Source organism: Pleurodeles waltl, chromosome 3_1, assembly GCF_031143425.1.
Source record: "Pleurodeles waltl isolate 20211129_DDA chromosome 3_1, aPleWal1.hap1.20221129, whole genome shotgun sequence".
Classification (NCBI taxonomy): domain Eukaryota; kingdom Metazoa; phylum Chordata; class Amphibia; order Caudata; family Salamandridae; genus Pleurodeles; species Pleurodeles waltl.
The window spans coordinates 1278583540-1278727718 of record NC_090440.1 but is presented as its reverse complement, the minus strand read 5'-3'; positions in this window follow the sequence as shown (position 1 = coordinate 1278727718).

Sequence of the window (144179 nt, the reverse complement as noted above, 5' to 3'; positions counted from 1 at the left end):
GGTCCAACCTCTATGTCCTTAGGAGGACGCTTGTCACTGTGAGAGGAGTCCAAAGGTACCAGTTGTCGTCTTGGAAGGTGCCTGCTTGAGCAGGGGAGTGACTCCGTCACTCCACAGGAGATTTCTTCGGTCTTTCTGGTGCAGGGTGAAGACATGGAGTCCACAGAGCGTGCATACCGTGGAAACTGTTGCAGTTGCTGGCTGGCGCTGAAGTTGCAGAGGAAAAGTATCCCTTGTGGTTACTTTGTTGCTGTTACAGCGGTTCCTGGAGCAGGCTGCGGTTGATCCGAGGTCAGAGGATAAAGTAGTAGTTGCAGAGGATTCCTGAAGGAAACTTGCAAGCAGAATCTGAAGAGAACCCACACGAGAGACCCTAAATAGCCCTCAGAGGGGGTTTGGCTACCTTATCAGGTATGGACCTATCAGGAGGGGCCTCTGACGTCACCTGCTGGCACTGGCCACTCAGAGCCCTCCAGAGTGCCCCCACACCTTGCAAAGCAAGATGGCTGAATTCTAGGACACACTGAAGGAGCTCTGGGCACCACCCCTAGGGTGGCGATGGACAGGGGAGTGGCCACTCCCCAGTCCTTTGTCCAGTTTCGTGCCAGAGCAGGGGACAAGGGGTCCCTGAACCAGTGTAGACTGGCATATGCAAGGAGGGCACCATCTGTGCCCTTCAAAGCATTTCCAGAGGCTGGTGGAGGCTACCCCTCCCCAGTCTGTAACACCTATTTCCAAAAGGAGAGGGTGACACCCTGCTCTCAGAGGAAATGCTTTGTTCTGCCTTCCTAGGACTGAGCTGCTCAGACCCCAAAAGGACAGAACCCTGTCTGTGAGGTGGCAGCAGCTGTAGCAGCAGTGCAAGCCTCAGAGAGGTGCTTTGGCAGTACTGGGGGTCCATGGTGGAACCTCCAGGATGCATGGACTTAGCTCCCCAATGGCAGATTTGGAATAGGGGGACAATTCCATGATCTTAGACATGTTGCATGGCCATATTCGGAGCTACCATTGTGAAGCTACATATAAGTATTGACCTGTATGTAGTGCGCGCGTGTAATGGCGTCCCCGCACTCACCAAATCCCAGGAAATGGCCCTGAACTATGTGGGGGCACCTTTGCTAGTGCAAGAGTGCCCTCACACTTAGTAACTTTACACCTAACCTTCAGCAAGTGAAGGTTAGACATATAGGTGACTTATAAGTTATTTGAGTGCAGTGAAATGGCTGTGAAATAACGTGTGCGTTATTTCATGGAGGCTGCAATGGCAGGCCTGTGCAAGGGTTTGTCTGAGCTCCCTATGGGTGACAAAAGAAATGCTGCAGCCCATATGGATCTCCTGGAACCCTAATGCCCTGGGTACCTAGGTACCATATACTTGGGACTTATAAGTGGGGTCCAGTGTGCCAATTGAAATTGGTAAATTAAGTCACTAGCCTACAGTGACAAATTTAAAAGCAGAGAGAGCATAAGCACTAAGCACTACTGACAACACACACATTGGGCCACAAACTATGAGCACTGGGGTCCTGGCTAGCAGGATCCCAGTGACACAGTAAAAACACACTGACACACACTCACAAACAGGCCAAAAGTGGAGGTAACCATGCTAGAAAGAGGCTACTTTCTCACACCTAGGGATAGGAAAACCATCAGTTTTTTTAAACCACATTGAGGCCTCTGTGATCCACACAGAACCTCACCTCAGAATTTCTACCTTTTGAGTAAGGTTTGGGGACCAGCACTACTGGGTTAGCCCAGGGACTGTCAGAAGGCTCAATATAACATCTTGCTGACCTCAGTTTTAATGAAATCCTTAACTTGGTCTGTCAATCTGTAAATCTTGTTCTTTACAGGGAGACTGTCCCTAGTGTCTGCATCATGGGTACACCATGTTGTCAGACCATGGGTTCAGTCAATCAACCAGAGTTCTTATAAAGCACAACTACTCACCTGTGAGGGTCTCAAGGTGCTGAGTGGGGAGTAGGGGATCTGTGGATGAGTTGAAGAGCCAGGTCTTGAGGCCCTTCCTGAATTGTGGCAGCAATAGTGATTGCCTGAGGTGCAGAGGCAGGGGGTTCCTAGTCCTCACAGTGAGGTAGGAGAAGGATCCTCCTCCAACCCTGGTCTTGTGGGTCTGTGGGATGGTGGTCAGGGCCAGTTGGGCAGAGTGGAGAGGTTTGGTGAGAGTGTAGAAGGAGAGGTGGTGAGGTTTGCAGGTCCGGCATTGTGGAGGGCTTTGTAGGTATGTGTGAGGAGCTTGAAGGTAATTCTTATGTTGATAGGTAGCCAGTGAAGGTCTCTGGTGGCCAGTGATGTAGCTGTGGCTGTGGCATGGGATGTTCAGGATGAGTCTGGAAGAGGTGTTCTAGATGTTCTGTAGTTTCTTTAGGAGTTTCTGGGTGGTGCTGTTGTAGAGTGTGTTGCCATAGTCGAGTCTGCTGCTGATAAGCGCATAGGTGACCGTTTTCCTGGATTCAGTGGGGATCCACTTGAAGATCTTTCAAAGCAGGCAGAGCGTTTGGAAGCTGGAGGACGAAACAGCATTGATTTGGTGGTTCATTAAGAGCGAGGAGTCCAGGATGATGCTGAGGTTTCGTGCGAGGGCTGTTGGTGTAGTGGGGTTCTGAGCACTGCAGGCCACCAGGAGTCATCCCAGGCACAGGGGGTGAAGCCCAGGGTGAGAATTTTGGTCTTGTCTGAGTTAAGCTTGAGACAGCTGTCCTGCATCCAGGTGGCGACTGCCTTCATCCCATCGTGGAAGTTGCTCTTGGCGGCTCTGGGTTCATCTGTGAGGGAGAGAATCAGCTGGGTGCCGTCAGTGTAGGAGATGATGTTGAGTCTGTGGCTTTTGACAATGGGTGCAAGCGGGGCCATGTAGATGTTGAAGAGGGTGGAGCTCAGGGAGGATCCCTGAGGCACTCCACAGTTGATATCTGTGGGTTCTGAGTTGAACGGTGGAAGTCTAACTCTGTGATCAGCTGCTGAGGAAGGAGCGGATCCATTCTAGGGCTTTGTCGCAAATGTTGGCGTCGTGGAGTACAGGGTGTGGTGGGAGACGGTGCTGAAGGCGGCTGAGAGGTCCAAGAAGATGAGGGCAGCAGTTTTGCCTCAGTCGAGAAGGGTGCGGATGTCATCTGTAGCAGTGAGGAGAGCATTCTCTGTGAGGGTCGCTTCTGAAGCCTGATTGGGAGAGATCCAGGATTTGGTTTGTTTCGATGAATTCAGAGAGTTGGGTGTTGATAGCTTTCTCTATGATTCTGGCTGAGAAGGAGATGGGTCTGTAGTTCTTGAAGTCTATTGGGTCGGCAGAGGGTTTCTTCATCAGGGGGTTGAACTCTGCGTGCTTTCAGTCTTTCAGAAACGTGGCGGACTCAATGCAGCAGTTGATGGTGCAGCAGAGATAGGGTGCGATAGCAGTGCTGGCTCTGTTAAAGATGTGATGAGGGCAGGGATCCGAGGGGACTCCGGCGTGAATGCTCTTCATGATCCTGAAGGTGTCGTCAGAGGTGAGGGTGGTCTAGTTGAATAAGATCTGCTGGGGTCTGGAGTCAATGGGTGTGGTGGTTAGGGGTGGGTGGGTGATTAATTCTTGGGTTGCGAAGCTGTCGTAGATCTCCTTGATCTTGCAGTGGAAGAAGGTGTCAAGGTTGTCGCAGAGGTTTTGAGAGGGGGAATGTCTGCTGTCTCTGTGTTGGGTTTGATCAGTTCTTCAGCTACAGCAAAGAGTTCTTTACTGCTGTGTGCTTTAGCGTTGATGTCTTTGTTGTTCTGAATTCGGTGGTGGTGTGCAGTGATGGCGGTTTTGAAGGTTGTGTGGTGAAGGAAAAGAGCTCTGCAAACTGTCTTAGAACTTGCCTGCAGTCAGGTTGCTGTTTTACAGTGACGATGTCAGATAAGGCTTCTCCTGAGCCATCCAGGGGTTGATGGATAGAAGGTCAGAGAGGGGTTTATTTTCCTCTCCCTGGCCTTCATCAGTGACCATGAGCATGGTCATGTCAGCTCTGTCCTTGTGGGGCTTTAGGCTATTTACATGAAGAACCCTGTAAGGATTCTTTAAGGTGCCTAAGTCAGCCGAGTAGATGACATCCCACTCCTTCTCCAAAATCGGATAGGGCCCAGTCCACTTCTACTGGAGAGCCCTGGCAGCCACAGGCTCCAACACCCACACCAGCTGTCCTGGATGGCACTATACAAGTGCTAACTTCTGATCATTCCAGTGCTTAATAAGCTCCTGTCTTGCCTCCAGGTTTTTGTTTGTTTTTTCACATACTGTGCCATACGTGAATGCAGGCCAAGGTCCACTATGTCCTGCTTGGGCCCTTTGAGAGCCCTCTTCTATCCTTTCCTCACAGGACTCAATGGACCCCTTACAGGATGACCAAACAAAAGCTCAAAGGGGCTAAACCCAAACCCTCTTATGGTACCTCTCTGTATGCAAATAGTAAGCAAGACAACAGGACATCCCACCTCCTTCTGAGTTTGTTAAGGAAGCTCGTTTTCATGCCTTTCATGTTTTTCTTTAATCTCTCAGCTAAACCATTTGTCTGGGGGTAATGGGGTATTGAACTTGTAGCTAGCTCCACATTAATCTCTCATAGCCTTTAGGTATGTGGACACAAAATTAGCTCCTCTATCTGATACCACCTCTTTAGGAAACCCAACTTTGGTGAATCTGCCAAGGAGGGCCTTTGCCACTGCAAGAACAGTTGCAGTCCTAGGGGTATCTAGTGGCTTGGTCCACTACCACTAGAATAACTAGAATAACCCTATTCCCAAAAACAGTTCATGGGTCTAGAGGACCAACAATGTCAAACTCTACCCTCTCAAAGTGATCCCAACTACAGGTAGTGGGGATGAGGGAGCTGTGGGCAGTTCAAACAGTAGTGAAAAAAATCCTTCACTTTTTTCAAACATCTGGAGCCAATAAAAATGGGCAACCAACCAGTCCCAGGTTTTTGTTTGTCCTAAATGTCCAGCTAGAGGGATGTCATGGGCTAAAGTGAGGATAAAATATCTGTACCTTTGGGGGAACACCACTCTCCTGGTTGCCCCAGGTTAAGGGTCCCTGGCCTCAATGTACATAAGCCCATTCTCCCAGTAAACCCTGTGTGTACCACTGACATCTTCCTCTTTTTGCCTTGCAGCCTGTTGCCTAAAGCCTTCAAGAGCAGGGCACTCCTTTTGCCCTCAGCATAGGTCCTCTCTGGGGGCTCCCCCTGCACTTAGAAGCTCTGGCAGGTCAGGCCAGCCTCCTTCAGTTACACTTTTCTCCTCAAGCACCAGGGCATCTTCCTGAGAAGAACCTTTCCCCTGACACTGTGACCTCTTAGAAGATGCCTTAGCAGATATCTTGCCCTTTCTCTTGTCGGGGGTCCTTTGGTCCATTGTTTGAGGATCCAAGTTCCTTTTACTTACATGATGTCCTGTATGTGCTCTACTGGTAATACACACCCACTCAGTGAGACCCAGCATTTCTGCATGTGCCTTCCTCTCCACTTCTGCCCATGTAAAAGTCTCAAAGTAATTTCCCAACTGACATTCCACAAGGATTACAGGGGACAGAACCACCTTGTTTGGGCGAGTACCCCCTCCCCATTCTAAGCTTACCAAAGCCATTGGGTGGAGCGTCATCTCATTGTCAGCATTGGTAACCTGATGACTAACACCACACAACATTTGGTCTGGTGAAACCAGTCTAGCAGCCACCATAATGACACTGGCACCCGTGTCCCTCAGAGCCGCTACCACCCCCCCCATTGATTTTTGACAATTTTCTATACTTCTTCAAGCTTCGAGGTAAGACAGCCAGGGCTTCAATATCCACACCACCCATGGACACTAAGGTAGCCTCTGTCCTCTCCAGATTATACTTCCGCCCATCCTATGCTAGCCAATCCTGAGGACTGTCCACCACTAGAGGACATGTTGGAGCATGCTGCATCTCCTTTCTTATGACCTGCCTGATGACAGTCATAACACAACCCAGAAGCCTTCTGTGGGTCCAAGTGCTTATCCTGAAACCCCATTCCTTTGATTTATGAGAAGTTTCGGGCCCACCCAACTGAGAAGTGTTTTGGGGGCATTTAGACAACTACTTACTTTCATCCCGCTTGCTGGTAACCTCTTTCCCCTGCTGGTAAGCCCGTGAACCCCTTTTCTGGTCACTCTCATTATGGGTCTTCTTGTACACCCTGGGTTTGACCCATTTGTCTGCTATCTTCCCCTGCTCCGTGGGAGCAGATAACTCAGAATCAAACAGATGATGATGTTATTTCTCTGTGGTACAATAAGTTAGAATTTGCTCTTTCATAATTAAACTATAGGGCCCATCATAAGTGTCCACCTTATTGTCTTTGATCCAGCCTTCTAGTGCTTTGACAGAACAGTCCACAAAGTCCATCTAGGTCTGGTTCTGAACTTTCTGGGTTTCTCTGAACTTTACCTTGTACTCTTTGGTAGTGAGTCCAAATCCTTCTATCAAGGTCTCCTTCATATGTTGATAGGACTCCGCTATCTCCTTATTAAGGGTCAGAAGTCTATCTCTCCCCTTTAATGAGAATAACTCCCAAAGTAGATAACCCCAGTGTTTGGATGGTACTTTCCTCATCTTGCAAGCCCTCTCAAAGGCTGAAAACCATTTATCAATATCATCTCCATCACTATACTTAGGGGCAATCCCTTTGGGGATTTTAGAGACAAAGGATTTCTCATTCTCCCTGTTGTTTTGATTGCTGCCACAATTTGTGGGTCTAAAGCCCAACTTGGCCCTCCTTTCCTTGAGGGGTAGTCTTTTCTCATCAAGTTCAAGTTTTCTCCCCTCCAGAGAGATTAAATCTAACTCTTCTTCTAGCAGTCCTACAACCCTACCACTGGGGGGTCTGCGTGTGTGAATTCTGTCACTTTCCACTGGTGAGGGGGTTCTGGGGAAGGGTGGAGAGTCTTGGTCTTCACCTCTTTCCCCTTCATGCTCTGGGGATCGGGCAGCTACCTCAACCTCTACAGGGTCATTCTCTGAGGAAGTGCCCTCCTTCTCTTTCATGCTCATAGAGGCTTAGGGCCTTCTCAAGGTCCTCCTTTTTGGCTGTAGCTCTATAGCTAATGCCTCTTGCTTTACACAAAGCTATTAGGTAACTGATCCTAAGGGCTGGAAGGATAGACAAGTCGAGACTCTCGTCAGCATTCATTGCGCCTTTTAATCTAGTAGTTGGGACCTTATTAAAAATATATAAAAATTAAACAAAACACTTCAAAAAATGTTATTTAACTCACTGAGCCCTGTTTAATGTCTAGTGGAATGGAGGTGAACACAGAGCTCTTGCAAACCAATTAGAAAATTTGAAAAATAATTGCAAAAATAATTGTTGATGCTAAAGTCAATTAAGTGGATTTCTCGTGCAAAATTCACTTATGACCATGCGGTACTGTGAAACATAAGTTAAGGACTCCATCGCTGTAACACCAATGTAGAAAAGTGGAGTATTATGTGGTGTGGGGGGTTAGTCCTCACCATGTAATACTCTCACAGTACCCCAAAGAAGGTCCATGGATTCACAATAATAAATACTTAGCTCAGTCCTGGTTTTGTGGCAGAGCAGTCAGGCTTTACTAGAGGAACATCTGTTAAGCATTTCAGAGCTCCAACAGTGACGATAAGTAATTCACACAACTCAAAAGAACTCCAATATATAAAAATAGAACTATTTTTATCTCAAATAAGACACCAAAATGAAAGGAATTGCATCAGTACAACTGGAGTTATAGGTTTTAGAAACAAAATGAAATCATAGGAAAATGGCTTTTAAACGTTGCATTGTTGCCAATGGAGAAAAACCACTAGTCACAAAAGACCCCTTAGAGGTCGAGTTGTGTGGAAACCTTGCAGGGTTAAGGTTACCTGGCCTGTGGGGTCTGGGTGCAGAGTTGTCCTGGTTGTCTGTGGTGCTGGTGATAATTTTACTGCTTATGTGCTGTGGCAGAAAAGGAGATGTAGAAACCTAGCAGGGGGCTGGATTGTCGCTGTCAGATGCATGTTGCACAGTGTGCTCTGCATGTGCAGTGTCGATTATGTGGGTCAGTTACTGGGCTGGCAACCAACAAGCATTTGTAGTGGTAAGGGTGACGAAAAGCTTTTGAAACTTCACTGGGTCCGGGGGAATGATTTAGCAGCCTGAAACTTCAGGCAGGCAATACTGCAACTCCTATGAAGATGCTGGACTATCTGGAGTTGGGAGATAACATGGAGGGCCTGATGGCCGGTGAATCTTCGGATCCTGCAAGTGTTTTTACCTGCAGTTTTCCTGGGACTAGGACCACTAGTCTAAGGGAGACTGAGGATACTTCTGGCACCCACAGGGGTCCATCTAGTCAGGAGTGCTGAGTTTGGACCAAGGACAAGGGTCGTTCATGGAGTTTCCAGTCTGTTACCACAGGGACAGTGTATCCCTCTTTTGCTGTTTTGCAGTGGGAAAAGTCCAGTTGGTGACACAGGGATCCTCTTGGTCCTTCTTCGAAGTCAGTTCTTCAGATCTGAGGCTCTGGTATCAGGGGTGTTTCTTAAATCCTGGGTTTAGGGGAGTTAGGGGTGAGGAGGCTAGTGGACAATGGGCAGCTAGCTCCTGCAGCTAATCCACCCTTGAGGTGACCATATTTTGTGGGGTGCGTCACCTTTTGATACCCAGAACCATCTATTGTGCCACTCCTAGGATGGCAGAAATTAACATTTAGTGCACAGACTGGGCTGCTCACCCTAGAGGTGTGGTCAGCCTGCTGGGGGTGTGCACTGTCCTGCATATCTAATTTCTCACCTGACCACGAGCAAATGTGCTTGGGCGCAGGATGACAGCTGTTTCCTCCTCTGGAGGATAGCCAAAATGGCTATCAGGGGCGGTAAAGCCTATGAAGCTTACAGCCCTGATGTGCCCATTCACTAGCCTGGCTGGGGGATGGGAGGTGTGACCTCCTTCCTGCCTCAATTTTTTTTCTAACTCCTGGCAGTGGCCACATTACCTTGCAGAAGGTCAGAACCTTGCCTTGGTGGCAGCAGGCACGCTCTGGCAGGCAGGCCGGAGCACAAAAAAGTTAGGGCAAAAAAGTAGGCAACCTCTGAGCTGCCACATGGGTACATGCCAGCCATCCCTTGAGAACAGATTTGTGTCAGGAGAGAGAATGCATGTTGTTTGACACCAAACGCGACATATCTAGGAGGTACCATAATGGAGCTAGCAATCCGGGTCTGCTAGGATGGAGGCCCCATGTTATCCTATGGCCCGGCTAACCCTTATAGTGTACTTTAATGGTAAAGACACTATAGAGACATATAAGCTCATGCTTATATGCCTGCACCTTAAATATAATGCACCCTTCCTCCTGGGCTGCAGAGGCCTTCCTTAGGAGTGTTTGACTTATAGGTAAGAACATTGTTCATATGAAACTCATTTTTGTAATATAAAATACTGTAGAAAGTGCTGCATCAAATTTATAACATACACAATGATTATATAAGGATAGTATTATTTCTATCAAACATGAATCCATATTTAACAGAAGCAACCAGTAATTAAAGTAACCCATTGGGTACATGTGTTCATGAAAACATAAGAAACAAAAATGCTTTGCAGTAGAGAGAAAGGAAAGTAGTGGATAGTGCACCCCAAGTAGAACTGACCAACACCAAAAACCCAAAGCAACATCCAAATTGTGACTAATTGGTGTATGGTACACTGTTTCTAGACAGTTATGATACTTTGAGAAACAGTATCAACACAGGAAAGTTCTTATGTGAGATGAATACATTGTAGTCCGCAAAAAATGCATCTCACCTGTCAAAAGTGGGGAAGGGAAGAAAGAGAACGGGGTAAAGGAGGGCATGATGAGCCACTCAGCAAGTCACAGGGGTAATATGAGTATGGACGAGGTATGTAAATGTACTTATGGGTGAGCAGCCAGGTTATCACCTAAGATCTCCATATGCATAGGGGTTCATCAAACCAAATCATTCGGCACAGGGCTCGCAGCTACAGCTGGCTCCACATCACTGGCCCCGGCCTGTGCATGAAAATATGCTTCCAGAGGGGCCTAGATGTCTTTTGGTCAGATGTGCTTCTGCATCAGATCCCAATATGCGGAGAGCTGTTCCTGGCAGTAAGTGGCATCATGCAGCCAACCTTCCTTTAGGAGGGTGGGGTGCTAGACCCACTGCATGGCAATTTGGCGCTTGACTAATAGTAGTAGCATCAACGTTAATCTATGCATTCCTGGTGGGGCATCCTTGACCTAATAGTGCAATGGGCAGCGAGCACTCCACCACACATTCTCCAGTGATATCAATAGTATTGAAGATCTGCAAGCAGAAGTGCTGTATGGTGGGACAACTCCAAGCAAGGTGTAGGAAATCTGCCTTAGGCATCGAACATCGCAGGCAGTGTTGGTCCTCAATAAGACCCATTCAATGGAGGTGCGCTGAAGTGTTAGATATGCATTGTATACATTTAAAATGTACAAGACATAGGGGGTGATTCTAAGCTTGGCGGGCGGCGGGAGCCGTCCGCCAAGCGGGAACCGCCAGAAGACCGTACCGCGGTCAAAAGACCGCGGCAGTCATTCTGGGTTTCCCGCTGGGCTGGCGGGCGACCGCCAAAAGGCCGCCCACCAGCCCAGCGGGAAACACCCTTCCACGAGGAAGCCGTCTCCGAATGGAGCCGGCGGAGTGGAAGGGGTGCGACGGGTGCAGTAGCACCCGTCGCGAATTTCAGTGTCTGCTAAGCAGACACTGAAATTTGAAGTGGGGCCCTCTTACGGGGGCCCCTGCAGTGCCCATGCCATTGGCATGGGCACTGCAGGGGCCCCCAGGGGCCCCACGACACCCCATACCGCCATCCTGTTCCTGGCGGCCGAAACCGCCAGGAACAGGATGGCGGTATAGGGGTCGGAATCCCCATGGCGGCGCAGCAAGCTGCGCCGCCATGGAGGATTCCCCTGGGCGGCGGAAAGCCGGCGGTACACCGCCGACTTTCCGTTTCTGGCCGTGGCTGTACCGCCGCGGTCAGAATGCCCAAAGGCTCCCGCGGACCACGGCCCTGGCGGTTTTTACCGCCAGGGTCGTAATCAGGCCCATAATCTATAATTAGGCAAAACAGCCCTAGACTCAGTGCAGCATTATCCTCACTGGTCATCAGTAAAGGGAGTGTTAAGGTCTGTTTCCCCACTCTAGTCTAGCACGAGGGACGCGCAGTGGTGAGGTCTTCTACATTCAGCATAGAGTTTAGTTACTAATCTGCATGGATTTAGGGAGGTGAGATCAGTCTCCAGGACTTGGAATGTGGGGGAGCCACAGGGAAAGAAACATGCAATGTCGTAAGTGCAGTGCGCAACTGATAATATCTGAATGTGTCCAGTAGGGTAACATTAGGCCCCTGAAGGGCCTGCTGCGGAGTAATAAAAATGTCTTCCGGATAAAGCGCTCCCATGGTCATCAGTTGCAGGTTCTGCAGCCTAGATCGGGTACCTGCATCTTGTGTGAAGGGTAAGGAAGGATGTCCAATAAGGGGCATCAATGGAGCAAAAAGGACATTGAGGAGGCCCTGCTGTTGGAGATCATTCCATGCCCATCCAGTGCAAGCAACAGTACCAATAGAGGCACACGGATGCCTAGGCTCTAAGTAAATTTCTGTTGAAAGAGTGCAGAGAGCAGCATGGTCCTGCTCTGGAGCAGGGTGTGCCTTAAATTTCATGGAGTACAGCAAATGATGAGCAAACTGTGCACGCCCACAATAATAGTACAGGTCCATGTCGGGCGCCCCAATCCACCTTGCTGGAAGGGAAGTGTTAACACCTCCCAAGCGATGCAGGGTTGTTGTCCGACCCATGCGAGCGTCAAGAGATTTGAACGCAGTCATTTGTGCAAATCCGCTGTCAGCGGGAGTAGTAAGTTTATAAACAAGTAGAGGAGTTTGGGCAGTATCACCATCTTAGCGAGGATGAACCTACCTGTCAAGTACTGTGGCAGTCTGCACCAACTCTCAATCTTTTCCTCCAACCATGTCATGAGTCAGCCATAATTGTCCCTCCAGAGGTCTTGAAGATTCCTACTGAGCCACATTCCCAGATATCTGACGGACTCGCCGGCCCATCTGAGAGGGTACTCAGAGGAGAATTCCTCTGTAACAGCAATTAGAGGAAACAATATAGACTTTGACCAATTTATATGAATGCCCGACAGACCTTCAAAGCTATTGAATTCATGGATTAATGGAGCCAAATTCTCACATGGATTTCTGACATAAAGCATCACATCGTCCATGTACATAGACATATTGATTCCCTGCTGTGAGTATCCAAACCCTCTGTGTGAGTGGTGCTATTGCAGTCTTGCTGCAGCAGCTCCATAGTGATGGCAAATAAGAGTGGTGACAGCAGGCAGCCCTGGTGGGTGCCTCTAGTACCAGAGAAAGGAGATGTGACATTTCCATTGACGTGCAGCCCGGCAACGGGATGAGCATATAAGAGACCTATTAGGCGTATGAATTTGGGACTTAAACCCACATGAGACAGCAATGTGAACAAATAGGCCACTCCAGAGAATCAGATGAATTGATGATGTCCAGAAAAAACGGCGCAGCATGGAGGTCAGGATTGATGGTGTGTAGCAGCACAAAAAGAGTGCGTAAATTATGAGCTGTCAAGCACAGGAATCCTGTATGATCAGGTCTGACTATAGGCAGAAGAAGAGGGAGCAGTCTAGAGGTGATCAGCTTAGCTAGGATCTTGTTATCTAGGTTGATCACTAACAGGAGCCGATAGGACTCCCACTTGTGGGGGTTCTTATCTGGCTTAAGTTCTGTGACTAACAAGTCTTCAAGGAGAAAGGGAAGCAATATGCAGACCCAGAGAGGCTCTTCATACATTGCGAGGAGGTGAGGCACAAAGATCTGAGCATATACTTTGTAGAAGGCCACATTGAGGCTGTCAAGGCCTTGGGCCTTGTCACCTTGCAACTCATTAATGACTTGAATGATCGGTTCGTCCAGATATTGCCTGTGTCCATTTTCTAGCCAGAGGAGTTGCACCAAGTTGAAATAGTCAGTAAGGTCAGATAAGGGCTGTGTGGTGGTATAAAGAGGGGACTACAATGCAGTCATCTCCCTCTGCACAGCCACAGTGACGACATGGCCCTGATTCTTGTCATCCTGTAATTCAGTCATACAGTCACTGACCCAGGTTTGCGCAGTAGGTTGGCGAGAGTCCTACCCGCCCTGTCTCCCTCCCTGAATCTCCCGGCCCGTGCCTCCATACCCCGATGGTGAGCAACCCTCTGTTCTGGCTCCTCGTAGTCTGCCAGTTTGTCCCTAAATGCATTACATTACATTAGCTGAGCAGTGCTCAAAGTATTGAATCGCGAGTGAACAGATCTCTACTTCAAGGTGGCTCAGTTCAGCCTGCAGCAATAGAAACTCCACAAATCACTACTTTAAAAGCTTCCCAAAGTGTAGAGGGAGAGGAAACAGAATGCTGGTGTGGCATTTTAAGATTAGAATGTATTTTATGGAATCCAGGGAGTCACCTAGGTGACGGGGACAGTTGGTTTATTTGTTGATAAGGGGAAGATGTGGGGCATTCTAATATTAGAATGTATTTTATGGAATCCAGGGAGTCACCTAGGTGACGGGGACAGTTAGACAGTTGAGAAAGCAGGAGATGAGACCGGGGAAGCATCCGCAGGCTGGGGTGTTCATTTGTACCAGAAACTTGAATAAAACTGAAGATCTACCTAAGAAGCAAGACCCCTTCATTATTTCAGCTGGTTTTGCTCGAAATAGTCCAGAATGGCTTCCACTCTAAAAACCTGGTCCCCACAGGGAGCCACCACCTGAAGGCACGCCCAGCACAGTCCAGCAGAGGCAGCACCAGCAAAACTGGTGCATGGTCAGAAAGCATTTGAGCCAAATGCTCCACATAGTGGTCCAGGCCTCAACATCACGCGTCACCAGCCAGTAGTCTATGCACGACCAAGCAAAATAGGTTGGGGCAATACAAGTGCCTTCAATGTCTCTCGTGTGTCTGGCATGCCAGAGATCTGAAAGTCAGTTGTCCTCTATGATATGATGCAACTGCACAGATGCGTGTGGGTGCAGCCGCCGGGTGTCACTAGTTAGCCACAGGATCTAGGATCACATTAAAGTTTCCACCTCCTCAAAACCACCCCTGGGGCTAGGGTGCTCACAAGCCTCCAGACCTCAGTGAAAAGCCGAGGTCATCAACATTAGGGCCATACACTGAAAGCAGCTTCAGTGGGTCTGCCCTGCAGTGTACCAGCAAGCAGTGCGCCAGGTGACTCCCTTTTGGGGCAGTATCGCCACACCTCTCACGTAGCCCAAGTAGGAAGATACATGCCATTCCCTAACTCAACCCACTCCCATGTGTGGCAAAGTATTATCGGAAGGTTGTAGCTCCTGCAAGAAGCCTATCTCTATCTGATGGTGCTGCAACTATGCCAACACGTTGTGCTTTATGTCTATCATTTAGCCCATGTACGTTCCACATTAAACACTTAAGCAAGCACACTGAAACAAGAGAAAAGAAATAAAGAACACTCAATGATCAAGAGGTGAGCTATCAGTGTGAGGAGTCATTGAATGGCCAGGAAGGAAAAAGGGAGGAAAATATTGCATGGTCGAACACCTGTATACAACAGCAAAACCCCAACAGGCCACCCCCTCCCACTTTCACTCCCCAAATAGGACAAATCTGACCAACTCCCCAACCTAGCATTCCCAATTGAGAGAACATAACAGAGAAAGAGGAACTCATTCTGCAGGGGCGCATCAGAGGTCCAAGAACATCCCATCCATGACGTAACCAGATGGACGGAGAGGAGCCAGGTATGTGGCCGGGACCCACCAGAGCAGACTGCCCACTGAGTCTACAAATAGTGATGCAAATATAGCATTCCTGTGAAGGTAGCAGTGCCCAGCAAAGACTCCTGCAGGTAAAGACAAGGCTGCATGACAAAGTTTTCACGGAAATGTCCAAACTCAGAGTTTACTCTGGGGATGGTCGTAGTTCCACCTTTGGAATGATTTCAAATGTTTTTGCGGCTTCCATCAGGTCAGTGAAGTAATGAGTGATGCCTGAAAGGAATTTTCTGACTTTGGCAGGCTATATGAGCGAGTACTTAGCATCTGTCTGCATTAGGGAGCGTTTAGTTGTTAAGAAATCCCTCTGGGCAGCCTGTACAACAAAGTTCAGGAAAATCAAGATGTATTATTCTGGTAATGTAAGGACTGTTGCTACCTTGCCTAGCACAGGATGGTGTCGCAGTTTTGGTAATTGAGGAGGCGGGCAGTGATGGGTCTTGCGAGTGCTCCAGGGGCAGGCCTCTGTCTGAGCGATCCATGGGCCCGCTCAACAATGAGCGTATTGGAAAGGATATCCCCGAATAGCTCTTTCAGCATTGATTCAACAAAGTCCTCCATTCTGTCCATCGCTGTTGACTCCGGAATCCCTATGATCCGTACATTTTTCCTTCTAGACCACACTTCATTTTTATTACGGATCACTTTCAGAAATGTTTCCATTTGCAAGAGTCTCTCGCTAGTTGATTGGTGGTTATTTTCCACTTCTGAGGTGCGACGTTCCAACTGGTTGATGAGTTCATCATTTTTATTTACTTTGTCCTTTAACTAGTCAAATCTATGCGTCAATAGATTGACTTTGGTGTCAATGGCGGTCAGGCTATGGTTCAAGTCTAAGAACATAGAGCTGATGTCTGGATCTTGTGTGAGGCCATCTGTTTGCAATTGTCCTGGCTGAGCACTATCAGGATCCAGGTCAGCTGTACACCTGTGATGGCGCTGGTCAAAGGACAGTTTAGGTTGTTAGGTGGCAGTCTTTCCCGTTTCAGCTGGATGTCACTGTGGGGGGGTCAGAAAAAGTTTTATGGTTGCATCCGTCTCCAAGGGTCCCGCCTCACCCCCAGAGTATGAAAGGTGGGGGGACCTGAGCAGACCTCAAGGAGCAGGGGCCAGTCAGCAGGCTGCAAGGCATGGATGACAGGCAGGCTGTCCTCAAGGCCTCAAGACGGGGCTCCCAGAGAGGATGACAAACCAAGATCTAGTGCCAGAAGTCTTTCCCGATCGGGGAGAACCACTTATCGCACCCGACTTAGACTGCCATACAAAAAGCATTCCATTGTCCAGGGGGGGAAGCCTGCAGGTGAGGCCAGAAGTTGCATATACAGGGGCCCCACCACACCCCAGGGGCACGAGCCAAACATCAACACCGGGTTCCCAATAGCAGACTGTGCACCCCTGCTGGGTGTACAGGCTCCCCAATGCTAAACTGGCGATTCCACAAGGCCACAGGGACCAGGAGCCCACCACGCACCAAGCTAACTAAGCCAGAAGGGAGACAGGGCTGATTTGGCCAGCCCCAGACCAGCAGTCCGAGGAGCAGTCCAGGCCCACAAAGGGAGAAGTCTGGTCGACAATGTGCGTTGCACTGACTAATGGGGAAGGGATGAGCTGTGTGTGCACCAGGCAGCAGAAGCAATGACAGGCCCCCCAGGACCACAATGCAATCCTCTAGGGTGGGCGTTCCATATTGGCGGGCCGCTTCTCGATTTCACTCTCCCATCCACCAAGGATCAGGCTCTATTTGTCATCCTCCATGGTTAACATGGGCCTGTGTAAATATAAGATGCGGCATGTGCCCCCGTCTTCTCACCTGATCTAACAATCGTATGGGGTATCCCATCCTCGAAGCCCTTCCTGGTGTCCATGTGAGCCGCTGAGGCCACAAGATTGCAGTCGGGAGAGGTGGTCCACCTGGCGGGCAGCAGCGCTCTCAGCTGTGCCCCAGGGGTCCACTGAGCAATAACGGCCCCCGCAACAGGGATAACCGCAGCACCTCACATCACAAGTCACCTCAGGCCATGTGATTCAGCGGCTTCCATAATCGAGGCATCAGGCCAACACCTCAAGGCTGCAGTGATCCAAACCCCCATGCATTCACGAGCAGCAGTCTATTTTGCTGTGTAACAGGGACAGTTGTGTTCTCTATGGCATCAGGATTGGAAATGGGGGCTGCCTGTCAGCGGGCCCTGATGTCAAGTTTTGTAGCAGACCAATGACGGATAAGCAGCTCTAGCCAGGAGAGCTCATGCAATGGCAGCCATCTTGCGGTTGAGCTCTCTATTGCCTCGTCTTGCTCATCCTTTAAATTTAAAAATCTGCAGCACCTGTGTAATGCTGAATCATCATGTGGGTTTGGGCTAAGAGAACCAGGGGCTCCGGTAACGGAAGACGATTACAATTACCTGTGGGCTAGGAGCGTATACTGATAAAGAATTTTATAAAAATATTTCAACACATATATGTCTCTCAAAATATCTCTATGCCATAGTAACGATAGTACTTAGTGTAGTCAACCGATTTAAAAATAAATCAAAGCCAAATTAGAATGTGGTATAGAACTGCAGAACCAAGGTATAACAGTGTTCATACACCTGAATGGAGCCATCGCCCAGATGATGACAGCCTTGAAAAGGCCAACTGTAAAGGCTGGCGGTTTCATCAATTATTGTAGCAGAATGGAGAAGAATTGGGTAAAAACAAAAAGTTAAACATATGTTCCTGGTATCACTCGACCAACTTGTTCAAGCACTTAGAGAGGAGCTATCTCAAGGATGACGGCGTGCTAGGAAAAACAAGAAGTAACCAATTGAGAGAATAGAGGCATTGCATACGGGTCTAGTATGCTTAAAGAAACAATTGTATGCTAAAAGAAACAATTGTATGCTAAAAGAAACAATTGTGTATGTGTGTCCAATCAACAGAGTGTGCAAGTAGACTGTGGGGCATCGTTGGAAAAAGAATTGGATATGGAGGCAAAACTAGTGAGCCAAGAGCATGTGGACCAATCAGTAATTTATATGGACACAGAGTTCGGTTAAACATCAGTGGTTGCAGGGGTAATTGTACCATTGAAGATTTATATGCACATTGCTGACCTTAAATTCTCTTCAACAATGGAATTAATTAGAAATTTATGTAGCACTAATACACTGAACAGAACTGAAATTATGCTGATATGAGCAAATCATAATAAGTGAACCAAGGACAGTAGTGGAGTGGTGACCATACAGAAAATGGCACTTTCCGACATGGATCCTGCTGATTGTTTAAGTCTGTGCACTGGGGTTCTGCTGTTCAGTGTATGTGCTCTGACCCTAAAACATAATAACATTGCCTAATCCTCAACTGTCAAATTTAAATTTTCAGTAGGGTCACAGTATATGGTGCTTTGCAGACAGTGATCATTGCGAGGATGCTGGTGTACCCTGCTGCCGACAGCATTGCCACCGGCTAGATTACGAGCCGGAGACAATTCTGTAGCCTGTTTCCTCATAGGTCAAACTAGGAAATTTAGGATTCTGGCATCTGACCTAAAGGAAACCCATAATAGCTCCTGCGGGGAGTCGCCACGTAGGCGGCCCCACCATGTCAGGAGTCTGGCGGACCGACTTGTCAATATGCTAGACTCACAATGGGGCCCATAGTGTAGCTGAAAGGCACCTAGGAAATATATTATAAAAAGTTGAATGCTACCTGGTCCATGGTCATCACAAGCTGTCTTAGGTCTGCACAGTGGTTATATGCGAATGTAGATTACTTACAATGGCATCAGGTGACTCGCCTTTATGGGGATTGAAACTTAACAATAGATGATAGCTGACCTCCTTATGGAAGTTGTCAATGAGGGTATTTCCCAACTGCTGGTGGGTGGCTAGGAATTCCATAGTTGTTCTTTGACACTGTAGATTGCTATCATAGTGTTGCCTGTTTCCCAGTTCACCTAGAAATCATCTTTATATTGTTAAAATTATTTGGATAGTCTTTGCATTGTTTCTGTCTCGTCGCTTTTGTGAAGCAGTTAAGAAGTCCTCAATACTGAATGATCTGCAGTTTAATGCTCCTTGAATATGTATTGTTCACTTTTGTGATATTATGAAAGGACCTGTGCAGGTGTATCAGTATGTTTTGTATCTGCCAGAATGTTTGAATATGTCTAATTTCTTCTTTGTTTCGGCACTAAACAATATTGCCTGTGGAGAAACTCTATTCCAAATATTTGGGTTGCCCCTATGCTTAGTTTTGTGGAAATGTTTTTGAGTTCCTAATCAATAATAAATATTGGTTATCGTTGAATTGGTACCATGCCTATTTTTACATGTGCTGGGTGATATATAATATTTAAGGGCCCTTGTTTTGTAGTTTTCACTCTTTCTCGTATCATGTTCTCTCCATTTATTGTCAATGCACAATTAAAATATTGTTTAATTTATCTCACTGATTGTCCTTTCTGCAAAATGGATGAACAAATGGTGACATTTTGCTTGCCCATTTCCCTCTCATCTGACCTTATTTGGCATTAACTAGTTGGCTTATTGAGTATCACAAAGTGTTTTGTTTGATTTGAGGGAAGGTGGTTCTTGGAAAAATATTTAGTGTTGTCAGCTGATTTCCTGTACACATCTATTTCCAAGCAGCCATGTTGTAATACTAATATAATAGTATCTAGGTTTTTTTTGCTGAAGAACCCCATTGTGCCGTTTTACATTTATGATTTATTAGACTACGACACACAAACGAATGAACCACATTACAGCTACTATAGTAACCACTAAAATACAATTGCAAACATTAACCACATTCTCTACATATTGCCTGCTCATCTCAGCCACTAATACTCTCTGTATAAAATATGTTATTACTTACAGGATCCAAACCAACCTAAAAAGAAATTCCTACAAACCAGAGAGGTTAAGTGTCCCATTACTTTGTAGATGGTGGGAATATACATCCATAGATTGCATCCTGGATGAAAATTGAAGAAACATGGGGAAAGAAAACAGACACTGAATTATATCACAAACTACAGAGGTCACTTTCCAACAACATCATAAGTGTGCATTTCTACTACCTTGTATTGTTATTGTATGATGAAATATCGCCTAACAAATATCTGACAAAAATATTGCCAAGAAAAATTGAGGATGCAAATATAAAGTTTACGTATTTTATATGTAAAGCCACAAATATTGACAACAAAAACAGAGAAGACCACAATATTATCATAAAATAGGTAAGTTTATTGAATGTTAACCATTAAATACTATATTAATTTTAAAACATATTTTGACTGCAAAAACAACATTACACAAATATATATTTATATCAAAATCTATTAATATATAAAATACAAACAAAAAAAACAAATATATTATTTAAAATAATTCCTAACAATAAACATATTACTTTAAAAAATAACATTATCAGTTAAGCATAATTAAAAACTAATAACTGTAATTATAATTACAAACACAATATACTATTTTTTTAAATATACACAATACCAACATTCAAATAATAAAACATAGCACCATGAAAATAATAAAAATAGTTGACATTCAGCTAACTTTTAAAATTTAAGCAAAAATACATATTAAAGATTTTTTTAAAAAAATCACATTTGGGATGGGCCAGAGTGACTACTCTCATTCCGACATGAGCAAAAACAGGAAATGTATAGGACTTTGAAGAGGTCAGATTCATTATCTCCATTCCAACATAAGTAACACTGGGGAAAGTGTTGGGCTTTGGAGGGGTTAGATTTACTATTCTCACTCCAAATGTAAGCAGCAGAAGGGAAAATGCTAAACTTTAGAAAGCTCAGATTTAATTTTTCCTATCCCTAATTAATATTAATTAAATAACATATACATAAAACAAATGAATATAAAATATATTTTCAAAACAAATATAAAACTATTTTTCAACAGTATATCATCTTTAGAAAGTATTGAAATCCAAGCACATGGTATTAACATATAAATGTATGCATACAATAATATCATTTAAAACAATGTCAAGAATTAGCATACTTAATATACTAAAATGCCACAAACAAAACACAAATCAGATCAATAACAGAAAAATACAACAATAGACGTTATTTAAAAAAAATAACACTATACAAGCAAATATTATGCAAAAAAACTGCAAGTTTTATATAAAGTTATTACCATATTTTAAAAGGTACCTATTAAGCAATTAAAATGATAATTTCCACCATTAATTATCTAATTAACAAAGTTAAAATTTATAAAAATATAATCCATTAAAAATAAATATTTGAACAAACCTCCCACGCAAGTCCCCTACAAACCCAACCTGCGAAAACAAATTGACATAAGTAAAAAAAAAAAAATCATAATATGTATTACCAAATTGGAAATAAAACACACTAAAAATTATTAAGCATACTTAACCTCAAAACAATTACAATTTATAACAAAAAACTGATAAAACTCAAACGATTTAAAAAGCATATTAAGTACAACTATATTTAAAAAAAAAACAATATAAAAGACATAAAAAATGATATTCTTACATTTAGTTATCTGTCCCACAACATTGCTGGCATCGCTATATTTTTCTCACAGTATGTGTGCCTCATGACATTTTTGAACTAATGTTTTGGTAGAATACTTCCATTGTACATCGTCTTTTTGTAGGTCAGAAACTTTGGTAAGGGCATGCAAAGACTCCTGTATGTTCAGTTTTTTGACACTATTTCTGCAATGTTTTACTTTGCACAATAAATAGCATCTTTTCTTTTTTCTAACTATTTTTATTTTTATCTTATGTTGAAATAAAATAATGTGCGGAACTATTACATTTGCGCATTCATCACAGTGTGTATATTTATATATTTATATATATATATATATATATATATATATATATATATATATATATATATATATATATATATCTGGTAACTTGCGAACAGAGCTCAACAAGTCAGATCAACATTTTACATTATATTTATGACAGCCAGCTATAATGAGCTTTGTCATTTGGACATACGATTTAAAACCCCTTGTCTTCGGTTCCCCGTCCCGACTCTGGCTCAAGGGAATATCCTGGGCAGCAGTCAGTACTTCTAGGCCATAGTGCATCCTCCACCAGCCCCATATTTTGTCAAACTGATGGGGGCAGTTACTGTTGTGGTAGACCACTTTTACCACTGACATATACATATCTATTCCGGCTCGCCACTCGTGTATGTTCGCCCTGTCCCTCGCTCCCCAGTGCCTGGCCAGATATTTCTTTGCTACTACAAGTCCCAGTGCACAAAACTGAAGCTTGGACTGTGGGATGTCTGCCTCGTAAGGGATTCCTAATAGGACAAATTTGTGTTCAAGTGGGTACTGTGCTTCTAGTATTACACTGAGTTCCTATGTTATCGTCCTCCAATATGTCTGAACCTCTGTCTGAATTTCTGGGCATTCCCACAGTGTGTGCGTATGAAGGAGCACATGTCAGTCCCACATCTCAAGCATGCAGAGTAGTTTTTGTCTATCATAATAGGCTCTGTGAAGGCTCTTGAATTGAACCAAGCATGGGCAAGATTTGATAGCTACCTATCAGGGATGCAGAAGCGCCACCTCCCAATCTAGGTCCTCTAATTCTCCCAAGTCCTGTTCCCACTTAGCTCGCAGAACAATCAGGGTATCTGGCATGTTGTTATTTATTGTTTTGAATGTTCAGGTGATCATGCCCCTGCCCAATTCCCCTGTCAGAAGTCGTCCCTCAAGGGGGGAATATTCGGGGATGTCCGCGTCTACCAAACCCTGGGTGTTCAATGCATGACGCAGTTGTGCATATTTCAGAAATTGGGACTTGTGCATATTATATTCTTAGCGTAGGACATGATGTTTCCCTTTTGGAGGCTATCCCCTATTGTGGAAATTCCTATCAAGTCCCAGATCACAAAGCTCCTTAGATATGTCATTTCTTTCAGCTAGGCCCCTTTCCACAGGAGTGTCAGTCTGGTAACCTTTTGTGTTCAGCTAATTATTTTGGTGGCCTTGCACCATACTAGAATAGCTACTTATTTTGCTGGATGGAGTGTGGATAACCCAGATTCTCCATATAGATAGTGCAGGTGTGTTTTGGTGCCCAGAAAGTCTCGCTCCAAGCAACAGATCTGGTGGTCTTGGGGAGCATGTATCCAATCATTTGTAACTATCAGGGGAGCTGCCCAGTAGTGGCTCGCCACGTCCTAGAGGGCAATTACCCCATTACACAGATTGCATTGGAAAACTTTAAGGGCTTTCTGCGGGTGCCCATCAGCCCATACTAGGGTTTGAAGAGTTGTGTTTATTGTAAGAAACGTGTTTTGTGGGATTGGGTAGTAAATGTTTTGTAGCACGTATAGTAATTTGGGAAGGGTAATCATCTTATCTATGGCCACTTGGCCCATCAGGGTCAGTGGTAGCCTTTTCCAACTTTCCACACCCGCCTGAAAATTTGTGATGACTCTACCTACATTTTGGGTAGCGCATAGTCTATTTTGGTTGGATTAAAAAAATTCCTAAATATTTAAAGTCCTCTGCGGTATGTCGGAGACCCTGTGGTGCTAGCAGGGAAGACTATAGTGTAGTGGGGGTGTATAGCACCGATTTGTCCCAGTTAAGTTTGTAGCCTGAATGGGCCCCGTACTCGTGTATAAAGTGGAAAAGCAGTGTTCATGGGATTTGTGCTATAAAGGAGTAGATCATCCACATAAAGTGATATTTTTTATTCATGTATATCTCCATGTAGGGTCTGGAATCTGCGTACATTTGGGTGATGTTGTAGCTTGTTTGCTAGGGACTCAATAGTAAGGGGAAATAAGAGAGGGGGAAGGGGTCACCCCATTCTGGTGCCTCTCACTATTAGGAATTCCCTAGAGGTCAACTGGTTTATTTTAATTCAGGCCGTTGGATTGCGATGCAGGAGCGCCATCCAGGGTCTGATTTTGGGACCAAACCCTAATCTGCACAGAGTCTTTTCTAGGAAGGGGCAGTGAACCGCATCAAAGGCCTTTTCCACGTCAAGTGATAAAAAGACGTGTGGTGTGTCCCGGGAATGTACTGTACTGAGCCAGTTATGTGCCCTCCAGTTGTGTCGAACTTCCCGGCATGAGGCCGGATTGGCCCCAATGTATCCACCTGTTTATGACCTGCAGAAGGCACGTGGCCAGGATCGTGGTGAGTATCTTGGACTCTGTATTTAGTAAGGAGATAGGGTGGTATGATGTACTTTTGGCCCTGGGCTTCCCTTCCTTTAGCTTGTAATAATTAGGGCTTTTCGGAGGTCAAGGGGGGGGGGGTTCCTTTCTCTCCTGCTTCCTGAAACACGTGCAACAAATGAGGCCCCGGAATGCTGGAGTATCACTTATAGAACTCTGCCAGTATACCAGTAGCCCAGGAGTTTTCCCATAGTGGAGATTGGCTATAGCTGCCTGTACTTCAGTGAGCATCAAATCTTGTTCAAGACCCTCCCTGTCTGTGTTGTCTAGTGTCATACCTGGTACCGCTGCCAGGTAACGCATTATAGTCTCGGGTCTAAGAGGGGCTCGGAGATATGGAAATTTGCGCAGTATTGTGTAAATTCCCACAGTATTTGTATATCTGTGTCGTATGTGTCCTTATCGTCTGACCTAATCACTTATATCCATCTGGCCTCTTTTTCTTTTTAGCTAAGCCATGCCAATACAGTTCTGTCACCATTCGTAATGTCTGTGCCACCTCCCTATATTCAAAATCTCATGCATTCAATTTTCAGCCAGCTGCCATTTTACCTATAAAGGATCCGATTGTGGCTAGCAGGGGTGAGTGGTCTGATAGACCTCTTGCTTGGTAACTCACCTTTTGAACGTTTCCTGCCCTCTGTGCTGACATTTATATGTAATCAAAGCATGAATATACTGTGTGGCCCCATGAAAAGTATGAATATTGTTGGTGCGTCGATCGCCACAAATCTACCAGCTCCAGCCCATCCACAAAGTCTGCTAGTGCTGTTGATTGTATGGCAGTAGCACGTAGGTGCGATCTGTCCAGGCTGATGTTCATAACATCATTAAAGTCCCCACCCAGGACATGCATGGGGGAAGGTAGAGTGGGGGGTATGTTTGTAATTTCAGCCAGGGTGGAGGCTTGGAGCCTAGACGGAGTGTATATACTCCACACCGTTACCTCCCTTCAACCATAGTGGTTGTGAACCCTCACAAATCGAACCTCAGGGTCTGTCCATGTCCTAACCACCTGGAATGGAAGACTTCTTTTCATCAGTATGGCCACTCCGCGAGTCCCCTTAGTGAAACCTGTATGGGCCAGAGTGTAGTATGCTCCCCGTCTCAGGAAGCAGCAATTCATCCCTTGTAGGTGTGTCTCCTGGAGGAGGACCAGGTCAGGTATATGTCTACTAATGTACTGCGTCACTAGCCCTCTCTTAATCTTGTTCCCCAGTCCATTAACATTCCACATAAGGACCGCAATGGGACACGTGTCGTCGCCGTGGGTCACTGTATGAGCTGGCGATGGGATTTTTATGCACTGTCGTTAGGTTGTGGCTTGGCCCATGTGATATCAGTGTGTATGCCCGCAGATCCCGTAAAAGTCAATAACAACCAGTAACCAGTGGAGCGTGACCAGCCTTAGTATGCTCCTGTGGCGGCCTAGTTTATCTACTGGTAGTTCATTCTGCCCATGGCCAACAACATGTCTTCTTTGTGGAAGGAGGTGTTTTGCTTGTCTCGTTCGATATTGTCTGTCCTGGTCAGTAGGGGTGAGTGTGTTCAGACTCTGAGTATGAGGCGTTGGTGGGATCCTCAGAAGCAGGATTTCCTTTCCTCAAACTTTGTTTGGTTTTCTTCCTCCAGAGAAAGGAGCCCTCTTCTCCCAAGTCTGATGACACATCAGGATGGTATGTTCATTGTGTGTTAGTCTGTGAGGCTTAATTTCTCTGGCCTTTTCTTGACTCTTGCTGTGCTCTTTTACAGTCTTTGTACCTCTGAACCCCTTTGCCTTTGGCTTTCTGATTGTTGCTGCTAGGGGAGATTTGATGTGTGTGTTTAGGCCTTGTCGATGGTCTCTCCTCTAGCCATGTCCAAGCCTCCTCTGGCATGTGGAAGAAGTGGGCCCTACCCTCAAAGATGACTTTTAGTTTTGCGGCGTACAGCAGCATGTATTGTATATGAAGAGTCCTGAGCTTGACCTTTATGGAATCAAAGCACTGTTTCTGGACCTCTCGGAATTAGTCAGGGAAAATCATGATTTTGGATGGCTGGTGATGAATTTCCCCTAAGTGCCTTGTTTCTCGTAGGATCATGTACCAGTCCAGGAAATTAAGAAAGCAGGCTATTACTGGTCTCAGCAGCCCCCCCCCCCCAGTGGTGGCCTGGTGCTCAAGGCACAGTGCGCTCTTTCCAGGAAGAAGCATGATGAAAATTGGCCATTTGAAAGCCCTTCATGCAGACACTTAGTGAGGAACGTTTTCATATTGGACCCCTTAACTCCCTCTGGGAAACCTACAAAGAGCAAATTATTTATGTGTGCCAGGTTTTCAGCATCATCCACTTTCCATTGAAGGTCTTCTGCTGTAGCTTGGAGTTCTGCTACTTCTTTGAGCAGACCAACTGTTGCGTCTTCTAGCTCTGAGGTTCTGGTCTCCACTGTTGCGACCCAGGATGTTACATTTCTGAGATCTTGACTGAGTAAGGATACTTTGATTCCCACCTTGCTTATCTTCTTTTCTAAAGCCTACTTAGAGGACTGAATAGCTGACAGCAGAGTGGAGTTGTCCAGTGGTGGTGGTAGTGTTGCCTGTGATTGCTTCTGAAAGGGGTAGTACTTCATCATAGCAGTCCATCTTCCCCTGTCTTGGGTGAATCAGATCTTCATCTTTAGCCATTGTGGAAGCTGTTTGTCAACAACACTGTGCCGGGGTCTCAAGGTCTTGGTCACACACTGCTGGCAGACAGTCTTACGGTTGGTGGCGGCCGTGTCCCCCCTTCCGTAATTCGCAATCCAGGTGCAGAGTTATGTGCCCTTCGGGATTGGTGTGTAGGGCTCCCCCGCGTATGTCTTCACAGTCCCTAAGGGTTTTCACCACCAACACCCCGCTCCATCTGGTAGTTAAAGGAAGCCCTCAGGCCCGGGGCTTCCTTCTTAGGTCAGGGCCCAGGAGTGCGCCCACCCCAGCAAATATGCTCAGGTAGAACTCTGGCGCTTCCAGTCTCCGTAGCATCGCCGATCAGGCACATTGGCCTCATCTATCCCACTGCGCCCAGGCCTCGCCAGGGGGTGGCTCCTTCCCTCGGTGGAGTGCGGCAGTTCTCCTCGCTCTCTCCCGCCCTGGCTGGGGCCCATTATCCAGAAGACACGGGGAGGCTCCGCTACCTCCGGCCTTCTCTCCCGTCTCTGGCCCGGGACTCGGTGGGCCTGCCCTATGTCAGATCTAGCAAGATGGGGACCCCAGTAGAGTACTCGTCTCGGAAGGGACTCCATGGCCCCAATTTCTGATACCGTCCCCGCTCTGCCCGCCCTGACTCAAACGGGTCTTGGCACAAAGGTAGGGCTTTCTTCCTTGGGGCGGCGCCCCAGGACAGCTCGGAGCCCAACCTCATCCCATGGGAGGGCACCCTGCCGTTACGTTAGATCGTGGCACGCTGCTTCCAGTATGAGTCCCCCCTGTGTCTGGCTCAGGAGGGACTGTGGTTACCCTTCTTTCTCCACAGTCGCCACCATCTTGTCGCTGCCTCTCATGCCGGCCTTCATCTTTCACCATCTCATTCTTCATGTGCCGGGCCCCAGGATACGTTTTCTGGCGATTTCTAGGTCCTCAGTGTTTTCTGACATGCTGCGGTCAGTTGAACAAGTTTACATTTTCTAGGTGGATGGCCGGATTATAGTCAGATTATGACTGGGCCCCAGAGCTCCCCGCGAACACGTCTATACTGTTATCTTGCTGGCCACGTCCCCAATCTCCATAAATATCTTTGTTAGACCTGACAGCTTTAGGGTGGTCATCACCCAACTTTTTACCTGCCTACCTCCATTTTTCTGACCCTGTTTTGCTGGTTTCAGGGCTCTGGGCACTTTACCACTGCTGACCACTGCTAAAGTACATATGCTTTCTCCCCTAACAGGGTAACATTGGTTCCTACCCAACTGGCATATTTAATTTATCTGTAAGTCCCTAGTAAAGGGCACTTTATGTACCCAGGGCCAGTAAATTAAATACTACTAGTGGGCCTGCAGCACTGATTGTGCCACCAACAGAAGCATCCCCTTAACCATGTCTCAGGCCTGCCATTGCAAAACCTGGATGTGCAGTTTTACTGCCACTTTGACTTGGCATATAAAACTACTTTCCAAGCCTCAAACCCCCCTTTTTCTACTTATAAGCCACCCCTAAGGGAGGCCCTAGGTAACCCATCAGGCAGGTTGCTATGTAGGTAAAAGGCAGGAAATGTACTTATGTGTTTTGCATGTCCTGGTAGTGAAAAACTCATCTATTCGTTTTCCACTAATGTGAGGCCTGCTCCTTTCATAGACTAGCATTCAAACTGCCTTCATATACTTTTAAGTGGTAGATTCTGATCTGGAAGGAGTAGCTCCATCATATTTAGTATTGCCAGAATGGTAATAAAAAGTCCTGTGCACAGTTGAAGTTAGATTTAATGTTACCATTTTAGGAATGCCACTTTTAGAAAGTGGGTATTTCTCTGCACTTACTGCCATCTGTGCCTTACAGCCTGTCTCCAAACCATGTCTGGCCTGTGCTGTTGACAGCTCCCCTTGTGCATTCTACCCAGGCAACCACAAACACAGGACACTCAGTCACATCTGCATTCATGCATACTTAATTGGTCTTCCTGGGCAGGAAGGGTGGAGAGGCTTACACTTACATGTCAAAGGCCAGTGACCTGCCCTCACACAAAGGACTGATAACCCCCCACAAGGACCCTGACAGACAGGACTGGGCTGAAAGGGGAACGTGTGCACTTCAAAACCACTCTTTGAAGTCCCCCCCCACTTCAAAGGCATTTTTGGGTATATAAACTCGGTCTCTGACCCCCACCAAATCAGACACTTATGGACCTACCCCTGCACTCTGTTGAGGAATTGCCTGGCTGCCCAAATAACTCATCTGGACTGCTTTTCTGAGAAGGACTGCTGTCCTGCTTGTTGCCCTGCTGCCCTGCTGGCCTTTGACTCTACTGGAAGGAATCTGCCTTCCTCCTGAAGTGCTCTCCAAGGGCTTGGATTGAGCTTGCCTCCTGTTTCTGAAGTCTCAGGGCCAACAAAGACTTCACCTGTACAAGAAAATATTTGTACTTTGAAAATCGATGCATCGCTTGCAGAAATCGATGCAAAGCCTGCATTGTGGCTGGGAAATCACCGCACTGCTGGCTGGTACGACGCAGCAACGACTTCCAGTCGAAAAATTCAACACAGCGCCTGCCTTGGGTTGGAAAATTCAACGCATTGCCTACCCAATCGACGCAGTGCTAGCTCCTTCTACTAGTACGTCAAGGATTTTAAACGCATCGTCCCTGGGCATCAAAGTATCGAATTGCAGTGAGGAACCAAGACTGCGCCCCTGAAAAGTGACGCTACCCCTTGCAGCATGGAAAGAAATGATGCATCACCTGTGCCACGCCAGAAAATCAGATGCAACACCTAATTTTTCTATACATCTTCTCCTCTGAGGTCCCTGTGCATTGTTATTTTTGGCACATCCCAGGTACTGTGTGTTACAAAGAAACAACTATTGATTTCTAAGGATTGAGACTCTTTTAAACCTTTTAAAAGTGATATTCACACTTGTGCTAATTGGAATGTTGTCATTTTGACCTTATTTTATTTAGATAAATATTATCTATTTTTCTAAACCTTTGTGATGTTTTCACTGTGTTACTGTATGATTTATTGTAAAAATACGTTACACATTGCCTTCTATGTTAAGCCTGCCTGCTCAGTGCCATGCTACCAGAGAGTGGGCACGCACAGGTTAATTTGGATTGTGTCATGACTTACCCTGACTAGGATTGTGTCCCTATTTGGGCAAGGGTGTATACCTCTGCCAACTAGAGACCCCATTTCTAACAATCTTCTTAACAAAAATCTTCCCATGTTGAGGAATGTGAAGCTTGATTCTCTTATAGTTAACATTGCACACAAGTCTAGTGTGTGCTGAGAATCCAGTGTAAGACTACAAAAACATTTCTTCAAAAGAGACTCATCTGTTCACATTCGTAGATCACTGACTGTGTTTGTTGCCTTTTCTTGCAGGTCTAATATTCTTCATAAGATGTCACCAAGTTTTTAGTTTGCAGTAAGGTATCATCTTCAACAGAGCCAAAACACATTGACGCGCTTACTGACTGTCGTTTATGGATCTGTACACAAAATATTCAGTTCTATACTGGCAGAGGACTAATTGTTTACTTCTTATTCTAAATACTGAACATTTGTTTGGTGTGTGCATTTAATAGTTATTCAATATTGATATATCTAGGACCTATGAATTTTAACTATTACATCACTTTTTTCCTCTAATGTTAAATGTACAAATGGAGGAAAATTAAAATTGGCAACAGCAATCATCACATGAGATAATTTTCGCAAATTATAAAAACCAACTCTGAGAGGTGTTCATTATTTATTTGGTGCGATAATTATTACTTACCACAAGTGTTTGGGGAATAACATGCAGATTTTGGGTATTACTTCACCAAAATCCACATGTTCCAATAATTACAGGACATTTTTTATAAATTATAAATTTAGGTAAAGTGATTCAGGGAATACGTCATTTAATGCAAAACTTATGTGCACTAACAGGAGATGGTCACATATCAGACTCACTCATAATGAGGTCCTGTGTCCAATACTGATTTTTAGTGAATGACGTTCTGGTGATTTATTACAAAAAAGGTTCTGTAGACTATTTTAAATTGTCTTTAACATCACTTGAGCACAGAAAACTTTTTGGAGGGGCCAGGTGGAGGAACATGTGCACACCCTGGTCATCCATTCTCATCCCAATGGTACAGCTATCTTGAAAATATGATGACTTGTTTCACGGAGTGGCAGGGGTTCCCTAGTCATTTGTACATATGTAACTGCCATTTAAATTGTGCTACTGACTCTTAAAATCTATATGAAAAATGCTATAAAAAGGCATAGTTATGACACAACCCAAATTCGGGATGACTAAACCTCCGACAGACAGACACCTTAGCCTTTAGAATGCCTCATAAATACATTGGATGTTAACTCACAATTTCCGAATTGTTTCTAGAAGGGTAAAGTCGTTATTCAAAACCTTCAAAGGCACATTCAGAAACAAATACAGCAGTCTAGTTCATATATTCTTGCATATTTCATGACATTCCGCCAAAGTAAACTTGATGAGATTTCACTATCCTCTTTTGCATGACAGTCATACAATTTCTACGTATTTAATCTATTCCGTGGATTATTTAAAATTCCATATTTCGAACAGTCTGGAATCAATAAATTAGATTCCACACGCCACTGATTTTATCAGAATTCTTTTTATAGCCCGAAAACAATTACATGTATTCGTCAGGATAATTTTTTTTTAAAGATGTATGTGTGTTATGATCCACAACATATCATATGCGTGTGAGAACTTTACAACTTCACCCGTTCGTTAATTTTTCCTTTAATTTTAGGATGTGAATGAATGGCTAAAACGAATGGCACCAGTAGCAGTGGCGGCTGGCAGCTTTAGGAGGGAGGGGGGCGGGCGGGACGCACACACACATACACACACACACTCATTCTTTCACACACAGACACGCACGCACATCCATTAACAACACTCATTCTATTCAAACATGCACGCATGCACCAAACATTCATTTTAAAAGATCGCACACACTCATTCTTTCACACACGCACGCACATCCATTAACAACACTCATAGCACTCGAACATGCACGCGCACACCAAACATTCAATTTAAAACATCACACACATACACACACACACACTTACCTTCAGCCTCCAGGTCCCAGGAGGGTTGGGACTGCTGCCTTCCCTCATTGGCTGACCTAAGGGAAGGCAGCAGTCCCAGCCTTGTCACAGAGTGGGATGGGGTCAGTGAGACTGCTGACCCCACCCCACTCTGTGACGAAGTGTCACTGATTGACACTCGCCCTGGGCACTTCAGGGCTTAAACTGAAGCGCCCAGGGAGAGTGCCAATTGGTGATGCTTTCATCGTCACCCAGGCGAGGGCCTCGAGGCACCTTTGCTGAGCCGAGGAGGTCACGCCCATAGGAGCTGTGACTCCTCAGCTCAGCAAAGTTCAGCTCAGGCAGCCAGGAGTGTGCGCAAATCGCGCATGTCTGCTCCTGGCTGCCTGAGCTGAACATGGAGAGTGTCTGCAGGCTGACCTTTGTTCAGCCTGACAGACACTCTTCATGAGGGGCAAAAGGTGGGGGGGGCGTGGCCCCTCCGCCCTAAAGGACGGGCCGCCACTGACCAGGAGTCAATCAAACGTGGAACAAAGGATAGCCCTGACGTGCTCCTCTACTTAATAAATAAGTATTTGCAAACGAATAGGTCTCTCGTACCCAAGGTATTGGCTTTGGCAGTGGTATTAGTCATGTTGTACACCTACATAGACCCAAAGGGGCAGATTTAAGAGCCTCTATCACCACCTTGCACCACATTAGCATCATTTTTTTTACACTTACGTGGCCTAATTTGGCCAAAATAGCTGTGCCAAATTTTCAAAGTGGCACAATACATGTGTTGTGCGACTTTGTAACACTTTGTGCTACATTATGCCTGCATGGGGCATAATGTATGCAAAGGGGACATTTCCCTGCTAGGGGGGCTGAAACAAATGGCGCAAAGAAATCTAAGAGATTTCTTTGTGTCATTTTTTTGGCACTTTCAACTTCTGCTCAGAGCAGGCTTTAAAAGGAGGCTCATCATTGTTTACAGTGGGCCTCAATAGGCTATGCAGGATCAGCATCAACATTTTTTACGCTAATCCTGCAAAGCTCCGAACTAGCATCAAAAATGTTGACGCAAGTTCCCTAACTATCACCATGGTGCGATGTATCTTAGATACAACGCACACATGGTGGTGTTAAGGGGGCGCTACATGGTGCAAGGAAAGCCCCCTGCACTGCACTCCTTAAATCGGTCCCAAAGTTTGAAAAAAACACTATGACGCAGGCTTTTTTGAATTGCTGATGATAGAGAAGGCGAGGAGGAGGCAACAAGGAGGGCAGGAGGGTATATGGGGGGTGTAAGGAAAAACATGCTAAGACATGGCCTGCAGTGGCGTAACACATGTGCTTTATTTTGTTACATCAGGTGGGAAGAGCAACACAGACTACAGAGAGAGGGTGAGTGGCAGGGGCAACAAGGACAATGGAGGTAGGGTGGGTGGCAGGAGAGTGGGTGGGACAGGCAACACAGACAACGAGGAGGGGTAAAGCAGGTGAAAGGAGAAAAACGGAAAGCGGAGAACGGGTGGATAGTAAGGACAAAAAGCACAATGGAGGGAGGGCATATGGGAGATTAACGCGGATAACGTGCTTCCCAGGTACTGTGTGTTACATAGAAACAACTATTGATTTCCAAGGACTGAGTTACCCTGTCTGAATTAGTTCCAAATCTGACCACGCTTGCCGAATAGGGACAATGTCGGTTACAGGGTGGGCTAGTGGGAAGTGTCTGATGTACTTTGTCAGGGTCCTAGGAATGCTCAGAATATGTACAGTGATGCAGCACATAAGCAGGCTTACATCAAGAAGGATGTAGTAAAGATATAGAGCACACATACATACTGGGAGAAGGCAAATGGAGCACCAAATACATACCCAGAGACTGTGTATCTTTTTCTCATAGTAAAAATATGCTCTAGGAGTCCTTGAGAACATGAGATAAAGTATATATATACTGTTGAGGTACGTATGTTATGATATTTTGGTAGTTGATATTCTGGCTATGTTATTTTGGTGGCATAATATTGAAAACTCAATATTCTGTAGTTAATTCTGATCAGATGGTGGCGACTATGGAATTCATGGATAGCTTGAGCCAGTCTCAGCCTTTGTGGGTTCATGTTGTAGTGACTATCGTCAGTTTAAGATAATTGAGGGGGATGAGGTCTTATGTCTTCTATATACATTGTAGCACCTTCAGTAAGTTTTCACGCAACACAGGACAGCAAGCAAGGTTGCTGCACTGCATTGCATGAAATGGAGAGAGCAGAAATGCTCCATATTTACAAAGATATGGAGCATTTCTGCTTTTTCCTTGCGCTGATGCCCTGTAACATTAATACAGTAAAACACAACACAAGAAAAATCCCACATCAAATTATAAACATAGAGTAATTTTTAATAAATATTTTAAGACCAAAACAGCAAAATCCAACCAGTAGAACAGGAGATATGCAATTTTAAAGATTTAGGTGAAAATCGAACCAAAAACACAATGCACTAACGGTAGCTATCTGGTCGTATTAGACCGGAACAAAGTCACAAGTTCCGGCGACCACTATGGAGCAGCACCAGTTTAAAACTGCACACAGCTAACAAAAGCAGGCCTGAGACATGTTTCACAGGGCTATTTAAAAGGGTTGCGCAATCAGTGCTGGAAGCCCACTAGTAGCATTTAATTTACAGGACCTGCGTTTAAGGGGTTCCACTTTACAAGGGATTTAGAAGGAATTTAAATGTGACAATTGGGTATGAGCCAATTCTACCATGTTTAGATGGGAGAGTACAAACAAATTAGCACTGGTTAGCAGTGTTAAAATGCACAGAAGACTAAAGGGCTGATTTATGTCTTGGCGGAGGGAAATACTTGGTCACAAACTTGATGGATATCCTGTCTGCAGTATTATGATCCTATTATCTGCTATGGGGATTGTAATGCAGCAGACGGGCTATCTGTCACATGTGAGACGGAGTATTTCCCTGTACCAAGACCTAAATCAGGCCCTAAGTCCAACTAAAATGAGATCAGCAAAAACAGGAGGGGTGAAAGCAAAACGTTTGGGAGAAGACCACCCTTTGGTTGACATGTCTAACATTGTCCATTCCGGGCACTAGAGCAGTGGCCCCACCAGCACAGCCCCACCTTACCAGCTTCCTCAACACATTTACAGCAGGGTTGAAGCATGTAAACAAACAATGTAATTTGTTTACACGGAGAGTGTGTGTATGTAGCTTGCTGTTTATTGAGCAGGTGTGATTATAGGAGCACTCCCTTCTCATGAGCAAAATACATAAATGAAATGATGAACATAAGTAAGGCAGAAGGACATCTCATCAAAATCAGAGACAAAGTGACTGATGCATCTTGCACCATTGCCTTTTTCTAAAACAAGTTTGAGAGTTTGGGGTTATGGAGATATAGTGCATTTGCCACTAACCGTACCCTTACTTATGAGATTACGGCACAGGAGATGCAGGCAGAAACTGCCAATCATGGGTGGTTCCTCCTGTCCCAAATTCCATGTGGTTCACACTGCTTCCTAAAAACTCAGTGATACTGACTCAGAACTGCCTTCAGTCCTGCCTTTTCCAGAGCCTCTGGGCCAAATTTACAAAGAACCTCCCCAGTGGTGGAGGCTCCGCAGTCGTGGAGGGGTTATTGCAGAGATCTCGTCACGAATACAGAGATCCTGCCACGACTGCGGAGCCTCCGCTACGACTGCAGAGGCTCTTTGTGAATCGGGCCAACTATGTGTAGTTGTGCATGAGTGTGCAGGTGTAACTGTTTGATTGTGAGAGTGTATGTGAGAACAAGTATATGTGTGGGTTGAAAGGAAGTATGGCCGAAGGATGACAGCTCAGCATTCCCCAATGATGCGCAAAACCAGCATATTGGACAATGGACGACATTCTGGCAATCCCAGGCATTATAGTGTTTCTACTTATCATTTTATGAGCATTCTTTGCAGCTTCCTGGCAACCCTCTTATGATAGTGCGCCTTCATTGACATACTGAGGGCAAGCATTCATGGAATCATTCTTACAACCCCTGGAATAATACTGGTCCATCCTAGATATATCGTCAAACGAAAACCTACTGTTCAGAAACAGAGGTTTCTGTGATCATGTAGGGCATCTGATTGTATTTCCCAAATGTTTGCATCAGTACAATTCGAACAGTGTAAACAATGTATAAATTGAATCTGAAATTCTTAAAATACTCTCCCACTATTCCCCACTTTAAAGATGATGCTCTAGTTCTGCATATATACCAATTTGATTGACAAGTACAATCTACTTATTGCGAATGTGGGCCTGCTGCCTTTGAAATTTCCTACACCATAATTGTAACCTTTAAAGCGACAAAAATAAAATTAATTCTAACGCCCTACATGTCCTGTCCCAGAGCAGTCAACATTTCCAATTACAGTTCTGTTTCTGGCCCTGTGTTGCAGAGACCATGAAAACAGTTTTCACTGGCCAATTTTCCTCCAGCTTGGAATCAAATTGCTTGCTCACTGAATTCCAGTCATGCTGCATAATGCAATAAAGGTAAAGAGCCAGTGCCACTATTTGTCTGGGATGAATGATTCAGTGCCTATGATCAAGAGAAACCATTTGCAGTGACTTTATTAAATTTCACAGCTACATTTGCCACTATTGACCACCAGGTGCTCCTCAATGGTATATTATCACTGGCAAACATCAGCGGAACAGTGATTTCCCTTCCTACAAAATCAGACTCACCAGATCCAAGTGGGTTTCCTGTTAAGATCTCCCAAAATCACTTATGAGGTACTTCAGGGATTGACAATGCCACCAACACTGTTCAATGTTTACATGGCACTGATCACCAACATCCAGAAGTCAATTATGTTGTTTATCATATGTATGCAAACAGCACCCATTCCAACTTAAACTTGAAAACAACTCTGGTAACCTGCATAACATCTCACTCTCCCTTTAACAGGTCCACCCCTGGATAAAGAAAAATTAGTTATGGTTGACTGGTGAAAAACATAGAAATCCTGCTCCTAAGACATGTCAACCCAGCACCAACCTTTGTCCGGGTCAGAGCTCCTTGGAAACCCATCATGCTGTGAAAAAGGCAACAATGTTGGTTTGTTGAAATGAAATATATACAAGTATTAGTGGTATGTTTACCCCACCTCCACTCGGATGCGTAATAATAGTAGTGGGCATAGAATGTTGCAGTACATACAGTTTATGTGGTGCTGGTTAGGTATAAAAGCTTTTGTAGAATGTTGGTTTGTTGTTCAACAGTAATTTCTACATCCTATCTCCAAATATTTAACATCCAACACTTACATCTGCTTTGGCGTGTTTTATCAGTCCATCAAAAAATGGCCCCAATTGTGGCTGCCCTGCGGTTATCTTCCATCAAATCAAATAAAAATAATGACTATTGTGGCCATCCTGGTGCTCATCCTTGATGTAATGTGGGCATACTTTGCAGCATTCATTCTCTCGTCGGTATGATAGGAGCTCACTCTTGACACAGTGTGGTCATTATTGAAGCCATTCTGGCTTTCCTTGGCGTAATATTTGCCCATCATTTACAAATTATTGGTATTCTTGGTGACATTCTGGTTATCCCAGTTATAATAGTGAACCATCATTCACTTATTATGACATTCTTTTGACAGTCTGGCTATTGTGGCATAACAGTGTCCTCTTAACATAATATTAGCATTGGCACACACTTAACATGGTTATTGTGACACAATTACATGTAAAGGAACAATCACACCAAACTGTTTGCTTATGTTTACAGTGCGTATACTGCTAGCCACAGGAGGGTTCTCATTGCTCACTCTGTGTTACACGTTTGACCAGCATTTGCAGTGACAATCCCCTTACATGGGAATAATACATTAATAGCTTGCTGTACAGGCTTGGGGTAGTGCAGTGTGTCTTCTATATCAGCTCAGTGATGCTTGTCCATCTTGTGGCTATGCCCTACAAAAGGTAATGAAGAGATGAGGAGTGAATGAGGATCGACCTCCAATTTTATCTAGTGGTGGACAGAACTCACTGACTTGTACTCCTTATAATTCCATGGAGTTAAATAAAAACTTTGTGTGATTTTGCGGTGTTCCGCCCACCCATACTCAGCAGAGAATGACTAATCCCTTAAGCTTTGTAAATACGTTTGGCAGGTGCTAATGCAGATATTTAGCACAAAACACAATCGTATGTGTATAAACATAGTCATACAAAGGTCGTTGTACAGAATTCTGCATTTGTGAAAAAAATGGAATATCAGATTGTTAAAGTTTGTTGTGCAAGTATGCCATGCACTGCCTGCCACCTCTATGCTGGGTATTTTCTAATATTCCAGTATTACACACGCCTAGGTAAAGATACCAGCAGTCAGCTACTCGCTTTGCATAGTACCCAGAAGGTCATGCTGGAGGGTGCTGCAAAGGAACCATGCGTCAGGTCACTTGACTGGGAGGAGAACTGCACACTACAAACAAACGGAAGTCTATGTTGTTCACGCCAAGCTGAGGCTGGAGTACAGGACAGCCACACCAAAACGCCATGGTGGGGCACAGAGCGTCACTCAGAGCACCTCTTGCATGCACGGCTATAGCGAGGCTGAAAGTGCAATTAAGAATAAGTGCACCATTGCCAAGTAACTTCTACATTTCATACTGGTGATCTGCAGGCGACCAACACATACATATTTTGGAAAGTTACACTATGACCTCTAACCAACTCTCACCAGGCACCTTCAGCTTGGTGCACGGTCTACACCTGGTACATTGATATACCTACTAACATGCACCAGGCCCACCTTTCTCGCCACTGTACCGTCCAATTCATTGAGTCAGGTTTTACACGTTTCATTACATTACACTTCTTATATCCACCTTCTCAACCCTCACACTCCTTTCCACCACTGCAAACTAGGCCAAACTCAACACCTAGTGCCCCCACTACCGATATGTCATTGACCCAGCATGTGTCTCACTTCACTAAGGGCTTTTTGCAGGGATGTGTGAAAATGTTGTGGGAAAAAGGTAAAATGTAATTAGTAACCAAAACATTTGCAATAAGTGGGAGCAGAACATGAAAAAATGCAAAGGGGCAAAATTACGGATTTCATGTAATAGATCAAGACTGGCCCTTGGTAATCACGGGGGTACGATCCACTTTTCTAACATACTTGACCCACTACTCACCACATACAGCTGCTCGCAGGGACCCCCGCACCTGCTCCTTGCTGCGGGACACCCAGGCCTCCATGAGGGGAGCCGGGAGCGGTGGAACTGGCTGTTGGTCTCAACTGCGATAAACACGTCCTGCGGTTCGATCTCCTCCAGGATGGGCCAGGGCCTCTCTGGGGCCACTGAGCTGGCTCCAAAACCCACCTAATGCCCCACAGGGTGCTGATGTGCGCAGAGAAGGTCTGTTGGGCTGCCTGTGGGGCCGCGGGCTCCACCACCCGTGCTTAGTGAGGCCAGGAGGGTGAGCAGTGTAGTGTTGACACCGGAACCCGCCAACACCACCAGGAGAAACCCGGAAGTGGGGAAGAGGGAAATACCCCCTCGCAGGAGGTGCGAGATGGATCGCACTGTGATGACAGGAGGGAGGGTATAAAAGACGGGAGGCGGCGGGAAATCAGGAGTGAGGAGTAGAGTTTAAATAAAGTCGCTGTGCAACCCAACCTGACTCCACGTTGTTATTTAAGGCCGCGCGTGCCCACCGCGCGACTTTACAAGCAGCATTCCGTGGCCACAGGAGCCTAAGTAACTGTGGCTTCGGCTATCACCTTGCCATTACGCTCGTCTAACAAAGTCACAAACCTACTCTGAGCTAATATGTCACTGTCGTTCCTAACATGCTTTCCCGCACCTAATTAGCCTAAGGAGAAGTTCACTCTCCGACCCTGCCACCTCCAGGCCCACAGCGCAGTTAGTCCACGCTTGGCTGATCATTTCATTTTCTTTTTTTTTTCTCAAAGATGGAGCTTCCTCTCTCGTGCCACACTCCAGGACTTCTAGGTCAAGCTGTACGCAGGTGCCATTTATCAGTTTAGGTGTGGGTGCTGGTAAACTCTGCCATGCCCACGTAGGCAGAGTTTTTGCGAACTCCGCAAACTCCACCTGCGGAGCGGAGTTTACTGCCCAACCCTAATTTTATCCTGACTTCTGTTTGGGCAGGCTTACAGCTTGAGTCAAGCACAAGATTGTAATAGTGACCTTTCGATTTTTTAAAAATATCTTTATTCGTATTTTCAGTACTTATACACTATCTGACAAAATATCTTCCAGAAATTATGAATTATTGAAGCATGTATTTCATCAAGAAGAAGAATACAACAACAATAACTTGCAGCATTCAGACTTTCTGATCCCTAAGAGAATGATAGCTCCAGGATGAAGGGGAAGATGGTGGTGGACATATTACAGTCCGTCTTTCCTCTAAATTACTCATGTGGGACTCAAGCATCCTGACTTGTTTCTCCCGTTCCATCAGTCTCCTACACGCTAGCTGGTGAATCTAGCCCCGCCCCAACATCCTCCTCACTCACTCCCAGCTTCCTCCTCCCCACTTCATCCACGAGGCCACTCCAAATCTCCATGTCTCTTCCAGCATCTTTGTCCACCCTGACCTTTTTGAGTCTACATTTATGCGCCACCGCCCACTCCAGCAAGTCCCCCCGCCACTTCCCCAGGATTGGGGGCATCTGACTTGCCCAGCAAATTACTATTCTACGTCTGGCCGGGGTCAGTCCCAGTTGAGCAAAGCGATATGCCATTTTACCTCCTGGTTTATGAGTTGGCAGCAGCCCTCATAGGCAATGTCGTATTGTGTCACCTCTATTTTCGTCCCCTTTCGCACCTCTATCAATACAGCCTCCCAGAAGGGACATATCACCTGCATTGCCATGCGATGTGTATAAATTTGGAAGATGCCATACAGCACCTGCTGCAAATTGCATCTCGTGGGGTATAGCCTGCCTGCAGCCTTTGCGGGGTCAAGTACGCACAATGCAAGTAGTAGAACTGTGTTTGTTTGAATCTGGCGACACTCACAACCTTTTTTTACTGACGCTCTGGTATGTCTCCATTTTCCCCCAGTGAGTGAGGAGTCGAGCTCCCCATCTCAAGTTGCTCAAACATTCCATACCAGTATTCTCTTTAAGAGCTGCCTGCAGCCTGGAAATAGTGCCTTTGTCAGAGCCAGGGTCTAGATACACATATAGTACCCTTGATCAGCAGGGTTCATAGGGAATGTTGGTCAAATTTCACAAATTGTTTGAACAATAGTTGCATATTGTAAAAACTGTCCCTGGGCCTATTCTGAACTGGGCTCTGGCCTCTTCAGCCGTTAGGAAGGTGCTTTTCAAATACCGGTCTCCAGCCATCCAGCAACCTCCTTCTTCCCAATGTGCCAGAACCATGGATTCTCGTATTATCACAAATGGACGCTGCCACCTAATAGGTAAGAGTTTGGCATAAGGGGCGCGTTTCAGAACCAACTTGACCATTGATTTCCATGCTCCACAACCTGTGTAACTATGCAGGGGGTAGCGCCAGGGAGCCTGTGTCCCCTCATGAGCAAACTGGGCAGAGACTCGGCCTCTATCATGCCAGACATCAAAACCTTTTCCCAATTGGGTCCAGTTTCACACCTGAGTGCTACGTATTGTAGTAGTCCCCCCAGTTAGTATAATTGCAGATCCGGTAGCCCATGCCCCACTCAACTCAGCCCAATCCTACTGCGCTTCCCTGACCATACCAAGGATATTAATAATCTGTCGAAAGAACAAAAGGGGGAGTGCAGTAGCAGACAAAGCGAGTTCTGCATGATGTACAGGCATCTATGTAAGATATACCTACAACAAGAAGATAAATGCACTCTGCAGTGACTTGAAAAAAAAAATAGATGATATTGAACCAGTTTTGTGGATGCAAAAGGGTATCGTTCTCAGATCCTGGGCATGAGTAAAACATAAACAAAAAGCGTTCCTCCTTACTGTGGAACGTCCCCCTGACGCACTCTCAAAAATGGGCTGTATGAAGCATTCTTATAAGTTTGAACCACATAGGCAATGCACTGGGATATGAATAAGCAGTAGCGACGTTTCGAAAACGTTTGGGTTGGTTAAGCCATGATGGTATATGGCTTCTTGAAGAACACATTTTGAACGAATTACGAAGACATCAAATACAACAATAAAGAGAACCTTGATGAACATTTGGTTTTGAATGAAGAAATTATTTGAAAACTTATAAAAATGCTTAATTGAGCACATTTTCGAGAGAGCATGAGGGAGACGCATCCCAGTAAGGAGGAACGCTTCTCATCTAGGTAATAAGACCATTTTGCTCAGTGCGACTCTACCAATCACCGTGAGAGGCAATGTTTTCCAGAACCACACGAGACCTCAAATCCAAGCAGGACTCTTCACATATTCAAGCCATATTGTTGTCTTGTATCATGCGTGATCTTCATTCCCAGATAACAGAAATGTTGCAATTGCCACGGCAGTCCCAGTGCTGGGGGTTCTTTATCTTCCTTACCAGCTAGGGAAGCCCGGGGGAAGAGCACCATCTTGCGCGGGTTGACTTTCAGCCCCGACAGTTCTCCAAAATCGGCCATGAGTTGCATGAGAAACGAAACCGAGCGATCCGGTTCCGTTAAGTATAGGAATGTGTTGTCAGCATACATGGATACCACGTGTTGTGGTCCCCACTTTTATATCGAATGTGCTCAGTTCTGATAAAAAATGAATTGCCAATGGCTTCATAGTGAGCACAAAAAGAAGAGGTGACAGCGTGCACCCCTGTCTTGTTCCCCTCTCAATAGGGAAACACCACCTGCCCCATTCACTCTCTGGCGCTGGGTTCTGTATAATATTGTCGTGTCCAGGATAGAAATTCCTGCCCAAAACCCATTTGCCTTAGTGCTTCCCTAAAGTAATCCCATGAGATGGCTTTGAATGCCTTTTCAATATGTAAGGCCACCTGCGTTGCTCGCATCTCCCTGTCTGAGGTCTTTTGGAGTGTATTTGTCAATCTTGACAAGTTCATCTGTGTGCCTATAGTGACCTATCCTTGACATATTGTGGACATTCTTTGCAACATTTTGGCTATCCATCAAATAGCAATGGCCATTCTTGACATATTATGGGCATTCATTGCAACATTCTAGCTATCCCAGGGGTGATAGTGGCTCATTCCGGACTTATTGTATTCATTTATGGCACCATTTTCCTATTCATTTCATAATAATGACTTGATTTCTTGTGGCTATTCTTGACATAATTTTGAATATCTCTGGGATAATGTTGATCACTATTCATGTGAGGTGATAAACATCCCTCACAGTTGATAATGAAACTAAATGGATATGAAAGGTAAAATCTGTCCAGGTGTGACAGTAGTACATGCTAGGTCTTGGTGGAAGTGAATTGCTGATTTTTTAGGGAGCAAACATGCCCATGCTAAGAATACAAATCTGGTATTTTGGGACACTGGTTAAGAGCGTGAAACTACTCACACAACAACCACAACTCTTGTCTGGGTGAAACACAAGCAAACCCCAAATTAACCTGTGCTTAACCCTCTGGTTGCTTGGCACAAAAGTAGTAGGGTTAACATAGATGCAATGTGTAAAGTATTTATGCAGCACTCAACCAGTAATAAAGTGAAAACACACCAAAATAAAATCCCACACCCATTTAGAATAATAGGGTAAACTGTAATAAATACATAAACACCACAATTACGAAAATCCAATCAGTAGAACTGGAGATATGCAATTTTGAAGATTTAATTGAAAATAGTTCCATAAAACGCCCAGAGAGTCACTCACAGCTATTTGGCTGTGCAAGACCAGGAGAAAGTTACAAGTTCTGGTCGACCAAGATGGCGCAAGAGTTGGATACAAGGACCAAGTTAGTCTCGCTGACAGATTTACCTTCAACAGTTCAGCACGAAGAGTTATGTTCGCTGTAGCTAATTCTGATTGTGAAGAGCTCAAAACATCAGGATTTCTCCTTTCTTTGAAGGGGGAGCTTAACTGATGCCACACCAAGGGTCCAGGACCTGAGGGGCACCTCCTGGGAATCTGGAGCTCACTCCAGCAGAGGCCAGCAGGGCCCAGGCAGCAGGTCAGCTGTGCTGATGCAGGGGGGGCTCTGGAACTTGTTATTCCCCTGTAGCTCAAAACAGGTCAGTCAGCTACCTCTGGAAGTCACTTTAGCTAGGGATGAAGGGTGAAGGTCCAGTCTTCCTTCTCAGCAAGTAGGCATCAATGTAGCAGGGCAGAAGAACAGCATAGCAGTCCTTCTTCTCTAGTATCCACAGCTCCACAGGTGTACTGAAGAGTAGGAGAATGTTTTGGAGGTTTTCCTTTCTCCCTGCCCTGGCCCCAGCTTGTATTGTCGCATAGGTTCTCATTATCCTAATGAGACTACTGGATTCGGGTGGCAGGATCACCTGTATTGCAGGGGACTGAGTCTGATCCCGCTCCACGTGACACCTGTCGGTCTAATCCGGGTTTTGTTCCAGCTAACTAGCAGTGCCTCATCTCCACCCAAGAGCAGAGATGATTGGGCAACCGGGGGCATGACAAAAATGACTCCTCAGGGGAATCGTGGTCACTCAGATCTCATCAATTTCTCTCAGTTACATTAGTCTCATGTCTGCACAGACAATCAGAGGCAGAGTAGAGTTCAATAAGGTTTTATTGAAGTAACTGCATCTTAGATAATAAAGCATGAATTGCAATAACTAGGACGATGAAGCACAATAGGATTAAAATTGTGGCAAGGAGAGTGAAACATAAACATAATGCTACCATATTGTCACTGAGATTGTTAAGGATAGTTTCTCCCTAGGCTATGTTAGAGCACAGTACGTTCAGCTCTAATTCTGCTCTTCAGGTTCCCCCTGGTAAAACATCATCCCTCATACCTGAGCAAGAGGCCTGTAGTCTACATAAGCAGCTGCAGCGAAGCACTCAGCAATCAGCATACAGTTGTGGTCATCTGGCTGGAATCTCCCTCTAACGTAAATGGGTCAAAGTAGTGTTTTTTTAAATAAAACAGCTTATGTTCTAAGAAAGGATCCCCACGCAAGAGTGTGTATGTTTCTGTGAACATTGGAGACAAAGTGTACCACTTTTGCCGGCAACCTAGCTTACTGCAGCCTTGAGAAAAGCACAAAGTGAAAGAAATGTCTTGTTTAAGAACGCAGTGCAGACCTAGGCGGAGAACCACCTAGATAGAGAAAATAAAACAAGACCACAAATGTAGCTATTGTTAAAATAATAAAATGAAGCTAAAATAAAACAATTCTAGGTTATAGTGCATAGTGGCAGGCCTAATTTGCTAAAATAAAGTGTCTAAAACTATAGCTCAAATGGCTACACAACAGTATGTGGGCACAAAAGACTAGTGTCAAACCATTTGTGAGTGTGTTCAGGGAGAGGCTATGTGAAGTGCTTGTGTGGTAGGAGAGAGCTGTGCTCCTTTATCGGGTCGGGTCGGAGGCCTTTTATTCCCCGTTTGTCCCACTGCCTGGGAGCAATACACAAAGACCAACTGCCAGCTCCTGCTAGTCATGTGACCCAGGATCCAAGCTGCAGCCACCAAACGGATGGGAGAAGAAAAGGCCAACTTTCTAAAAGTGGCATTTTCAGAATTGTGACTTAAAATTCGACTTTAACTTCAAAGGGGGTTCTAAACTTCAATTCTTTCAAAATTAAACTTAGCGTTCTTACTTGCTCTCAATTGAAAATCAGCACTTATCACATGTAATCAGGTAACTCAATGTTATCCTATGGGAGAGGTAGGCATGAATTAGTGAAAAACAAATTTAGCAGTTTTTCACTACCAGGACATGTAAAACTTAAAAGGACATGTTCAACATTTTTAATTATACTGAACCCTACCCTATGGGCTGTTTAGGGCCTCCCCAAGGAATTACTTATCTGTATTAAAAAGAAAGGTTTCAGTGAGGCAAAAGGTTTATTTTGCCAGGTCAAAATGGCAGCTTAAAACTGCACACACAGGCTACAGTTTCAGGCTTGAGACATATTCAAGTGGATAAATAAATGGGTAGCACAATCAGTGCTGCAGCCTAAATAGTAGCATTTAATTTACAGGCACAGGGTACATGTAATCAAACTTTACTAAGGTTATACAAGTAAATTAAATGTGCTGATTGGGTATAAGCAAAATCTGCCATGTTTAAAGGAGAGAACACAAGCACTTTAGCACTGGCAGGATGGAGTATTGAAGTGAAGAAAGATGTCACGTACAGTTTGAAAAATGGTAGGTCATGCGATATTGCATAACCAGTTTTATAACTGTCTGAAATACATATACCTCTTCAACAAGTGCTTCATTTGTCAAATAAATAAAATAATGCAGTTGCCCATTTTTATTTTTAAAAAGACGCTGCTGCCCACTCCCCCATTGGCACTTCCTATTTGCCCTACAGGGTCTGCCCTCAACTGGCTCCAACTGCTGGCTTCATGTACAATGCCCAAAATTGAAGTCCAGGGAGAAAGCAAAGTACATAAGCAGACCTTTTTTAAATATTGTTCGGGGGTTGGGTAAAACAGGGCATTTTAATACCCAGTGTACACATACATTTGTTAAAAGCCATAATCACTCTGAAAGGTCACTCATGAAATATTCCAGTAATTTCAAGTTACAGTTTTGGAGGAGGGAAAGTGTTGAGGTATGTGTAAAGTTGCTGCTGTGTCCTTATCTCCACAGGTTCTATTTAGAAACTAAGGGCCTGATTAGGAGTTCGGTGGACTAGATGACCCGTCCACTGAGTTTCTAACACGGAGGTTACTACCATACTGGCCACCTCCCCGCTGAACCCATTACGACTTTCCCCACTGGGCTGACGGGCTGAAAGCAAGGTTTCCGCCGTCAGCCCAGCGGGAAAGTGGGGACAGCACTGTCGCCAGCTTGTAATAGAGCCGGTGGCTTTGCTGCCACCGCAGGGAGCACAAGCACCCTCGCAATGCTTACAGTCGGCACAACAGACAGTGAGCATTGCAATGGTGCTGAGCAGGGGGGCCCCTGCACTGCCCATGCCATTTGAATGGGCAGTGCAGGGGTCCCCCGGTGGCCACATGCACCTATTCTCCATCAGCCTTTTCATGGTGGTGATACCGCCATGAAAAGGCTGGCGGAGAACCAGGTTGTAATCACCAGGGCGGGGCTGCATGCAGCACCGCCCTGGCTGATTCTGACCTCCACCACCGTCAGCCCGTCAGGATCATCGATTTCGGTGGAGACGGTGGTACCCTGGCAGTCTGACTGCCAGGGTCGTAATGTGGTAGTCAGACTGCCACAGCAGCGGCAGTCCTGACAGCCACTGCGAGGCTCCTAATGAGGCCCTAAATTCTCGTGTACACTATGGCCCTCAATACAACCCTGGCGGTCGGTGATAAAGTGGCGGTAATACCGTCAACAGGCTGGCGGACAAAGAAATGGGTTCACGACCACGGCAGTAACCGCCAACAGACAGGCGGAAGACAATGTACCGCCCACAGTATTACAAGGCACCCATCCGCCAGCTTTTCTGGGGCGGTACCAACTACATCAAAAGCACGGCGAAAACAGTACAATGAAGGGGAACCACTCACTTTTCGACACTCAACGAAGAACCAGGACGCCATTGAGCCTGAACTGCAGGTCCTCCCCATACTGGTGTATCTGCTAATACACCAGGAATTTGAAAGAAGGCGGCGGCGACAACGACTATGAGTACTGCACCTAGCACACAGGGCAGGGGGAGGAAAAAGAGAGTGACACACACACACTAAACACGCAACACCCCCACCCCCCACCCTCACCCACAACACCATACACACTAACAGATCCAACATCACAGATACACCCCGTAACCCTCTGGAAGAACGCAAGGACAAAAGGAATTGAGTCAAATCTGTGATATTTTGAAAATGCATATAAAGTTAACAATTGCAAACAACTGTATATACATATATGTACATTATGTACAGAGGGCAGTACACTGTCCATTGCAAATATCCGTTGACCAGTGGGCCAAAAAAATCACATTTGACTCCTGCCTCAAAATGGAGAGAACACTGCAGGGGCATCAGGTCGAAAAAGCACAGGCACCTCAGGGGGAAGGGGAGGGGGTCACCTCAGCCGGAATATGGTACTACGCCACTACTCCTCGAGGTGGCAACATGCCCACAGTGATGTCCTGGGGAGTGTAAAGTCACAGTCTCTCAAGTGGGTGGTTTGCCCACTGCTTGGTCCTGGGGAGTGCAAAGCCACAGTCTCTCAAGTCTCTCAGGTGGGTGGTTTGCCCACTACTTGGTCCTGGAGAGTGCAAAGCACAGTCTCTCAAGTCTCTCAGGTGGGTGGTTTGCCCACTACATGGTCCTGGGGAGTGCAAAGCCACAGTCTCTCAAGTCTCTCAAGTGGGTGGTTTGCCCACTGCTTGGTCCTGGGGAGTACAAAGCCACAGTCTCTCAAGTCTCTCAAGTGGGTGGAATGCCCACTGCTTGGTCCTTGTGAGTGCAAGGCAACAGTCTTTCAAGTGGGTGACATGTTCCACTGGTTCTGGAGGGGGCCTTGTGCCCAGTCTGCTTCATCCTGCCAAGGAGGGGGTGAGTGGATGCATTTCTCCACTGGTTCTGGAGGGGTACTTGTGCCCAGTCTGCTTCATCCTGCCAAGGAGGGGGTGAGTGGATGCATTTCTCCACTGGTTCTGGAGGGGGCCTTGTGTCCAGTGATGCTGCACCTGGGGTGTGGCAGTTCACATACCTTCACCTGGGTGTCTGAGGTACGAGATGTGCAGGGAACAGGTAGCATGATATGCCATGGAGGCAGAGACAGACTCCATCCTGTGGCGACTTAGGCTGCAAACTGCTGGTAGTGCCAGTGCTGGTGGTGGTGCCTCAAGTGGTGGGTGCAGGGACTAGGACGTCTCCTGCAGCCTCGGACGGCTGCCCACTGGGGATGCTGCTGATGTCCGATGTTGTGGCAACGGCTGGGCATGTGGCGGGGCATATGGCGGTGCAGGTGGCAGTGCAGGTGGCAGCGCCTGTGGCGGTGTCTGCGGCGGAGATGCTGCCGGTGCTGCCTGTGGTGCAGGTGCTGGTAGTATGACACCAGTCCATCTCCAGCAGCCTCGGACGGCTGCCCACTGGGGATGATGCTGGTGACTGTCGTTGTGGCAGCAGCAGTGCAGGGGGCGGTGCAGAGGGCGGTGCAGGTGGTGGTTGTTGCTGCGGTGCTTACCGTGGTACAGACTGCTGGCCTGTCAGGACAAATGGTGGTCACCAGTCCCTCACCTGGAGGCTCCGAGCCCTGAAGTGCCTTGCCTTTGCTTTTTTGTCCCTTCCCCACCTTGGTAGTCACTGCTGGGCCCTTGGCACTGTCCTCTTTTGTTTTGGATGAGGCCTTGCTGGGTGGGTGGTGTGTCTTGTCCGTGCTGCATGCCGGCCCCTTCTTAACCTTGGCAGGTGGCGGAATCGATCCTCTCGGACTTGGAGGGACCACAGCGGACATTGATTTGGTGGCTGGTGTGCTGGCCTGGGAAATAGACATCCTGGCCCTAGGGGACGGAAGGAGGGGGAGGCGTAGGGAAGAGGTCAACGTTAGCCTGGAAAAGTTTCTTTGACACACTGGGACTGGGAGATGAAGGGGGTGTGGGAGTGGGGGAAGAGGTAGTGGTTGTAGGAGGTGTACGTCTGCTGAGTTTGGGTGAAGGTGCATGGGCTGGAGGCTGTTGTGAGGTGGATGGCTGTTGAGTGGGTGTGTGCCTGTGTTTGTGTACTTTGGGAGAAGGGCTCGCAGACACACTGGGAGAGGACACAGGGGATGTGTGCATGGTTGTGGGGGTGGGGATTGCTCGTGAGGGGTGTGTTGTGATGGGCATGCTGGTGATGGAGGCAGTGGCGTGCAGGTGTGAGTGGAGACGCTACTGGGAGGGAGGTGGATGAAAGGGGAGGAGGGGGACACCACAGTGGGGGAAGTGGATGTTGGTATGTGTGCATGGGTATGGTGCTTGTGTGAGTGTCTGTGTGATGATGTGTGGTGCTTATGTTTTCCTGAGCCACTTTTGTGTGTTGATGTATGTGCATGCTGGTCTGAAGGTGTTCTTGGGATAGGTTGGGGTTGAGGGGATTGGGTCGGGTAGTGGAAGTTGGAGAGGGGAGGCTGGACACAGGGACAATGGCTGCCATCAGTGCTGAGGCCAGAGCCTGAAATGCTCTCTGTTGGGTCGCCATGCCAGAATGAATGCCCTCCAGGTATGCATTTGTTTGTTGCAGCTGCCTCTCGACACCATGGATGACATTCAGAATGGTTGACTGCCCAACAGTGAGGGATCTCAGGAGGTCAATAGCCTCCTCACTGAGGGCAGCAGGGCTGACTGGGGCAGAGCCTGAGGTGCCTGGGGCGAAGGAGATGCCCACCCTCCTGGGTGAGCGGGCACGGGAATCACGCTGAGGGGCTGCTGGGAGGGCAGTGCTGGTAGGGGGGGTGGTGGCTGTACTTGTTGTTGGGGTAGGTACAGAGGTTCTGCCACCACCAGGGAGCTTCCATCGGAGGAGGAGTCGCTGTCACTGGTATACCCTCATGTCCCTGTCGTGGAGCTTCCCTCACCCTCCCTCCCACTGGGGCCTTCACCCTCAGTGGATTCACTCTCATGGGCCATGTGGGATGCAGCTCCCTCCGTCGCCGGTGCCTCTGCTCCTCCGCCAGATTATGCTAATGCACACAAGGACAGGGTGACAAAACAAAAAGGGGGCGGAGAGACAGAGGATACACTTGGTCAATGCCAGCAGCACCACTACCGTTGGCGTACACAACACACACTGAGCTACCCTATGCACTAGGCCATGCCCAACCAGTCACTAAGGTAGTCACCAGCCCATGGGGTACAATGCCTAACGCCAGCATCTGGACACCTGACACCCACAGGACCCTGCCCAGTAGTAGTTGGCCACTTGTACCATTGGGGTAGGAGTGCTTCAGAGCCTGCAAACCAAGGACCTTCCCTGCCATGATCGCCCTGGCCTAGGGGCACCCACAGCCCACATCCCACACCCAGCTAGTTCCTAAAGCGCGCAAAGTCAGCTCTCTGAATCTGTACTCACCCCCTTGTGGCTGCTGTGATGCCCTCAAGCGCCCATCCAACTCCGGATTGGCCACTGCCAGGATGCGGAACATCAGGGGGGTCATGGTGCGATGGGCACCCCTTCCACGTTGGGAGGCCAGCCCCAGCTGGGCCTCCGTCGTCTTCTTGGTCCAGCGGCACAGGTACTCCCATCTCTTGTGGCAGTGGGTGCTCCGCCTGTGATAGCCCCCAGGGTCCGCACCCCCTTGGCGATGGCACACCAAATACCCTTTTTCTGGTGGGCACTGACCTAGAGGGGAAAGACAGCGGAAAATGTAAGTACTCACCCGTCCGGACCGTCATACTCATTGCCCACCAGTTCCCACCCATGCCCTGACACACATACACTGACCACCTCTCATGCAGCATTCAGGCCAGGACGCCTTAGCACCCCCAACATGTGCCTTACATCCACACCACTCAAAACAGGCATTGCCCACACATCATGCTCACAGTGCACTCACCTGTTTGTCTGGAGGACCGTAGAGTAACGTGTACTGGGGGAGGACCCCATCCACCAGTTTCTCCAACTCCTCCACAGTGAAGGCAGGGGCCCTTTCCCCAGACACTCTAGCCATTGTCGCTTCCAGACTCAGGTCACAGCAGCACTTGCAGTGTAGGTCCTCTCCTGTTGATGGTCAGGTAACAAGTGAGTGAATAGCTAGAAAATGGCGGTGACGTCCGCGGCGGTGTGTATTGTCACCGACGGCGTACATCGCCATTGGCTCCTGGGACCCATAGGGCCCAATGATAACCAATGTGGATTTGCACGGCGGTCATCGACTGCCTACCGCAACGCAGCACAACGGCAGAGCAGTTACCTCATTTCCCCTTGTCCCTCCTCACAGATCAAGCAGCTGCCATTTCAGGGGGGCACATGGCATGGCACCCAACTGCGTCACAGCACATATTGGCACATATACTGACTCTCAAATTCACACACTGCTTCTGTGACATAAATTCTGAAACAGCTGTGCTATCTATGTGGCAAATGACCTTCTGCTCACCGTTCTCCTCCATAGGTTACAACCACTGAGGCAGATGATGAGATGGCGGCATCCTCCGGTGTACAGACCCCTGCTGGACCTGTCGACATTGGAGGACTGACACATTATCATCACATACAGACTTGATTGTGCCACAATCCAAGAACTGTGTGCCCAATTGGAGCCAGACCTGATGTCAGCTATCTGCCAGTCCACAGGAATCCCCCCTCTAGTGCAGGTCCTGTCAATGCTCCATTTCCTGGCAAGTGGTTGCTTTCAAACGACAGTGGCAATGGCATCAGGGACGTCTCAGCCAATGTTCTCCAACGTGTTGACCAGAGTGTCGTCTGCCCTGCTGAAACACATGCGCAGCTACATCGTCTTCCCCCAGGTGGTGGATTTGGCCACAATGAAAGCTGACTTCTATGCCTTGGGACATACCCCCAACATCATTGGTGCCATTGATGGTACACATGTGGCATTTGTCCCCCCGTAGAAATGAACAGGTCTACAGGAATAGAAAAAGCTCTCATTCGATGAATGTGCAAATGGTGTGTTTGGCAGACCAGTACATCTCCCATGTGAATGCCAAATATCCTGGCTCTGTGCATGACGCCTATGTCTTGAGGAATAGAAGCATCCTTTATGTGATGGGGCAACTCCAGAGGCACCGGGTGTGGCTATTAGGTGAGGCCAAGGTCCCCACACACTATAAGTTGGGGTCTGAGTACGGGGTTGTCCATAAGGGTTAGTGTGTGTTTAACAGTTGTCCCTCAATTTTTACAGGTGACTCTGGTTGCCCCAACCTCTCATGGCTACTGACCCCAGTGAGGAATCCCATGACAAGGGCTGAGAAATAATACAGTGAGGCACATGGGCGAACAAGGAGGATTATTGAGGGGACCTTCGGCCTCCTGAAGGCCAGGTTCCAGTGCCTCCATCTGACAGGTGGATCCCTGTACTACTCACCCAAGAAGGTTTGCCAGATCATTGTGGCATGCTGTATGTTGCACAACCTGGCCATGAGACGCCAGGTGCCTTTTTTGCTGGAGGATGAGCCTGGTGATGGTCTTGTGGTAGCGTGGAGCCTGTGGACAGTGAGGAAGAGAAGGCAGATGAAGAAGACGTGGACAACAGAACAAACATTGTACAGCAGTACTTCCAGTGACACACAGGTAAGAGACTGTAACAAAACTTTACTTTTCTGGAATCTTTTGGACATTGTACATGGCAGCCTCTTACCCTCTGTCAATGGCCACTGACTGTTCCCTTTGGATTCCCTTTTTTCAGATCTGTGTGCCCCATTCTGGCTCCTGCTATATGTACTGTTGCCCACCAAATGTCATACATTGGTATAATTCAATGAACATAGACGTTGCAATGCTTTGAGAATGTTGTAAGGATACATCTTTCCAATCATTACACTGACTCCAGTATGGTTTATATTTCAATTATGTTTATTTTTTGTGCTAAATAGTATGGGGGTAAGTGCAAGGGGCTGGGGTGATGGTGAAGGAAGGTCCACGGTAGAGTCCAGTCTCTTGGTATCACAGGTGTATTGTCCAATGGGGCATAGGAAGGGGAGTAATGGCAGTTCAAGGTGGACAGGGTGACAGAGTGGGACAGAAGGGTGACAATCAGGAGAGTCCTATTTCCTGGTGTGGGTCTTGGCAATGTTCTCTGTCTTCTGCCTGGATCGCAGGGACCGTTTGCGTGGTGGTTCTCCTTCTGCAGGGGGTGGGGTGCTGGTGGCCTGTTAGTCCTGTGGCGGGGCCTTCTGTCCACTAGCGCCGGCGTAGGTGGAAGGCTGTTCCTCGGTTTGGCTAGTGTCAGGGGCCCTTTGTTGTGCCACTGCCTCTCTCATGGTCTTGCCCATGTCCTGTGCCTCTGTCCCCTGAACCGTGTGCCCACTGCCACTGACCCCAGGTCCCTGATCGTCCTGTGTTTGTGGGGTTGCCTGGGGTCCCTGTAGTGGTGGACACACTGCTGATTGACTTGTCCTGGGGATAGTGGCTTGTGCCCGCTTGGTGGGTGCTGTGGTGGTGTTTTCTGAGAGGGGAGGCTGTGTGGTGGGTTGGGACTGTGGCAGGGGAGCCGACTGTCCAGAGGTCCCTGATGGTTCAGGTTGGTCATTGTGATCCAGGCATGCAGAGCTGCTGTCATCACTGTGGGCCTCTTCTGGGGGGGGGCTGGTTGTTGGTGGCACCTCCTCTCCGGTGACGTTGAGTAGGGGTCCTGTTGGGACGCAAAAGCATTGTTATTGTACCTGTGTGTGCCATCTTGTGCAATGGGTGTGTTTCCCTGTATAATTGTGCTTTCCCTATCGCCTTGGCCTTGTGTGAGTGCTGATTGTGTGCGCTAGGTGAGTCTCTCTACTGGGCATGCTGTCCATGCAGGGCTGTGATTAGTGTCCATACATTGTTGTTGCACGCAGGGCTTGGTATTGGGATGGGTAGGTTGTGATGGTGGGGTGTATGTTAGGTTATGGAGTGGTGGGAGTGAGGGTACGGGTGGGGTATGTGATGGCATGCAGGTAGAGTGGGGGATATAATGGTAAAGATTCGACTTACCAGAATCGAGTCCTCCTGCTATTCCTGTGAGGCCCTCAGGATGCATGATCGCTAAGACTTGCTCCTCCCATGTTGTTAGTTGTGGGGGAGGAGGTGGGGTTCCACCGCCAGTCCTCTGTACAAGAATCTGGGGCCATATTTATACTTTTTGACGCACAACTGCGCCAACGCAGTTGTGCGTCAAAATTTTTAACACGGGCTAACGCCATTCCAAAGCGCCATGCGGGCGCCGTATTTATTGAATGACGTTAGCCGCGCGTAAAAACAAATGACTCATACCAGGCAGCACCGGCGTAGGGGAAAATGAAGCTTGGGTGTCAAAAAATGGGGCAAGTCGGTCTGAGGCAAAAAATCTGCCTCAACCCGATTTGCGCCATTTTTTTTTACTCCCAACCCCCATTGAAATGACTCCTGTCTTAGCACAGACAAGAGACATGCCCCCTTGCCCAATGGCCATGCCCAGGGGACTTATGTCCCCTGGGCATGGTCATTGGGCATAGTGGCATGTAGGGGGGCACAAATCAGGCCCCCCTATGCCACAAAAAAATTACGGAAAAATATACTTACCTGCACTTACCTTAATGTCCCTGGGGTGGGTCCCTCCATCCTTGGGCGTCCTCCTGGGGTGGGCAAGGATGACAGGGGGTGTCCCTGGGGGCATGGGAGGGCACCTCTGGGCTCCTTCCAAGCCCACAGGTCCCTTATTGCCTGCCCTGAGCAGGCGTTAAAAAATGACGCAAACGCGGCTGGACGTCATTTTTTTTGCCCCGCCCACTCCTGTGTGTCATTTTTGCACGGGAGTTTAAATATGGCACACAGGCCTGGGAGTCATTTTTTAGAAGGGAACGCCTACCTTGCATATCATTAACGCAAGGCTGGTTCCCCCTTCTAAAAAATGGCGCACATGGTGGAACTTTGACGCCCACTGCGTCGGACGTCAAAGTATAAATATGGGGCAGTGTTTGCGCCGAATGTGAGTAAAAAAAAATGACGCAAATCCGTTCAGAGTATAAATATGCCCCCTGGTGTCTTGAAACCACAGAATGCACCTTCCCCTGTAGGTCATTCCACCTCTTCCTGATGTCATCCCTGGTTCTTGGATGCTGGTCCACGGCGTTGACCCTGTCCACGATTCTCCGCCATAGCTCCATCTTCCTAGCAATGGATGTCTGCAGCACCTATGATCCGAATAGCTGTGGCTCTACCCGGATGATTTCTTCCACCATTGCCCTTAGCTCCTCCTCAGAAAACCTGGGGTGTCTTTGGGGTGCCATGGATGTAATGTGAGTGATATGTGTGAGGTGATGAGTGGGGTCATGTCTTAGGGTGTATACTGTGATGTGCGTGGATGGTGTATGGATGATGGTGTTCTGTGCCTCTGATTGGGTGTGTGCTCTTTGCTTGTCTCTCTGTACTTGGTCTCTTTTTTTTCATTGTAAGGGGTTGTGGGTAGTGTGGGTGTGTGTTTTATAGTGTTGTGAGTGTTTCGGTGTGGTGTGTGTATGTGTGTCAGGTGTGTGTATTTTGAATTCTCCAATGTTGTGTGGTTTTGTAAGTGTGTGTGTATTCTGAGCGCGGTTGGCGTGACAGTGTGGGTTTTGCTATTGCCAATTTATCACTGACCTTTGGTGTGGCGGACTCGTGTGGGCGTCTGTATTGTGGCGGTATTCTCTGAGTGGGTCGTAATACCCGTGGCGGAATACCGCCGCGGTCACGATATGTTGGCGGCCGTCGGCACGGCGGTAAACGGGATTTAGCGTTGGGGTTGTAAAGAGGGCCTATGTGACATAATACATCAAAACTGAATAAAAACAAACTTTGACCAATTAAATTGAACAGCCTTAGTAACACACATATCTGTGGTGGGGTTCGGTGAGATGATCCCTTCAGAGGCATATACTTTAGAAAAAAATATGGTTTTACATAGCAGGGCTTGGTCTGATTATTTACTCCCCAAGGAGCAGCATGCATGCTTTATTTAGAAATTCAATAACAGAAATAATCATTGCACTTAACTCCCCTTTCAAAATGTATTTCTTAACACAGAGATAATGCACTGCTTACACTAGCACTATTTAATTAAAGAATTGTTTAAGCAAACGTTATAAAAATAAAATCAAAACTTAATTATAAATGAAGTTATCATAAATATATGTGCAGATGTAAGGATGGTGGGACGGGGAACATGAATGTTTCTAAGTTATTGTTTCGAAACTACCATTTTTATTATTAACCAATGAATGCAATTATACTGTTTGATGTACTAACGTGATTCTACATGCCATCAGTTGGCTCGGTTTGTGTTATGGCTTCTAGAGTCAAGCTGGACCCTTTTGCCCACAATTACCACGTCATCGCTTGCCCTTTCTGGGCCCTGTGGAGATGGCACAAGCTGTCAGCTTGCGGTAAAGAACCGCAGTCCATCGTCAAGAAAAAGTGAGGTTGCCATAGATAGGTATTGGAACAGCCAGGGCTTGTTGTCTTCGCGTGGGCAAACCAGTGGAGTGCTCCAGAGCCTGCCTGGTGTGATCCACGTACGTGGCTGTCTTTGACTATGGTTTATGAGCAAGCTGCCCCAAGAGCCACCCATCGCCTGCCTCCACCCTTCCAGGCTCACCAGCAACACACAGCCCAGAGGAGGGAGGGACCCCAAGGAAAGGCTATCAGGCGCTCTTACCAAGTGTAAGACCATAGCTGCAGGGCCCGTACTCACTACCAGAGAAAAGTGAGCACAGTAGATGCCAACTGCAGCCTGCTGCTCTGATGCACGGCTGCAGGGCTGGCTCTAGGGCGGTGAGGGCGGTGCGACCGGTGCCACCGCACCGGGTGCTGACTTTGGGATGGGGGGCACCGTGTTTGTAAGTATATTATAGTTCTAAAAGCTCCTACTACAACGTTCCTTGTCTCTAGCAATTTTTAGGCAACAATAAAAATGTCAAAAAACTGGAGATTAATGTTCTGCCTGGAGAGAGTTCGGAGTTTTCTCTGGTGGAAGTTTTAAGGTAGGGCAGGGGGTTAGTATGCCTCCTGCAAAGAGCGTGTACTGTGCAGATCACAAAGTGCATGTTAATGCACATAGGTCAGTGGGTTACTGCTTTGGCAGAAAGGTCCTTTTGTTACAGTTTATAAATTAAAATCCTAATAAAGGACAGTAATCTATTAACTGTCTTCAAAGAACTGCCTGCATTACAAGGTGTAAATTAGAGGGTTATTATTTTTCCCAGTCTTCCATTATCCTAATGTAGCAAAAAAGGGTTTAATTGGGTTAGCCCTGATTGATGACTTACAACAACTGAATGCTGTCAGGAACTATTTTAACCAGAATCACTACGGTGCTTTTTTATCCCCTTAGCTGCTGGGCCGTTCCCCCCCCCCACCCCCCCCAGTGCTGAGCCCTTTTTTGGCTATTTGGGGTAGTTTGCGCTTAGGCCTTCATAACTTTTTGTCCACATAAGCTATCCACGCCAAATTTGCTTATTTTTCCCCAACATCCTAGGGATTCTAATGGTACCCAGAGTTTGTGGTTTCCCCTGGAGGAGACCAAGAAATTAGCCAAAATACAGTGAAAATGTATTTTTTTCCAAATAAATGGGAAAAAAGGGCTGCCGAAGAAGGCTTGTGGTTTTTTCCCTGAAAATGGCATCAACAAAGGGTTTCTGGTGCTAAAATCACCATCTTCCCACCTTTCAGGAACGGGCGGACTTGAATCAGAAAACCACATTTTTCAACACAAATTTGGCATTTTACTGGGACATACCCCATTTTTACTATTTTTGGTGCTTTCAGCCTCCTTCCAGTTAGTGACAGGAATGGGTGTAAAACCAATGCTGGATCCCGGAAAGCTAAACATTTCTGAAAACTAGACACAATTCTGAATTCAGCAAGGGGTCATTTGTGTAGATCCTACAAGGTTTTCCAACAGAAAATAACAGCTGAAACAAAAAAAAAATTGAAATTGAGCTGAAAACAACAGCCATTTTTCTTTATGTTTTACTCTGTAACTTTATCCTGCAATGTCAGATTTTTTAAAGCAATATACCGTTATGTCTGCTGGACTCATCTGGTTGCGGGGATATAAAGGGCTTGTAGGTCCATCAAGAACCCTAGGTACCCAGAGCCAATAAATGAGCTGCACCCTGCAGTTGGTTTTCATTCTATACTGGGTATACAGCAATTCATTTGCTGAAATATGAAGAGTGAAAAATAGGTATCAAGAAAACCTTTGCATTTCCAAAATGGGCTCAGGATAAGGTTTTGAGGAGCAGTGGTTATTTGCACATCTCTGAATTCCGGGGTGCCCATACTAGCATGTGAATTGCAGGGCATTTCTCAAATAGACGTCTTTTTTACACACTGTCTTATATTTGGAAGGAAAAAATGTAGAGAAAGATAAGGGGCAATAACACTTGTTTTGCTATTCTATGTTCCCCCAAGTCTCCCGATAAAAATTATACATCCCTTGTGTGGGTAGGCCTAGCGCCCGCGACAAGAAATGCTCCAAAACACAACGTGGACACATCCCATTTTTTTGACAGAAAACAGAGCTGTTTTTTGCAAAGTGCCTACCTGTAAATTTTGGCCTCTAGCACAGCCAGCACCTAGGGAAACCTACCAAACCTGTGCATTTTTTAAATCTAGAGACCTAGGGGAATCCAAGATGGGGTGACTTGTGGGGCTCTGACCAGGTTCTGTTACCCAGAATCCTTTGCAGACCCCAAAATGTGGCTAAAAAAACATGTTTTACTCACATTTCGGTGACAGAAAGTTTTGGAATCTGAGAGGACCCACAAATTTCCTTCCACCCAGCATTCCCCGAAGTCTCCTGATAAAAATGATACCTCACTTGTGTGGGTAGGCCTAGCGCCCGTGACAGGAATTGCCCCAAAACACAACGTGGACACATCCCATTTTTTGACAGAAAACAGAGCTGTTTTTTGCAAAGTGCCTACCTGTAGATTTTGGCCTCTAGCTCAGCCGGCACCTAGGGAAACCTACCAAATCTGTGCATTTTTTAAAACTAGAGACCTAGGGGAATCTAAGATGGGGTGACTTGTGGGGCTCTGACCAGGTTCTGTTACCCAGAATCCTTTGCAAACCTCAAAATGTGGCTAAAAAATAACGTTTTCCTCACATTTCGGTGACAGAAAGTTCTGGAATCTGAGAGGAGCCAGAAATTTCCTTCCACCCAGCATTCCCCAAAGTCTCCCGATAAAAATGATACCTCACTTGTGTGGGTAGGCCTAGCGCCCGTGACAGGAAATGCCCCAAAACACAACGTGGACACATCCCATTTTTTGACAGAAAACAGAGCTGTTTTTTGCAAAGTGCCTACCTGTAGATTTTGGCCTCTAGCTAAGCCGGCACCTAGGGAAACCTACCAAACCTGTTCATTTTTTAAAACTAGAGACCTAGGGGAATCCAAGATGGGGTGACTTGTGGGGCTCTGACCAGGTTCTGTTACCCAGAATCCTTTGCAAACCTCAAAATGTGGCTAGAAAAAAACATTTTCCTCACATTTCGGTGACAGAATGTTCTGGAATCTGAGAGGAGCCACAAATTTCATTCGACCCAGCGTTCCCCCAAGTCTCCCGATAAAAATGATTCCTCGTTTGTGTGGGTAGGCCTAGCGCCCGCAACGGGAAATGCCCCAAAACACAACGTGGACACATCCCATTTTTTGACAGAAAACAGAGCTGTTTTTTGCAAAGTGCCTACCTGTAGATTTTGGCCTCTAGCTCAGCCGGCACCTAGGGAAACCTACCAAATCTGTGCATTTTTTAAAACTAGAGACCTAGGGGAATCCAAGATGGGGTGACTTGTGGGGCTCTGACCAGGTTCTGTTACCCAGAATCCTTTGCCGACCCCAAAATGTGGCTAAAAAAACACGTTTTACTCACATTTCGGTGACAGAAAGTTTTGGAATCTGAGAGGACCCACAAATTTCCTTCCACCCAGCATTCCCCGAAGTCTCCTGATAAAAATGATACCTCACTTGTGTGGGTAGGCCTAGCGCCCGTGACAGGAATTGCCTCAAAACACAACGTGGACACATCCCATTTTTTGACAGAAAACAGAGCTGTTTTTTGCAAAGTGCCTACCTGTAGATTTTGGCCTCTAGCTCAGCCGGCACCTAGGGAAACCTACCAAATCTGTGCATTTTTTAAAACTAGAGACCTAGGGGAATCTAAGATGGGGTGACTTGTGGGGCTCTGACCAGGTTCTGTTACCCAGAATCCTTTGCAAACCTCAAAATGTGGCTAAAAAAAAACGTTTTCCTCACATTTCGGTGACAGAAAGTTCTGGAATCTGAGAGGAGCCAGAAATTTCCTTCCACCCAGCATTCCCCAAAGTCTCCCGATAAAAATGATACCTCACTTGTGTGGGTAGGCCTAGCGCCCGTGACAGGAAATGCCCCAAAACACAACGTGGACACATCCCATTTTTTGACAGAAAACAGAGCTGTTTTTTGCAAAGTGCCTACCTGTAGATTTTGGCCTCTAGCTAAGCCGGCACCTAGGGAAACCTACCAAACCTGTTCATTTTTTAAAACTAGAGACCTAGGGGAATCCAAGATGGGGTGACTTGTGGGGCTCTGACCAGGTTCTGTTACCCAGAATCCTTTGCAAACCTCAAAATGTGGCTAGAAAAAAACATTTTCCTCACATTTCGGTGACAGAATGTTCTGGAATCTGAGAGGAGCCACACATTTCCTTCGACCCAGCGTTCCCCCAAGTCTCCCGATAAAAATGATTCCTCATTTGTGTGGGTAGGCCTAGTGCCCGCAACGGGAAATGCCCCAAAACACAACGTGGACACATACCATTTTTTGACAGAAAACAGAGCTGTTTTTTGCAAAGTGCCTACCTGTAGATTTTGGCCTCTAGCTCAGCCGGCACCTAGGGAAACCTACCAAACCTGTGCATTTTTGAAAACTAGAGACCTAGGGGAATCCAAGATGGGGTGACTTGTGCGGCTCTGACCAGGTTCTGTTACCCAGAATCCTTTGCAAACCTCAAAATGTGGCTAAAAAAACACGTTTTCCTCACATTTCGGTGACAGAAAGTTCTGGAATCTGAGAGGAGCCAGAAATTTCCTTCCACCCAGCATTCCCCCAAGTCTCCCAATGAAAATGATACCTCACTTGTGTTGGTAGGCCTAGCGCCCGCGACAGGAAATGCCCCAAAACACAACGTGGACACATCCCATTTTTTGACAGAAAACAGAGCTGTTTTTTGCAAAGTGCCTACCTGTAGATTTTGGCCTCTAGCTCAGCCGGCACCTAGGGAAACCTACCAAACCTGTGCAGTTTTGAAAACTAGAGACCTAGGGGAATCCAAGATGGGGTGACTTGTGGGGCTCTGACCAGGCTCTGTTAACCAGAATCCTTTGCAAACCTCAAAATGTGGCTAAAAAAACACGTTTTCCTCACATTTCGGTGACAGAAAGTTCTGGAATCTGAGAGGAGCAACAAATTTCCTTCGACCCAGCGTTCCCCCAAGTCTCCCGATAAAAATGATTCCTCATTTGTGTGGGTAGGCCAGCGCCGGCAACGGGAAATGCCCCAAAACACAACGTGGACACATCCCATTTTTTGACAGAAAACAGAGCTGTTTTTTGAAAAGTGCCTACCTGTAGATTTTGGCCTCTAGCTCAGCCGGCACCTAGGGAAACCTACCAAACCTGTGCATTTTTTAAAACTAGAGACCTAGGGGAATCCAAGATGGGGTGACTTGTGGGGCTCTGACCAGGTTCTGTTACCCAGAATCCTTTGCAAACCTCAAAATGTGGCTAGAAAAAAACATTTTCCTCACATTTCGGTGACAGAATGTTCTGGAATCTGAGAGGAGCCACAAATTTCCTTCGACCCAGCGTTCCCCCAAGTCTCCCGATAAAAATGATTCCTCATTTGTGTGGGTAGGCCTAGTGCCCGCAACGGGAAATGCCCCAAAACACAACGTGGACACATCCCATTTTTTGACAGAAAACAGAGCTGTTTTTTGCAAAGTGCCTACCTGTAGATTTTGGCCTCTAACTCAGCCGGCACCTAGGGAAACCTACCAAACCTGTGCATTTTTATAAACTAGAGACCTAGGGGAATCCAAGATGGGGTGACTTGTGCGGCTCTGACCAGGTTCTGTTACCCAGAATCCTTTGCAAACCTCAAAATGTGGCTAAAAAAACACGTTTTCCTCACATTTCGGTGACAGAAAGTTCTGGAATCTGAGAGGAGCCAGAAATTTCCTTCCACCCAGCATTCCCCCAAGTCTCCCGATGAAAATGATACCTCACTTGTGTTGGTAGGCCTAGCGCCCGCGACAGGAAATGCCCCAAAACACAACGTGGACACATCCCATTTTTTGACAGAAAACAGAGCTGTTTTTTGCAAAGTGCCTACCTGTAGATTTTGGCCTCTAGCTCAGCCGGCACCTAGGGAAACCTACCAAACCTGTGCAGTTCTGAAAACCAGAGACCTAGGGGAATCCAAGATGGGGTGACTTGTGGGGCTCTGACCAGGTTCTGTTACCCTGAATCCTTTGCAAACCTCAAAATGTGGCTAGAAAAAAACATTTTCCTCACATTTCGGTGACAGAATGTTCTGGAATCTGAGAGGAGCCACAAATTTCCTTCGACCCAGCGTTCCCCCAAGTCTCCCGATAAAAATGATTCCTCATTTGTGTGGGTAGGCCTAGTGCCCGCAACGGGAAATGCCCCAAAACACAACGTGGACACATCCCATTTTTTGACAGAAAACAGAGCTGTTTTTTGCAAAGTGCCTACCTGTAGATTTTGGCCTCTAGCTCAGCCGGCACCTAGGGAAACCTACCAAACCTGTGCATTTTTGAAAACTAGAGACCTAGGGGAATCCAAGATGGGGTGACTTGTGCGGCTCTGACCAGGTTCTGTTACCCAGAATCCTTTGCAAACCTCAAAATGTGGCTAAAAAAACACGTTTTCCTCACATTTCGGTGACAGAAAGTTCTGGAATCTGAGAGGAGCCAGAAATTTCCTTCCACCCAGCATTCCCCCAAGTCTCCCGATGAAAATGATACCTCACTTGTGTTGGTAGGCCTAGCGCCCGCGACAGGAAATGCCCCAAAACACAACGTGGACACATCCCATTTTTTGACAGAAAACAGAGCTGTTTTTTGCAAAGTGCCTACCTGTAGATTTTGGCCTCTAGCTCAGCCGGCACCTAGGGAAACCTACCAAACCTGTGCAGTTCTGAAAACCAGAGACCTAGGGGAATCCAAGATGGGGTGACTTGTGGGGCTCTGACCAGGTTCTGTTACCCTGAATCCTTTGCAAACCTCAAAATGTGGCTAGAAAAAAACATTTTCCTCACATTTCGGTGACAGAATGTTCTGGAATCTGAGAGGAGCCACAAATTTCCTTCGACCCAGCGTTCCCCCAAGTCTCCCGATAAAAATGATTCCTCATTTGTGTGGGTAGGCCTAGTGCCCGCAACGGGAAATGCCCCAAAACACAACGTGGACACATCCCATTTTTTGACAGAAAACAGAGCTGTTTTTTGCAAAGTGCCTACCTGTAGATTTTGGCCTCTAGCTCAGCCGGCACCTAGGGAAACCTACCAAACCTGTGCATTTTTGAAAACTAGAGACCTAGGGGAATCCAAGATGGGGTGACTTGTGCGGCTCTGACCAGGTTCTGTTACCCAGAATCCTTTGCAAACCTCAAAATGTGGCTAAAAAAACACGTTTTCCTCACATTTCGGTGACAGAAAGTTCTGGAATCTGAGAGGAGCCAGAAATTTCCTTCCACCCAGCATTCCCCCAAGTCTCCCGATGAAAATGATACCTCACTTGTGTTGGTAGGCCTAGCGCCCGCGACAGGAAATGCCCCAAAACACAACGTGGACACATCCCATTTTTTGACAGAAAACAGAGCTGTTTTTTGCAAAGTGCCTACCTGTAGATTTTGGCCTCTAGCTCAGCCGGCACCTAGGGAAACCTACCAAACCTGTGCAGTTTTGAAAACTAGAGACCTAGGGGAATCCAAGATGGGGTGACTTGTGGGGCTCTGACCAGGCTCTGTTACCCAGAATCCTTTGCAAACCTCAAAATGTGGCTAAAAAAAAACTTTTTCCTCACATTTCGGTGACAGAAAGTTCTGGAATCTGAGAGGAGCAACAAATTTCCTTCGACCCAGCGTTCCCCCAAGTCTCCCGATAAAAATGATTCCTCATTTGTGTGGGTAGGCCTAGCGCCCGCAACGGGAAATGCCCCAAAACACAACGTGGACACATCCCATTTTTTGACAGAAAACAGAGCTGTTTTTTGCAAAGTGCCTACCTGTAGATTTTGGCCTCTAGCTCAGCCGGCACCTAGGGAAACCTACCAAACCTGTGCATTTTTGAAAACTAGAGACCTAGGGGAATCCAAGATGGGGTGACTTGTGGGGCTCTGACCAGGTTATGTTACACAGAATCCTTTGCAAACCTCAAAATGTGGCTAAAAAAACACGTTTTCCTCACATTTCGGTGACAGAAAGTTCTGGAATCTGAGAGGAGGCAGAAATTTCCTTCCACCCAGCATTCCCCCAAGTCTCCCGATGAAAATGATACCTCACTTGTGTTGGTAGGCCTAGCGCCCGCGACAGGAAATGCCCCAAAACACAACGTGGACACATCCCATTTTTTGACAGAAAACAGAGCTGTTTTTTGCAAAGTGCCTACCTGTAGATTTTGGCCTCTAGCTCAGCCGTCACCTAGGGAAACCTACCAAACCTGTGCAGTTCTGAAAACTAGAGACCTAGGGGAATCCAAGATGGGGTGACTTGTGGGGCTCTGACCAGGTTCTGTTACCCAGAATCCTGTGCAAACCTCAAAATGTGGCTAAAAAAACACGTTTTCCTCACATTTCGGTGACAGAAAGTTCTGGAATCTGAGAGGAGCCACAAATTTCCTTCGACCCAGCGTTCCCCCAAGTCTCCCGATAAAAATGATTCCTCATTTGTGTGGGTAGGCCTAGCGCCCGCAATGGGAAATGCCCCAAAACACAATGTGGACACATCCCTTTTTTTGACAGAAAACAGAGCTGTTTTTTGCAAAGTGCCTACCTGTAGATTTTGGCCTCTAGCTCAGCCGGCACCTAGGGAAACCTGCCAAACCTGTGCAGTTTTGAAAACTAGAGACCTAGGGGAATCCAAGATGGGGTGACTTGTGGGGCTCTGACCAGGTTCTGTTACCCAGAATCCTTTGCAAACCTCAAAAACTTGGCTAAAAAAACACGTTTTCCTCTCATTTTGGTGACAGAAAGTTCTGGAATCTGAGAGGAGCCACAAATTTCCTTGCACCCAGCGTTCCCCCAAGTCTCCTGATAAAAATTATACCTCACTTGTGTGGGTAGGCCTAGCGCCCGTGACAGGAAATGCCCCAAAACACAAGTTGGACACATCCCATTTTTTGACAGAAAACAGAGCTGTTTTTTGCAAAGTGCCTACCTGTAGATTTTGGCCTCTAGCTCAGCCGGCACCTAGGGAAACCTACCAAACCTGTGCATTTTTTAAAACTAGAGACCTATGGGAATCCAAGATGGGGTGACTTGTGGGGCTCTGACCAGGTTCTGTTACCCAGAATCCTTTGCAAACCTCAATATGTGGCTAAAAAAACACGTTTTCCTCACATTTCGGTGACAGAAAGTTCTGGAATCTGAGAGGAGCCACAAGTTTCCTTGCACCCAGCGTTCCCCCAAGTCTCCTGATAAAAATGATACCTCACTTGTGTGGGTAGGCCTAGCGCCCGCAACAGGAAATGCCCCAAAACACAACGTGGACACATCCATTTTTTTTACAGAAAACAGAGCTGTTTTTTGCAAAGTGCCCACCTGTAGATTTTGGCCTCTAGCTCAGCCGGCACCTAGGGAAACCTACCAAACCTGTGCATTTTTGAAAACTAGAGACCTAGGGAAATCCAAGATGGGGTGACTTGTGGGGCTCTGACCAGGTTCTGTTACCCAGAATCCTTTGCAAACCTCAAAATGTGGCTAAAAAAACACGTTTTCCTCACATTTCGGTGACAGAAAGTTCTGGAATCTGAGAGGAGCCACAAATTTCCTTCGACCCAACGTTCCCCCAAGTCTCCCAATAAAAATGATTCCTCATTTGTGTGGGTAGGCCTAGCGCCCGCAACGGGAAATGCCCCAAAACACAACGTGGACACATCCCATTTTTTGACAGAAAACAGAGCTGTTTTTTGCAAAGTGCCTACCTGTAGATTTAGGCCTCTAGCTCAGCTGGCACCTAGGGAAACCTACCAAACCTGTGCATTTTTGAAAACTAGAGACCTAGGGGAATCCAAGATGGGGTGACTTGTGGGGCTCTGACCAGATTCTGTTGCCCAGAATCCTTTGCAAACCTCAAAATGTGGCTAAAAAAACACGTTTTCCTCACATTTCGGTGACAGAAAGTTCTGGAATCTGAGAGGAGCCAGAAATTTCCTTCCACCCAGCATTCCCCCAAGTCTCCGATGAAAATGATACCTCACTTGTGTTGGTAGGCCTAGCGCCCGCGACAGGAAATGCCCCAAAACACAACGTGGACATATCCAATTTTTTGACAGAAAAAAGAGCTGTTTTTTGCAAAGTGCCTACCTGTAGATTTTGGCCTCTAGCTCAAACCTACCAAACCTGTGCAGTTTTGAAAACTAGAGACCTAGGGGAATCCAAGATGGGGTGACTTGTGGGGCTATGACCAGGTTCTGTTACACAGAATCCTTTGCAAACCTCAAAATGTGGCTAAAAAAACACGTTTTCCTCACATTTCGGTGACAGAAAGTTCTGGAATCTGAGAGGAGCCACAAGTTTCCTTGCACCCAGCGTTCCCCCAAGTCTCCTGATAAAAATGATACCTCACTTGTGTGGGTAGGCCTAGCGCCCGCAACAGGAAATGCCCCAAAACACAACGTGGACACATCCATTTTTTTTACAGAAAACAGAGCTGTTTTTTGCAAAGTGCCCACCTGTAGATTTTGGCCTCTAGCTCAGCCGGCACCTAGGGAAACCTACCAAACCTGTGCATTTTTGAAAACTAGAGACCTAGGGGAATCCAAGATGGGGTGACTTGTGGGGCTCTGACCAGGTTCTGTTGCCCAGAATCGTTTGCAAACCTCAAAATGTGGCTAAAAAAACACGTTTTCCTCACATTTCGGTGACAGAAAGTTCTGGAATCTGAGAGGAGCCAGAAATTTCCTTCCACCCAGCATTCCCCCAAGTCTCCGATGAAAATGATACCTCACTTGTGTTGGTAGGCCTAGCGCCCGCGACAGGAAATGCCCCAAAACACAACGTGGACATATCCAATTTTTTGACAGAAAACAGAGCTGTTTTTTGCAAAGTGCCTACCTGTAGATTTTGGCCTCTAGCTCAAACCTACCAAACCTGTGCAGTTTTGAAAACTAGAGACCTAGGGGAATCCAAGATGGGGTGACTTGTGGGGCTCTGACCAGGTTCTGTTACACAGAATCCTTTGCAAACCTCAAAATGTGGCTAAAAAAACACGTTTTCCTCACATTTCGGTGACAGAAAGTTCTGGAATCTGAGAGGAGCCACAAGTTTCCTTGCACCCAGCGTTCCCCCAAGTCTCCTGATAAAAATGATACCTCACTTGTGTGGGTAGGCCTAGCGCCCGCAACATGAAATGCCCCAAAACACAACGTGGACACACCCATTTTTTTTACAGAAAACAGAGCTGTTTTTTGCAAAGTGCCCACCTGTAGATTTTGGCCTCTAGCTCAGCCGGCACCTAGGGAAACCTACCAAACCTGTGCATTTTTGAAAACGAGAGACCTAGGGAAATCCAAGATGGGGTGACTTGTGGGGCTCTGACCAGGTTCTGTTACCCAGAATCCTTTGCAAACCTCAAAATGTGGCTAAAAAAACACGTTTTCCTCACATTTCGGTGACAGAAAGTTCTGGAATCTGAGAGGAGCCACAAATTTCCTTCGACCCGGCGTTCCCCCAAGTCTCCCGATAAAAATGATTCCTCATTTGTGTGGGTAGGCCTAGCGTCCACAACAGGAAATGCCCCAAATCACAACGTGGACACATCCCATTTTTTTTTACAGAAAACAGAGCTGTTTTTTGCAAAGTGCCTACCTGTAGATTTTGGCCTCTAGCTCAGTCGGCACCTAGGGAAACCTACCAAACCTGTGAATTTTTGAAAACTAGAGATCTAGGGGAATCCAAGATGGGGTGACTTGTGGGGCTCTGACCAGGTTCTGTTGCCCAGAATCCTTTGCAAACCTCAAAATGTGGCTAAAAAAACACGTTTCCCTCACATTTCGGTGACAGAAAGTTCTGGAATCTGAGAGGAGCCAGAAATTTCCTTCCATCCAGCATTCCCCCAAGTCTCCGATGAAAATGATACCTCACCTGTGTTGGTAGGCCTAGCGCCCGCGACAGGAAATGCCCCAAAACACAACGTGGACATATCCAATTTTTTGACAGAAAACAGAGCTGTTTTTTGCAAAGTGCCTACCTGTAGATTTTGGCCTCTAGCTCAAACCTACCAAACCTGTGCAGTTTTGAAAACTAGAGACCTAGGGGAATCCAAGATGGGGTGACTTGTGGGGCTCTTACCAGGTTCTGTTACCCAGAATCCTTTGCAAACCTCAAAATGTGGCTAAAAAAACACGTTTTCCTCACATTTCGGTGACAGAAAGTTCTGGAATCTGAGAGGAGCCACAAGTTTCCTTGCACCCAGCGTTCCCCCAAGTCTCCTGATAAAAATGATACCTCACTTGTGTGGGTAGGCCTAGCGCCCGCAACAGGAAATGCCCAAAAACACAACGTGGACAAATCCATTTTTTTTACAGAAAACAGAGCTGTTTTTTGCAAAGTGCCCACCTGTAGATTTTGGCCTCTAGCTCAGCCGGCACCTAGGGAAACCTACCAAACCTGTGCATTTTTGAAAACAAGAGACCTAGGGAAATCCAAGATGGGGTGACTTGTGGGGCTCTGACCAGGTTCTGTTACCCAGAATCCTTTGCAAACCTCAAAATGTGGCTAAAAAAACACATTTTCCTCACATTTCGGTGACAGAAAGTTCTGGAATCTGAGAGGAGCCACAAATTTCCTTCGACCCAGCGTTCCCCCAAGTCTCCCGATAAAAATGATTCCTCATTTGTGTGGGTAGGCCTAGCGTGCACAACAGGAAATGCCCCAAAACACAACGTGGACACATCCCATTTTTTGACAGAAAACAGAGCTGTTTTTTGCAAAGTGCCTACCTGTAGATTTTGGCCTCTAGCTCAGCCGGCACCTAGGGAAACCTACCAAACCTGTGCATTTTTGAAAACTAGAGACCTAGGGGAATCCAAGATGGGGTGACTTGTGGGGCTCTGACCAGGTTCTGTTACCCAGAATCCATTTCAAACCTCAAAATGTGGCTAAAAAAACAAGTTTTCCTCACATTTCGGTGACAAAAAGTTCTGGAATCTGAGAGGAGCCAGAAATTTCCTTCCACCCAGAATTCCCCCAAGTCTCCCGATGAAAATTATACCTCACTTGTGTTGGTAGGCCTAGCGCCCGCGACAGGAAATGCCCCAAAACACAACGTGGACATATCCCATTTTTTGACAGAAAACAGAGCTGTTTTTTGCAAAGTGCCTACCTGTAGATTTTGGCCTCTAGCTCAGCCGGCACCTAGGGAAACCTACCAAACCTGTGCAGTTTTGAAAACTAGAGACCTAGGGGAATCCAAGATGGGGTGACTAGTGGGGCTCTGACCAGGTTCTGTTACCCAGAATCCTTTGCAAACCTCAAAATGTGGCTAAAAAAACACATTTTCCTCACATTTCGGTGACAGAAAGTTCTGGAATCTGAGAGGAGCCACAAATTTCCTTCGACCCAGCGTTCCCCCAAGTCTCCCGATAAAAATGATTCCTCACTTGTGTGGGTAGGCCTAGCACCCGCAACGGGAAATGCCCCAAAACACGACGTGGACACATCCCATTTTTTGACAGAAAACAGAGCTGTTTTTTGCAAAGTGCCTACCTGTAGATTTTGGCCTCTAGCTCAGTTGGCACCTAGGGAAAGCTACAAAACCTGTGCATTTTTGAAAACTAGAGACCTAGGGGAAACAAGATGGGGTGACTTGTGGGGCTCTGACCAGGTTCTGTTGCCCAGAATCCTTTGCAAACCTCAAAATGTGGCTAAAAAAACACGTTTTCCTCACATTTCGGTGACAGAAAGTTCTGGAATCTGAGAGGAGCCAGAAATTTCCTTCCACCCAGCATTCCCCCAAGTCTCCGATGAAAATGATACCTCACTTGTGTTGGTAGGCCTAGCGCCCGCGACAGGAAAAGCCCCAAAACACAACGTGGACATATCCCATTTTTTGACAGAAAACAGAGCTGTTTTTTGCAAAGTGCCTACCTGTAGATTTTGGCCTCTAGCTCAAACCTACCAAACCTGTGCAGTTTTGAAAACTAGAGACCTAGGGGAATCCAAGATGGGGTGACTTGTGGGGCTCTGACCAGGTTCTGTTACCCAGAATCCTTTGCAAACCTCAAAATGTGGCTAAAAAAACACGTTTTCCTCACATTTCGGTGACAGAAAGTTCTGGAATCTGAGAGGAGCAACAAATTTCCTTCGACCCAGCGTTCCCCCAAGTCTCCCGATAAAAATGATTCCTCATTTGTGTGGGTAGGCCTAGCGCCCGCAACGGGAAATGCCCCAAAACACAACGTGGACACATCCCATTTTTTGACAGAAAACAGAGCTGTTTTTTGCAAAGTGCCTACCTGTAGATTTTGGCCTCTAGCTCAGCCGGCACCTAGGGAAACCTACCAAACCTGTGCATTTTTGAAAACTAGAGACCTAGGGGAATCCAAGATGGGGTGACTTGTGGGGCTCTGACCAGGTTCTGTTACACAGAATCCTTTGCAAACCTCAAAATGTGGCTAAAAAAACACGTTTTCCTCACATTTCGGTGACAGAAAGTTCTGGAATCTGAGAGGAGCCAGAAATTTCCTTCCACCCAGCATTCCCCCAAGTCTCCCGATGAAAATGATACCTCACTTGTGTTGGTAGGCCTAGCGCCCGCGACAGGAAATGCCCCAAAACACAACGTGGACACATCCCATTTTTTGACAGAAAACAGAGCTGTTTTTTGCAAAGTGCCTACCTGTAGATTTTGGCCTCTAGCTCAGCCGGCACCTAGGGAAAATTACCAAACCTGTGCAGTTCTGAAAACTAGAGACCTAGGGGAATCCAAGATGGGGTGACTTGTGGGGCTCTGACCAGGTTCTGTTACCCAGAATCCTGTGCAAACCTCAAAATGTGGCTAAAAAAACACGTTTTCCTCACATTTCGGTGACAGAAAGTTCTGGAATCTGAGAGGAGCCACAAATTTCCTTCGACCCAGCGTTCCCCCAAGTCTCCCGATAAAAATGATTCCTCATTTGTGTGGGTAGGCCTAGCGCCCGCAATGGGAAATGCCCCAAAACACAATGTGGACACATCCCTTTTTTTGACAGAAAACAGAGCTGTTTTTTGCAAAGTGCCTACCTGTAGATTTTGGCCTCTAGCTCAGCCGGCACCTAGGGAAACCTGCCAAACCTGTGCAGTTTTGAAAACTAGAGACCTAGGGGAATCCAAGATGGGGTGACTTGTGGGGCTCTGACCAGGTTCTGTTACCCAGAATCCTTTGCAAACCTCAAAAACTTGGCTAAAAAAACACGTTTTCCTCTCATTTTGGTGACAGAAAGTTCTGGAATCTGAGAGGAGCCACAAATTTCCTTGCACCCAGCGTTCCCCCAAGTCTCCTGATAAAAATTATACCTCACTTGTGTGGGTAGGCCTAGCGCCCGTGACAGGAAATGCCCCAAAACACAAGTTGGACACATCCCATTTTTTGACAGAAAACAGAGCTGTTTTTTGCAAAGTGCCTACCTGTAGATTTTGGCCTCTAGCTCAGCCGGCACCTAGGGAAACCTACCAAATCTGTGCATTTTTTAAAACTAGAGACCTAGGGGAATCCAAGATGGGGTGACTTGTGGGGCTCTGACCAGGTTCTGTTACCCAGAATCCTTTGCAAACCTCAATATGTGGCTAAAAAAACACGTTTTCCTCACATTTCGGTGACAGAAAGTTCTGGAATCTGAGAGGAGCCACAAGTTTCCTTGCACCCAGCGTTCCCCCAAGTCTCCTGATAAAAATGATACCTCACTTGTGTGGGTAGGCCTAGCGCCCGCAACAGGAAATGCCCCAAAACACAACGTGGACACATCCATTTTTTTTACAGAAAACAGAGCTGTTTTTTGCAAAGCGCCCACCTGTAGATTTTGGCCTCTAGCTCAGCCGGCACCTAGGGAAACCTACCAAACCTGTGCATTTTTGAAAACTAGAGACCTAGGGAAATCCAAGATGGGGTGACTTGTGGGGCTCTGACCAGGTTCTGTTACCCAGAATCCTTTGCAAACCTCAAAATGTGGCTAAAAAAACACGTTTTCCTCACATTTCGGTGACAGAAAGTTCTGGAATCTGAGAGGAGCCAGAAATTTCCTTCGACCCAACGTTCCCCCAAGTCTCAGATGAAAATGATACCTCACTTGTGTTGGTAGGCCTAGCGCCCGCGACAGGAAATGCCCCAAAACACAACGTGGACATATCCAATTTTTTGACAGAAAAAAGAGCTGTTTTTTGCAAAGTGCCTACCTGTAGATTTTGGCCTCTAGCTCAAACCTACCAAACCTGTGCAGTTTTGAAAACTAGAGACCTAGGGGAATCCAAGATGGGGTGACTTGTGGGGCTCTGACCAGGTTCTGTTACACAGAATCCTTTGCAAACCTCAAAATGTGGCTAAAAAAACACGTTTTCCTCACATTTCGGTGACAGAAAGTTCTGGAATCTGAGAGGAGCCACAAGTTTCCTTGCACCCAGCGTTCCCCCAAGTCTCCTGATAAAAATGATACCTCACTTGTGTGGGTAGGCCTAGCGCCCGCAACAGGAAATGCCCCAAAACACAACGTGGACACATCCATTTTTTTTACAGAAAACAGAGCTGTTTTTTGCAAAGTGCCCACCTGTAGATTTTGGCCTCTAGCTCAGCCGGCACCTAGGGAAACCTACCAAACCTGTGCATTTTTGAAAACTAGAGACCTAGGGGAATCCAAGATGGGGTGACTTGTGGGGCTCTGACCAGGTTCTGTTGCCCAGAATCCTTTGCAAACCTCAAAATGTGGCTAAAAAAACACGTTTTCCTCACATTTCGGTGACAGAAAGTTCTGGAATCTGAGAGGAGCCAGAAATTTCCTTCCACCCAGCATTCCCCCAAGTCTCCGATGAAAATGATACCTCACTTGTGTTGGTAGGCCTAGCGCCCGCGACAGGAAATGCCCCAAAACACAACGTGGACATATCCAATTTTTTGACAGAAAACAGAGCTGTTTTTTGCAAAGTGCCTACCTGTAGATTTTGGCCTCTAGCTCAAACCTACCAAACCTGTGCAGTTTTGAAAACTAGAGACCTAGGGGAATCCAAGATGGGGTGACTTGTGGGGCTCTGACCAGGTTCTGTTACCCAGAATCCTTTGCAAACCTCAATATGTGGCTAAAAAAACACGTTTTCCTCACATTTCGGTGACAGAAAGTTCTGGAATCTGAGAGGAGCCACAAGTTTCCTTGCACCCAGCGTTCCCCCAAGTCTCCTGATAAAAATGATACCTCACTTGTGTGGGTAGGCCTAGCGCCCGCAACAGGAAATGCCCCAAAACACAACGTGGACACATCCATTTTTTTTACAGAAAACAGAGCTGTTTTTTGCAAAGCGCCCACCTGTAGATTTTGGCCTCTAGCTCAGCCGGCACCTAGGGAAACCTACCAAACCTGTGCATTTTTGAAAACTAGAGACCTAGGGAAATCCAAGATGGGGTGACTTGTGGGGCTCTGACCAGGTTCTGTTACCCAGAATCCTTTGCAAACCTCAAAATGTGGCTAAAAAAACACGTTTTCCTCACATTTCGGTGACAGAAAGTTCTGGAATCTGAGAGGAGCCAGAAATTTCCTTCGACCCAACGTTCCCCCAAGTCTCAGATGAAAATGATACCTCACTTGTGTTGGTAGGCCTAGCGCCCGCGACAGGAAATGCCCCAAAACACAACGTGGACATATCCAATTTTTTGACAGAAAAAAGAGCTGTTTTTTGCAAAGTGCCTACCTGTAGATTTTGGCCTCTAGCTCAAACCTACCAAACCTGTGCAGTTTTGAAAACTAGAGACCTAGGGGAATCCAAGATGGGGTGACTTGTGGGGCTCTGACCAGGTTCTGTTACACAGAATCCTTTGCAAACCTCAAAATGTGGCTAAAAAAACACGTTTTCCTCACATTTCGGTGACAGAAAGTTCTGGAATCTGAGAGGAGCCACAAGTTTCCTTGCACCCAGCGTTCCCCCAAGTCTCCTGATAAAAGTGATACCTCACTTGTGTGGGTAGGCCTAGCGCCCGCAACAGGAAATGCCCCAAAACACAACGTGGACACATCCATTTTTTTTACAGAAAACAGAGCTGTTTTTTGCAAAGTGCCCACCTGTAGATTTTGGCCTCTAGCTCAGCCGGCACCTAGGGAAACCTACCAAACCTGTGCATTTTTTAAAACTAGAGACCTAGGGGAATCCAAGATGGGGTGACTTGTGGGGCTCTGACCAGGTTCTGTTGCCCAGAATCCTTTGCAAACCTCAAAATGTGGCTAAAAAAACACGTTTTCCTCACATTTCGGTGACAGAAAGTTCTGGAATCTGAGAGGAGCCAGAAATTTCCTTCCACCCAGCATTCCCCCAAGTCTCCGATGAAAATGATACCTCACTTGTGTTGGTAGGCCTAGCGCCCGCGACAGGAAATGCCCCAAAACACAACGTGGACATATCCAATTTTTTGACAGAAAACAGAGCTGTTTTTTGCAAAGTGCCTACCTGTAGATTTTGGCCTCTAGCTCAAACCTACCAAACCTGTGCAGTTTTGAAAACTAGAGACCTAGGGGAATCCAAGATGGGGTGACTTGTGGGGCTCTTACCAGGTTCTGTTACCCAGAATCCTTTGCAAACCTCAAAATGTGGCTAAAAAAACACGTTTTCCTCACATTTCGGTGACAGAAAGTTCTGGAATCTGAGAGGAGCCACAAGTTTCCTTGCACCCAGCGTTCCCCCAAGTCTCCTGATAAAAATGATACCTCACTTGTGTGGGTAGGCCTAGCGCCCGCAACAGGAAATGCCCAAAAACACAACGTGGACAAATCCATTTTTTTTACAGAAAACAGAGCTGTTTTTTGCAAAGTGCCCACCTGTAGATTTTGGCCTCTAGCTCAGCCGGCACCTAGGGAAACCTACCAAACCTGTGCATTTTTGAAAACAAGAGACCTAGGGAAATCCAAGATGGGGTGACTTGTGGGGCTCTGACCAGGTTCTGTTACCCAGAATCCTTTGCAAACCTCAAAATGTGGCTAAAAAAACACGTTTTCCTCACATTTCGGTGACAGAAAGTTCTGGAATCTGAGAGGAGCCACAAATTTCCTTCGACCCAGCGTTCCCCCAAGTCTCCCGATAAAAATGATTCCTCATTTGTGTGGGTAGGCCTAGCGTGCACAACAGGAAATGTCCCAAAACACAACGTGGACACATCCCATTTTTTGACAGAAACAGAGCTGTTTTTTGCAAAGTGCCTACCTGTAGATTTTGGCCTCTAGCTCAGCCGGCACCTAGGGAAACCTACCAAACCTGTGCATTTTTGAAAACTAGAGACCTAGGGGAATCCAAGATGGGGTGACTTGTGGGGCTCTGACCAGGTTCTGTTACCCAGAATCCATTTCAAACCTCAAAATGTGGCTAAAAAAACAAGTTTTCCTCACATTTCGGTGACAAAAAGTTCTGGAATCTGAGAGGAGCCAGAAATTTCCTTCCACCCAGCATTCCCCCAAGTCTCCCGATGAAAATTATACCTCACTTGTGTTGGTAGGCCTAGCGCCCGCGACAGGAAATGCCCCAAAACACAACGTGGACATATCCCATTTTTTGACAGAAAACAGAGCTGTTTTTTGCAAAGTGCCTACCTGTAGATTTTGGCCTCTAGCTCAGCCGGCACCTAGGGAAACCTACCAAACCTGTGCAGTTTTGAAAACTAGAGACCTAGGGGAATCCAAGATGGGGTGACTAGTGGGGCTCTGACCAGGTTCTGTTACCCAGAATCCTTTGCAAACCTCAAAATGTGGCTAAAAAAACACATTTTCCTCACATTTCGGTGACAGAAAGTTCTGGAATCTGAGAGGAGCCACAAATTTCCTTCGACCCAGCGTTCCCCCAAGTCTCCCGATAAAAATGATTCCTCACTTGTGTGGGTAGGCCTAGCACCCGCAACGGGAAATGCCCCAAAACACGACGTGGACACATCCCATTTTTTGACAGAAAACAGAGCTGTTTTTTGCAAAGTGCCTACCTGTAGATTTTGGCCTCTAGCTCAGTTGGCACCTAGGGAAACCTACAAAACCTGTGCATTTTTGAAAACTAGAGACCTAGGGGAAACAAGATGGGGTGACTTGTGGGGCTCTGACCAGGTTCTGTTGCCCAGAATCCTTTGCAAACCTCAAAATGTGGCTAAAAAAACACGTTTTCCTCACATTTCGGTGACAGAAAGTTCTGGAATCTGAGAGGAGCCAGAAATTTCCTTCCACCCAGCATTCCCCCAAGTCTCCGATGAAAATGATACCTCACTTGTGTTGGTAGGCCTAGCGCCCGCGACAGGAAAAGCCCCAAAACACAACGTGGACATATCCCATTTTTTGACAGAAAACAGAGCTGTTTTTTGCAAAGTGCCTACCTGTAGATTTTGGCCTCTAGCTCAAACCTACCAAACCTGTGCAGTTTTGAAAACTAGAGACCTAGGGGAATCCAAGATGGGGTGACTTGTGGGGCTCTGACCAGGTTCTGTTACCCAGAATCCTTTGCAAACCTCAAAATGTGGCTAAAAAAACACGTTTTCCTCACATTTCGGTGACAGAAAGTTCTGGAATCTGAGAGGAGCAACAAATTTCCTTCGACCCAGCGTTCCCCCAAGTCTCCCGATAAAAATGATTCCTCATTTGTGTGGGTAGGCCTAGCGCCCGCAATGGGAAATGCCCCAAAACACAATGTGGACACATCCCTTTTTTTGACAGAAAACAGAGCTGTTTTTTGCAAAGTGCCTACCTGTAGATTTTGGCCTCTAGCTCAGCCGGCACCTAGGGAAACCTGCCAAACCTGTGCAGTTTTGAAAACTAGAGACCTAGGGGAATCCAAGATGGGGTGACTTGTGGGGCTCTGACCAGGTTCTGTTACACAGAATCCTTTGCAAACCTCAAAATGTGGCTAAAAAAACACGTTTTCCTCACATTTCGGTGACAGAAAGTTCTGGAATCTGAGAGGAGCCACAAGTTTCCTTGCACCCAGCGTTCCCCCAAGTCTCCTGATAAAAATGATACCTCACTTGTGTGGGTAGGCCTAGCGCCCGCAACAGGAAATGCCCCAAAACACAACGTGGACACATCCATTTTTTTTACAGAAAACAGAGCTGTTTTTTGCAAAGTGCCCACCTGTAGATTTTGGCCTCTAGCTCAGCCGGCACCTAGGGAAACCTACCAAACCTGTGCATTTTTGAAAACTAGAGACCTAGGGGAATCCAAGATGGGGTGACTTGTGGGGCTCTGACCAGGTTCTGTTGCCCAGAATCCTTTGCAAACCTCAAAATGTGGCTAAAAAAACACGTTTTCCTCACATTTCGGTGACAGAAAGTTCTGGAATCTGAGAGGAGCCAGAAATTTCCTTCCACCCAGCATTCCCCCAAGTCTCCGATGAAAATGATACCTCACATGTGTTGGTAGGCCTAGCGCCCGCGACAGGAAATGCCCCAAAACACAACGTGGACATATCCAATTTTTTGACAGAAAACAGAGCTGTTTTTTGCAAAGTGCCTACCTGTAGATTTTGGCCTCTAGCTCAAACCTACCAAACCTGTGCAGTTTTGAAAACTAGAGACCTAGGGGAATCCAAGATGGGGTGACTTGTGGGGCTCTTACCAGGTTCTGTTACCCAGAATCCTTTGCAAACCTCAAAATGTGGCTAAAAAAACACGTTTTCCTCACATTTCGGTGACAGAAAGTTCTGGAATCTGAGAGGAGCCACAAGTTTCCTTGCACCCAGCGTTCCCCCAAGTCTCCTGATAAAAATGATACCTCACTTGTGTGGGTAGGCCTAGCGCCCGCAACAGGAAATGCCCAAAAACACAACGTGGACAAATCCATTTTTTTTACAGAAAACAGAGCTGTTTTTTGCAAAGTGCCCACCTGTAGATTTTGGCCTCTAGCTCAGCCGGCACCTAGGGAAACCTACCAAACCTGTGCATTTTTGAAAACAAGAGACCTAGGGAAATCCAAGATGGGGTGACTTGTGGGGCTCTGACCAGGTTCTGTTACCCAGAATCCTTTGCAAACCTCAAAATGTGGCTAAAAAAACACGTTTTCCTCACATTTCGGTGACAGAAAGTTCTGGAATCTGAGAGGAGCCACAAATTTCCTTCGACCCAGCGTTCCCCCAAGTCTCCCGATAAAAATGATTCCTCATTTGTGTGGGTAGGCCTAGCGTGCACAACAGGAAATGTCCCAAAACACAACGTGGACACATCCCATTTTTTGACAGAAACAGAGCTGTTTTTTGCAAAGTGCCTACCTGTAGATTTTGGCCTCTAGCTCAGCCGGCACCTAGGGAAACCTACCAAACCTGTGCATTTTTGAAAACTAGAGACCTAGGGGAATCCAAGATGGGGTGACTTGTGGGGCTCTGACCAGGTTCTGTTACCCAGAATCCATTTCAAACCTCAAAATGTGGCTAAAAAAACAAGTTTTCCTCACATTTCGGTGACAAAAAGTTCTGGAATCTGAGAGGAGCCAGAAATTTCCTTCCACCCAGCATTCCCCCAAGTCTCCCGATGAAAATTATACCTCACTTGTGTTGGTAGGCCTAGCGCCCGCGACAGGAAATGCCCCAAAACACAACGTGGACATATCCCATTTTTTGACAGAAAACAGAGCTGTTTTTTGCAAAGTGCCTACCTGTAGATTTTGGCCTCTAGCTCAGCCGGCACCTAGGGAAACCTACCAAACCTGTGCAGTTTTGAAAACTAGAGACCTAGGGGAATCCAAGATGGGGTGACTAGTGGGGCTCTGACCAGGTTCTGTTACCCAGAATCCTTTGCAAACCTCAAAATGTGGCTAAAAAAACACATTTTCCTCACATTTCGGTGACAGAAAGTTCTGGAATCTGAGAGGAGCCACAAATTTCCTTCGACCCAGCGTTCCCCCAAGTCTCCCGATAAAAATGATTCCTCACTTGTGTGGGTAGGCCTAGCACCCGCAACGGGAAATGCCCCAAAACACGACGTGGACACATCCCATTTTTTGACAGAAAACAGAGCTGTTTTTTGCAAAGTGCCTACCTGTAGATTTTGGCCTCTAGCTCAGTTGGCACCTAGGGAAACCTACAAAACCTGTGCATTTTTGAAAACTAGAGACCTAGGGGAAACAAGATGGGGTGACTTGTGGGGCTCTGACCAGGTTCTGTTGCCCAGAATCCTTTGCAAACCTCAAAATGTGGCTAAAAAAACACGTTTTCCTCACATTTCGGTGACAGAAAGTTCTGGAATCTGAGAGGAGCCAGAAATTTCCTTCCACCCAGCATTCCCCCAAGTCTCCGATGAAAATGATACCTCACTTGTGTTGGTAGGCCTAGCGCCCGCGACAGGAAAAGCCCCAAAACACAACGTGGACATATCCCATTTTTTGACAGAAAACAGAGCTGTTTTTTGCAAAGTGCCTACCTGTAGATTTTGGCCTCTAGCTCAAACCTACCAAACCTGTGCAGTTTTGAAAACTAGAGACCTAGGGGAATCCAAGATGGGGTGACTTGTGGGGCTCTGACCAGGTTCTGTTACCCAGAATCCTTTGCAAACCTCAAAATGTGGCTAAAAAAACACGTTTTCCTCACATTTCGGTGACAGAAAGTTCTGGAATCTGAGAGGAGCAACAAATTTCCTTCGACCCAGCGTTCCCCCAAGTCTCCCGATAAAAATGATTCCTCATTTGTGTGGGTAGGCCTAGCGCCCGCAATGGGAAATGCCCCAAAACACAATGTGGACACATCCCTTTTTTTGACAGAAAACAGAGCTGTTTTTTGCAAAGTGCCTACCTGTAGATTTTGGCCTCTAGCTCAGCCGGCACCTAGGGAAACCTGCCAAACCTGTGCAGTTTTGAAAACTAGAGACCTAGGGGAATCCAAGATGGGGTGACTTGTGGGGCTCTGACCAGGTTCTGTTACCCAGAATCCTTTGCAAACCTCAAAAACTTGGCTAAAAAAACACGTTTTCCTCTCATTTTGGTGACAGAAAGTTCTGGAATCTGAGAGGAGCCACAAATTTCCTTGCACCCAGCGTTCCCCCAAGTCTCCTGATAAAAATTATACCTCACTTGTGTGGGTAGGCCTAGCGCCCGTGACAGGAAATGCCCCAAAACACAAGTTGGACACATCCCATTTTTTGACAGAAAACAGAGCTGTTTTTTGCAAAGTGCCTACCTGTAGATTTTGGCCTCTAGCTCAGCCGGCACCTAGGGAAACCTACCAAACCTGTGCATTTTTTAAAACTAGAGACCTAGGGGAATCCAAGATGGGGTGACTTGTGGGGCTCTGACCAGGTTCTGTTACCCAGAATCCTTTGCAAACCTCAATATGTGGCTAAAAAAACACGTTTTCCTCACATTTCGGTGACAGAAAGTTCTGGAATCTGAGAGGAGCCACAAGTTTCCTTGCACCCAGCGTTCCCCCAAGTCTCCTGATAAAAATGATACCTCACTTGTGTGGGTAGGCCTAGCGCCCGCAACAGGAAATGCCCCAAAACACAACGTGGACACATCCATTTTTTTTACAGAAAACAGAGCTGTTTTTTGCAAAGTGCCCACCTGTAGATTTTGGCCTCTAGCTCAGCCGGCACCTAGGGAAACCTACCAAACCTGTGCATTTTTGAAAACTAGAGACCTAGGGAAATCCAAGATGGGGTGACTTGTGGGGCTCTGACCAGGTTCTGTTACCCAGAATCCTTTGCAAACCTCAAAATGTGGCTAAAAAAACACGTTTTCCTCACATTTCGGTGACAGAAAGTTCTGGAATCTGAGAGGAGCCACAAATTTCCTTCGACCCAGCGTTCCCCCAAGTCTCCCGATAAAAATGATTCCTCACTTGTGTGGGTAGGCCTAGCACCCGCAACGGGAAATGCCCCAAAACACGACGTGGACACATCCCATTTTTTGACAGAAAACAGAGCTGTTTTTTGCAAAGTGCCTACCTGTAGATTTTGGCCTCTAGCTCAGTTGGCACCTAGGGAAACCTACAAAACCTGTGCATTTTTGAAAACTAGAGACCTAGGGGAAACAAGATGGGGTGACTTGTGGGGCTCTGACCAGGTTCTGTTGCCCAGAATCCTTTGCAAACCTCAAAATGTGGCTAAAAAAACACGTTTTCCTCACATTTCGGTGACAGAAAGTTCTGGAATCTGAGAGGAGCCAGAAATTTCCTTCCACCCAGCATTCCCCCAAGTCTCCGATGAAAATGATACCTCACTTGTGTTGGTAGGCCTAGCGCCCGCGACAGGAAAAGCCCCAAAACACAACGTGGACATATCCCATTTTTTGACAGAAAACAGAGCTGTTTTTTGCAAAGTGCCTACCTGTAGATTTTGGCCTCTAGCTCAAACCTACCAAACCTGTGCAGTTTTGAAAACTAGAGACCTAGGGGAATCCAAGATGGGGTGACTTGTGGGGCTCTGACCAGGTTCTGTTACCCAGAATCCTTTGCAAACCTCAAAATGTGGCTAAAAAAACACGTTTTCCTCACATTTCGGTGACAGAAAGTTCTGGAATCTGAGAGGAGCAACAAATTTCCTTCGACCCAGCGTTCCCCCAAGTCTCCCGATAAAAATGATTCCTCATTTGTGTGGGTAGGCCTAGCGCCCGCAATGGGAAATGCCCCAAAACACAATGTGGACACATCCCTTTTTTTGACAGAAAACAGAGCTGTTTTTTGCAAAGTGCCTACCTGTAGATTTTGGCCTCTAGCTCAGCCGGCACCTAGGGAAACCTGCCAAACCTGTGCAGTTTTGAAAACTAGAGACCTAGGGGAATCCAAGATGGGGTGACTTGTGGGGCTCTGACCAGGTTCTGTTACCCAGAATCCTTTGCAAACCTCAAAAACTTGGCTAAAAAAACACGTTTTCCTCTCATTTTGGTGACAGAAAGTTCTGGAATCTGAGAGGAGCCACAAATTTCCTTGCACCCAGCGTTCCCCCAAGTCTCCTGATAAAAATTATACCTCACTTGTGTGGGTAGGCCTAGCGCCCGTGACAGGAAATGCCCCAAAACACAAGTTGGACACATCCCATTTTTTGACAGAAAACAGAGCTGTTTTTTGCAAAGTGCCTACCTGTAGATTTTGGCCTCTAGCTCAGCCGGCACCTAGGGAAACCTACCAAACCTGTGCATTTTTTAAAACTAGAGACCTAGGGGAATCCAAGATGGGGTGACTTGTGGGGCTCTGACCAGGTTCTGTTACCCAGAATCCTTTGCAAACCTCAATATGTGGCTAAAAAAACACGTTTTCCTCACATTTCGGTGACAGAAAGTTCTGGAATCTGAGAGGAGCCACAAGTTTCCTTGCACCCAGCGTTCCCCCAAGTCTCCTGATAAAAATGATACCTCACTTGTGTGGGTAGGCCTAGCGCCCGTAACAGGAAATGCCCCAAAACACAACGTGGACACATCCATTTTTTTTACAGAAAACAGAGCTGTTTTTTGCAAAGTGCCCACCTGTAGATTTTGGCCTCTAGCTCAGCCGGCACCTAGGGAAACCTACCAAACCTGTGCATTTTTGAAAACTAGAGACCTAGGGAAATCCAAGATGGGGTGACTTGTGGGGCTCTGACCAGGTTCTGTTACCCAGAATCCTTTGCAAACCTCAAAATGTGGCTAAAAAAACACGTTTTCCTCACATTTCGGTGACAGAAAGTTCTGGAATCTGAGAGGAGCCACAAATTTCCTTCGACCCAACGTTCCCCCAAGTCTCCCAATAAAAATGATTCCTCATTTGTGTGGGTAGGCCTAGCGCCCGCAACAGGAAATGCCCAAAAACACAACGTGGACAAATCCATTTTTTTTACAGAAAACAGAGCTGTTTTTTGCAAAGTGCCCACCTGTAGATTTTGGCCTCTAGCTCAGCCGGCACCTAGGGAAACCTACCAAACCTGTGCAGTTTTGAAAACTAGAGACCTAGGGTAATCCAAGATGGGGTGACTAGTGGGGCTCTGACCAGGTTCTGTTACCCAGAATCCTTTGCAAACCTCAAAATGTGGCTAAAAAAACACATTTTCCTCACATTTCGGTGACAGAAAGTTCTGGAATCTGAGAGGAGCCACAAATTTCCTTCGACCCAGCGTTCCCCCAAGTCTCCCGATAAAAATGATTCCTCACTTGTGTGGGTAGGCCTAGCACCCGCAACGGGAAATGCCCCAAAACACGACGTGGACACATCCCATTTTTTGACAGAAAACAGAGCTGTTTTTTGCAAAGTGCCTACCTGTAGATTTTGGCCTCTAGCTCAGTTGGCACCTAGGGAAACCTACAAAACCTGTGCATTTTTGAAAACTAGAGACCTAGGGGAAACAAGATGGGGTGACTTGTGGGGCTCTGACCAGGTTCTGTTGCCCAGAATCCTTTGCAAACCTCAAAATGTGGCTAAAAAAACACGTTTTCCTCACATTTCGGTGACAGAAAGTTCTGGAATCTGAGAGGAGCCAGAAATTTCCTTCCACCCAGCATTCCCCCAAGTCTCCGATGAAAATGATACCTCACTTGTGTTGGTAGGCCTAGCGCCCGCGACAGGAAAAGCCCCAAAACACAACGTGGACATATCCCATTTTTTGACAGAAAACAGAGCTGTTTTTTGCAAAGTGCCTACCTGTAGATTTTGGCCTCTAGCTCAAACCTACCAAACCTGTGCAGTTTTGAAAACTAGAGACCTAGGGGAATCCAAGATGGGGTGACTTGTGGGGCTCTGACCAGGTTCTGTTACCCAGAATCCTTTGCAAACCTCAAAATGTGGCTAAAAAAACACGTTTTCCTCACATTTCGGTGACAGAAAGTTCTGGAATCTGAGAGGAGCAACAAATTTCCTTCGACCCAGCGTTCCCCCAAGTCTCCCGATAAAAATGATTCCTCATTTGTGTGGGTAGGCCTAGCGCCCGCAATGGGAAATGCCCCAAAACACAATGTGGACACATCCCTTTTTTTGACAGAAAACAGAGCTGTTTTTTGCAAAGTGCCTACCTGTAGATTTTGGCCTCTAGCTCAGCCGGCACCTAGGGAAACCTGCCAAACCTGTGCAGTTTTGAAAACTAGAGACCTAGGGGAATCCAAGATGGGGTGACTTGTGGGGCTCTGACCAGGTTCTGTTACCCAGAATCCTTTGCAAACCTCAAAAACTTGGCTAAAAAAACACGTTTTCCTCTCATTTTGGTGACAGAAAGTTCTGGAATCTGAGAGGAGCCACAAATTTCCTTGCACCCAGCGTTCCCCCAAGTCTCCTGATAAAAATTATACCTCACTTGTGTGGGTAGGCCTAGCGCCCGTGACAGGAAATGCCCCAAAACACAAGTTGGACACATCCCATTTTTTGACAGAAAACAGAGCTGTTTTTTGCAAAGTGCCTACCTGTAGATTTTGGCCTCTAGCTCAGCCGGCACCTAGGGAAACCTACCAAACCTGTGCATTTTTTAAAACTAGAGACCTAGGGGAATCCAAGATGGGGTGACTTGTGGGGCTCTGACCAGGTTCTGTTACCCAGAATCCTTTGCAAACCTCAATATGTGGCTAAAAAAACACGTTTTCCTCACATTTCGGTGACAGAAAGTTCTGGAATCTGAGAGGAGCCACAAGTTTCCTTGCACCCAGCGTTCCCCCAAGTCTCCTGATAAAAATGATACCTCACTTGTGTGGGTAGGCCTAGCGCCCGCAACAGGAAATGCCCCAAAACACAACGTGGACACATCCATTTTTTTTACAGAAAACAGAGCTGTTTTTTGCAAAGTGCCCACCTGTAGATTTTGGCCTCTAGCTCAGCCGGCACCTAGGGAAACCTACCAAACCTGTGCATTTTTTAAAACTAGAGACCTAGGGAAATCCAAGATGGGGTGACTTGTGGGGCTCTGACCAGGTTCTGTTACCCAGAATCCTTTGCAAACCTCAAAATGTGGCTAAAAAAACACGTTTTCCTCACATTTCGGTGACAGAAAGTTCTGGAATCTGAGAGGAGCCACAAATTTCCTTCGACCCAACGTTCCCCCAAGTCTCCCAATAAAAATGATTCCTCATTTGTGTGGGTAGGCCTAGCGCCCGCAACGGGAAATGCCCCAAAACACAACGTGGACACATCCCATTTTTTGACAGAAAACAGAGCTGTTTTTTGCAAAGTGCCTACCTGTAGATTTTGGCCTCTAGCTCAGCTGGCACCTAGGGAAACCTACCAAACCTGTGCATTTTTGAAAACTAGAGACCTAGGGGAATCCAAGATGGGGTGACTTGTGGGGCTCTGACCAGGTTCTGTTGCCCAGAATCCTTTGCAAACCTCAAAATGTGGCTAAAAAAACACGTTTTCCTCACATTTCGGTGACAGAAAGTTCTGGAATCTGAGAGGAGCCAGAAATTTCCTTCCACCCAGCATTCCCCCAAGTCTCCGATGAAAATGATACCTCACTTGTGTTGGTAGGCCTAGCGCCCGCGACAGGAAATGCCCCAAAACACAACGTGGACATATCCAATTTTTTGACAGAAAAAAGAGCTGTTTTTTGCAAAGTGCCTACCTGTAGATTTTGGCCTCTAGCTCAAACCTACCAAACCTGTGCAGTTTTGAAAAGTAGAGACCTAGGGGAATCCAAGATGGGGTGACTTGTGGGGCTCTGACCAGGTTCTGTTACACAGAATCCTTTGCAAACCTCAAAATGTGGCTAAAAAAACACGTTTTCCTCACATTTCGGTGACAGAAAGTTCTGGAATCTGAGAGGAGCCACAAGTTTCCTTGCACCCAGCGTTCCCCCAAGTCTCCTGATAAAAATGATACCTCACTTGTGTGGGTAGGCCTAGCGCCCGCAACAGGAAATGCCCCAAAACACAACGTGGACACATCCATTTTTTTTACAGAAAACAGAGCTGTTTTTTGCAAAGTGCCCACCTGTAGATTTTGGCCTCTAGCTCAGCCGGCACCTAGGGAAACCTACCAAACCTGTGCATTTTTGAAAACTAGAGACCTAGGGGAATCCAAGATGGGGTGACTTGTGGGGCTCTGACCAGGTTCTGTTGCCCAGAATCCTTTGCAAACCTCAAAATGTGCCTAAAAAAACACGTTTTCCTCACATTTCGGTGACAGAAAGTTCTGGAATCTGAGAGGAGCCAGAAATTTCCTTCCACCCAGCATTCCCCCAAGTCTCCGATGAAAATGATACCTCACTTGTGTTGGTAGGCCTAGCGCCCGCAACAGGAAATGCCCCAAAACACAACGTGGACATATCCAATTTTTTGACAGAAAACAGAGCTGTTTTTTGCAAAGTGCCTACCTGTAGATTTTGGCCTCTAGCTCAAACCTACCAAACCTGTGCAGTTTTGAAAACTAGAGACCTAGGGGAATCCAAGATGGGGTGACTTGTGGGGCTCTGACCAGGTTCTGTTACACAGAATCCTTTGCAAACCTCAAAATGTGGCTAAAAAAACACGTTTTCCTCACATTTCGGTGACAGAAAGTTCTGGAATCTGAGAGGAGCCACAAGTTTCCTTGCACCCAGCGTTCCCCCAAGTCTCCTGATAAAAATGATACCTCACTTGTGTGGGTAGGCCTAGCGCCCGCAACATGAAATGCCCCAAAACACAACGTGGACAAACCCATTTTTTTTACAGAAAACAGAGCTGTTTTTTGCAAAGTGCCCACCTGTAGATTTTGGCCTCTAGCTCAGCCGGCACCTAGGGAAACCTACCAAACCTGTGCATTTTTGAAAACGAGAGACCTAGGGAAATCCAAGATGGGGTGACTTGTGGGGCTCTGACCAGGTTCTGTTACCCAGAATCCTTTGCAAACCTCAAAATGTGGCTAAAAAAACACGTTTTCCTCACATTTCGGTGACAGAAAGTTCTGGAATCTGAGAGGAGCCACAAATTTCCTTCGACCCGGCGTTCCCCCAAGTCTCCCGATAAAAATGATTCCTCATTTGTGTGGGTAGGCCTAGCGTCCACAACAGGAAATGCCCCAAATCACAACGTGGACACATCCCATTTTTTTTTACAGAAAACAGAGCTGTTTTTTGCAAAGTGCCTACCTGTAGATTTTGGCCTCTAGCTCAGCCGGCACCTAGGGAAACCTACCAAACCTGTGAATTTTTGAAAACTAGAGACCTAGGGGAATCCAAGATGGGGTGACTTGTGGGGCTCTGACCAGGTTCTGTTGCCCAGAATCCTTTGCAAACCTCAAAATGTGGCTAAAAAAACACGTTTCCCTCACATTTCGGTGACAGAAAGTTCTGGAATCTGAGAGGAGCCAGAAATTTCCTTCCATCCAGCATTCCCCCAAGTCTCCGATGAAAATGATACCTCACCTGTGTTGGTAGGCCTAGCGCCCGCGACAGGAAATGCCCCAAAACACAACGTGGACATATCCAATTTTTTGACAGAAAACAGAGCTGTTTTTTGCAAAGTGCCTACCTGTAGATTTTGGCCTCTAGCTCAAACCTACCAAACCTGTGCAGTTTTGAAAACTAGAGACCTAGGGGAATCCAAGATGGGGTGACTTGTGGGGCTCTTACCAGGTTCTGTTACCCAGAATCCTTTGCAAACCTCAAAATGTGGCTAAAAAAACACGTTTTCCTCACATTTCGGTGACAGAAAGTTCTGGAATCTGAGAGGAGCCACAAGTTTCCTTGCACCCAGCGTTCCCCCAAGTCTCCTGATAAAAATGATACCTCACTTGTGTGGGTAGGCCTAGCGCCCGCAACAGGAAATGCCCAAAAACACAACGTGGACAAATCCATTTTTTTTACAGAAAACAGAGCTGTTTTTTGCAAAGTGCCCACCTGTAGATTTTGGCCTCTAGCTCAGCCGGCACCTAGGGAAACCTACCAAACCTGTGCATTTTTGAAAACAAGAGACCTAGGGAAATCCAAGATGGGGTGACTTGTGGGGCTCTGACCAGGTTCTGTTACCCAGAATCCTTTGCAAACCTCAAAATGTGGCTAAAAAAACACGTTTTCCTCACATTTCGGTGACAGAAAGTCCTGGAATCTGAGAGGAGCCACAAATTTCCTTCGACCCAGCGTTCCCCCAAGTCTCCCGATAAAAATGATTCCTCATTTGTGTGGGTAGGCCTAGCGTGCACAACAGGAAATGCCCCAAAACACAACGTGGACACATCCCATTTTTTGACAGAAAACAGAGCTGTTTTTTGCAAAGTGCCTACCTGTAGATTTTGGCCTCTAGCTCAGCCGGCACCTAGGGAAACCTACCAAACCTGTGCATTTTTGAAAACTAGAGACCTAGGGGAATCCAAGATGGGGTGACTAGTGGGGCTCTGACCAGGTTCTGTTACCCAGAATCCTTTGCAAACCTCAAAATGTGGCTAAAAAAACACGTTTTCCTCACATTTCGGTGACAGAAAGTTCTGGAATCTGAGAGGAGCCACAAATTTCCTTCGACCCAGCGTTCCCCCAAGTCTCCCGATAAAAATGATTCCTCACTTGTGTGGGTAGGCCTAGCACCCGCAACGGGAAATGCCCCAAAACACGACGTGGACACATCCCATTTTTTGACAGAAAACAGAGCTGTTTTTTGCAAAGTGCCTACCTGTAGATTTTGGCCTCTAGCTCAGTTGGCACCTAGGGAAACCTACAAAACCTGTGCATTTTTGAAAACTAGAGACCTAGGGGAAACAAGATGGGGTGACTTGTGGGGCTCTGACCAGGTTCTGTTGCCCAGAATCCTTTGCAAACCTCAAAATGTGGCTAAAAAAACAAGTTTTCCTCACATTTCGGTGACAGAAAGTTCTGGAATCTGAGAGGAGCCAGAAATTTCCTTCCACCCAGCATTCCCCCAAGTCTCCGATGAAAATGATACCTCACTTGTGTTGGTAGGCCTAGCGCCCGCGACAGGAAAAGCCCCAAAACACAACGTGGACATATCCCATTTTTTGACAGAAAACAGAGCTGTTTTTTGCAAAGTGCCTACCTGTAGATTTTGGCCTCTAGCTCAAACCTACCAAACCTGTGCAGTTTTGAAAACTAGAGACCTAGGGGAATCCAAGATGGGGTGAGTTGTGGGGCTCTAACCAGGTTCTGTTACCCAGAATCCTTTGCAAACCTCAAAATGTGGCTAAAAAAACAAGTTTTCCTCACATTTCGGTGACAGAAAGTTCTGGAATCTGAGAGGAGCCACAAATTTCCTTCGACCCAGCGTTCCCCCAAGTCTCCCGATAAAAATGATTCCTCATTTGTGTGGGTAGGCCTAGCGTGCACAACAGGAAATGCCCCAAAACACAACGTGGACACATCCCATTTTTTGACCGAAAACAGAGCTGTTTTTTGCAAAGTGCCTACCTGTAGATTTTGGCCTCTAGCTCAGCCGGCACCTAGGGAAACCTACCAAACCTGTGCATTTTTGAAAACTAGAGACCTAGGGGAATCCAAGATGGGGTGACTTGTGGGGCTCTGACCAGGTTCTGTTACCCAGAATCCATTTCAAACCTCAAAATGTGGCTAAAAAAACACGTTTTCCTCACATTTCGGTGACAAAAAGTTCTGGAATCTGAGAGGAGCCAGAAATTTCCTTCCACCCAGCAATCCCCCAAGTCTCCCGATGAAAATTATACCTCACTTGTGTTGGTAGGCCTAGCGCCCGCGACAGGAAATGCCCCAAAACACAACGTGGACATATCCCATTTTTTGACAGAAAACAGAGCTGTTTTTTGCAAAGTGCCTACCTGTAGATTTTGGCCTCTAGCTCAGCCGGCACCTAGGGAAACCTACCAAACCTGTGCAGTTTTGAAAACTAGAGACCTAGGGGAATCCAAGATGGGGTGACTAGTGGGGCTCTGACCAGGTTCTGTTACCCAGAATCCTTTGCAAACCTCAAAATGTGGCTAAAAAAACACGTTTTCCTCACATTTCGGTGACAGAAAGTTCTGGAATCTGAGAGGAGCCACAAATTTCCTTCGACCCAGCGTTCCCCCAAGTCTCCCGATAAAAATGATTCCTCACTTGTGTGGGTAGGCCTAGCACCCGCAACGGGAAATGCCCCAAAACACGACGTGGACACATCCCATTTTTTGACAGAAAACAGAGCTGTTTTTTGCAAAGTGCCTACCTGTAGATTTTGGCCTCTAGCTCAGCTGGCACCTAGGGAAACCTACAAAACCTGTGCATTTTTGAAAACTAGAGACCTAGGGGAAACAAGATGGGGTGACTTGTGGGGCTCTGACCAGGTTCTGTTGCCCAGAATCCTTTGCAAACCTCAAAATGTGGCTAAAAAAACACGTTTTCCTCACATTTCGGTGACAGAAAGTTCTGGAATCTGAGAGGAGCCAGAAATTTCCTTCCACCCAGCATTCCCCCAAGTCTCCGATGAAAATGATACCTCACTTGTGTTGGTAGGCCTAGCGCCCGCGACAGGAAAAGCCCCAAAACACAACGTGGACATATCCCATTCTTTGACAGAAAACAGAGCTGTTTTTTGCAAAGTGCCTACCTGTAGATTTTGGCCTCTAGCTCAAACCTACCAAACCTGTGCAGTTTTGAAAACTAGAGACCTAGGGGAATCCAAGATGGGGTGACTTGTGGGGCTCTGACCAGGTTCTGTTACCCAGAATCCTTTGCAAACCTCAAACACTTGGCTAAATAAACAAGTTTTCCTCACATTTCGGTGACAGAAAGTTCTGGAATCTGAGAGGAGCCACAAATTTCCTTCCACCCAGCATTCCCCCAAGTCTCCCGTTGAAAATTATACCTCACTTGTGTGGGTAGGCCTAGCGCCCGCAACATGAAATGCCCCAAAACACAACGTGGACACATCCATTTTTTTGACAGAAAACAGAGCTGTTTTTTGCAAAGTGCCTACCTGTAGATTTTGGCCTCTAGCTCAGTTGGCACCTAGGGAAACCTACAAAACCTGTGCATTTTTGAAAACTAGAGACCTAGGGGAAACAAGATGGGGTGACTTGTGGGGCTCTGACCAGGTTCTGTTGCCCAGAATCCTTTGCAAACCTCAAAATGTGGCTAAAAAAACAAGTTTTCCTCACATTTCGGTGACAGAAAGTTCTGGAATCTGAGAGGAGCCAGAAATTTCCTTCCACCCAGCATTCCCCCAAGTCTCCGATGAAAATGATACCTCACTTGTGTTGGTAGGCCTAGCGCCCGCGACAGGAAAAGCCCCAAAACACAACGTGGACATATCCCATTCTTTGACAGAAAACAGAGCTGTTTTTTGCAAAGTGCCTACCTGTAGATTTTGGCCTCTAGCTCAAACCTACCAAACCTGTGCAGTTTTGAAAACTAGAGACCTAGGGGAATCCAAGATGGGGTGACTTGTGCGGCTCTGACCAGGTTCTGTTACCCAGAATCCTTTGCAAACCTCAAACACTTGGCTAAATAAACAAGTTTTCCTCACATTTCGGTGACAGAAAGTTCTGGAATCTGAGAGGAGCCACAAATTTCCTTCCACCCAGCATTCCCCCAAGTCTCCCGTTGAAAATTATACCTCACTTGTGTGGGTAGGCCTAGCGCCCGCAACATGAAATGCCCCAAAACACAACGTGGACACACCCATTTTTTTTACAGAAAACAGAGCTGTTTTTTGCAAAGTGCCCACCTGTAGATTTTGGCCTCTAGCTCAGCCGGCACCTAGGGAAACCTACCAAACCTGTGCATTTTTGAAAACGAGAGACCTAGGGAAATCCAAGATGGGGTGACTTGTGGGGCTCTGACCAGGTTCTGTTACCCAGAATCCTTTGCAAACCTCAAAATGTGGCTAAAAAAACACGTTTTCCTCACATTTCGGTGACAGAAAGTTCTGGAATCTGAGAGGAGCCACAAATTTCCTTCGACCCGGCGTTCCCCCAAGTCTCCCGATAAAAATGATTCCTCATTTGTGTGGGTAGGCCTAGCGTCCACAACAGGAAATGCCCCAAATCACAACGTGGACACATCCCATTTTTTTTTACAGAAAACAGAGCTGTTTTTTGCAAAGTGCCTACCTGTAGATTTTGGCCTCTAGCTCAGCCGGCACCTAGGGAAACCTACCAAACCTGTGAATTTTTGAAAACTAGAGACCTAGGGGAATCCAAGATGGGGTGACTTGTGGGGCTCTGACCAGGTTCTGTTGCCCAGAATCCTTTGCAAACCTCAAAATGTGGCTAAAAAAACACGTTTTCCTCACATTTCGGTGACAGAAAGTTCTGGAATCTGAGAGGAGCCAGAAATTTCCTTCCATCCAGCATTCCCCCAAGTCTCCGATGAAAATGATACCTCACCTGTGTTGGTAGGCCTAGCGCCCGCGACAGGAAATGCCCCAAAACACAACGTGGACATATCCCATTTTTTGACAGAAAACAGAGCTGTTTTTTGCAAAGTGCCTACCTGTAGATTTTGGCCTCTAGCTCAGCCGGCACCTAGGGAAACCTACCAAACCTGTGCAGTTTTGAAAACTAGAGACCTAGGGGAATCCAAGATGGGGTGACTAGTGGGGCTCTGACCAGGTTCTGTTACCCAGAATCCTTTGCAAACCTCAAAATGTGGCTAAAAAAACACGTTTTCCTCACATTTCGGTGACAGAAAGTTCTGGAATCTGAGAGGAGCCACAAATTTCCTTCGACCCAGCGTTCCCCCAAGTCTCCCGATAAAAATGATTCCTCACTTGTGTGGGTAGGCCTAGCACCCGCAACGGGAAATGCCCCAAAACACGACGTGGACACATCCCATTTTTTGACAGAAAACAGAGCTGTTTTTTGCAAAGTGCCTACCTGTAGATTTTGGCCTCTAGCTCAGCTGGCACCTAGGGAAACCTACAAAACCTGTGCATTTTTGAAAACTAGAGACCTAGGGGAAACAAGATGGGGTGACTTGTGGGGCTCTGACCAGGTTCTGTTGCCCAGAATCCTTTGCAAACCTCAAAATGTGGCTAAAAAAACACGTTTTCCTCACATTTCGGTGACAGAAAGTTCTGGAATCTGAGAGGAGCCAGAAATTTCCTTCCACCCAGCATTCCCCCAAGTCTCCGATGAAAATGATACCTCACTTGTGTTGGTAGGCCTAGCGCCCGCGACAGGAAAAGCCCCAAAACACAACGTGGACATATCCCATTCTTTGACAGAAAACAGAGCTGTTTTTTGCAAAGTGCCTACCTGTAGATTTTGGCCTCTAGCTCAAACCTACCAAACCTGTGCAGTTTTGAAAACTAGAGACCTAGGGGAATCCAAGATGGGGTGACTTGTGGGGCTCTGACCAGGTTCTGTTACCCAGAATCCTTTGCAAACCTCAAACACTTGGCTAAATAAACAAGTTTTCCTCACATTTCGGTGACAGAAAGTTCTGGAATCTGAGAGGAGCCACAAATTTCCTTCCACCCAGCATTCCCCCAAGTCTCCCGTTGAAAATTATACCTCACTTGTGTGGGTAGGCCTAGCGCCCGCAACATGAAATGCCCCAAAACAAAACGTGGACACACCCATTTTTTTTACAGAAAACAGAGCTGTTTTTTGCAAAGTGCCCACCTGTAGATTTTGGCCTCTAGCTCAGCCGGCACCTAGGGAAACCTACCAAACCTGTGCATTTTTGAAAACGAGAGACCTAGGGAAATCCAAGATGGGGTGACTTGTGGGGCTCTGACCAGGTTCTGTTACCCAGAATCCTTTGCAAACCTCAAAATGTGGCTAAAAAAACACGTTTTCCTCACATTTCGGTGACAGAAAGTTCTGGAATCTGAGAGGAGCCACAAATTTCCTTCGACCCGGCGTTCCCCCAAGTCTCCCGATAAAAATGATTCCTCATTTGTGTGGGTAGGCCTAGCGTCCACAACAGGAAATGCCCCAAATCACAACGTGGACACATCCCATTTTTTTTTTACAGAAAACAGAGCTGTTTTTTGCAAAGTGCCTACCTGTAGATTTTGGCCTCTAGCTCAGCCGGCACCTAGGGAAACCTACCAAACCTGTGAATTTTTGAAAACTAGAGACCTAGGGGAATCCAAAATGGGGTGACTTGTGGGGCTCTGACCAGGTTCTGTTGCCCAGAATCCTTTGCAAACCTCAAAATGTGGCTAAAAAAACACGTTTTCCTCACATTTCGGTGACAGAAAGTTCTGGAATCTGAGAGGAGCCAGAAATTTCCTTCCATCCAGCATTCCCCCAAGTCTCCGATGAAAATGATACCTCACCTGTGTTGGTAGGCCTAGCGCCCGCGACAGGAAATGCCCCAAAACACAACGTGGACATATCCAATTTTTTGACAGAAAACAGAGCTGTTTTTTGCAAAGTGCCTACCTGTAGATTTTGGCCTCTAGCTCAAACCTACCAAACCTGTGCAGTTTTGAAAACTAGAGACCTAGGGGAATCCAAGATGGGGTGACTTGTGGGGCTCTGACCAGGTTCTGTTACCCAGAATCCTTTGCAAACCTCAAAATGTGGCTAAAAAACACGTTTTCCTCTCATTTCGGTGACAGAAAGTTCTGGAATCTGAGAGGAGCCACAAGTTTCCTTGCACCCAGCGTTCCCCCAAGTCTCCTGATAAAAATGATACCTCACTTGTGTGGGTAGGCCTAGCGCCCGCAACAGGAAATGCCCCAAAACACAACGTGGACAAATCAATTTTTTTTACAGAAAACAGAGCTGTTTTTTGCAAAGTGCCCACCTGTAGATTTTGGCCTCTAGCTCAGCCGGCACCTAGGGAAACCTACCAAACCTGTGCATTTTTGAAAACAAGAGACCTAGGGAAATCCAAGATGGGGTGACTTGTGGGGCTCTGACCAGGTTCTGTTACCCAGAATCCTTTGCAAACCTCAAAATGTGGCTAAAAAAACACGTTTTCCTCACATTTCGGTGACAGAAAGTTCTGGAATCTGAGAGGAGCCACAAATTTCCTTCGACCCAGCGTTCCCCCAAGTCTCCCGATAAAAATGATTCCTCATTTGTGTGGGTAGGCCTAGCGTGCACAACAGGAAATGCCCCAAAACACAACGTGGACACATCCCATTTTTTGACAGAAAACAGAGCTGTTTTTTGCAAAGTGCCTACCTGTAGATTTTGGCCTCTAGCTCAGCCGGCACCTAGGGAAACCTACCAAACCTGTGCATTTTTGAAAACTAGAGACCTAGGGGAATCCAAGATGGGGTGACTTGTGGGGCTCTGACCAGGTTCTGTTACCCAGAATCCATTTCAAACCTCAAAATGTGGCTAAAAAAACACGTTTTCCTCAAATTTCGGTGACAAAAAGTTCTGGAATCTGAGAGGAGCCAGAAATTTCCTTCCACCCAGCATTCCCCCAAGTCTCCCGATGAAAATTATACCTCACTTGTGTTGGTAGGCCTAGCGCCCGCGACAGGAAATGCCCCAAAACACGACGTGGACACATCCCATTTTTTGACAGAAAACAGAGCTGTTTTTTGCAAAGTGCCTACCTGTAGATTTTGGCCTCTAGCTCAGCTGGCACCTAGGGAAACCTACAAAACCTGTGCATTTTTGAAAACTAGAGACCTAGGGGAAACAAGATGGGGTGACTTGTGGGGCTCTGACCAGGTTCTGTTGCCCAGAATCCTTTGCAAACCTCAAAATGTGGCTAAAAAAACACGTTTTCCTCACATTTCGGTGACAAAAAGTTCTGGAATCTGAGAGGAGCCAGAAATTTCCTTCCACCCAGCATTCCCCCAAGTCTCCCGATGAAAATTATACCTCACTTGTGTTGGTAGGCCTAGCGCCCGCGACAGGAAATGCCCCAAAACACGACGTGGACACATCCCATTTTTTGACAGAAAACAGAGCTGTTTTTTGCAAAGTGCCTACCTGTAGATTTTGGCCTCTAGCTCAGCTGGCACCTAGGGAAACCTACAAAACCTGTGCATTTTTGAAAACTAGAGACCTAGGGGAAACAAGATGGGGTGACTTGTGGGGCTCTGACCAGGTTCTGTTGCCCAGAATCCTTTGCAAACCTCAAAATGTGGCTAAAAAAACACGTTTTCCTCACATTTCGGTGACAGAAAGTTCTGGAATCTGAGAGGAGCCAGAAATTTCCTTCCACCCAGCATTCCCCCAAGTCTCCGATGAAAATGATACCTCACTTGTGTTGGTAGGCCTAGCGCCCGCGACAGGAAAAGCCCCAAAACACAACGTGGACATATCCCATTCTTTGACAGAAAACAGAGCTGTTTTTTGCAAAGTGCCTACCTGTAGATTTTGGCCTCTAGCTCAAACCTACCAAACCTGTGCAGTTTTGAAAACTAGAGACCTAGGGGAATCCAAGATGGGGTGACTTGTGGGGCTCTGACCAGGTTCTGTTACCCAGAATCCTTTGCAAACCTCAAACACTTGGCTAAATAAACAAGTTTTCCTCACATTTCGGTGACAGAAAGTTCTGGAATCTGAGAGGAGCCACAAATTTCCTTCCACCCAGCATTCCCCCAAGTCTCCCGTTGAAAATTATACCTCACTTGTGTGGGTAGGCCTAGCGCCCGCAACATGAAATGCCCCAAAACACAACGTGGACACATCCATTTTTTTGACAGAAAACAGAGCTGTTTTTTGCAAAGTGCCTACCTGTAGATTTTGGCCTCTAGCTCAGTTGGCACCTAGGGAAACCTACAAAACCTGTGCATTTTTGAAAACTAGAGACCTAGGGGAAACAAGATGGGGTGACTTGTGGGGCTCTGACCAGGTTCTGTTGCCCAGAATCCTTTGCAAACCTCAAAATGTGGCTAAAAAAACAAGTTTTCCTCACATTTCGGTGACAGAAAGTTCTGGAATCTGAGAGGAGCCAGAAATTTCCTTCCACCCAGCATTCCCCCAAGTCTCCGATGAAAATGATACCTCACTTGTGTTGGTAGGCCTAGCGCCCGCGACAGGAAAAGACCCAAAACACAACGTGGACATATCCCATTCTTTGACATAAAACAGAGCTGTTTTTTGCAAAGTGCCTACCTGTAGATTTTGGCCTCTAGCTCAAACCTACCAAACCTGTGCAGTTTTGAAAACTAGAGACCTAGGGGAATCCAAGATGGGGTGACTTGTGGGGCTCTGACCAGGTTCTGTTACCCAGAATCCTTTGCAAACCTCAAACACTTGGCTAAATAAACAAGTTTTCCTCACATTTCGGTGACAGAAAGTTCTGGAATCTGAGAGGAGCCACAAATTTCCTTCCACCCAGCATTCCCCCAAGTCTCCCGTTGAAAATTATACCTCACTTGTGTGGGTAGGCCTAGCGCCCGCAACATGAAGTGCCCCAAAACACAACGTGGACACACCCATTTTTTTTACAGAAAACAGAGCTGTTTTTTGCAAAGTGCCCACCTGTAGATTTTGGCCTCTAGCTCAGCCGGCACCTAGGGAAACCTACCAAACCTGTGCATTTTTGAAAACGAGAGACCTAGGGAAATCCAAGATGGGGTGACTTGTGGGGCTCTGACCAGGTTCTGTTACCCAGAATCCTTTGCAAACCTCAAAATGTGGCTAAAAAAACACGTTTTCCTCACATTTCGGTGACAGAAAGTTCTGGAATCTGAGAGGAGCCACAAATTTCCTTCGACCCGGCGTTCCCCCAAGTCTCCCGATAAAAATGATTCCTCATTTGTGTGGGTAGGCCTAGCGTCCACAACAGGAAATGCCCCAAATCACAACGTGGACACATCCCATTTTTTTTTACAGAAAACAGAGCTGTTTTTTGCAAAGTGCCTACCTGTAGATTTTGTCCTCTAGCTCAGCCGGCACCTAGGGAAACCTACCAAACCTGTGAATTTTTGAAAACTAGAGACCTAGGGGAATCCAAGATGGGGTGTCTTGTGGGGCTCTGACCAGGTTCTGTTGCCCAGAATCCTTTGCAAACCTCAAAATGTGGCTAAAAAAACACGTTTTCCTCACATTTCGGTGACAGAAAGTTCTGGAATCTGAGAGGAGCCAGAAATTTCCTTCCATCCAGCATTCCCCCAAGTCTCCGATGAAAATTATACCTCACCTGTGTTGGTAGGCCTAGCGCCCGCGACAGGAAATGCCCCAAAACACAACGTGGACATATCCAATTTTTTGACAGAAAACAGAGCTGTTTTTTGCAAAGTGGCTACCTGTAGATTTTGGCCTCTAGCTCAAACCTACCAAACCTGTGCAGTTTTGAAAACTAGAGACCTAGGGGAATCCAAGATGGGGTGACTTGTGGGGCTCTGACCAGGTTCTGTTACCCAGAATCCTTTGCAAACCTCAAAATGTGGCTAAAAAAACACGTTTTCCTCACATTTCGGTGACAGAAAGTTCTGGAATCTGAGAGGAGCCACAAGTTTCCTTGCACCCAGCATTCCCCCAAGTCTCCTGATAAAAATGATACCTCACTTGTGTGGGTAGGCCTAGCGCCCGCAACAGGAAATGCCCCAAAACACAACGTGGACAAATCCATTTTTTTTACAGAAAACAGAGCTGTTTTTTGCAAAGTGCCCACCTGTAGATTTTGGCCTCTAGCTCAGCCGGCACCTAGGGAAACCTACCAAACCTGTGCATTTTTGAAAACAAGAGACCTAGGGAAATCCAAGATGGGGTGACTTGTGGGGCTCTGACCAGGTTCTGTTACCCAGAATCCTTTGCAAACCTCAAAATGTGGCTAAAAAAACACGTTTTCCTCACATTTCGGTGACAGAAAGTTCTGGAATCTGAGAGGAGCCACAAATTTCCTTCGACCCAGCGTTCCCCCAAGTCTCCCGATAAAAATGATTCCTCATTTGTGTGGGTAGGCCTAGCGTGCACAACAGGAAATGCCCCAAAACACAACGTGGACACATCCCATTTTTTGACAGAAAACAGAGCTGTTTTTTGCAAAGTGCCTACCTGTAGATTTTGGCCTCTAGCTCAGCCGGCACCTAGGGAAACCTACCAAACCTGTGCATTTTTGAAAACTAGAGACCTAGGGGAATCCAAGATGGGGTGACTTGTGGGGCTCTGACCAGGTTCTGTTACCCAGAATCCATTTCAAACCTCAAAATGTGGCTAAAAAAACACGTTTTCCTCACATTTCGGTGACAAAAAGTTCTGGAATCTGAGAGGAGCCAGAAATTTCCTTCCACCCAGCATTCCCCCAAGTCTCCCGATGAAAATTATACCTCACTTGTGTTGGTAGGCCTAGCGCCCGCGACAGGAAATGCCCCAAAACACAACGTGGACATATCCCATTTTTTACAGAAAACAGAGCTGTTTTTTGCAAAGTGCCTACCTGTAGATTTTGGCCTCTAGCTCAGCCGGCACCTAGGGAAACCTACCAAACCTGTGCAGTTTTGAAAACTAGAGACCTAGGGGAATCCAAGATGGGGTGACTAGTGGGGCTCTGACCAGGTTCTGTTACCCAGAATCCTTTGCAAACCTCAAAATGTGGCTAAAAAAACACGTTTTCCTCACATTTCGGTGACAGAAAGTTCTGGAATCTGAGAGGAGCCACAAATTTCCTTCGACCCAGCGTTCCCCCAAGTCTCCCGATAAAAATGATTCCTCACTTGTGTGGGTAGGCCTAGCACCCGCAACGGGAAATGCCCCAAAACACGACGTGGACACATCCCATTTTTTGACAGAAAACAGAGCTGTTTTTTGCAAAGTGCCTACCTGTAGATTTTGGCCTCTAGCTCAGGTGGCACCTAGGGAAACCTACAAAACCTGTGCATTTTTGAAAACTAGAGACCTAGGGGAAACAAGATGGGGTGACTTGTGGGGCTCTGACCAGGTTCTGTTGCCCAGAATCCTTTGCAAACCTCAAAATGTGGCTAAAAAAACACGTTTTCTTCACATTTCGGTGACAGAAAGTTCTGGAATCTGAGAGGAGCCAGAAATTTCCTTCCACCCAGCATTCCCCCAAGTCTCCGATGAAAATCATACCTCACTTGTGTTGGTAGGCCTAGCGCCCGCGACAGGAAAAGCCCCAAAACACAACGTGGACATATCCCATTTTTTGACAGAAAACAGAGCTGTTTTTTGCAAAGTGCCTACCTGTAGATTTTGGCCTCTAGCTCAAACCTACCAAACCTGTGCAGTTTTGAAAACTAGAGACCTAGGGGAATCCAAGATGGGGTGACTTGTGGGGCTCTGACCAGGTTCTGTTACCCAGAATCCTTTGCAAACCTCAAAATGTGGCTAAAAAAACACGTTTTCCTCACATTTCGGTGACAGAAAGTTCTGGAATCTGAGAGGAGCCACAAATTTCCTTCGACCCAGCGTTCCCCCAAGTCTCCCGATAAAAATGATTCCTCATTTGTGTGGGTAGGCCTAGCGTGCACAACAGGAAATGCCCCAAAACACAACGTGGACACATCCCATTTTTTGACCGAAAACAGAGCTGTTTTTTGCAAAGTGCCTACCTGTAGATTTTGGCCTCTAGCTCAGCCGGCACCTAGGGAAACCTACCAAACCTGTGCATTTTTGAAAACTAGAGACCTAGGGGAGTCCAAGATGGGGTGACTTGTGGGGCTCTGACCAGGTTCTGTTACCCAGAATCCATTTCAAACCTCAAAATGTGGCTAAAAAAACACGTTTTCCTCACATTTCGGTGACAAAAAGTTCTGGAATCTGAGAGGAGCCAGAAATTTCCTTCCACCCAGCATTCCCCCAAGTCTCCCGATGAAAATTATACCTCACTTGTGTTGGTAGGCCTAGCGCCCGCGACAGGAAATGCCCCAAAACACAACGTGGACATATCCCATTTTTTGACAGAAAACAGAGCTGTTTTTTGCAAAGTGCCTACCTGTAGATTTTGGCCTCTAGCTCAGCCGGCACCTAGGGAAACCTACCAAACCTGTGCAGTTTTGAAAACTAGAGACCTAGGGGAATCCAAGATGGGGTGACTAGTGGGGCTCTGACCAGGTTCTGTTACCCAGAATCCTTTGCAAACCTCAAAATGTGGCTAAAAAAACACGTTTTCCTCACATTTCGGTGACAGAAAGTTCTGGAATCTGAGAGGAGCCACAAATTTCCTTCGACCCAGCGTTCCCCCAAGTCTCCCGATAAAAATGATTCCTCATTTGTGTGGGTAGGCCTAGCACCCGCAACGGGAAATGCCCCAAAACACGACGTGGACACATCCCATTTTTTGACAGAAAACAGAGCTGTTTTTTGCAAAGTGCCTACCTGTAGATTTTGGCCTCTAGCTCAGCTGGCACCTAGGGAAACCTACAAAACCTGTGCATTTTTGAAAACTAGAGACCTAGGGGAAACAAGATGGGGTGACTTGTGGGGCTCTGACCAGGTTCTGTTGCCCAGAATCCTTTGCAAACCTCAAAATGTGGCTAAAAAAACACGTTTTCCTCACATTTCGGTGACAGAAAGTTCTGGAATCTGAGAGGAGCCAGAAATTTCCTTCCACCCAGCATTCCCCCAAGTCTCCGATGAAAATGATACCTCACTTGTGTTGGTAGGCCTAGCGCCCGCGACAGGAAAAGCCCCAAAACACAACGTGGACATATCCCATTCTTTGACAGAAAACAGAGCTGTTTTTTGCAAAGTGCCTACCTGTAGATTTTGGCCTCTAGCTCAAACCTACCAAACCTGTGCAGTTTTGAAAACTAGAGACCTAGGGGAATCCAAGATGGGGTGACTTGTGGGGCTCTGACCAGGTTCTGTTACCCAGAATCCTTTGCAAACCTCAAACACTTGGCTAAATAAACAAGTTTTCCTCACATTTCGGTGACAGAAAGTTCTGGAATCTGAGAGGAGCCACAAATTTCCTTCCACCCAGCATTCCCCCAAGTCTCCCGTTGAAAATTATACCTCACTTGTGTGGGTAGGCCTAGCGCCCGCAACATGAAATGCCCCAAAACACAACGTGGACACATCCATTTTTTTTACAGAAAACAGAGCTGTTTTTTGCAAAGTGCCCACCTGTAGATTTTGGCCTCTAGCTCAGCCGGCACCTAGGGAAACCTACCAAACCTGTGCATTTTTTAAAACGAGAGACCTAGGGAAATCCAAGATGGGGTGACTTGTGGGGCTCTGACCAGGTTCTGTTACCCAGAATCATTTGCAAACCTCAAAATGTGGCTAAAAAAACACGTTTTCCTCACATTTCGGTGACAGAAAGTTCTGGAATCTGAGAGGAGCCACAAATTTCCTTCGACCCGGCGTTCCCCCAAGTCTCCCGATAAAAATGATTCCTCATTTGTGTGGGTAGGCCTAGCGTCCACAACAGGAAATGCCCCAAATCACAACGTGGACACATCCTATTTTTTTTTACAGAAAACAGAGCTGTTTTTTGCAAAGTGCCTACCTGTAGATTTTGGCCTCTAGCTCAGCCGGCACCTAGGGAAACCTACCAAACCTGTGAATTTTTTAAAACTAGAGACCTAGGGGAATCCAAGATGGGGTGACTTGTGGGGCTCTGACCAGGTTCTGTTGCCCAGAATCCTTTGCAAACCTCAAAATGTGGCTAAAAAAACACGTTTTCCTCACATTTCGGTGACAAAAAGTTCTGGAATCTGAGAGGAGCCAGAAATTTCCTTCCACCCAGCATTCCCCCAAGTCTCCCGATGAAAATTATACCTCACTTGTGTTGGTAGGCCTAGCGCCCGCGACAGGAAATGCCCCAAAACACAACGTGGACATATCCCATTTTTTGACAGAAAACAGAGCTGTTTTTTGCAAAGTGCCTACCTGTAGATTTTGGCCTCTAGCTCAGCCGGCACCTAGGGAAACCTACCAAACCTGTGCAGTTTTGAAAACTAGAGACCTAGGGGAATCCAAGATGGGGTGACTAGTGGGGCTCTGACCAGGTTCTGTTACCCAGAATCCTTTGCAAACCTCAAAATGTGGCTAAAAAAACACGTTTTCCTCACATTTCGGTGACAGAAAGTTCTGGAATCTGAGAGGAGCCACAAATTTCCTTCGACCCAGCGTTCCCCCAAGTCTCCCGATAAAAATGATTCCTCACTTGTGTGGGTAGGCCTAGCACCCGCAACGGGAAATGCCCCAAAACACGACGTGGACACATCCCATTTTTTGACAGAAAACAGAGCTGTTTTTTGCAAAGTGCCTACCTGTAGATTTTGGCCTCTAGCTCAGGTGGCACCTAGGGAAACCTACAAAACCTGTGCATTTTTGAAAACTAGAGACCTAGGGGAAACAAGATGGGGTGACTTGTGGTGCTCTGACCAGGTTCTGTTGCCCAGAATCCTTTGCAAACCTCAAAATGTGGCAAAAAAAACACGTTTTCCTCACATTTCGGTGACAGAAAGTTCTGGAATCTGAGAGGAGCCAGAAATTTCCTTCCACCCAGCATTCCCCCAAGTCTCCGATGAAAATTATACCTCACTTGTGTTGGTAGGCCTAGCGCCCGCGACAGGAAAAGCCCCAAAACACAACGTGGACATATCCCATTCTTTGACAGAAAACAGAGCTGTTTTTTGCAAAGTGCCTACCTGTAGATTTTGGCCTCTAGCTCAAACCTACCAAACCTGTGCAGTTTTGAAAACTAGAGACCTAGGGGAATCCAAGATGGGGTGACTTGTGGGGCTCTGACCAGGTTCTGTTACCCAGAATCCTTTGCAAACCTCAAACACTTGGCTAAATAAACAAGTTTTCCTCACATTTCGGTGACAGAAAGTTCTGGAATCTGAGAGGAGCCACAAATTTCCTTCCACCCAGCATTCCCCCAAGTCTCCCGTTGAAAATTATACCTCACTTGTGTGGGTAGGCCTAGCGCCCGCAACATGAAATGCCCCAAAACACAACGTGGACACACCCATTTTTTTTACAGAAAACAGAGCTGTTTTTTGCAAAGTGCCCACCTGTAGATTTTGGCCTCTAGCTCAGCCGGCACCTAGGGAAACCTACCAAACCTGTGCATTTTTTAAAACGAGAGACCTAGGGAAATCCAAGATGGGGTGACTTGTGGGGCTCTGACCAGGTTCTGTTACCCAGAATCCTTTGCAAACCTCAAAATGTGGCTAAAAAAACACGTTTTCCTCACATTTCGGTGACAGAAAGTTCTGGAATCTGAGAGGAGCCACAAATTTCCTTCGACCCGGCGTTCCCCCAAGTCTCCCGATAAAAATGATTCCTCATTTGTGTGGGTAGGCCTAGCGTCCACAACAGGAAATGCCCCAAATCACAACGTGGACACATCCCATTTTTTTTTACAGAAAACAGAGCTGTTTTTTGCAAAGTGCCTACCTGTAGATTTTGGCCTCTAGCTCAGCCGGCACCTAGGGAAACCTACCAAACCTGTGAATTTTTGAAAACTAGAGACCTAGGGGAATCCAAGATGGGGTGACTTGTGGGGCTCTGACCAGGTTCTGTTGCCCAGAATCCTTTGCAAACCTCAAAATGTGGCTAAAAAAACACGTTTTCCTCACATTTCGGTGACAGAAAGTTCTGGAATCTGAGAGGAGCCAGAAATTTCCTTCCATCCAGCATTCCCCCAAGTCTCCGATGAAAATGATACCTCACCTGTGTTGGTAGGCCTAGCGCCCGCGACAGGAAATGCCCCAAAACACAACGTGGACATATCCAATTTTTTGACAGAAAACAGAGCTGTTTTTTGCAAAGTGCCTACCTGTAGATTTTGGCCTCTAGCTCAAACCTACCAAACCTGTGCAGTTTTGAAATCTAGAGACCTAGGGGAATCCAAGATGGGGTGACTTGTGGGGCTCTGACCAGGTTCTGTTACCCAGAATCCTTTGCAAACCTCAAAATGTGGCTAAAAAAACACGTTTTCCTCTCATTTCGGTGACAGAAAGTTCTGGAATCTGAGAGGAGCCACAAGTTTCCTTGCACCCAGTGTTCCCCCAAGTCTCCTGATAAAAATGATACCTCACTTGTGTGGGTAGGCCTAGCGCCCGCAACAGGAAATGCCCCAAAACACAACGTGGACAAATCCATTTTTTTTACAGAAAACAGAGCTGTTTTTTGCAAAGTGCCCACCTGTAGATTTTGGCCTCTAGCTCAGCCGGCACCTAGGGAAACCTACCAAACCTGTGCATTTTTGAAAACAAGAGACCTAGGGAAATCCAAGATGGGGTGACTTGTGGGGCTCTGACCAGGTTCTGTTACCCAGAATCCTTTGCAAACCTCAAAATGTGGCTAAAAAAACACGTTTTCCTCACATTTCGGTGACAGAAAGTTCTGGAATCTGAGAAGAGCCACAAATTTCCTTCGACCCAGCGTTCCCCCAAGTCTCCCGATAAAAATGATTCCTCATTTGTGTGGGTAGGCCTAGCGTGCACAACAGGAAATGCCCCAAAACACAACGTGGACACATCCCATTTTTTGACAGAAAACAGAGCTGTTTTTTGCAAAGTGCCTACCTGTAGATTTTGGCCTCTAGCTCAGCCGGCACCTAGGGAAACCTACCAAACCTGTGCATTTTTGAAAACTAGAGACCTAGGGGAATCCAAGATGGGGTGACTTGTGGGGCTCTGACCAGGTTCTGTTACCCAGAATCCATTTCAAACCTCAAAATGTGGCTAAAAAAACACGTTTTCCTCACATTTCGGTGACAAAAAGTTCTGGAATCTGAGAGGAGCCAGAAATTTCCTTCCACCCAGCATTCCCCCAAGTCTCCCGATGAAAATTATACCTCACTTGTGTTGGTAGGCCTAGCGCCCGCGACAGGAAATGCCCCAAAACACAACGTGGACATATCCCATTTTTTGACAGAAAACAGAGCTGTTTTTTGCAAAGTGCCTACCTGTAGATTTTGGCCTCTAGCTCAGCCGGCACCTAGGGAAACCTACCAAACCTGTGCAGTTTTGAAAACTAGAGACCTAGGGGAATCCAAGATGGGGTGACTAGTGGGGCTCTGACCAGGTTCTGTTACCCAGAATCCTTTGCAAACCTCAAAATGTGGCTAAAAAAACACGTTTTCCTCACATTTCGGTGACAGAAAGTTCTGGAATCTGAGAGGAGCCACAAATTTCCTTCGACCCAGCGTTCCCCCAAGTCTCCCGATAAAAATGATTCCTCACTTGTGTGGGTAGGCCTAGCACCCGCAACGGGAAATGCCCCAAAACACGACGTGGACACATCCCATTTTTTGACAGAAAACAGAGCTGTTTTTTGCAAAGTGCCTACCTGTAGATTTTGGCCTCTAGCTCAGGTGGCACCTAGGGAAACCTACAAAACCTGTGCATTTTTGAAAACTAGAGACCTAGGGGAAACAAGATGGGGTGACTTGTGGGGCTCTGACCAGGTTCTGTTGCCCAGAATCCTTTGCAAACCTCAAAATGTGGCTAAAAAAACACGTTTTCTTCACATTTCGGTGACAGAAAGTTCTGGAATCTGAGAGGAGCCAGAAATTTCCTTCCACCCAGCATTCCCCCAAGTCTCCGATGAAAATGATACCTCACTTGTGTTGGTAGGCCTAGCGCCCGCGACAGGAAAAGCCCCAAAACACAACGTGGACATATCCCATTTTTTGACAGAAAACAGAGCTGTTTTTTGCAAAGTGCCTACCTGTAGATTTTGGCCTCTAGCTCAAACCTACCAAACCTGTGCAGTTTTGAAAACTAGAGACCTAGGGGAATCCAAGATGGGGTGACTTGTGGGGCTCTGACCAGGTTCTGTTACCCAGAATCCTTTGCAAACCTCAAAATGTGGCTAAAAAAACACGTTTTCCTCACATTTCGGTGACAGAAAGTTCTGGAATCTGAGAGGAGCCACAAATTTCCTTCGACCCAGCGTTCCCCCAAGTCTCCCGATAAAAATGATTCCTCATTTGTGTGGGTAGGCCTAGCGTGCACAACAGGAAATGCCCCAAAACACAACGTGGACACATCCCATTTTTTGACAGAAAACAGAGCTGTTTTTTGCAAAGTGCCTACCTGTAGATTTTGGCCTCTAGCTCAGCCGGCACCTGGGGAAACCTACCAAACCTGTGCATTTTTGAAAACTAGAGACCTAGGGGAGTCCAAGATGGGGTGACTTGTGGGGCTCTGACCAGGTTCTGTTACCCAGAATCCATTTCAAACCTCAAAATGTGGCTAAAAAAACACGTTTTCCTCACATTTCGGTGACAAAAAGTTCTGGAATCTGAGAGGAGCCCGAAATTTCCTTCCACCCAGCATTCCCCCAAGTCTCCCGATGAAAATTATACCTCACTTGTGTTGGTAGGCCTAGCGCCCGCGACAGGAAATGCCCCAAAACACAACGTGGACATATCCCATTTTTTGACAGAAAACAGAGCTGTTTTTTGCAAAGTGCCTACCTGTAGATTTTGGCCTCTAGCTCAGCCGGCACCTAGGGAAACCTACCAAACCTGTGCAGTTTTGAAAACTAGAGACCTAGGGGAATCCAAGATGGGGTGACTAGTGGGGCTCTGACCAGGTTCTGTTACCCAGAATCCTTTGCAAACCTCAAAATGTGGCTAAAAAAACACATTTTCCTCACATTTCGGTGACAGAAAGTTCTGGAATCTGAGAGGAGCCACAAATTTCCTTCGACCCAGCGTTCCCCCAAGTCTCCCGATAAAAATGATTCCTCACTTGTGTGGGTAGGCCTAGCACCCGCAACGGGAAATGCCCCAAAACACGACGTGGACACATCCCATTTTTTGACAGAAAACAGAGCTGTTTTTTGCAAAGTGCCTACCTGTAGATTTTGGCCTCTAGCTCAGCTGGCACCTAGGGAAACCTACAAAACCTGTGCATTTTTGAAAACTAGAGACCTAGGGGAAACAAGATTGGGTGACTTGTGGGGCTCTGACCAGGTTCTGTTGCCCAGAATCCTTTGCAAACCTCAAAATGTGGCTAAAAAAACACGTTTTCCTCACATTTCGGTCACAGAAAGTTCTGGAATCTGAGAGGAGCCAGAAATTTCCTTCCACCCAGCATTCCCCCAAGTCTCCGATGAAAATGATACCTCACTTGTGTTGGTAGGCCTAGCGCCCGCGACAGGAAAAGCCCCAAAACGCAACGTGGACATATCCCATTCTTTGACAGAAAACAGAGCTGTTTTTTGCAAAGTGCCTACCTGTAGATTTTGGCCTCTAGCTCAAACCTACCAAACCTGTGCAGTTTTGAAAACTAGAGACCTAGGGGAATCCAAGATGGGGTGACTTGTGGGGCTCTGACCAGGTTCTGTTACCCAGAATCCTTTGCAAACCTCAAACACTTGGCTAAATAAACAAGTTTTCCTCACATTTCGGTGACAGAAAGTTCTGGAATCTGAGAGGAGCCACAAATTTCCTTCCACCCAGCATTCCCCCAAGTCTCCCGTTGAAAATTATACCTCACTTGTGTGGGTAGGCCTAGCGCCCGAAACATGAAATGCCCCAAAACACAACGTGGACACATCCATTTTTTTTACAGAAAACAGAGCTGTTTTTTGCAAAGTGCCCACCTGTAGATTTTGGCCTCTAGCTCAGCCGGCACCTAGGGAAACCTACCAAACCTGTGCATTTTTGAAAACGAGAGACCTAGGGAAATCCAAGATGGGGTGACTTGTGGGGCTCTGACCAGGTTCTGTTACCCAGAATCCTTTGCAAACCTCAAAATGTGGCTAAAAAAACACGTTTTCCTCACATTTCGGTGACAGAAAGTTCTGGAATCTGAGAGGAGCCACAAATTTCCTTTGACCCGGCGTTCCCCCAAGTCTCCCGATAAAAATGATTCCTCATTTGTGTGGGTAGGCCTAGCGTCCACAACAGGAAATGCCCCAAATCACAACGTGGACACATCCATTTTTTTTACAGAAAACAGAGCTGTTTTTTGCAAAGTGCCCACCTGTAGATTTTGGCCTCTAGCTCAGCCGGCACCTAGGGAAACCTACCAAACCTGTGAATTTTTTAAAACTAGAGACCTAGGGGAATCCAAGATGGGGTGACTTGTGGGGCTCTGACCAGGTTCTGTTGCCCAGAATCCTTTGCAAACCTCAAAATGTGGCTAAAAAAACACGTTTTCCTCACATTTCGGTGACAGAAAGTTCTGGAATCTGAGAGGAGCCAGAAATTTCCTTCCATCCAGCATTCCCCCAAGTCTCCGATGAAAATGATACCTCACCTGTGTTGGTAGGCCTAGCGCCCGCGACAGGAAATGCCCCAAAACACAACGTGGACATATCCAATTTTTTGACAGAAAACAGAGCTGTTTTTTGCAAAGTGCATACCTGTAGATTTTGGCCTCTAGCTCAAACCTACCAAACCTGTGCAGTTTTGAAAACTAGAGACCTAGGGGAATCCAAGATGGGGTGACTTGTGGGGCTCTGACCAGGTTCTGTTACCCAGAATCCTTTGCAAACCTCAAAATGTGGCTAAAAAAACACGTTTTCCTCTCATTTCGGTGACAGAAAGTTCTGGAATCTGAGAGGAGCCACAAGTTTCCTTGCACCCAGCGTTCCCCCAAGTCTCCTGATAAAAATGATACCTCACTTGTGTGGGTAGGCCTAGCGCCCGCAACAGGAAATGCCCCAAAACACAACGTGGACAAATCCATTTTTTTTACAGAAAACAGAGCTGTTTTTTGCAAAGTGCCCACCTGTAGATTTTGGCCTCTAGCTCAGCCGGCACCTAGGGAAACCTACCAAACCTGTGCATTTTTTAAAACAAGAGACCTAGGGAAATCCAAGATGGGGTGACTTGTGGGGCTCTGACCAGGTTCTGTTACCCAGAATCCTTTGCAAACCTCAAAATGTGGCTAAAAAAACACGTTTTCCTCACATTTCGGTGACAGAAAGTTCTGGAATCTGAGAGGAGCCACAAATTTCCTTCGACCCAGCGTTCCCCCAAGTCTCCCGATAAAAATGATTCCTCATTTGTGTGGGTAGGCCTAGCGTGCACAACAGGAAATGCCCCAAAACACAACGTGGACACATCCCATTTTTTGACAGAAAACAGAGCTGTTTTTTGCAAAGTGCCTACCTGTAGATTTTGGCCTCTAGCTCAGCCGGCACCTAGGGAAACCTACCAAACCTGTGCATTTTTGAAAACTAGAGACCTAGGGGAATCCAAGATGGGGTGACTTGTGGGGCTCTGACCAGGTTCTGTTACCCAGAATCCATTTCAAACCTCAAAATGTGGCTAAAAAAACACGTTTTCCTCACATTTCGGTGACAAAAAGTTCTGGAATCTGAGAGGAGCCAGAAATTTCCTTCCACCCAGCATTCCCCCAAGTCTCCCGATGAAAATTATACCTCACTTGTGTTGGTAGGCCTAGCGCCCGCGACAGGAAATGCCCCAAAACACAACGTGGACATATCCCATTTTTTGACAGAAAACAGAGCTGTTTTTTGCAAAGTGCCTACCTGTAGATTTTGGCCTCTAGCTCAGCCGGCACCTAGGGAAACCTACCAAACCTGTGCAGTTTTGAAAACTAGAGACCTAGGGGAATCCAAGATGGGGTGACTAGTGGGGCTCTGACCAGGTTCTGTTACCCAGAATCCTTTGCAAACCTCAAAATGTGGCTAAAAAAACACGTTTTCCTCACATTTCGGTGACAGAAAGTTCTGGAATCTGAGAGGAGCCACAAATTTCCTTCGACCCAGCGTTCCCCCAAGTCTCCCGATAAAAATGATTCCTCACTTGTGTGGGTAGGCCTAGCACCCGCAACGGGAAATGCCCCAAAACACGACGTGGACACATCCCATTTTTTGACAGAAAACAGAGCTGTTTTTTGCAAAGTGCCTACCTGTAGATTTTGGCCTCTAGCTCAGTTGGCACCTAGGGAAACCTACAAAACCTGTGCATTTTTGAAAACTAGAGACCTAGGGGAAACAAGATGGGGTGACTTGTGGGGCTCTGACCAGGTTCTGTTGCCCAGAATCCTTTGCAAACCTCAAAATGTGGCTTAAAAAACACGTTTTCCTCACATTTCGGTGACAGAAAGTTCTGGAATCTGAGAGGAGCCAGAAATTTCCTTCCACCCAGCATTCCCCCAAGTCTCCGATGAAAATGATACCTCACTTGTGTTGGTAGGCCTAGCGCCCGCGACAGGAAAAGCCCCAAAACACAACGTGGACATATCCCATTTTTTGACAGAAAACAGAGCTGTTTTTTGCAAAGTGCCTACCTGTAGATTTTGGCCTCTAGCTCAAACCTACCAAACCTGTGCAGTTTTGAAAACTAGAGACCTAGGGGAATCCAAGATGGGGTGACTTGTGGGGCTCTGACCAGGTTCTGTTACCCAGAATCCTTTGCAAACCTCAAAATGTGGCTAAAAAACAAGTTTTCCTCACATTTCGGTGACAGAAAGTTCTGGAATCTGAGAGGAGCCACAAATTTCCTTCGACCCAGCGTTCCCCCAAGTCTCCCGATAAAAATGATTCCTCATTTGTGTGGGTAGGCCTAGCGTGCACAACAGGAAATGCCCCAAAACACAACGTGGACACATCCCATTTTTTGACAGAAAACAGAGCTGTTTTTTGCAAAGTGCCTACCTGTAGATTTTGGCCTCTAGCTCAGCCGGCACCTAGGGAAACCTACCAAACCTGTGCATTTTTGAAAACTAGAGACCTAGGGGAATCCAAGATGGGGTGACTTGTGGGGCTCTGACCAGGTTCTGTTACCCAGAATCCATTTCAAACCTCAAAATGTGGCTAAAAAAACACGTTTTCCTCACATTTCGGTGACAAAAAGTTCTGGAATCTGAGAGGAGCCAGAAATTTCCTTCCACCCAGCATTCCCCCAAGTCTCCCGATGAAAATTATACCTCACTTGTGTTGGTAGGCCTAGCGCCCGCGACAGGAAATGCCCCAAAACACAACGTGGACATATCCCATTTTTTGACAGAAAACAGAGCTGTTTTTTGCAAAGTGCCTACCTGTAGATTTTGGCCTCTAGCTCAGCCGGCACCTAGGAAAACCTACCAAACCTGTGCAGTTTTGAAAACTAGAGACCTAGGGGAATCCAAGATGGGGTGACTAGTGGGGCTCTGACCAGGTTCTGTTACCCAGAATCCTTTGCAAACCTCAAAATGTGGCTAAAAAAACACGTTTTCCTAACATTTCGGTGACAGAAAGTTCTGGAATCTGAGAGGAGCCACAAATTTCCTTCGACCCAGCGTTCCCCCAAGTCTCCCGATAAAAATGATTCCTCACTTGTGTGGGTAGGCCTAGCACCCGCAACGGGAAATGCCCCAAAACACGACGTGGACACATCCAATTTTTTGACAGAAAACAGAGCTGTTTTTTGCAAAGTGCCTACCTGTAGATTTTGGCCTCTAGCTCAAACCTACCAAACCTGTGCAGTTTTGAAAACTAGAGACCTAGGGGAATCCAAGATGGGGTGACTTGTGGGGCTCTGACCAGGTTCTGTTACCCAGAATCCTTTGCAAACCTCAAAATGTGGCTAAAAAAACACGTTTTCCTCTCATTTCGGTGACAGAAAGTTCTGGAATCTGAGAGGAGCCATAAGTTTCCTTGCACCCAGCGTTCCCCCAAGTCTCCTGATAAAAATGATACCTCACTTGTGTGGGTAGGCCTAGCGCCCGCAACAGGAAATGCCCCAAAACACAACGTGGACAAATCCATTTTTTTTACAGAAAACAGAGCTGTTTTTTGCAAAGTGCCCACCTGTAGATTTTGGCCTCTAGCTCAGCCGGCACCTAGGGAAACCTACCAAACCTGTGCATTTTTGAAAACAAGAGACCTAGGGAAATCCAAGATGGGGTGACTTGTGGGGCTCTGACCAGGTTCTGTTACCCAGAATCCTTTGCAAACCTCAAAATGTGGCTAAAAAAACAAGTTTTCCTCACATTTCGGTGACAGAAAGTTCTGGAATCTGAGAGGAGCCACAAATTTCCTTCGACCCAGCGTTCCCCCAAGTCTCCCGATAAAAATGATTCCTCATTTGTGTGGGTAGGCCTAGTGTGCACAACAGGAAATGCCCCAAAACACAACGTGGACACATCCCATTTTTTGACAGAAAACAGAGCTGTTTTTTGCAAAGTGCCTACCTGTAGATTTTGGCCTCTAGCTCAGCCGGCACCTAGGGAAACCTACCAAACCTGTGCATTTTTGAAAACTAGAGACCTAGGGGAATCCAAGATGGGGTGACTTGTGGGGCTCTGACCAGGTTCTGTTACCCAGAATCCATTTCAAACCTCAAAATGTGGCTAAAAAAACACGTTTTCCTCACATTTCGGTGACAAAAAGTTCTGGAATCTGAGAGGAGCCAGAAATTTCCTTCCACCCAGCATTCCCCCAAGTCTCCCGATGAAAATTATACCTCACTTGTGTTGGTAGGCCTAGCGCCCGCGACAGGAAATGCCCCAAAACACAACGTGGACATATCCCATTTTTTGACAGAAAACAGAGCTGTTTTTTGCAAAGTGCCTACCTGTAGATTTTGGCCTCTAGCTCAGCCGGCACCTAGGGAAACCTACCAAACCTGTGCAGTTTTGAAAACTAGAGACCTAGGGGAATCCAAGATGGGGTGACTAGTGGGGCTCTGACCAGGTTCTGTTACCCAGAATCCTTTGCAAACCTCAAAATGTGGCTAAAAAAACACGTTTTCCTCACATTTCGGTGACAGAAAGTTCTGGAATCTGAGAGGAGCCACAAATTTCCTTCGACCCAGCGTTCCCCCAAGTCTCCCGATAAAAATGATTCCTCACTTGTGTGGGTAGGCCTAGCACCCGCAACGGGAAATGCCCCAAAACACGACGTGGACACATCCCATTTTTTGACAGAAAACAGAGCTGTTTTTTGCAAAGTGCCTACCTGTAGATTTTGGCCTCTAGCTCAGCTGGCACCTAGGGAAACCTACAAAACCTGTGCATTTTTGAAAACTAGAGACCTAGGGGAAACAAGATGGGGTGACTTGTGGGGCTCTGACCAGGTTCTGTTGCCCAGAATCCTTTGCAAACCTCAAAATGTGGCTAAAAAAACACGTTTTCCTCACATTTCGGTGACAGAAAGTTCTGGAATCTGAGAGGAGCCAGAAATTTCCTTCCACCCAGCATTCCCCCAAGTCTCCGATGAAAATGATACCTCAATTGTGTTGGTAGGCCTAGCGCCCGCGACAGGAAAAGCCCCAAAACACAACGTGGACATATCCCATTTTTTGACAGAAAACAGAGCTGTTTTTTGCAAAGTGCCTACCTGTTGATTTTGGCCTCTAGCTCAAACCTACCAAACCTGTGCAGTTTTGAAAACTAGAGACCTAGGGGAATCCAAGATGGGGTGACTTGTGGGGCTCTGACCAGGTTCTGTTACCCAGAATCCTTTGCAAACCTCAAACACTTGGCTAAATAAACAAGTTTTCCTCACATTTCGGTGACAGAAAGTTCTGGAATCTGAGAGGAGCCACAAATTTCCTTCCACCCAGCATTCCCCCAAGTCTCCCGATGAAAATGATACCTCACTTGTGTGGGTAGGCCTAGCGCCCGCGACAGGAAATGCCCCAAAACACAACGTGGACACATCCCATTTTTTTTACAGAAAACAGAGCTGTTTTTTGCAAAGTGCCTACCTGTAGATTTTGGCCTCTAGCTCAGCTGGCACCTAGGGAAACCTACCAAACCTGTGCAGTTTTGAAAACTAGAGACCTAGGGGAATCCAAGATGGTGTGACTTGTGGGGCTCTGACCAGGTTCTGTTACCCAGAATCCTTTGCAAACCTCAAAAACTTGGCTAAAAAAACACGTTTTCCTCACATTTTGGTGACAGAAAGTTCTGGAATCTGAGAGGAGCCACAAATTTCCTTGCACCCAGCGTTCCCCCAAGTCTCCCGATAAAAATGATTCCTCATTTGTGTGGGTAGGCCTAGCGTCCACAACAGGAAATGCCCCAAATCACAACGTGGACACATCCCATTTTTTTTTACAGAAAACAGAGCTGTTTTTTGCAAAGTGCCTACCTGTAGATTTTGGCCTCTAGCTCAGCCGGCACCTAGGGAAACCTACCAAACCTGTGCATTTTTGAAAACTAGAGACCTAGGGGAATCCAAGATGGGGTGACTTGTGGGGCTCTGACCAGGTTCTGTTACCCAGAATCCATTTCAAACCTCAAAATGTGGCTAAAAAAACACGTTTTCCTCACATTTCGGTGACAAAAAGTTCTGGAATCTGAGAGGAGCCAGAAATTTCCTTCCACCCAGCATTCCCCCAAGTCTCCCGATGAAAATTATACCTCACTTGTGTTGGTAGGCCTAGCGCCCGCGACAGGAAATGCCCCAAAACACAACGTGGACATATCCCATTTTTTGACAGAAAACAGAGCTGTTTTTTGCAAAGTGCCTACCTGTAGATTTTGGCCTCTAGCTCAGCCGGCACCTAGGGAAACCTACCAAACCTGTGCAGTTTTGAAAACTAGAGACCTAGGGGAATCCAAGATGGGGTGACTAGTGGGGCTCTGACCAGGTTCTGTTACCCAGAATCCTTTGCAAACCTCAAAATGTGGCTAAAAAAACACGTTTTCCTCACATTTCGGTGACAGAAAGTTCTGGAATCTGAGAGGAGCCACAAATTTCCTTCGACCCAGCGTTCCCCCAAGTCTCCCGATAAAAATGATTCCTCACTTGTGTGGGTAGGCCTAGCACCCGCAACGGGAAATGCCCCAAAACACGACGTGGACACATCCCATTTTTTGACAGGAAACAGAGCTGTTTTTTGCAAAGTGCCTACCTGTAGATTTTGGCCTCTAGCTCAGCTGGCACCTAGGGAAACCTACAAAACTTGTGCATTTTTGAAAACTAGAGACCTAGGAGAAACAAGATGGGGTGACTTGTGGGGCTCTGACCAGGTTCTGTTGCCCAGAATCCTTTGCAAACCTCAAAATGTGGCTAAAAAAACACTTTTTCCTCACATTTCGGTGACAGAAAGTTCTGGAATCTGAGAGGAGCCAGAAATTTCCTTCCACCCAGCATTCCCCCAAGTCTCCGATGAAAATGATACCTCACTTGTGTTGGTAGGCCTAGCGCCCGCGACAGGAAAAGCCCCAAAACACAACGTGGACATATCCCATTCTTTGACAGAAAACAGAGCTGTTTTTTGCAAAGTGCCTACCTGTAGATTTTGGCCTCTAGCTCAAACCTACCAAACCTGCGCATTTTTGAAAACTAGAGACCTAGGGGAAACAAGATGGGGTGACTTGTGGGGCTCTGACCAGGTTCTGTTGCCCAGAATCCTTTGCAAACCTCAAAATGTGGCTAAAAAAACACGTTTTCCTCACATTTCGGTGACAGAAAGTTCTGGAATCTGAGAGGAGCCAGAAATTTCCTTCCACCCAGCATTCCCCCAAGTCTCCGATGAAAATGATACCTCACTTGTGTTGGTAGGCCTAGCGCCCGCGACAGGAAAAGCCCCAAAACACAACGTGGACATATCCCATTTTTTGACAGAAAACAGAGCTGTTTTTTGCAAAGTGCCTACCTGTTGATTTTGGCCTCTAGCTCAAACCTACCAAACCTGTGCAGTTTTGAAAACTAGAGACCTAGGGGAATCCAAGATGGGGTGACTTGTGGGGCTCTGACCAGGTTCTGTTACCCAGAATCCTTTGCAAACCTCAAACACTTGGCTAAATAAACAAGTTTTCCTCACATTTCGGTGACAGAAAGTTCTGGAATCTGAGAGGAGCCACAAATTTCCTTCCACCCAGAATTCCCCCAAGTCTCCCGTTGAAAATTATACCTCACTTGTGTGGGTAGGCCTAGCGCCCGCAACATGAAATGCCCCAAAACACAACGTGGACACACCCATTTTTTTTACAGAAAACAGAGCTGTTTTTTGCAAAGTGCCCACCTGTAGATTTTGGCCTCTAGCTCAGCCGGCACCTAGGGAAACCTACCAAACCTGTGCATTTTTGAAAACGAGAGACCTAGGGAAATCCAAGATGGGGTGACTTGTGGGGCTCTGACCAGGTTCTGTTACCCAGAATCCTTTGCAAACCTCAAAATGTGGCTAAAAAAACACGTTTTCCTCACATTTCGGTGACAGAAAGTTCTGGAATCTGAGAGGAGCCACAAATTTCCTTCGACCCGGCGTTCCCCCAAGTCTCCCGATAAAAATGATTCATCATTTGTGTGGGTAGGCCTAGCGTCCACAACAGGAAAGGCCCCAAATCACAACGTGGACACAACCCATTTTTTTTTACAGAAAACAGAGCTGTTTTTTGCAAAGTGCCTACCTGTAGATTTTGGCCTCTAGCTCAGCCGGCACCTAGGGAAACCTACCAAACCTGTGAATTTTTGAAAACTAGAGACCTAGGGGAATCCAAGATGGGGTGACTTGTGGGGCTCTGACCAGGTTCTGTTGCCCAGAATCCTTTGCAAACCTCAAAATGTGGCTAAAAAAACACGTTTTCCTCACATTTCGGTGACAGAAAGTTCTGGAATCTGAGAGGAGCCAGAAATTTCCTTCCATCCAGCATTCCCCCAAGTCTCCGATGAAAATGATACCTCACCTGTGTTGGTAGGCCTAGCGCCCGCGACAGGAAATGCCCCAAAACACAACGTGGACATATCCAATTTTTTGACAGAAAACAGAGCTGTTTTTTGCAAAGTGCCTACCTGTAGATTTTGGCCTCTAGCTCAAACCTACCAAACCTGTGCAGTTTTGAAAACTAGAGACCTAGGGGAATCCAAGATGGGGTGACTTGTGGGGCTCTGACCAGGTTCTGTTACCCAGAATCCTTTGCAAACCTCAAAATGTGGCTAAAAAAACACGTTTTCCTCACATTTCGGTGACAGAAAGTTCTGGAATCTGAGAGGAGCCACAAATTTCCTTCGACCCAGCGTTCCCCCAAGTCTCCCGATAAAAATGATTCCTCACTTGTGTGGGTAGGCCTAGCACCCGCAACGGGAAATGCCCCAAAACACGACGTGGACACATCCCATTTTTTGACAGAAAACAGAGCTGTTTTTTGCAAAGTGCCTACCTGTAGATTTTGGCCTCTAGCTCAGCTGGCACCTAGGGAAACCTACAAAACCTGTGCATTTTTGAAAACTAGAGACCTAGGGGAAACAAGATGGGGTGACTTGTGGGGCTCTGACCAGGTTCTGTTGCCCAGAATCCTTTGCAAACCTCAAAATGTGGCTAAAAAAACACGTTTTCCTCACATTTCGGTGACAGAAAGTTCTGGAATCTGAGAGGAGCCAGAAATTTCCTTCCACCCAGCATTCCCCCAAGTCTCCGATGAAAATGATACCTCACTTGTGTTGGTAGGCCTAGCGCCCGCAACAGGAAAAGCCCCAAAACACAACGTGGACATATCCCATTCTTTGACAGAAAACAGAGCTGTTTTTTGCAAAGTGCCTACCTGTAGATTTTGGCCTCTAGCTCAAACCTACCAAACCTGCGCAGTTTTGAAAACTAGAGACCTAGGGGAAACAAGATGGGGTGACTTGTGGGGCTCTGACCAGGTTCTGTTGCCCAGAATCCTTTGCAAACCTCAAAATGTGGCTAAAAAAACACGTTTTCCTCACATTTCGGTGACAGAAAGTTCTGGAATCTGAGAGGAGCCAGAAATTTCCTTCCACCCAGCATTCCCCCAAGTCTCCGATGAAAATGATACCTCACTTGTGTTGGTAGGCCTAGCGCCCGCGACAGGAAAAGCCCCAAAACACAACGTGGACATATCCCATTTTTTGACAGAAAACAGAGCTGTTTTTTGCAAAGTGCCTACCTGTTGATTTTGGCCTCTAGCTCAAACCTACCAAACCTGTGCAGTTTTGAAAACTAGAGACCTAGGGGAATCCAAGATGGGGTGACTTGTGGGGCTCTGACCAGGTTCTGTTACCCAGAATCCTTTGCAAACCTCAAACACTTGGCTAAATAAACAAGTTTTCCTCACATTTCGGTGACAGAAAGTTCTGGAATCTGAGAGGAGCCACAAATTTCCTTCCACCCAGCATTCCCCCAAGTCTCCCGTTGAAAATTATACCTCACTTGTGTTGGTAGGCCTAGCGCCCGCAACATGAAATGCCCCAAAACACAACGTGGACACACCCATTTTTTTTACAGAAAACAGAGCTGTTTTTTGCAAAGTGCCCACCTGTAGATTTTGGCCTCTAGCTCAGCCGGCACCTAGGGAAACCTACCAAACCTGTGCATTTTTGAAAACGAGAGACCTAGGGAAATCCAAGATGGGGTGACTTGTGGGGCTCTGACCAGGTTCTGTTACCCAGAATCCTTTGCAAACCTCAAAATGTGGCTAAAAAAACACGTTTTCCTCACATTTCGGTGACAGAAAGTTCTGGAATCTGAGAGGAGCCACAAATTTCCTTCGACCCGGCGTTCCCCCAAGTCTCCCGATAAAAATGATTCCTCATTTGTGTGGGTAGGCCTAGCGTCCACAACAGGAAATGCCCCAAATCACAACGTGGACACATCCCATTTTTTTTTACAGAAAACAGAGCTGTTTTTTGCAAAGTGCCTACCTGTAGATTTTGGCCTCTAGCTCAGCCGGCACCTAGGGAAACCTACCAAACCTGTGAATTTTTGAAAACTAGAGACCTAGGGGAATCCAAGATGGGGTGACTTGTGGGGCTCTGACCAGGTTCTGTTGCCCAGAATCCTTTGCAAACCTCAAAATGTGGCTAAAAAAACACGTTTTCCTCACATTTCGGTGACAGAAAGTTCTGGAATCTGAGAGGAGCCAGAAATTTCCTTCCATCCAGCATTCCCCCAAGTCTCCGATGAAAATGATACCTCACCTGTGTTGGTAGGCCTAGCGCCTGCGACAGGAAATGCCCCAAAACACAACGTGGACATATCCAATTTTTTGACAGAAAACAGAGCTGTTTTTTGCAAAGTGCCTACCTGTAGATTTTGGCCTCTAGCTCAAACCTACCAAACCTGTGCAGTTTTGAAAACTAGAGACCTAGGGGAATCCAAGATGGGGTGACTTGTGGGGCTCTGACCAGGTTCTGTTACCCAGAATCCTTTGCAAACCTCAAAATGTGGCTAAAAAAACACGTTTTCCTCTCATTTCGTTGACAGAAAGTTCTGGAATCTGAGAGGAGCCACAAGTTTCCTTGCACCCAGCGTTCCCCCAAGTCTCCTGATAAAAATGATACCTCACTTGTGTGGGTAGGCCTAGCGCCCGCAACAGGAAATGCCCCAAAACACAACGTGGACAAATCCATTTTTTTTACAGAAAACAGAGCTGTTTTTTGCAAAGTGCCCACCTGTAGATTTTGGCCTCTAGCTCAGCCGGCACCTAGGGAAACCTACCAAACCTGTGCATTTTTGAAAACAAGAGACCTAGGGAAATCCAAGATGGGGTGACTTGTGGGGCTCTGACCAGGTTCTGTTACCCAGAATCCTTTGCAAACCTCAAAATGTGGCTAAAAAAACACGTTTTCCTCACATTTCGGTGACAGAAAGTTCTGGAATCTGAGAGGAGCCACAAATTTCCTTCGACCCAGCGTTCCCCCAAGTTTCCCGATAAAAATGATTCCTCATTTGTGTGGGTAGGCCTAGCGTGCACAACAGGAAATGCCCCAAAACACAACGTGGACACATCCCATTTTTTGACAGAAAACAGAGCTGTTTTTTGCAAAGTGCCTACCTGTAGATTTTGGCCTCTAGCTCAGCCGGCACCTAGGGAAACCTACCAAACCTGTGCATTTTTGAAAACTAGAGACCTAGGGGAATCCAAGATGGGGTGACTTGTGGGGCTCTGACCAGGTTCTGTTACCCAGAATCCATTTCAAACCTCAAAATGTGGCTAAAAAAACACGTTTTCCTCACATTTCGGTGACAAAAAGTTCTGGAATCTGAGAGGAGCCAGAAATTTCCTTCCACCCAGCATTCCCCCAAGTCTCCCGATGAAAATTATACCTCACTTGTGTTGGTAGGCCTAGTGCCCGCGACAGGAAATGCCCCAAAACACAACGTGGACATATCCCATTTTTTGACAGAAAACAGAGCTGTTTTTTGCAAAGTGCCTACCTGTAGATTTTGGCCTCTAGCTCAGCCGGCACCTAGGGAAACCTACCAAACCTGTGCAGTTTTGAAAACTAGAGACCTAGGGGAATCCAAGATGGGGTGACTAGTGGGGCTCTGACCAGGTTCTGTTACCCAGAATCCTTTGCAAACCTCAAAATGTGGCTAAAAAAACACGTTTTCCTCACATTTCGGTGACAGAAAGTTCTGGAATCTGAGAGGAGCCACAAATTTCCTTCGAACCAGCGTTCCCCCAAGTCTCCCGATAAAAATGATTCCTCACTTGTGTGGGTAGGCCTAGCACCCGCAACGGGAAATGTCCCAAAACACGACGTGGACACATCCCATTTTTTGACAGAAAACAGAGCTGTTTTTTGCAAAGTGCCTACCTGTAGATTTTGGCCTCTAGCTCAGCTGGCACCTAGGGAAACCTACAAAACCTGTGCATTTTTGAAAACTAGAGACCTAGGGGAAACAAGATGGGGTGACTTGTGGGGCTCTGACCAGGTTCTGTTGCCCAGAATCCTTTGCAAACCTCAAAATGTGGCTAAAAAACCACGTTTTCCTCACATTTCGGTGACAGAAAGTTCTGGAATCTGAGAGGAGCCAGAAATTTCCTTCCACCCAGCATTCCCCCAAGTCTCCGATGAAAATGATACCTCACTTGTGTTGGTAGGCCTAGCGCCCGCGACAGGAAAAGCCCCAAAACACAACGTGGACATATCCCATTTTTTGACAGAAAACAGAGCTGTTTTTTGCAAAGTGCCTACCTGTTGATTTTGGCCTCTAGCTCAAACCTACCAAACCTGTGCAGTTTTGAAAACTAGAGACCTAGGGGAATCCAAGATGGGGTGATTGTGGGGCTCTGACCAGGTTCTGTTACCCAGAATCCTTTGCAAACCTCAAACACTTGGCTAAATAAACAAGTTTTCCTCACATTTCGGTGACAGAAAGTTCTGGAATCTGAGAGGAGCCACAAATTTCCTTCCACCCAGCATTCCCCCAAGTCTCCCGATGAAAATGATACCTCACTTGTGTGGGTAGGCCTAGCGCCCGCGACAGGAAATGCCCCAAAACACAACGTGGACACATCCCATTTTTTTTACAGAAAACAGAGCTGTTTTTTGCAAAGTGCCTACCTGTAGATTTTGGCCTCTAGCTCAGCTGGCACCTAGGGAAACATACCAAACCTGTGCAGTTTTGTAAACTAGAGACCTAGGGGAATCCAAGATGGGGTGACTTGTGGGGCTCTGACCAGGTTCTGTTGCCCAGAATCCTTTGCAAACCTCAAACACTTGGCTAAATAAACAAGTTTTCGGTGACAGAAAGTTCTGGAATCTGAGAGGAGCCACAAATTTCCTTCGACCCAGCGTTCCCCCAAGTCTCCCGATAAAAATGATTCCTCACTTGTGTGGGTAGGCCTAGCACCCGCAACGGGAAATGCCCCAAAACACGACGTGGACACATCCCATTTTTTGACAGAAAACAGAGCTGTTTTTTGCAAAGTGCCTACCTGTAGATTTTGGCCTCTAGCTCAGCTGGCACCTAGGGAAACCTACAAAACCTGTGCATTTTTGAAAACTAGAGACCTAGGGGAAACAAGATGGGGTGACTTGTGGGGCTCTGACCAGGTTCTGTTGCCCAGAATCCTTTGCAAACCTCAAAATGTGGCTAAAAAAACACGTTTTCCTCACATTTCGGTGACAGAAAGTTCTGGAATCTGAGAGGAGCCAGAAATTTCCTTCCACCCAGCATTCCCCCAAGTCTCCGATGAAAATGATACCTCACTTGTGTTGGTAGGCCTAGCGCCCGCGACAGGAAAAGCCCCAAAACACAACGTGGACATATCCCATTTTTTGACAGAAAACAGAGCTGTTTTTTGCAAAGTGCCTACCTGTTGATTTTGGCCTCTAGCTCAAACCTACCAAACCTGTGCAGTTTTGAAAACTAGAGACCTAGGGGAATCCAAGATGGGGTGACTTGTGGGGCTCTGACCAGGTTCTGTTACCCAGAATCCTTTGCAAACCTCAAACACTTGGCTAAATAAACAAGTTTTCCTCACATTTCGGTGACAGAAAGTTCTGGAATCTGAGAGGAGCCACAAATTTCCTTCCACCCAGCATTCCCCCAAGTCTCCCGATGAAAATGATACCTCACTTGTGTGGGTAGGCCTAGCGCCCGCGACAGGAAATGCCCCAAAACACAACGTGGACACATCCCATTTTTTTTACAGAAAACAGAGCTGTTTTTTGCAAAGTGCCTACCTGTAGATTTTGGCCTCTAGCTCAGCTGGCACCTAGGGAAACCTACCAAACCTGTGCAGTTTTGAAAACTAGAGACCTAGGGGAATCCAAGATGGGGTGACTTGTGGGGCTCTGACCAGGTTCTGTTACCCAGAATCCTTTGCAAACCTCAAAAACTTGGCTAAAAAAACACGTTTTCCTCACATTTTGGTGACAGAAAGTTCTGGAATCTGAGAGGAGCCACAAATTTCCTTGCACCCAGCGTTCCCCCAAGTCTCCTGATAAAAATTATACCTCACTTGTGTGGATAGGCCTAGCGCCCGTGACAGGAAATGCCCCAAAACACAACGTGGACACATCCCATTTTTTGACAGAAAACAGAGCTGTTTTTTGCAAAGTGCCTACCAGTAGATTTTGGCCTCTAGCTCAGCCGGCACCTAGGGAAACCTACCAAACCTGTGCATTTTTTAAAACTAGAGACCTAGGGGAATCCAAGATGGGGTGACTTGTGGGGCTCTGACCAAGTTCTGTTACCCAGAATCCTTTGCAAACCTCAAAAACTTGGCTAAAAAAACACGTTTTCCTCACATTTTGGTGACAGAAAGTTCTGGAATCTGAGAGGAGCCACAAATTTCCTTGCACCCAGCGTTCCCCCAAGTCTCCTGATAAAAATTATACCTCACTTGTGTGGATAGGCCTAGCGCCCGTGACAGGAAATGCCCCAAAACACAACGTGGACACATCCCATTTTTTGACAGAAAACAGAGCTGTTTTTTGCAAAGTGCCTACCAGTAGATTTTGGCCTCTAGCTCAGCCGGCACCTAGGGAAACCTACCAAACCTGTGCATTTTTGAAAACTAGAGACCTAGGGGAATCCAAGATGGGGTGACTTGTGGGGCTCTGACCAGGTTCTGTTACCCAGAATCCATTTCAAACCTCAAAATGTGGCTAAAAAAACACGTTTTCCTCACATTTCGGTGACAAAAAGTTCTGGAATCTGAGAGGAGCCAGAAATTTCCTTCCACCCAGCATTCCCCCAAGTCTCCCGATGAAAATTATACCTCACTTGTGTTGGTAGGCCTAGCGCCCGCGACAGGAAATGCCCCAAAACACAACGTGGACATATCCCATTTTTTGACAGAAAACAGAGCTGTTTTTTGCAAAGTGCCTACCTGTAGATTTTGGCCTCTAGCTCAGCCGGCACCTAGGGAAACCTACCAAACCTGTGCAGTTTTGAAAACTAGAGACCTAGGGGAATCCAAGATGGGGTGACTAGTGGGGCTCTGACCAGGTTCTGTTACCCAGAATCCTTTGCAAACCTCAAAATGTGGCTAAAAAAACACGTTTTCCTCACATTTCGGTGACAGAAAGTTCTGGAATCTGAGAGGAGCCACAAATTTCCTTCGAACCAGCGTTCCCCCAAGTCTCCCGATAAAAATGATTCCTCACTTGTGTGGGTAGGCCTAGCACCCGCAACGGGAAATGTCCCAAAACACGACGTGGACACATCCCATTTTTTGACAGAAAACAGAGCTGTTTTTTGCAAAGTGCCTACCTGTAGATTTTGGCCTCTAGCTCAGCTGGCACCTAGGGAAACCTACAAAACCTGTGCATTTTTGAAAACTAGAGACCTAGGGGAAACAAGATGGGGTGACTTGTGGGGCTCTGACCAGGTTCTGTTGCCCAGAATCCTTTGCAAACCTCAAAATGTGGCTAAAAAACCACGTTTTCCTCACATTTCGGTGACAGAAAGTTCTGGAATCTGAGAGGAGCCAGAAATTTCCTTCCACCCAGCATTCCCCCAAGTCTCCGATGAAAATGATACCTCACTTGTGTTGGTAGGCCTAGCGCCCGCGACAGGAAAAGCCCCAAAACACAACGTGGACATATCCCATTTTTTGACAGAAAACAGAGCTGTTTTTTGCAAAGTGCCTACCTGTTGATTTTGGCCTCTAGCTCAAACCTACCAAACCTGTGCAGTTTTGAAAACTAGAGACCTAGGGGAATCCAAGATGGGGTGATTGTGGGGCTCTGACCAGGTTCTGTTACCCAGAATCCTTTGCAAACCTCAAACACTTGGCTAAATAAACAAGTTTTCCTCACATTTCGGTGACAGAAAGTTCTGGAATCTGAGAGGAGCCACAAATTTCCTTCCACCCAGCATTCCCCCAAGTCTCCCGATGAAAATGATACCTCACTTGTGTGGGTAGGCCTAGCGCCCGCGACAGGAAATGCCCCAAAACACAACGTGGACACATCCCATTTTTTTTACAGAAAACAGAGCTGTTTTTTGCAAAGTGCCTACCTGTAGATTTTGGCCTCTAGCTCAGCTGGCACCTAGGGAAACATACCAAACCTGTGCAGTTTTGTAAACTAGAGACCTAGGGGAATCCAAGATGGGGTGACTTGTGGGGCTCTGACCAGGTTCTGTTGCCCAGAATCCTTTGCAAACCTCAAACACTTGGCTAAATAAACAAGTTTTCGGTGACAGAAAGTTCTGGAATCTGAGAGGAGCCACAAATTTCCTTCGACCCAGCGTTCCCCCAAGTCTCCCGATAAAAATGATTCCTCACTTGTGTGGGTAGGCCTAGCACCCGCAACGGGAAATGCCCCAAAACACGACGTGGACACATCCCATTTTTTGACAGAAAACAGAGCTGTTTTTTGCAAAGTGCCTACCTGTAGATTTTGGCCTCTAGCTCAGCTGGCACCTAGGGAAACCTACAAAACCTGTGCATTTTTGAAAACTAGAGACCTAGGGGAAACAAGATGGGGTGACTTGTGGGGCTCTGACCAGGTTCTGTTGCCCAGAATCCTTTGCAAACCTCAAAATGTGGCTAAAAAAACACGTTTTCCTCACATTTCGGTGACAGAAAGTTCTGGAATCTGAGAGGAGCCAGAAATTTCCTTCCACCCAGCATTCCCCCAAGTCTCCGATGAAAATGATACCTCACTTGTGTTGGTAGGCCTAGCGCCCGCGACAGGAAAAGCCCCAAAACACAACGTGGACATATCCCATTTTTTGACAGAAAACAGAGCTGTTTTTTGCAAAGTGCCTACCTGTTGATTTTGGCCTCTAGCTCAAACCTACCAAACCTGTGCAGTTTTGAAAACTAGAGACCTAGGGGAATCCAAGATGGGGTGACTTGTGGGGCTCTGACCAGGTTCTGTTACCCAGAATCCTTTGCAAACCTCAAACACTTGGCTAAATAAACAAGTTTTCCTCACATTTCGGTGACAGAAAGTTCTGGAATCTGAGAGGAGCCACAAATTTCCTTCCACCCAGCATTCCCCCAAGTCTCCCGATGAAAATGATACCTCACTTGTGTGGGTAGGCCTAGCGCCCGCGACAGGAAATGCCCCAAAACACAACGTGGACACATCCCATTTTTTTTACAGAAAACAGAGCTGTTTTTTGCAAAGTGCCTACCTGTAGATTTTGGCCTCTAGCTCAGCTGGCACCTAGGGAAACCTACCAAACCTGTGCAGTTTTGAAAACTAGAGACCTAGGGGAATCCAAGATGGGGTGACTTGTGGGGCTCTGACCAGGTTCTGTTACCCAGAATCCTTTGCAAACCTCAAAAACTTGGCTAAAAAAACACGTTTTCCTCACATTTTGGTGACAGAAAGTTCTGGAATCTGAGAGGAGCCACAAATTTCCTTGCACCCAGCGTTCCCCCAAGTCTCCTGATAAAAATTATACCTCACTTGTGTGGATAGGCCTAGCGCCCGTGACAGGAAATGCCCCAAAACACAACGTGGACACATCCCATTTTTTGACAGAAAACAGAGCTGTTTTTTGCAAAGTGCCTACCAGTAGATTTTGGCCTCTAGCTCAGCCGGCACCTAGGGAAACCTACCAAACCTGTGCATTTTTTAAAACTAGAGACCTAGGGGAATCCAAGATGGGGTGACTTGTGGGGCTCTGACCAAGTTCTGTTACCCAGAATCCTTTGCAAACCTCAAAATGTGGCTAAAAAAACACATTTTCCTCACATTTCGGTGACAGAAAGTTCTGGAATCTGAGAGGAGCCACAAGTTTCCTTGCACCCAGCGTTCCCCCAAGTCTCCTGATAAAAATGATACCTCACTTGTGTGGGTAGGCCTAGCGCCCGCAACAGGAAATGCCCCAAAACACAACGTGGACACATCCATTTTTTTTACAGAAAACAGAGCTGTTTTTTGCAAAGTGCCCACCTGTAGATTTTGGCCTCTAGCTCAGCCGGCACTTAGGGAAACCTACCAAACCTGTGCATTTTTTAAAACTAGAGACCTAGGGAAATCTAAGATGGGGTGACTTGTGGGGCTCTGACCAGGTTCTGTTACCCAGAATCCTTTGCAAACCTCAAAATGTGGCTAAACAAACACGTTTTCCTCACATTTCGGTGACAGAAAGTTCTGGAATCTGAGAGGAGCCAGAAATTTCCTTCCACCCAGCATTCCCCCAAGTCTCCGATGAAAATGATACCTCACTTGTGTTGGTAGGCCTAGCGCCCGCGACAGGAAATGCCCCAAAACACAACGTGGACATATCCAATTTTTTGACAGAAAACAGAGCTGTTTTTTGCAAAGTGCCTACCTGTAGATTTTGGCCTCTAGCTCAAACCTACCAAACCTGTGCAGTTTTGAAAACTAGAGACCTAGGGGAATCCAAGATGGGGTGACTTGTGGGGCTCTGACCAGTTTCTGTTACCCAGAATCCTTTGCAAACCTCAAAAACTTGGCTAAATAAACAAGTTTTCCTCACATTTCGGTGACAGAAAGTTCTGGAATCTGAGAGGAGCCACAAATTTCCTTGCACCCAGCGTTCCCCCAAGTCTCCTGATAAAAATGATACCTCACTTGTGTGGGTAGGCCTAGCGCCCGCGACAGGAAATGCCCCAAAGCACAACGTGGACACATCCCATTTTTTTTTACAGAAAACAGAGCTGTTTTTTGCAAAGTGCCTACCTGTAGATTTTGGCATCTAGCTCAGCCGGCACCTAGGGAAACCTACCAAACCTGTGCATTTTTGAAAACTAGAGACCCAGGGGAATCCAAGATCGGGTGACTTGTGGGGCTCTGACCAGGTTCTGTTACCCAGAATCCTTTGCAAACCTCAAAATGTGGCTAAATAAACACGTTTTCCTCAAATTTCGGTGACAGAAAGTTCTGGAATCTGAGAGGATCCACAAATTTCCTTCGACCCAGCGTTCCCCCAAGTCTCCCGATAAAAATGATTCCTCACTTGTGTGGGTAGGCCTAGCGCCAGCAACGGGAAATGCCCCAACAACGTGGACACATCCCATTTTTTGACAGAAAACAGAGCTGTTTTTTGCAAAGTGCCTACCTGTAGATTTTGGCCTCTAGCTCAGCCAGCACCTAGGGAAACCTACCAAACCTGTGCATTTTTTGAAAACTAGAGACCTAGGGGAATCCAAGATGGGGTGACTTGTGGGGCTCTGATCAGGTTCTGTTACCCAGAATCCTTTGCAAACCTCAATATGTGGCTAAAAAAACACGTTTTCCTCACATTTCGGTGACAGAAAGTTCTGGAATCTGAGAGGAGCCACAAATGTCCTTCCACCCAGCATTCCCCCAAGTCTCCCGATAAAAATGATACCTCACTTGTGTGGGTAGGCCTAGCGCCCGCGACAGGAAATGTCCCAAAACACAACGTGGACACATCCCATTTTTTTTACAGAAAACAGAGCTGTTTTTTTGCAAAGTGCCTACCTGTAGATTTTGGCCTCTAGCTCAGCCGGCACCTAGGGAAACCTACCAAACCTGTGCATTTTTGAAAACTAGAGACTTAGGGGAATCCAAGATGGGATGACTTGTGGGGCTCTGACCAGATTCTGTTACCCAGAATCCTTGGCCAGCCTCAAAATGTGGCTAAAAAAACACGTTTTCCTCATATTTCGGTGACAGAAAGTTCTGGAATCTGAGAGGAGCCACGAATTTCCTTCCACCCGGCATTCCCCGAAGTCTCCCTATAAAAATGATACCTCACTTGTGTGGGTAGGCCTAGCGCCCGCAACAGGAAATGCCCCAAAACACAACGTGAACACATCACATTTTTTCATAGAAAACAGTGCCTACCTGTGGATTTTGGCCTCTAGCTCAGCCGGCACCTGGGGAAACCTAGCAAACCAACGCATTTTTGAAATCTAGAAACCCAGGGGAATTCATGATGGGGTGACTTGTGGGGCTCTGACCAGGTTCTGTTACCCAGAATCGTTTGCATACATCAAAATGTGGCAAAAAGAAAACTTTTTCCTCTCCTTTCGGTGCAGAAAGTTCTGCAATGTGAGAGGAGCCACAAATTTCCTTCCACCCAGCGTTCCTCCAAGTCTCCCGATAAAAATGGTACCTCACTTGTGTGGGTAGGCCTGGTGCCCGCGACAGGAATACATCACACAACGGTCAATGTTGATCCTTACATGAGGCAGCTGTTGACACTGGGTTGATCCATTCCTGACACAGGCACTAGGTGTAGGCACTCAAGTGGGGTAGTGTTTTTATCAGGACAGGTGAGGAATCCCTGGGTGGTAGGAATTTTGTGGATCCCAGCATATTCCTATAGTTTGTGTGACAGAAATGCGAGAAAAATAGAGTTTTTATTCAACATTTCAGCTTTGCAGGGTATTCTGGGTAAGAAAACTTTGGGGAATCCACACAAGTCACACCTCTGTGGACTCCCCCGAATGTCTAGTTTCCAGAAATGTTTGGGTTTAGTGTGCTTCTCTATATGGCTGCCGAACGCAGGACCAAAAACACAGGTGCCTGCCTTTCAAAACCAGTTTGTTTTGCGATAGATAATTTTGATGTCTCCACAATACGATTTGGGCAGTGGAATTTGGGGCTGAACTAAATTGGGGAGCTCCCAAGAGAGCACTCTCTCTCTCTCTGCTTGCCGCCGCATTCACCTGCTCTCTGGGTTGGACTAACCCACTATTACCCAGTTGCAAAGACTGCAGCAGGACTGTCCTCATCACCTCCCTCATAATGTACTGGAAGAGGAGTTATCGAATGGGACTCCTCCGACTGAAAAATCACTGCCAGAGTCTGCGCCATTGTCCTATCCCTCAGATGCTGTCTCAGTATCTGATGTCTCAGTCTCTGATCCTATGTCAGAGCTGTCCTCTATAACCCGAATGATGGCAGCAGTCATCCATCAAGATGCCATCTATGCAATTGGCTAAACTGTTGCTCTAAAACACTAGCCTACGTAGACAGTCACAAAATCGATGGTGTGTGTGAGATACGTGCAACAGTAGAGGCCACCTTACTTGCGCTTCTTCCCTCAATCAGAACGTACTTTCAAGACACTCAAAAAACACCTTGACACATACCATTCGTCACAGTCTTTAGCACCTCCTGCGCCCAGTCCAACAATCATTAATGGTGCTCCCACTCCCTCCTCCTCGGATTCCCTCTGTGCCACCCAGCAAAAGTGCCCTTTATCTCTCCATAGCCGCCCTCCACCCGCACATACATTTCATTTGTATTATAGCGCAGGTAATGGCTGACTTTACTAATGTACTCAGCTATATACATAAAATACAGATTTGCTCTTTGCAGTAGGCATATACACCTTCTGCGCTTCTTTATGGCACTAAAACTGCCACTAGACAAGTCTGACCCTTTTGTAGCAGAAACATAATCACAATACTTACTTGACTTTTTTATTGCTGCCTAAAAGCTACAGTTGAAAAGCATCAGTTGAAGTATGTGCATTGCTTTGAAGACGCAAGCTGCAACTGCAAGACAACTGGTGTCAAATATATATATATATTGTTGGACTTTTGCTTATGCAGGGTCATCCCCAGTCTTTTTGCCTCCTGTCTCCTATTTTTTTCTGACCTGTCGCTGTTGGCTTTTGAACTCTGAGCACTTTCCCACTGCTAACCAGTGCTAAAGTGCATATGCTCTCTGTGTGAAATTGTATGTGATTGGTTTATCCATGATTGGCATATTTGATTTACTAGTAAGTCCCTAGTAAGGTGCACTAGAGGTGCCAGGGCCTGTAAATCAAATGCTACTAGTGGGCCTGCAGCACTGGTTGTGCCACCCACATAAGTAGCTCTGTAATCATGTCTCAGACCTGCCACTGCAGTGTCTGTGTGTGTATTTTACACTGTAAATTCGACTTGGCAAGTGTACCCACTTGCCAGGCCTAAACCTTCCCTTTTCTTACATGTAAGGCACCCCTAAGGTAGGCCCTAGGTAGCCCCAAGGGCAGGGTGCAGTGTATGGATAACGTAGGACATATAGTAATGTGGTTTATATGTCCTGACAGTGAAATACTGCTAAATTCGTTTTTCACTGTTGCAAGGACTGTCTCTCTCATAGGATAATATGGGGGCTACCTTTAAATATGATTAAAGCGTAGATTCCCCTAGAGAGTAGATGGACATGTGGAGTTTGGGGTCCCTGAACTCACAATTTAAAAATACATCTTTTAGTAAAGTTGATTTTAAGATTGTGCGTTTGAAAATGCCACTTTTAGAAAGTGAGCATTTTCTTGCTTAAACCATTCTGTGACTCTGCCTTGTTTGTGGATTCCCTGTCTGGGTCAGTTTGATAGTTGGGTTGTTTTTCACCTCACACCAGACAGTGACACAAAGGGAGCTGGGGTGTAACCTGCATTTCCTGATTAGCCATCTCTGCTAGGAGGGAGGGGTGGAGTGGTCACTCTCATCTGAAAGGACTGTGCCTGCCTCTAACAATGCCGGCTCCAACCCCCTGGTGTGTGTCTGAGGCCTTGCCTGGGCAAGGCAGGATTTCACAAGTAGGTGTGAGTCCCCTTTGAGGAAAGGTGACTTCAAAGACTAAAATGGGTATAAGAAGGGCACCCAAATCTACAGACTTTAGAAACACTTCTGGAATCAAGAGGAACCTCTGCCTGGAGAAGAGCTGTTAGCTGAGGAGGAAGTGCTGCCCTGCTTGTGACTGTGCTTTGTGGAGCTTTCCTGCAGTACTGCCTCTGCCAGAGTAAGAGGGCAAAGATTGGACTTTGTGTGCCTTCCATCTTGAGAAGAAATCTCCAAGGGCTTGATCTAGAGCTTGCCTCCTGTTGTTTGAAGTCTCAGGGACAGCAAAGACTTCTCTCTGCCAGCACCTGGAGCCTCTGGAGAGACTCCTACTCTGCCCTGTGGTGCCCATCCAGTTCCTGGGACCCTGAAAGGAGAAGCTGGCAGCCTAAAGACAAGAAAATCCACGCACAGAGCGCCGTGCGGGGAAAAGATCGACGCGAATCCGATCGGCGGCTGAAAAACGACGCGCCGCCAGCTCCACGGCTGAGAAACGACGCTCGCAGGAAACGCGACCGAAGAATCGACGCACGGAGCAGGAGAAACGACGCGCAGCATCGCTGACGGAGGCTGGGAGATCGCAACCTGCGCGGCTGGATCGTCAACTCATTGTGCGACTGGATTTTTGACTCGAGTACCGCCGTGCGGAGTTATTTTCGACGCACGCCCGCCCGTGCGGGGTTATTTTTAACGCACACCAGGTACATTTCCACTCTAGCAGCGCTAGTGTGTTTTTAAAACTACTTAAAGACTCTTTTTGATTTTTAATTAATAACTTGACTTGTGTATGGTGGATTTTTGTCGTTTTGGTCTTGTTTTGTTTAGATAAATATTTCCTATTTTTCTAAACCTGTGTTGTGTCATTTTGTAGTGTTTTCATTGAGTTACTGTGTGTGTTGGTACAAATACTTTACGCCTAGCACTCTGAGGTTAAGCCTACTGCTCTGCCAAGCTACCAAGGGGGTAAGCAGGGGTTAGCTGAGGGTGATTCTCTTTTACCCTGACTAGAGTGAGGGTCTTTGCTTGAACAGGGGGTAACCTGACTGTCAACCAAGGACCCCATTTCTAACATATATATATATATATATATATATATATATATATATATATATATATATATATATATATATATATATATAACTTTTATATGTGGGTCTGGTTTTCCTGGGGGCCAATCGCAGTCCCCAGGGAAACCACACACATATTGACAAAAGTGATATATATATATATACAAGAGGCACTCATTATAACATGAAAAATAATAGTACTGATGAGTCAGTATACATAGGCAATGTTTTGTCATATATTTCTGAAAATTAATAGGATTATTTCCAACATAATCCCCAATTACAGTATCACTGTCCAAATCCAAATAGTAGAATTAATTGATCTGTTGTTCCAAGATTGCTATATATATATATAGACCCCCCAGGGAAACCCTACAACAACAACAAAAATATTGCCCCCACAGGGGGTCGCCCTGCCCACGGGCGACCCCCTGTCCATTTATTTTTATTTAATTTAAAATATATATATATATTTAGCCCCTGGGGGCGGTGCGATCGCGCCCCCTCCCCCCCCCCAGGGGGCACCTACCTTTTAAAAAAAATATATATATGCCCCCGGGGGGGGGGCGGCCCATTTTCCAAGTGAAATTCCTGGTGTCTAGTGGTGTTTCCTGGCCCCTGATCGCAGCACAGTGATCGGGGGCCAGGAAACACTTTCAGAAGGCCTCGTAAGAAAGGGGAGACTCTCCACTTTCTTACAAGGCCTTCCCGAAGGTGGGGAAGGCCGTTTGTGGCCGTTTTCCCCATCGGAGCAGGAAGCAGCCACAAGGACGCTTCCTGCTCCGATGGGGAAATCCACATAGTAACGTCAGCACGCCACGCGTCACAAAGGGGCGGGTGGGGGCGGGGGAGACACAGAAGAGCTTCCGTGTCTCCCAGGGATAAAAAAAAAATAATAAATCCTCGGGTGCGACGCAGCCGAGGATTTATTAACCCCCTCCCTGGTGTCGCCCACTGGTCGTGACCCGCAACAGGGAGGTAGTGTGGGCGTCGGCCACACTAAAGAGGTTAACCATTTTTTTTTCCCAAGCAAATGATAACATGCGCAAAGGAACAAATGCAAGATTTGCTGTGATGGCGCAGGTCTGGAAAGCTCACTTGCTGCTCCTGCCAAAGCGCGTTCCGTGATCAGGCACGGAACAGGTTGACAAAATAAAACCAGCACCTGTGCCATTAGACTGTACTGTGCAGGTGTGAAAAACAGTCCGCGTGCAGTGTGATAGATGCCACCTGTGCCATGTAAATGCCTGGATCTGGGTAGATGGCAACAGCCCGCAAACGCTTGGCATATTTTGCTTTTATCGACTTAAACATGAGACCCAATGAAGCGTTATCGCCTGTCAGCCACGCAAGGCCTTCAAGCACATAGCTTTGTGGTTTGCAGAAGCCTCACTGCTAGTCATCCATGTAATAAGGTCTGCATATGCATGGCCCCCATTGTTGAAGCGTTCTTACAGTCAAAGCCACGTGATTGACACAGTGGTGAAGTCATTAAGCACCTGCAATGGCAGCACTGTATGTGTTTGGTGAGAGGTTCCTTAAGGGATTTATTAGAAGCCATTAGCAGGGCTGCAGCCCTTAAGGACTATCTTTAGCACCTCAGGCCCTAGGTACCAGGGGTACCATTTAGTAAAGACTTAAAGAGGGTACAAAAGGTTGTGCCAATTGGGGGAAAATAACTGTACAATTTTGGGAAAAAGATCTGCCATTGGGTCCTGCTTAGCAGGAACCCAGTGCACTTTCAGTCGAAATCACATCATGTACCATGCAGAAATTGGAGGTAACCATGCCAAAAAGGGGCACTTTAGGCAAAAGCGTATATACCCTTTGATGTGAATTTCAGAATCATTGTCACAGCGGGTGCAAGTGTGATTGGATTGGGGTAATCAGGCTGTGTGGGGTGTTGGACACTTCAGGACATATGTCTGAGGTCAGAAAATTACACTTTGCACAGACCACAAACCTTTGATAAGGGTGTTGTTGGCGGATGGTGCAGGTAAAAGATTCCCACGCTTGGCCAGATTGGCTTCACGCCTACAAGAGTATCAGTATGCTGTCGAGTACATTCCAGGTTGGCACTATGTCCAAGCAGATTGCTTATCCCATTTGCCTCATAAGTGGCAGGAGATAGCCAAAGAACATGTACAGATGTGTGAAAAAGAAGGTGCTGTGGTAAACGTGAACAATGTATTTGAGTGTACTCAAAGTATGGTGTCACAAAAAGAATGGTGCAATAGTATGGAGGGTGATACAGTTTTGAAAGAACTAATGATGCTGATCACAAAAGGTGGAGAAGGGAAAGCAGTGTGAGTGTCTCTGCCAGGCTGATTGTAAAAATCTCTGAGGAAATGTCACTAGTTGCAAAGAATGTAGTGATGAGGGAGATATGTTTGTTCCTCCTAAGGGTTTGAAGTAGACAGGGGCATATTTATACTCTGTTTGCGCCGAATGTGCGTCAAAATTTTTGACGCACATTCGGCGCAAACCCTTCCCCATATTTATACTTTGACGTCCGACGCAGCGGGCTTCAAAGTTCCACCATGTGCGCCATTTTTTGGAAGGGGGAACCAGCCTTGCGTTAATTATATGCAAGGTAGGCGTTCCCTTCCAAAAAATGACTTTAAGGCCTGTGCCCCATATTTATACTGTGACGTCATTTTGACGCACAGGAGGGGGCAGGCCTTAAAAAACGACGCCCAGCCTGATGGGCGCCGTTTTTTAACGCCTGGGTCAGGGCAGGCGTTAAGGGACCTGTGGGCTCAGAAGGAGCCCAGAGGTGCCCTCCCATGCCCCCAGGGACACCCCCTGCCACCCTTGCCCACCCCAGGAGGACACCCAATGATGGAGGGACCCATCCCAGGGAAGTTGAGGTACGTTCAGGTAAGTATTCTTTTCGTTTTTTTTTGTGGCATAGGGGGGCCTGATTTGTGCCCCCCTACATGCCACTATGCCTAATGACCATGCCCAGGGGACATAAGTCCCCTGGGCATGGCCATTGGGTAAGGGGGCATGACTCCTGTCTTTGCTAAGACAGGAGTCATTTCAATGGGGGTTGGGCGTCAAAAAAAATGGCGCAAATCGGGTTGAGGCCAAAATTTTGCCTCAGACCTGACTTGCCCCATTTTTTGACGCCCAAGCTCCATTTTCCCCTACGCCGGCGCTGCCTGGTGTGAGTCATTTTTTTTTACGCACACCAGTCCGCAGCGCCGGCTAACGTCATTCAATAAATAAGGCGCCCGCATGGCGCTTTGGAATGGCGTTAGCCGGCGTTAAAAGTTTTGGCGCACAACTGCGTTGGCGCAGTTGTGCGTCAAAAAGTATAAATATGGGCCACAGTGTTTAAATAGACACATGAAGGATGCCTAGGCCAGACATTAACAAAAAGGAGATTCAGGGAACATTTTTAGTGGCCTGGCATAGATAGTGACGTGGGTGGTTGTGTTGAAAGATGTGTGGATTGCAGAGAAGGTGAAAATAGATTAGAGGTGGGGATCAGGCTGTCCTTGGAGAAATTTCGAACCCTGAAAAGGCTTGCATAGCATTTACATAGATTTTATTGGCCCCTTTGAGTAGTGTCAGTATAATGTGCCCTAGTTATGGTAGATGTCCATTCAAATGGTTGACTGTTAAGTTTTTAAGGAAAATCACTACCAGAAACACTATAAAAACATTTCAGAAAATTATTCAGGGAAGAAGGTTTTCCTGCAAGGCTGACGACGGATAATGGGACAGAGTGTCCGAGGGAATGGAAAAAATCCTAAAATCTTGTGGCATATGTTATTTTCGTACATCTTTCTACAACTCACAGGAAAATGGTATAGTTGAGAGATGGGATCACATAGCGAATGGTGTTATCCAAATGGTGTTGAGCAGCAGAACGGACGTTCGCACCATGGTGAATGATTTGGCGTGGGCTTACCACACTACAAAAAATGGTGTTATGGGAATGATACCTTTTAAAGTGATGGGCGAAAGAAAAGCTGGCATGAGGATGTATCCTGCTTGGATGTCTTTGTTGTTGAATGGTGAAGGAGTTACCATACCGACTCCTGAGAGGCAAAGTTTGGAGGGTGGCATAAGGAAAGATGAATAGATGAAAATATGATCTGGACGAGTGGAAGAGTGTGTTACGAAATTTCATGGGCCTTACAAGGTAAAGAGGAGGTGCATGAATTTCACTAGTGTTGGAAAATGGTGAAAGATGGAACAGAAAAAGGGTGGCTTTATACAGTAGGAATGGTAAACGGGGTCACCGTGGAACAAGACAGTGCAGTAGTTTCTTGCTCATGAATGATGAGGATTTATTGTCTAGAAACAATGTGACGGGAAGGGTTGTAGCAAGAAGGGAGGGAGGGGAGAGTAGTGGAGCACAGAATGCTGTTCTTGATATGCAAAGGAGAGAGAGAGTTTCAAGGTGTCGGAGGCCTCCAGAGTATCTACAAGATTATGCGACATAGGGTGCCCTAGGATGCCTGATAGTATTTACAGTATTATATGATGCAATGCATTTATGGCACATTTTGAAGTTCGTATTTACAGTAACATGTGATGTAATATGTCTATGGCATATGTTTGTTCATTCTCTTCTTTCTATGTATAGATATTAGACTGTGCCGATCTCTCATTGTTAATTTTAGGTTTACATTTACTTGTTGTTTTATATAGAGGTAATTCCTGTGTTGTACTTATGTATGTAATTCCAATGTGGAGTGTGCTACCAGCTGTGAGGGTTTTGCTAGCAGCAGCTATCCTTAGGCTGGTGTGGAAGCTCCATGTTTCTTCTGTTCTCCCATGTACTATAAAAGGTACGTTTTAGCATTGAGTTCAGGAGGCGTCTGATTTACGGTATATGTGTTACATTCTGACTCACCAAGTGATTACCAAATTTTAGCACCTAAGGAATTGAAGTGGAATCACATCCTAATGCAGAATGTTAGTCTAGTTTTCAGTACAGTGGTTTTAATGTTTTAATAGACATTACAGACTGAAGACTCTAGACAGAACAGAGTGAAAAAGTTTGCTTCGTAGACCCTAAAAATTCTCATGACAATGTTATTCTGTAAAGTGTTGGATGGGATATTTACATTGTGAACTTTTTTGAACATATCCCCACAGATGTTGGTTATAGAAATTTGTCAAATGTCTGGTGTTGATTTACTTCACTAAACATCTATTAGGTCTCTTCACAATGTTCCAAATGTGCAAACTGAGGAAACGTCCTAAACAACGCATTGTAAACAACACAGATGTTTAGCATGCAAGTGTAACAACGGTTGCCAGAACAACGACTGCCTTTTCTGTGCCTTAACCACGCATGTGCCAAACTACGCATATGTGTGGTTAAGACAGAGAGCAGTCTAGTGGATCGGGAGAGGATGTGGTGAGGTAAGTGGGTCTGGGGTAGGGTTGGGGGTAGTTTTTAGGGGTGGGGGGGATTAAGGGCTTGGAGTGGGTGGGAGGGTCATCCTATTTTTTTTAGGGGTGGGGTGGGGGATCTGGATGTTTAATGTTTAGGGCTGAGGGTGTGTAGGGGGACTGAATAATTCATTTTTTAGGGGCAGTGGGGGTTTGGGGTATTTTTTTGTTAGGTCTTAGGGTGGACTGTGGGGTACTTTATTTTTTTGGGGGCAGGGAAGGTTTAAGGAAGGGTGGGAGGAGAGGGGGAAGGTTCGGGAGAAGATGCAGTGAGGTAAGTGGGATTTAATTTAGTGCTCAGGGGGTGTGGGGGTTGCAGTAGTTTATTTTTTAGGGGTGGGGGTTGGGGTAGTTTTTTTTTTTTAGGGCTTAGGGTGGGTGGAGGATCGAGGTAGTGGATTTGTTAGGGGTGGGGAGGAGGGTAGTTTTTTTAGGGGTGGAAAGGAAAGGCGGAAGGAGGGAGGAGAGAAGTGGAGGAAGGATCAGGAGAGGATGCAGTGAGCTAAGTGGGGTTGGGGCAGGGTTTGGGAGTAGTTTTTAGCAGTGGGGTGGATTTAGGGCTTGTTAGGGGCGAGAGTAGAGGGGGTTGGGCAAGTTTATTTTTTAGGGATTTTCAGGGAAGTTTACTTATTAGGGGTGGGGAAAGGCTTTAGGGCTCAGGGAAAGTAGGAGTGTCGGGTAGCTTAGTTTTTAGGGGCGGGTGGGGGATCGGGTCATTTTTTTTAGGGCTTAGAGTGGGTGGGGGTCGAGGTAGTTTAGTTATTAGGGGTGGGGAAGGTTTTAGAGGTCAGGGTGGGTGAGGGTGTCAGGGTAGTTTATTTTTTTATGGGCACGGGTGGGGGATCAGGGTAGGTTTATTTCAGGGCTTAGGGTGGCTGAACGCTGGCTAGTTTAGTTTTTAGGGGTGGGGAAGGTTTCAGAGCTCAGGGTGGGTGGGGGTGTCGGAGTAGTTTCGTTTTTAGGGGCAGTGGTGGGGGTTGGGGTAGTTTTTTAAAAGGCTTAGGGTGGGTGGGTTCGGGTAGTTTAGTTATTAGGGGTGGGGGGAGGTTTTAGGACTCAAGGCGGGAGCATGTTAGAATGGTTTTGTTTTTATGGGAAGGGTTTGGTGTTGGAGTATTTTTTTAGGGCTTAGGGTTGGTGGGATGGGGTCTGGGTAGATTAGTTATTAGGGGTGGGGGAGATTTCAGGCCTCAGGGTGGGTGTGGGTGTCTGCGTAATACTTATTAGGGTTGTGGGTGGTTTTGGACCTCTGGGTGGGTTGGTTGGGGTACTTTTTTAGTTTAGGAGGGGGGTTATATAACAGAACCACACATGCTGTTTCCACATATGCCTTTACTAAGCATGCTTTTACAATGAAATTCGTTGTAAAGGCATGCATGTTAAAGATGCAGTTGTGGTTCCGACTGCGTTGTTAAGGCATGCATGGTTCCATCATGCGTGGTTCTGTCATGCGTAGTTCTGTCATACAACTGCATCAAAGGACTTATCACTGGCTAGAGAGGTCATGAGGAGTAAGGCCTGTGGAATGTGGTTGTATTATAAGGGCAACTAACAGACCATGCCTGAACGAGGTCTCAAAAAGTGTCAGTATGTAATGCACACAGAAATGGTGGAGGTTAAGATCTTGATTAGAACTTAAATTCTATGTTGTCAGAAAGGTATGACAGACTGGGTCATAGAAGGAACTTTTAATAACCCATTCAGTTTTGGGTCAGGGTTACAGCAACAGATCTTTTTCTCTTAGGAAGACCTGTGGAAGGGTCGAGTGCCTATCATGCTCATGTATGAATAAGCCTTTTGGCTCTAGCCCCCTCTTTAGAACGCCTCGGTGTTCTTAAACTCTCAAAGAGTGGGGTGACATTATGGGTCATGGAAATCCATGTCCCGATGTGTGGCACTGGCATTCAAGGTGCAGATCCCCAATACTGCAGAGGTGTGGCATGGTGTGTATTCTTTGGTTTAGCTAGCTAAAATGTACATTTCTCTCCAAAATGTATCCCCAACAGTGGCACAGACTGTCCTTACAATAGCAGAAGCAAGGGGGATGGGCTGTGATAATGGGGGAGGGGCACAGTCTGAATAGGCACTGCAATGTGAATGGAGCATGGTCCAGAAGGGGTGTTGCCTGGCAGCAGAACATCTGTCATGCGCAGTTTTCAGGAGCGGCTCGCGCTGCATTGAAGGGGCGGGACGTGGCCCGGGGGAAATTAATAAAAAAAAAAACACTTACCTGATTTTTCCGCCGCTGCCACCACCGCGCCGCTCCTCTGCTTCCACTGCAGCTTCAGGCACAGGCTGCCCTGCGGTCAATCCGAATGCTGCTGTCATGCTGCTGGAGCCCCAAGCCACGGCGTTTCGAGGCAGAGTGGAAGTCTCTGCCTCCTGTCTCCAACCCGGCAGCACAGTGCACTCCCTGCTGTTTCCAATGCTGCAACACTAGTTCACTAATCCCTCCTCCGAAGCCACCAGCATCCCCCAGTCACAGGACCTCTGCAACAAACTTGTGACCTTTCTCCACCGCAAGCTCCAGGACATCTACGACAGCTTCCTCCCGAAAAAACCTGCCACTGGAACCTGCGACCGACCCAGCCCCCAGAACCCACCCAGACCATCCACAGCTGGTCCACGCTCACCACAAAGTAAACAGTGAGCTTCAGAAACAGCACCCACTCCGGAACCCCCACAGATCTCTGCCTGCACCACATATACCTCAGAGTCCGCACATCCATCACCCCCAAGCTCCGAAATACGTTGAACAGCTCCATCACAACTGACACCTTCCCTGAGGACTGGAAACACACCGAAATATGCCCTCTCCTGAAGAAACCCTCGGCTGACCCATCAGAACTAAAGAATTTTTGGCCAATCTCGCTGCTACCCTACCCCACTAAGATACTGGAGAAAGCAATCAACACTCAGCTACAGAATTTCATCAAGTCCAACAACTCCCTGGACAGCTCCCAGTCTGGCTTCTGCAGCAACCACAGCACAGAGACAACCCTTCTGGCAGCCACCGATGACATCCAATCTCTGCTAGACTGTTGCCACACTCCAGCGCTCATACTCCTCGACCTCTCACCAGCTTTCGACACGGTCTCCCATAGCACCCTACGCACCAGACTCCATAACATAAGAATTTGTGGAAAAGCCCTCCAATGGATCCACTCCTTGTTCTCCAGGAGGACTCAGAGGGTCAGACTCCCATCCTACACATCCAGACCAACAGGAGTCAACTGCGGAGTCCCCTAAGGATCCTCACTGAGAACCACGCTGTTCAATGTATACGTAGCCCCTCTCGCAGCCATTGTCAGAAGCCATGGAATGAACATTGTGTCATATGCATCATTCTTGACTGCACCCTATGGATGACCTGCCAGGTAAACTTAGTCGCCTCCTCCTCGTGGCACACACTCTGCAAACTTTGGAAAATCTTCTGATGGATCCCAGCAGACTGCCACAGGACAGTCACATACACCCTAGACACAAGCAAGCTCGACTATGGTAACGCCCTCTATGCCGGCACCTCGACGAGAAACATCAAGAAGCTACAACTCATCCAGAACACCGCTGTCAGACTCTTCCTGAACCTCCCATGCCGAGAACATATCTCCCAAAACCTGAGGAACCTCCACTGGCTCCTGGGCGACAAACTAATCACCTTTAAGATACTCACCCACACGTCAAGGCCATACACAACGCAGGACCAGCCAACCTGAACCATCGTGTATCCTTCCACACCACCGTCAGATCCCTCCGCTCCACCCAGCTGGTCCTGGCCACCATCCCTCGCATCCGGAAAAACACTGCTGGAGGATGATCCTTCACCTACATCGCAGCAAAGAGCTAGAACAACCTCCCACTATACCTCAGACAAAGCTCATCGTTCACCATCTTCAGGAAGAACCTTAAGACGTGGCTCTTTGGAAGAGATGACCCCCTTCCCTCACCCAGCGCCTTGTGACCCTCATTGGTGAGTAGCCATGCTTTACAGAAACTGATTGATTGATTGAGTGCCACACAGTGCCGGGTTGGAGAGAGCACAGTGCGGATGTGTGTTTTGCCGGCCCGAGACGGCCGGCAAAACATGCATGCGCACTGAGGGGAGTACTGTGCACTCCCCCTCCATGCTTGTCATAGCCCCGCCCCTTTTACAATAAAACAATAACAAACATAGTGCTGCACAGTGCCGGGTTTGATTGTTTTACAATAAAACAATAATAAACATTATTATTGTTTTATTGTAAATGTTTTGCTGCTGCTGGCAGGGGGCGACATGTCCTCCACCATAGCGGAGGAGCCACGCCTGGCAGTTCTTAGACTAGAAGCGAATAGGTCACTTTTGCAGGTCACAATGGGTTTATTATTGTTTGCAAATTGATGTGCTTCATGAAGGAATCATACCCCGTACTCCATGAAGTGTAAAAGGCCATTTATTAGGGCATGATTGCAAACAGTTAATCCACATCAGCAGTATTAACATAACATCAAACACCTTTAGAGCGTATTTCCCTTCTTCACCCCACAAATCTCACTTTTCCCCAAGCTTTAACCCCAGCACACCATCTTGCTTCACTCTTCCTTTCACCTTTCACTCCATGCCCTCCTTCCATTCCCAGTCTCTTTCTCCCTTCCTACCCCCTGGTCAGGGTCTGCTGCCCTCCCCAGCACCTTTGTCTGCTGCTGCTGCCTCTGCCTTCTGACTGGGACGAACTGAGAGCCCCCTGACTCTTAATTCGAGGCCCTCCTCTACCGGCAGGCTCATCCCTGCGCCTCATCCCTGGTGGTCTAGTGACCATCACAAGTAAGTATTTCTCTCTGTTGCTCTTTCACGATTGCTTTTTCTGCCTTTTTTCACTTGTTTTTCATTTTCTTTTTCATTTGTTTTTCCTATTTCTTTTCCTCTCTCTCCATCTTTCCTCTGTCCCCCTCCCCC